The 102011-nt window shown below is 41.3% G+C and overlaps 1 protein-coding gene and 2 long non-coding RNA genes across 6 annotated transcripts; 2 read left to right on the forward strand and 1 right to left on the reverse strand.

Moving 5' to 3' along the window:
• Positions 1–49577: 49577 nt before the first annotated feature.
• LOC117504120 lies at positions 49578–60085 on the forward strand. Its single transcript, XR_004558728.1, has 3 exons — positions 49578–49703; positions 52193–52204; positions 60075–60085. It is a non-coding gene; the product is annotated as an uncharacterized LOC117504120 (long non-coding RNA).
• Positions 60086–66642: 6557 nt separating this feature from the next.
• akr1b1.2 (aldo-keto reductase family 1, member B1 (aldose reductase), tandem duplicate 2) lies at positions 66643–91325 on the forward strand. 4 transcript variants are annotated; one of them, XM_034163224.1, is made up of 10 exons: positions 66643–66820; positions 69733–69900; positions 70093–70209; positions 70296–70373; positions 71727–71849; positions 73254–73360; positions 73686–73767; positions 74076–74159; positions 74276–74358; positions 90613–91325. In XM_034163224.1, exons 1-10 carry the CDS (start codon positions 66755–66757, stop codon positions 90653–90655), a joined length of 951 nt encoding a protein of 316 aa, XP_034019115.1. In that variant the 5' UTR covers positions 66643–66754; the 3' UTR covers positions 90656–91325. The 4 variants fall into 4 exon arrangements, with proteins under 4 accessions (XP_034019115.1, XP_034019117.1, XP_034019114.1 ...); XM_034163226.1 differs by lacking the exon at positions 90613–91325 and adding an exon at positions 74446–75139 and having other exon boundaries at positions 71727–71801; XM_034163223.1 differs by lacking the exon at positions 90613–91325 and adding an exon at positions 74446–75137.
• On the reverse strand, positions 76169–92452 carry LOC117503927. Its single transcript, XR_004558696.1, has 2 exons — positions 92280–92452; positions 76169–76428 (listed from the first exon to the last, which is right to left on the reverse strand). It is a non-coding gene; the product is annotated as an uncharacterized LOC117503927 (long non-coding RNA).
• Between the last annotated feature and the right edge of the window lie 9559 nt (positions 92453–102011).

A 102011-nucleotide genomic window follows, 5' to 3' on the forward strand; every position in this document is an offset into this window, starting at 1 on the left:
TCAAAGGTTACTTCCCTGGCTGGATGTCAAAATCAAACCTCTACTCCACATCGTGACACCTGGGTAACAAATCAAATAGGGGGCTGCCTGCTGGGTTAAAATATGGTGGCGACCTTGTGTGCCCCATGACCGCTACTGCAACTACGAGGGCCCAACAGGAACCCTGAACAAGAGATGGCTAACGTGGCACGGGTGAAACAAGAAGTCCTCAACGGCGGATCATGCGAAGGAGATGATGGCTTGTAACCCAATGGCTGTGATGACGGATGAAAGTTGTAGCAGGTCCTCAGACCACTCTAAGGACCTGTCAAGGGCCGTGTGTTTGTCGGTGTGCAGTGACATTCTCACATTAAACAAACCTATGCACAGGTGTCTCTAGATAGACCTTGGATGTACAATTTCACCATCCCATCCAGGAATGGACCAAGAGACAGTTTTCCTCACCACGGAGGTATTGCCACCACGATGACTTCCCTGGCCAAGGATGGTACCCATTTTCAGCTACTTGGACTGAGACAATGTAGATGGCATGTTTTGTGCAAAGACACATATAGGATCTGGAATCAAACCCAGGTCTAAATATCAGCAGCCCAGTTCCAGTCTTCAAGTTAAGTGAGTAGTAGTACAAGCATCACAATTTTATGATAAGACTGGGTGTCCCAGGACACTTTCTAAGGTATAGAATAGAATACAATAGAAAAGAGCCTTTATTGTCATTGACAGTCAGCGTCTCTGACCAAAGTGAGCAAGTGTTTGGGAGAAGAAGAGTTACCAATCAAATAAAGCAAGTTTCTTAGTAGATGTTCCTTTGAATCATTGTAGCAACTATGTCATTATCTTTCCATGGCTGATTCAAACTACAGATAGAACCAAGACCACATGGGCATTCTGATACCTCTTCCATTTCTTGAAATAGTCTTGAATTATTCTTGACATACAGGTCTTAGAATTTACTTGACTTATTCGACTTAATTATCCAATAAAACTAAAAATAAAACAAACTCCATTAGACAGGCACTTTATGTAGCCATTTTGGCTCCATGATGACATGTCTGCAAAGAAGATTAGGAAATTTAGATGTTGCCGATATTATCTTTCTGGATATGGGTCCACCACTCAACAGTGAGACCACGCGATCGCACCACAGCCAGCCAAACTACCGTGTCGTGAATTTGTCATGCAATCGCTAATGTTTTTTTTTTGTGGCATCATGTTTGAACTAAAGAAACTTTGGAGCTCAGATGTCAAACTGCAGTCAGGTATCAACCTGACTACAGTTTGACTTCTTCAGTTTCTTCAAAGTTTCTCTCTTTCAGAAAATGCATTTCGGGGCGACATTTGAAAACCAGCGTTCAAAAGCCTTTGGTATAGTTACGCTGACTTACCCCCCACCCCCCCACCCCTCCCCCTTCCTTTCCTTCACAGTCTTAACTTGATTGTGTGAAATTAAATAATGCAATAGCTGTTTAAGGAGAAAATTAGATCAGCTTTGACCTCATCCAAGCAAGTAATATACGGCTTTTTGTAGTGGACAAAGACCTGTTTGTATCCTGTGTTTTCCCTGGCCGTTTGAAGGGGTAAGCTGCCACGACAAAGGGAGCAGTGCGGTGGTTTCTCTTCCCTGTGATTCAAGAGAAGAAGCGTCAGAATGAAACTGAGGAGAGATTGAGAAGTAAAGACTGCATGGTCTTGGGAATGTATCACATTCAGGTCCTCTTTTAGTTCAGCTACTTGAAGAAACAGTTCTTCGTCCTACAATCCAGGCTTCTTTCCTGTAAATTCAAAATTTGCCACCGCCAGTATATATATATATATATATAATACAATGGATAACTAGGGCTGTGGTTGATCTTAGAGTACTAATAGACTATATAAGAAGTTCATTCTCCGGTATTTTTGGTGAGTGAAAATGCAGTTCATTTGTATGTTAGTGCTATTAGAGCCAATTAGCAGATGTTGATGGCTCAGTAACCTGGGCTAAACTGAAAGTGTCATGGTTACTGAGGGCATGCCGGCCATTTTTTAATACCCGCACCCAAGCAACCTGTTATTAGAACTAAACTAATACCCCTTCTACAATAATATGTGGTGATCAGTCACCTGTACCCAGGTTTCCTAGCTTGTTAGCCTTAGCTAATTTGGTAACTTTGACATAGGTGGGCCTGTAAGGGCTTCATTCATCCCACCATGTACTATATAGCTGAAATCATACTTACAGTTGGTAAAACAGTTGCATACACTTGTAGTTGTTTGAGACTTCTATATACTAAGAGACAGCTGTGAGAGTGGGTGGGTAGGTGGGTATGTCCCTCCCCTGCTCAGATGGCATCTCAGAATTGAGCCAAACATGGCACACATAGATGTTGACATACAGGGAGGGACATAGGCCCTCTACCACTTTAGTAGTAGTAGTAGTAGTAGTAAAGGGGAGAGACACTGCTTCATCATCGGCAAATGCGCTAATGGGTTGTTGTCATACTTGTCTATTCTTGTCTTTTTCTGTAAAGTTTTTACCTCTTGATTTTTGCAAGTAACAGCAGCAGCAGCAGCATAGTAATAGTAGTAGTAGGTGTAGCAGTAGCAGCAGCTGTCTCTTCTTGAGGCAGGTTTAGTTGCGCCCTAACAGTTTTCTGGAATCCGGGATAGGTGGGAGGTGATAGGTTTGCTGAAAATGAAGTTGTCATTTCAGTCTCTGAGTCAAACCCACCCTGGGGCAAGTAATCAGCTAGTTAGGCCAAGTGGTTAATGTGCTTGGTTTCAGTGCAGAAGGTTCCGGGTTCAAATCCCACCCCTGCCACATTTCTCCATGTAATGTGGAGTTGCGTCAGGAAGGGCATCTGGCATAAAACCTGTGCCAATTCAACATACAGATCCACCTTGGATTTGCTGTGGCGACGCTGAGTGCAAACAAGGGAGCAGCCGAAGGGACTTACTTTTACTTAAAATCTTTCTCTTGTTAGCTGCTGGGAGCAAGTGACACAGCGGAATAGGAGTTGGGGTACCAATATGTAGACCTGCGTTCAATTCCCAGACACACTACTTGTCTGTGTTCTTCGACAAGATATTTTGTCTACATTGTCTTAGTCATCCCAGCTGTAAATGGGTGCCGGCTTTGGCTGGGGAAATAAATTACAATGGACTGGTATCCCATCTAGGGGGAGTCATAGACTCTCATCTGCTTTACGATATAGCATCAGTATGAACATGCCTTAGGGTCAGTATCAGCAGGTGACATACCAATGCATCAAGGACTTATTTGAATATAATTACACTTTATTTTTTGCAAATATGGCATCACCAAAAAAAAAAGTGTTGCATCAAGTGTAAGCTAGTGAACAGAAAAAACCTATATTTGTGCACAGAACCAACTGCAGGACTTGGGTTTTTTGTTTTTTCTTTGGTTCCTGTAGTTATCTCACATTTTGACTATATCTTGTCTTTATGTATTTGATCTCTCTCTCTATCAGTCTCTCTCTGACTGTTTTCCCGTCTGTGGTATTGCTAAAGCTCTGATGTGCGGCCGTGGAAGGCACCTGTGTGAGGGTAACGTGAGACGACACCGAGCTTTTCATCACAATGGGGAGCCCCAAGAGACCAAAAGACCCACTTAAAAGGCGTATTTCATGGTATTAATTGCTTGACATGGCTCACTAAGGTATGGGAAACCTTTTTTATGGCAATTAAATCACAGGTCGAAAAGAAAAAAACTTGCAGTGAGACGTGGATATGTGAAATATTTCAGAGGGATTAACAAGTGGTGAGGTATTTCTAACAAGATTAAAACCATTTCAGACATAGAAGCTGTAACATTGCAGTTTTAATCTTGCCATTAATCTGACGGTATTTTTTGTAACTCCTTTGTAGGAGTTATTTCCCATCTGGTAACTAAGAATTTTCAAAACAGAAATCAGGTACAAGGTGTAAGACTGCATAGTTCATTCAGGCAGTTATTCACATTGAGATAAAGCATTTTGGAATTAACATTTGGAATCTTATGCAAAAAATCTTGCATCAACATCTTTGAAAATGTGACTGAGCACTCAAAATGCTACTGTGTGTGCACTAGATAGAATTATTTCCCATACATTACTACTTATGATGTGCACATTACAAGCGTTTGAGCTTTGCCAACTTGAGTGCACAGAGAGAATTGAAATTGAAAAAACACATCATTATTGGGTGTTTATGTGGATAATAACAAACACAAAAACACATTTGTTGAGCAAAAACTACATTTTGTTTGCTCATGTGGTGCAAAAATCATTTAAGTCATGGACATAAATTAATCAAATTATTTTCTGCACAGGAAATGGCATTTCTTTTTTTCTTTTGCTCTCTAGCCTCTGGGGCTCTCTGGGTGTGTCCTGATAGGTCTTAATTTTGACAGCATATTTTGGTTTAGTTCGTCATAGTTTTGACTAAAATGCATTTTTTTTGTCATAATTTAGTCATCTCAGTTGTTTTACTTTTACTGTAGTTTTAGTTGACTAAACAACATAAGGCTTTTGTTTGCTTTATTATTTTGTCTATAGTTGATGAAAAATCTTGCATTATTTAGTCACATAAATTGGTTGACGAAAATCTTGTTTTGTCAACTAAATGTTTAGTGGATGAAAATCTTATTGTTTTGTCAACTAAATACGTAGTCTGTTGACAAAAATCTTATTTAGTCAAATAAATAGTTTGTTGATGAAAATCTTGTATTTAGTCAAGTAAATCGTTAGTTAACGAATATCATATTTGGTCAAGTAAATCTTTACTTGACTAAATATCATAATTAAAGATAAAATAATAATAATGCACACTTATCTTCAGGAAGTCAACAAAACAAATTTTTACTAAATTACAGCATTTTCATTGAAAGTTGTTGTGCTACTTCTAGATTTTATCCTCTCACTATCATATTTATTTCAGCAATCCTCTTCCAGCAACCCCATTCCAGTAGTCATTGTGACAGAAGTGTAAGTTCAATATCATTGTATTGTCATCTCTTATAAGGATTAATAAGTTGTCAGTCTCTTCCTCTGTACACACCTTCCGCTCCATGTATTTTACAATGTCATGTGACTTTCTATGTGTCATGTGACCTATAATTGTGGGAAAAGTGTTCCCATTGCAGTTTTGTGAAATACTTTTTTGGAAATCGCCGAAAATCCACCTCATGCGAGTGTATAAAATGTTTTTGTGATATTTGAACCTGCCTAGTGAGACGCAGTAATGTGCTGTTAAGGTATTTTGTTTGCCAGAAACTGAAAGGAAAAGCTTCCAGCCCAGTAGGTGGTGGTAGTAGACCAACTATTTGTGACAATAATGTCACATGACCTCCCTGAGCAATTGGGCACCGCAGTCTCGTTTGAGGGGACGGGCGCTTAAGGGGTAAAATATGAAGCATATGATGTAATTTCTCTACTTCTGGGGACAGAAACATGGCACTTTCTGAGTTTTTGGGCAAATTACACGCAAACAAAGAGAAAATACAAAGAAAAAGTGATGCGGTGGAAAGCGGACGTGTTGCAGTTTGTTTATGACCCGGAGCTCAAACGTGTTGAGGCGGTTGTGCAGGCGAGAGAACGTAGCTACTTTGGTTCACTGTGTAGGCTAACAGTTACCAACACAACGTCTTCCATTCGCCTCGTCTGCCCTCCTCCACTGGGAACTGAAAAAAACGGCACTTTTTGCGACTGCTTTCGGTGATTGGAGCCGAACACAAAACAGTACACCATTTTCACATGTGAAGTTATGCTGTGTATGTATTGCGCAATGGGAGCGGCTGTCCCCATAAGTGGTCAAACCCCGCGATATCACGCAGGGTTCAAATGAGCTGCGCCGCCCTGTTACTACTTCTGGATCAAAACAAACGATCAAAATGCGGGTGATATGTGTAGAAGCAAACACAAGGTATCTTTTGGGAAAACTCACAAAAAGGCAAAAGTCAAGAATGATTTCACCAACAACAATGCACAAGCCAGTAAAGTAGGTAATGTCTAGTTTTACAAATGTAGTTCTACTTTTGTTAATCTATCAAGCCAATTGATGATTGGAGCCAGAAGCCAATGTTGCTAAGGGTGTTGCTAAGGACGTGCCTTACGTGGAACGTTATCAACTGGTGTTTTTGTTTGGGGGGGGGGGGGGGTCGAACCTGTTCAGGAACAATAGTTTTATAGTGGAACCAAAACTAGAAACATTAAAATACAGATTCTGTCCAGAACAACCCGTTTGACAAAAAAGAAGAAAAAAAAAAAACAGTGATTTGAAGACCTGCTAAAAACACACTAACTCACAAAGTTGTAGATAGAAGAGAAAATGTCTTGGATCTATCCCTGGTTCTGGAGTGACACCAGAATGGAATAGGCTCTTCTCTGGGGGATGGTGCCACACCCCTCTACCCAGATTTATTATAAATATAGCTATAAACTACAGCTAAACCGCGTCATCCACAAACATGACAAATAGTTTGTGGTATACGTAAATATAATGGAATTCTAATTATTCACATAGTTCAACAATATTAATAATCATTTGTTTATTATTGTTGCACAATTTGTATCCTGTTCTATGTCATTTTGTCCACGCAAGTTTTAAGACCCATTTTCATGTCACATTTGTTTTGATTGTGTTTACCTGAATTAGCATAATGTGCAGTCATGAAGGTCTTCAACTTTGGAATTATTATTCTCCTGAGATTGTTCGTATTTGCGACCAGAATTTGGGGTCACATTGCCTTGCAGGTATTCAGTAAGTCGTAAAGTCGCGGCGGCAGTGGGTGTGTCTATTTCACTTACCTGTCCGTACCAGTTATATTCCAGCATAACGGCGACACCTGCAGCCTTCAGGCCTTAAACCAACTTATGAGGCCAAAAAAAAAAATTTTTGAAAGAAAGCTAGCTGGTGCTCTCTGCTGCACACCGCTAAAGCACTCTGCTACTTTTCGATGTGTGAACGTAGTGTTGTCAGGCATTTTGGGGTCAGGCCAAAGCACAGCCATTAGCATAGCCACACGCATGAACGCGCACTGGCATGCTTTCGCTCTCGCTCAAAGCCGCCTCGGACTCTCCTGTTGGATTTTGGCACTCCGGGGGCTTATGACCTGTTGATAATGAACCTGAACCCATTATTTTGAGTCAATGAATTGAAAGAAATAGGGCAAAGAATGAAAGCCACAGGGCCAATTAACAGCATTCTTTGATGTATTACTCGCAGCCACTACTCGACCGGACCGCACCGCGCCTTTTTGTCTTTATCCCCTCTGTTATTCATTAATTATTCTGAGCAGGGTCAGAGATCGTGTGGCTAATTGCGCAGACCGTCTCCCTTTGAGGATGGCGATTCACCCAACACTGACACTCCGCCTCTCCATGCCCCCCCCCTTGCTGCAACCTAAAATTACGCCAATTATTCCAAAACTGTGATTTGTTTTATGCTTTCATTTTCCTATTCTTGCACTAAGCTGCGTCATTCCCACTTAACTTTTGATCAGTCTCATCACTGCCTTCTTAATCTCCCAACAACAAGTACGTTGAGTCTGAGTTGGACATTTAGGTGGGCTGAGGCCAAGGTGACCTGGGGGGGGTCTCCTCGACTCTTAGTGATGTCATCTGTGGAATCATCTGTGAAGGAGCTCGTGTGGAAGAAAGACTCTTTTGCCTCTTTGTGGCATCTTGTAGTCTGAGCTGGACCAAGGCGATCTTTCGGAGAAGTCCGTTCTTTACGTTGCTGCACAAAGTGCACTCTGTTTGACTTTACCGCCAGGTGGAACAAACTCTTTTACCATTTTTACCCATGCTGGTACCCAACTGTTAGAGCCACGATCTTCAGTTTGAAATTAGAAGGTCAGCAATGTCAAATGTGGCTAATATAAAGGTGATATAGCGGGACTTCATATTAATGTTTAATAGTAACCATAGGTGAATTTGTAGTCAATTCTTTGATATACATTCATTCATTTTCTGCCGCTTATCACATCCCAGTCTCATGGGGGGGAGTGTGGGCTGAGTTATTTGGTCATCTGCCACTGCAACCTGGAGCTCGGAGAAGCAACCCGATCTCATGCCAAGTTCATGATGGCGTCACGAAAAGTGATTTCATCTATTACAACCCCTGGCAAAAATTATGGAATCACCGACCTCGGAGGATGTTTATTCAGTTGTTTAATTTTGTAGAAAAAAAGCAGATCACAGACATAACACAAAACTAAAGTCATTTCAAATGGCAACTTTCTGGCTTTAAGAAACACTATAAGAAATCAAGAAAAAAGATTGTGGCAGTCAGTAACTGTTACTTTTTTAGACCAAGCAGAGGAAAAAAATATGGAATCACTCAATTCTGAGGAAAAAATTATGGAATCACCCTGTAAATTTTCATCCCCCAAATTAACACCTGCATCATATCAGATCTGCTCGTTAGTCTGCATCTAAAAAGGAGTGAACACACCTTGGAGAGCTGTTGCACCAAGTGGACTGACATGAATCATGGCTCCAACACGAGAGATGTCAATTGAAACAAAGGAGAGGATTATCAACTCTTAAACGAGAGTAAATCATCACGCAATGTTACAAAAGATGTTGGTTGTTCACAGTCAGCTGTGTCTAAACTCTGGACCAAATACAAACAACATGGGAAGGTTGTTAAAGGCAAACATACTGGTAGACCAAGGAAGACATCAAAGCGTCAAGACAGAAAACTTAAAGCAATATGTCTCAAAAATCGAAAAATGTACAACAAAACAAATGAGGAACGAATGGAAGGAAACTGGAGTCAACGTCTGTGACCGAACTGTAAGAAACCACCTAAAGGAAATGGGATTTACATACAGAAAAGCTAAACGAAAGCCATCATTAACACCTAAACAGAAAAAAACAAGGTTACAATGGACTAAGGAAAAGCAATTGTGGACTGTGGATGACTGGATGAAAGTCATATTCAGTGATGAATTTCGAATCTGCATTGGGCAAGGTGATGATGCTGGAACTTTTGTTTGGTGCCTTTCCAATGAGATTTATAAAGATGACTGCCTGAAGAGAACATGTAAATTTCCACAGTCATTGATGATATGGGGCTGCATGTCAGGTAAAGGCACTGGGGAGATGGCTGTCATTACATCATCAATAAATGCACAAGTTTATGTTGATATTTTGGACAATTGAAAGGATGTTTGGGGATGATGAAATCATTTTTCAAGATGATAATGCATCTTGCCATAGAGCAAAAACTGCAAAAACATTCCTTGCAAAAAGACACATAGGGTCAATGTCAATGAGCAGATCTGATTTGATGCAGGTGTTAATTTGGGGGATGAAAATTTACAGGGTGATTCCATAATTTTTTCCTCAGAATTGAGTGATTCCATATTTTTTTCCTCTGCTTGGTCTAAAAAAGTAACCGTTACTGACTGCCACAATCTTTTTTCCTTGATTTCTTATAGTGTTTCTTAAAGTCAGAAAGTTGCCATTTGAAATGACTTTAGTTTTGTGTCATGTCTATGATCTGCTTTTTTTCTACAAAATTAAACAACTGAATGAACATCCTCTGAGGCCGGTGATTCCATAATTTTTGCCAGGGGTTGTAGTTCGTGATACCATCACAAAATAATTACATTTTTGTGACATGACTCTTCGCTCACTAATTGTAACCTTAACCCTAATCATAACCCCAACAACTCTCGTGTCAACCCAAATTTTGTATTCCGTAAAAAAATTTGTCCGTGTCACCATCACAGAAATCTACTCCATTTCATGACAATTATCACAGACTAACAGATGAAATCACTTTTCGTGACGCCATCAAGAACATGCCGTGAGATCGAATTGCTTCTCTGGGTTCCAGGTCGCAGTGGCAGTTACCCAAACAGCTCAGCCCACATTTATTCTGCTAACTCGTCCTGTAAAATTTTGATTGTAAAAATGAATCAAAATTTTACACATATATAATTTTGTTTTTATTTGCCAGTTCAGTGAAATCTCTAAAGTACCTTCATAGTTTTCACATTCTGAGCATTCTTTATCAGCATTTTTTAAATGTTTTGCATAATTTAGGATGAAGATAAATCCTTAAAGCTACAGTGTGCAGGATTTAGTGACATCTAGTGTTGTCGATTGCATTAAGTTGCCACCATTCAGGATTTTGTTTTGTTAGATTTTGGGGGTTTTTTGGGGGGGGTGTACATTTTGCGTGGTTTTGTTTTGAAAATTTTGTTCAGTGATTAAGTTATACTTTGTATTTGTTGTCATGAGTATATGTATATTTATATATACATATGTATACTTTTTATTTTTATGGTAAAAGGGGTGGGCATTTATAAGCTTTGGCTTCTGCCTACACCCTTTTGGCCACATGGGTATGTTATTTAATTGTTCTCTTTATGAGCTTTTTTTGTTGTTATTTTTGAGTCTGTGTGTGCCGAATAAATACATTCATTCATTCAATTGTTTCCCTTCATATTTTTGCTTCCAACTTGACTGGGATTCATATTGAAAACACATCACTTCCTAGCTGTAGGTAGTTTATACACTATTGAACAGTTTGTTATGAATGCTATATTCCTATTATGCTACCAGACTCACTTAAATCCTCCATACTGTAGCTTTAGGTTCCAACGCTATATGTACAATTTAACAAGCCCTTGTAGTATTTGTGATATGGGCAGTAATGCCATTTTATATTTACCGTAATTATTTGTAAAACTCGATTCTCTTCCATTTTAATAGAAAAATTAGAAATTACTGCCATAACAGGAAACACTGTGACATTTGCAGAGATTTTGTGTAATTCAAGGGCAATAAATCCAAGTCATTCTGCCGTGGAAATAAGTGATTAAAGCTCATGAAGAAATACAGAGAGATGGAAACAGATAAGACAACATATGACAGGAACTCATCCTTAACGTCATTAGATGACGCATAATGGTCCTGCAGTTTATAATTCCTGTCATCTGAAGCACAAGAATATCGACAGCTGTCATAAATTTGTTTTTGCACGGTTTCGTGAAGCAGAAAACACAAAGTGTATGTTCATTTAGCGAGTGGGAAAACATCGATAAAATTTTCATCAGCCTCGTAAATCAAAGCTTCTTAATTATTGCTTGTTTTCTTGGAGGCGGGGGGGCGGGGGGGGGCACAGGATTGAAGTATTTATGAACACTATCCCACTGTGATTCAATAAACCTTTTTAGGCAAGTTTAATTGTATTGAATGAGGGGTGGGGAAGATTATAATTGTTATTAAATTATGTAATTGCCAAAGTAGATTTGTTTCAGATGAAGCATGGGCATTAAAACCTGCTTTGAGAAAAAAAAAAAATACTCTGATCACTTTCAAATTTTACAGATCAGTGTGCGATTGCACAAAGATGGCAAACATGGGATAATAAGTTGTGATTAATTCATTAATCAACATGACGTTGTAAATCTGAATTGATGATAGAAAATTATGAGCAGGTGCAGTTGCCCATTATGACACCATGTCCGCTTAGTATGTAGCATATCAGAGAAATTAATTATTTTCTAATTGTCTAACACTGATTACATTCTAAAAGCCAAATAACAGGGTCACAGGTCCCGACACCTGCAGAGGAAAGGATTTTGGACAATTTATAAAAATAAATAAATATTATTATATGGCTGTGAAGCTTCGCGCACTCTGATTTGCTGATTACCGGTCGGATATTTTCTCATATCGGACTGGATTCCATGACAATCAGTCCGAAACGCGTATTTTCTTTACAAACCAGAAGCTAACAACGTGATTAGAAAAAGCAATATAATAACCACATAAAAAACAAATTATTAACCTCACTTGCTCGGTCTGTACAGGGATATCAGACCTCCGTGTTCGGTCTGATATTTCCCCGTACAGACCTCACAGTCGGTTAATAATCCTTTAATATTTATTATATGTAATGTATTACATCAGTTTTTGTCAAATTATATTTATGATTTGGTTGAAACCTTAAATTTTGTTAAAAATAACATTTGATATTTGATTTAAAATGGCATGAATACTATTAAAAATAAAAAATCTGAATATTGAATTAATAATTAAATCATTAAAACCATTTAATTGAGTATTTATATAAATTTATTTAATATTTGGTAACTACATTTACGAATGACATGAAAAATTAATGTTTGTTTTATGTTGTTACATTCATTTTGTGCAAATTATGTGTTTACAGTTTGGCTGTAATCTTACATTTTGATTTTAAATTACAGTGAGGAAAATAAGTATTTGAACACCCTGTGATTTTGCAAGTTCTCCCACTTAGAAATCATGGAGGGGTCTGACATTTTCATCTTAGGTGCATGTCCACTGTGAGAGACATAATCTAAAAAAAAAAAAAAAAAATTGGGAAATCACAATGTATGATTTTTTTAGTAATTTATTTGTATGTTACTGCTGCAAATAAGTATTTGAACACCTGTGAAAATCAGTGTTAATATTTGGTACAGTAGCCTTTGTTTGCAGTTACAGAGGTCAAACGTTTCCTGTAGTTTTTCACCAGGTTTTCACACACTGCAGCAGGGATTTTGGTCCACTCCTTCATACAGATCTTTTCTAGATCATTCAGGTTTGGAGTTTCAGCTCCTTCCAAAGATTTCCTATTGAGTTCAGGTCTGGAGACTGGCCAGGCCACTCCAGGACCTTGAAATGCTTCTTACGGAGCCCCTCCTTAGTTGCCCTGGCTGTGTGTTTGGGGCCATTGTCATGCTGGAAGACCCAGCCATGACCCATCTTCAACACTCTTACTGAGGGAAGGAGGTTGTTTGCCAAAATCTCGCAATACATGACTCCACCCACCCTCCCTTCAATACGGTGCAGTCGTCCTGTCCCCTTTGCAGAAGAGCACGCCCAGAGTATGATGTTTCCACCCCCATGCTTCACGGTTGGGATGGTTTTCTTGGGGTTGTTCTCATCCTCTAAACATGGTAAGTGGAGTTGATTCCAAAAAGCTCTATTCTGGTCTCATCTGACCACATGACCTTCTCCCATGCCTCCTCTGGATCATCCAGATGGTCACTGGTGAACTTCAAACGGGCCTGGACATGTGCTGGCTTGAGCAGGGGGACCTTGCTGCCCTGCAAGATTTTAAACCATGACAGCATCATGTGTTACTAATGTAATCTTTGTGACTGTGGTCCCAGCTCTCTTCAGGTCATTGACCAGGTCCTCCTGTGTAGTTCTGAGCTTTCTCAAAATCATCCTTACCCCACAAAGTGAGATCTTGCATGGAGTCCCAGACCGAGGGAGATTGACAGTCATCTTGTGTTTCTTCCACTTTCTAATAAATAATCATAACAGTTGTTGTCTTCTACCAAACTGCTTGCCTGTTGTCCTGTAGTCCATCCCAGCCTTGTGCAGGTCTACAGTTTTGTCCCTGGTGTCCTTAGACAGCTCTTTGGTCTTGGCTATGGTGGACAGGTTGGAGTGTGATTGATTGAGTGTGTGAACAGGTGTCTTTTATACTGGTAACAAGTTCAAACAGGTGCAATTAATACAGGTAAAGAGTGCAGAATAAGAGGGCTTCTTAAAGAAAAATTAACAGGTCTGTGAGCCAGAATTCTTGCTGGTTGGTAGGTGTTCAAATACTTATTTGTAGCAGTAACATACAAATAAATTATTAAAAAATCATACATTGTGATTTCCTGATTTTCTTTTTTTTTTTTTTTTTTTTTTAAGATTATGTCTGTCGCAGTGGACATGCACCTAAGATGAAAATTTCAAATCCCTCCATGATTTCTAAGTGGGAGAACTTGCAAAATCACAGGGTGTTCAAATACTTATTTTCCTCACTGTACGAGGTATCTTATAAAACTAACCGGCAGTTTTATAAAAAAAAAAAAAACTATATGGATTTGAATGACGTGCGATTACACCAATCATGCTTGAACCCTCGTGCGCATGCGTCAGTTTTTTCACGCGTGTCAGTGACGTCATTTCCCTGTGTGCAGGCCTTGAGTGAGATGTGGTCCCGCCCTCTCGGCTGAATTCCTTTGTTTCACACGCTGCTCGAGACGGCGCGCGTTGCTTTATCAAACTTTTTTCTGGACCTGTGAGGAATATCCGAGTGGACACTATTCAAGAAATTCAGCTGGTTTTCGGTGATAAGTTTAACAGCTGATGAGAGATTATGGGGTGTCTCTGTCAGTGTAAGGACTTCCCACGGAGCGGGACGTCCTGCAGCGCTTCCAGGCACCGTTGTTGGCCTGTTTCGACCTGAAAACATCCTAATTTAAGGCTCTGTTGACCCAGGACGTCGTGAGAGAACAGAGAAGATTCAGAAGAGGCCGGCATGAGGACTTTATGCAGACATTCCACTGTTTAAGGACATTTTTTAATGAAAGACGTGCGCGCAAATTCGCTGAGTCGTTTCCGTGACGACTCGGCGAATCTGTGTGCGCTGCAACAGGAAAAACACCTCCGTGTTGAAAACCATTTGTAAAATTCAGGCGGCTTTTGATGGCTTTCAACAAGTGAATAACTGAGAAATTGTTTAACAGCTTGGGCATGTTCCACCTTGCCCGTTAAGGTTTCCAACGGAGGTGTTTTTCCTGTCGCGACCCCCCGCAGTCGGGTCCGGCCCGACATGCGACTCTGCCCGCACGTTCTTTCATTACAAAATGTCCGTTAACAATGGAATGTCCGAATAAACTCCTCATGCCGACTTCTTCTGAAAGTTCTCTGTTCTCTGATGACTTCCTGGGTCAACAGAGCCTGAAATGTGGAAGTTTTCAACTTGAAATGGCGAGACGCTGCCGCCTCGAAGCGCAGATCGCCATCAGGCGCCGTAGGCCGTCCTTAAAGCGACACTACCAGACCAAAATCTCTCATCAGCCGTTAAAATTTTTACCGAAAACCAGCTGAATTTACTGAATGGTGTCCACTCAGTTGTACCTTACAGTTTTGAAAAAATTTTGATCAAACAAACCAGCAGTCTCTGAGCCATTCCTAAACAATGAAAAAAATCGACGAGAGGGTGGACCACTCCTCACTCAAAGACTGCCCACAGGCGAATGACGTAACCGACAGGCGTGAAAAAACTCTCGCATGCCCACGAGGGTTCAAGCATGTCTGATGTAATCACACGTGATTCAAATCCATATGGTTTTTGAAAAAAATAATAAGGTCGGATACTTTTCTAATAGACCTCGTAGATTAAAACATTAAAAAATAGACTAATATCTTTTGCCCCTCCTCCTTGTTGTTGTTGTTCCTGATAGTCACCGGATCTACATGCTCATTTTTCATTTTGTGCCTGGATAATCATCACATGCTTGATGGAAATTAGGAGCAGGTGTGGCTGAAGTTACATGTAGCAAATCCTAGGCCTTCAAAGCTTGTTTTTAAGTCCCTTTGTTGCGTGTTTGTTCTTCAACAAACAAGCCAATGTAAGAAGTCTGAAAATCTGTCAACTTTTTTTTTGTCACACAGACCTTTTGGTTGTGTTTTCTTCAAAGGGAGACCTATGTAGCTCCTCTGGCTGTGAGGTTATGTCCTCCGGCTATGTCTGTGTCACAGATGCCACCGGCTAAACACGCCGTCTCATTCTGACGCTCTTAATTGTATGAGTGTGTAACAGCGTTTCTGGAATGAACAAAGGGCGCAGATAAAATCATGTCGGAGCCACAAGACTAAAAGATCGATTATTTCAAGTCGCAATGCTTTTTGTCCATTACAATAAAGTTTTGGAGTAAGTGTACAGTTAAAAAGAATTGAACTGGTGAAGAAGGTTGTTTTTATTTTATATATCAGCTAAGCTGAAAATATAAATTCATTTTTTTTCTCTGCAGTAGAAACAGCGTTGGGCTTGGATAGCAAAAATGTAGATGAGTGGGTGACTGAGTGAGTTAGTTCATCTCGGCAAATTTGTCTCACCAATAACTCAAAAACAATAAATGCTGTCATCTTGTAAGTCAACAAATTATAAAAGCATGTAATGAGGACAAACCCTATTGCATCTAATGAACTTGAATGCACCACATCAATAATACTAAACAGATGTGTCTGCCACCTGGTGGACATTAGTGGATGTGACTGCTTATGTCAATAACTGATTTGAAACAAATGCTTTCAAATGTTTCAGCTGATTTGTTCATGAAACATCGTCATTATCATTCTTGTGCCAATCCTTTGGAGATGAGGAAGACTGTCTCTTGGTCGATTCCTGGATGGAATGATGGAATTCTACATCCAGGTTCAATCAAGACATGCCTGTGTATGGGTTTGTTTAACACGAGGATGTCATTGCACACTGACAAACACACAGTCCTTGATAGATCCTCAGCCTGGTCCAGTGGCTGGGAAATCCCAGATGATCATACTCTGAAGACCCACTGCAACCTTCATCCACCTTCACAGCTGTTGGGTTACAAACCATCACCTCCTCTGCCTGGTTCGCCATTGAGGACTTCTTGTTTCACCAAAACCCTATTAGCCGTCTTGTGTTCAGGGTTCCTGTTGGGCCTTCATGGCTACCATAGAAATCACAGGGCACACAAGATTCACACTGCATTTCAGCCCAACAGGCAATCCCCTACTTGATCCATTACGTCTTTGTACACTGTTTTCATTCAAGAAAAATCCTGTGCTGAAAATTAGGAAGGATGAATGAGTGCGAACAAGCCAGTCATACTGGAAGTCACAAAATAAAAATCTAGCACACACTCGAATTGATAAGAAAATGACGCTGGCAACTTGCTTTATAATCAATCACTGGTACGTTAGTTGTACAACAACATCTGAAGAAATATGACTAGTTAGGTGTAAAAAGATTATTTCCTGCAACAATGCCAGACATGTCCAGCAGGTGGCAGGCAAGCTACATGTAAGTTCAACCACACCTGCTCCTAATTTCCATCATCTATCAGGCATTTACCAACCTTCCAACAGGTGGCAGTGTTCAGCAGATGTCAGACAGTTCTATGGGATGTTACAAGGCAAAAACAAACTGGTGTATCAAAGTTGAATGACCAATATCTAGTCAGTTTATCCTCATAGGTTCAAGGTTCAAGGTTACTTTATTTGTACCAAAAGGTAAATTTGTTTTGGCAGTGAGTCACACCATTCATAACAATCACATAACACATAAAAACCGATAAAAATACCCTAAATATAATTAAAAATATAAAAATACAATAAAAATATAAAAATACAATATAAAAAAATATAAGAATACAATACCAATAAAGCAGTGCAAGTACAGGCCAATAGCATGGCGCCAGAACAAAAGTCACAGAGCGTGTGCCATCTCAAAGCAAAAAAGCGGATAAATTAATTAAATATACAATCAAGGTCGTCTGTTAAGTACACTAATAGCAGCAGGAATAAAAGTGCTCTTATAGCGCTTAGTTCTACAAAAAGGAACTTTATACCTCCGTCCTGAAGGGAGCAGTTCAGACTGATCAAAAAAAGGATGTGAGGCGTCCTTTAGAACTGCCTCAACCAATCTCTGGACCTGCCTCATGTACAGAGAGGTTGGATACAGCTGAGTCTCTCCACCAATGATTTTGCTCGCCCATTTTACAATCTGATTCAGACTGTTTTTATTTTTAACTGACAAATTTCCAAACCATGACACCAAACAAAAAGATAAAACAGATTCGATATAACAACGATAAAACATTGTTAACAAAGATTTGTCAATGTGAAAGGATGTCAGTTTTCTAAGACAGAACAAGCGCTGGTGACCTTTTTTACACACCACTTCACAATTTGACTCAAAAGTGAGTTTGTCATCCATAACAGTACCCAGATATTTATAGGTGCTCACAATTTCTACGGCCTGACCTTTTAGGAGAGTTACTCCATGTTTGTGGGAGCCCTTCCTAAAGTCAATGACCATGTCTTTAGTCTTCAATACATTCATCTGTAGAAAAGACTTCTCGCACCAATCCAAGAAATCATCAACCACAGGACCGTGGCCAACCTCACTGTCCTGAAGCATACTGACAATAACATAATATAATTTTCAATTAATTAATCATAATTTTCTTTGCTTTGGCTTCTCCTGTTTTTACTCGGGTTGAGGTACAGGATGATAATATGTAGGATCTCCGTTCTACTCAACACAGATCCAAGAAACCATCAGGGCATCTACACTAATCCAAACACTCAGCTATGGGTTGACCTCTCTGTTGCACACTGTCCACTTCACCCATCTCACACTAAAATTACTTCTCTCTACATATTGTCCCCCCCGGAAGCCTATTAGCGCATGGACTTAGTTTAACTGAAAAAGACTGTCGACTTCACTCAGTTAGGCCTAATAGCATTGCCATTATGGACCTGGAGGTTTAAATAGGAGTGGAATTTTGGCAGACACCTGCTCCGTCCATTCCGTTAATGTCCGTAGGCAGGGTCGCTGGTGGTGTGCAGGCTCTAATGATTGGCTGAGCAACAAGACACACCAACTGTATGTTGGGTTTAAGAGCTTAAAGTAAAATGTTGAAATCAGACGAAAGTGGTTCATACTCTAAATGAAAGGCATCAGAGGGCTAATGCCCACCCTGCACGCTCTACACCATCAGTATGTAAAAAGTGCATAAAGGATTGGTCTTGGGATGTACTGTTCTCAAATAACATTTGAGAAGATGGAGGACATAAAGAGATTGGGGCAGATAAGAGTAGAGTACAAGGGCTTGATTTGACCTTTGTTAAGATAATTATGAGTAGTCTGTCTTTTAATAAACTGAGGACAAGGACCTTTTTATTGCAGCATTGATCACTTTACTGCGATTTACTGTGATTAAAGCTCATGAAGAAATACAGAGAGATGGAAACAGATAAGACAACATATGACAGGAACTCATCCTTAACGTCATTAGACGACGCATAATGGTCCTGCAGTTTATAATTCCTGTCATCTGAAGCACAAAAATGTCGATAGCTGTCATTAATTTGTTTTTGCACGGTCTCGTGAAGGAGAAAACACAAAGTATTTGTTCCTTTAGTGAGTGAGAAAACATCAGTAAAATTTTCAGCAGTTTCGTAAAGCAAAGCTTCTGAATTACTGCCCAGAGCCCCCCTCTGGATCCAGGCCTGAACGGAGGGCCTGTCAGCAAGCACCTGGTGGCCGGGCTTACCACAGAGCCTGACCAGGCTCAGCCTGAAGAGGCAATGTGGACTTTCCATCTCCAAAAAAGTCGAGGGCCTCAATAGACCAGACCCTAGTGGCAGAAGCTAGCTTTGGGGGCGTGGAACATCACCACACTGTAGGGGAAAGAGTTGGAAATTGTGTACAAGGTGGAGCGCTACCAATTAGATCTGGTGGGCCTCGGCTCCGGAACCACTCTCCTTGATAGGGGTTGTGTTGTGTGGGCCGCCAGAAGAGGAGGTACTGCTGGCCCACCACCAGAGGGCGCCCTGCCTGAAGTGCGGGCTTCAGGCACGAGAGGGCGCTGCCGCCATGGACACAGCCGGGGGTGACAGCTGTCGCTCATTACCTCTTGACAGCTGTCACCCATCTACTCAACATCATCTCACTCCATAAAGACCAGACGTCATCTCCACCTCGTTGCCGAGATATCATACTTCATTGGAGGTAATATCCTCAGCCGTTTTGTAATTGCAATATTTGTATATTGTGAGTGTTTGCAGGAGTACCAGTTCCTCCGTCGGTGGAAGCTGTGAGAGCGCTGAAGGCACTCTTTTCCCCTGAGGAATCTACAGTACTCTGCAAGTTATTGAGTGAGAGGTGGAGGTGGCATTCCCACCGTTGTTGTTACTGGGTGTACACACACCCACACTTGACTGTCTTTGTTCTTCGCCAGCAGTACCAGATCCGACAGTCGGGGACGGTGATCACCTGGGAATTCGGGACTTGGCGGCTCCAGTATTCACCAGGTTCTGGGGCGGCGGAAATCGTGTGGTTCCGGCTCTTCTTAGGACAGACGTCTTCTATCCTCGAGCCTGCCCACACGTCACCTTTGTGTATTGACTGTTATGATATTCTGAGATTGTCTGTATGTTCGTTGTGCACATTCACAACATTAAATTGTTATATTTTGGCTCATCTATTGACCGTTCATTTGCGCCCCCTGTTGTGGGTCCCTGTCACTACACTTTCCCAACAGGTTGCATCTTATTCTTCTCTAGAGTTGCCCAGGGTGTGAGGTGCAGAGCGGGAGTGGGGATATTCAGAAGTCCCCAGCTGAGCACTGCTGCATTGGAGTTTACCCCAGGGTTTGGTCGCCTCCCTGGACCTTCAGGTTGTCGGGGGGAAACTCTTACTGTTGTTTGTGGAGTCCCTGGCTGGAGTTCTGCATGGGGCTCCAGTGGGGGAATTCATTGCTCTGCCAGTGGACACACGTGGACAATGACAGACATCTGGGAACAGCCTCCCTGATCTAATCCCGAGCGGTTGCTTGTTATTGGACTTCTGTGTTAGTCACAGACAGAAAGAACACCATGTTCAAACATAAGGATGCTCATAAGTGAACATGGAACCAGAGCACCCTAGACCAAAGGCTTATGAACGATTTGGTGGTCGTACTGATCACCATCTAGTGGTGAGTTGGATCAAAGGATGGGGAGGACTTTGGACAGACCTGGTAAGTGCAAACTCATAGTGTGGGTGAACTGGTAACATCTGGAGGAGTCCACTGTCCCAGAGATCTTTAACTCACACCTCCAGTGGACCTTTTCAGGCATCCATGTGGAGTTTTGGGGCATTGAACCAGAATGGGCAATGTTTAAAGCTTTCATTGCTGAAGCTGCAGCAGGGAGCTGTGGACTGAAGGTCTTGGGTACCTCAAGGGATGGGAACCCTCGAACACTGTGGTGGACACCGGTGGTCAGGGAAGTCATCCAACTGAAGCCTTCTTCAGTCGGACAGGATATGTTATCTCAGAGGTCTCATGAGGCAGTTGCGAGGTACCAACAGGCCCAGAGGGTAGCAGCCTGTGTTGTGGGGAAGGCAGAGCAGCAGGTGTGGGAGTCACTGGAAGGAGCACATTGAGGAACTCCTGCATCAGACTGGAGCACCCTCTGTTGTAGAAGCAGAGCTGGAAGCTGATGGGAGATCATCATCAATTTCCCTGGTGGAGGGCAATGAGGTAGTCAAACAACTCTGCAGTGGTAAAGCCCCAGTGGTTAATGAGATCTATACAGAAATGCTGAAATGGACCATCTTGGATGAGACATGTCCTCAACATTGCGTGGAGATCTGGGACAGTGCCAAAGGAGTGGCAAACTGGGGTGGTAGTCCCCATATTAAAATAGGGTGGAAAAAGAGTGTGTGCCAATTGCAGGGGCATCACACTGCTCAGCCTCCCTGGTTAAGTCCACTCCAGGGTGCTTTGAAAGGAGGGTTCAGCCAATAGTCGAACCTCAGACTGAAGAGGAACAATGCAGGTTCCATCTTGGCTGTGGAACAACTGACCAGCTCTTCACTCTCACAAGGATCCTGGAGGGGGCCTGGGAGTATGCCCATCCAGTACACATATGATTTGGTTGAAACTTTAACTTTAAAAAAAAATAACATTTAAAATGATATGAATATTAAAAATAAAAAATATTTGAATATTTAATTAAATGAATTAATAAATACTAAATTAAATAGTTACAAAAATTTTATTAAGTATTAATAGTTGGTGACTGCAGTTAGAATTGACATCCAAAATTAATGTTTGTTTTGTTACATTAATTTTGCACAAATTATGTATTCACAATTTAAATTAAATGAAAACATTAAAAAATATACAAGTATCTTTTGCCCCTCCTTCTCCTTGTTGTTGTTGTTGTTGTTGTTCCTGATAGACACCGGATCTACATGCTCATTTTTCATTTTGCGCCTGTACAATCATCACATGCATGATGGAAATTAGGAGCAGATGTGGCTGAATTTACATGTAGCTTGAAATTAGCTTGTTTGTCAGTTTCTTTCCTTTCCAAATCCTTTGAGGCTTGTTCATCAACAAACAAGCCAATGTAAAAAGTCTGAAAATCTGTGTTAACTTTCTTGTCACACAGACAAATGTATTTATTAACAGATTAGTTGTTTTAAGACTCGTAGTACACCACGTATTAGACTGGTATTGGTATTAGTATGTCAGGTACCCTAGGTTCCAGTATCGGTATCATATGAAACATGAAAAAGTGATATTTTATTTTATGTGCAATGACTGAGTGAGGTTTTTTTTTTTTTGTTTAGGCTCCACCAGCCAACAATGTAAAGAAAATCACCCCAAAAATGAATTGAAATCCATAAGTTCATAAGATGGCATCTATGAACATCCCTTTTGTTGGGTTGAACTTGAGGCCTTAAAGTTGGTAAAATTCTGCTTGCAGTCAACATCTTCAGTTAAATCAAGGACAAGGATACCATATTTTTAACACTGAATATAACGGTTGATAAACCTGGAATGTGGTCAATCTTCTTCGTTACTAATTACCATTCTTCCCATGGCTGTCATACCCGTTCTCATACCAACGCCTCACAATGCCTTTCCCGGAGGTCTAGCCATTTCTCTGGATGCTCTGAATAGCTATCTTGGTGGCCTTGAAACTCCCTGCTGCCCCACATTAAGGGATTATGATATGTTTTATCCAGAAGTGGTCCATGTTTTTGTTCTGTGTCAATTATCACAACGTTCTTAAGGTTTAAACTCTTGGGTTGCAAGACCCGACCAGTGCAGGAGGTCACGGTTGAGCTACATGGGTAGTGATGTCTACGCGAGTGTGTCAATGTGTTGTTTAGACGGGGGGTTACATCCAGTATGAGGCACTACATAATAGATCATCAAGCATTTAAGGGGCCAGTCTGACTAATCCTATTAGTGTGTTAGATAGTCCTTTCTTATCATAAGAGGTCATGGAAACAACCTCCATTAAAAAAAAAAAAAAAACCTCTTGACAACAGGGCAACTTCATTATTTGGTGATAGTGCCTGGATTTTATTTTTTTGAAGAAAAAAGATGTGCTCACTGACTGATCTAAAATAATCTCCATAAGTATTACTGCAGCCTTGTTGGATTAAACGAATGCATAAATCCTGTATCATTTAACAGTGGGATTTAGTTTGACGGTCTGTTGAAAAAATGCAGAGGACTTTGTGAATGTTGAAAAATTTCCAGGAATTGCCGGATTACGAGTTGTGGAACGCACGGCTGTTTGTTGTGTTTTTGCACATCTGCATCAACAAAAGAAACTAACCTTCGTCATAATTAGCATTAGCATGTTAGCAAAGTTAAGGGCAAATAAGGTCGACATCCACTTATCATGTGGCTTATGTTGTATTTTGCCACATAAGGTGACAGCTAAGTATAACAGATGGTGTAGCGCATTAATTTTTTGTTCCTATTAATCAGTGATTTGCATAACCTTTTACCAGAATTGGAGCAATTTTCATTTTTGGCTTCTTTGCTAGCTGAAACTGGGTGTTTTCACCCCGTACCTCAATAGCTTTACATTGTACAAACTCTACCTTTTTGGAATATCTATAATCAGACAAATAATATGGTATACCTTTCAACCTCGGTGAAGCACTTTAAAGCTTTAATCCCTATGTACTCTTAAATTGGCTATACTCTTGTAAAGCCATCATATATACCTTTCATAATAATCAGCTGTTGTGCGTCAGCGGCAGTTGTACACAGGTTTTCATATTTAATTTTTTTTTTTTTTAAAGGAAACTGACCTCTGATGACCTCATCAGTCGTAGCTTTCTTGCATTTATTATTTATTTTGTTTTATTTGAATATAGTGTGTTCGTTTAGTTCTGACTAACGCTAAATGTTTCAAGGGCTATGTAATGTTAGAAAAAAAATACATTCATTATTAAAGAGGTCATGTTGTGATGTTTTTTGAAATTTTGCTTTCACAGCTTTATGTTTCAGATTAAACAACCTCTAATTTTCATAGTTCTATGTGTGTTTGTGTAGAAACTATCTTGCTTGTAAAACATTCAGGAGTAAAACGGCTAATTTTAGACTTCTGTGACATACGTCATGGAAGTGTAGCAAACAGCAGCTAATTTTTATTTAAAGCAACAGTTTATAGTTCATTGACCTGAATATGTATAATCGCTATTCTCACTTTCATGCATCCTGGAAAGACACTGTTTTTAAACTTTTGAAGACCTTCAAGTCTGAGAGCATATCTGTGATAACTTGGGATATTCTGCCATTGCCCTGTGGCAGGATTTGCAAATTGTTTAAAAATGTATTTATTCTCTCAAATTTTGATGTACTTTGGTCATCTCTTGCATTTCTGTGGATCCTGAAATGTTGCTATATGTGTGATGGTATCACCGAAGGGTTTCTGGGAAGCGGCAAAGTTTGGCTAATGGTATGCTACAGTTCCTTTTTCACATCAGCTAGAAAATGAACAACAAAATGCAAATACACAGGGCTATTTTGATTATCTATGCTGTAATTAGTAATGTTACACTGTGAGCTAGCTAAAAATGCTACAGGCTAAATGAAGGGAGTACATTTTTGACATCAGGTAGAAAATTAACTAAAAATGCAAATACACAGGGCTATTTTGATTATCTATGCTGTAATTAGTAATGTTAAACCGTGAGCTAGCTAAAATGCTACAGGTTAAATGAAGGGAGTACAATTTTGACATTAGCTAGAAAATTAACTAAAAATGCAAATACACAGGGATATTTCGATTATCTATGCTGTAATTAGTAATGTTACACCGTGAGCTAGCTAAAAATGCTACAGGTTAAATGAAGGGAGTACATTTTTGACATCAGGTAGAAAATTAACTAAAAATGCAAATACACAGGGCTATTTTGATTATCTATGCTGTAATTAGTAATGTTACACCGTGAGCTAGCTAAAAATGCTACAGGTTAAATGAAGGGAGTACATTTTTGAGAATTTATGTAGCCTACAAATAAAGGCTATATAAAGGGGGTACATTATTGAGAATTTATTCTCAAGAATTCTCATTTAGTATAATTGTACAAAGTTATTGAAGTTAATTTTCTTTCATTGTAAAATCTAAGCACACAGAGGCTGTCAGCTACGATCACTCTTCATGTCCAGGCTAATGATATATAAAGGTTAACGTAACCATTAGCAGTTACACAAAATGCACATAAACATCCAGCTGAGCATTGCTGAACACGCACTTTACCATTTATGGGTTAAAACCTGTAATTGCGCTCAGATGTTAGTGGTATATATCATGTTTCCGGCTCATTGTTTCGTCTTTCCGAATCATCACTTCTGTCCATCTTTATCCTGCTATTCAGGTTCACGTTCACTCCGGTGGGCAAACAGCGGTGCAGGCACCCAGCCAGTCCAGATAGGTGGTCCAAAGCCATCACCGCCTCGCTCCCGTGCTTCAACCTGTGAGGGGACTCAAAGGCAAGTGTCCCTGCTGATCTGACCGATGCTCCCCTGATTTGTTCTCCTCTCTTGCTTCCCATTAATTTCCTTTTACATATCAGGTTCCTGTTTCACGCTTCTGGCTATTGGCACTTTGCACCTTCTCTGCTCTTTTCTCTGCCATTTTCACCTTTTCCTTCTTGAGTTTTGCCATATTTGCAATTTACCCCTTTTTCCCCTCCAATTTGACTCAGTTTGCACAAATTTGTAGCTGAAGTTAAGAAGATTACCAAAAAAATCCACTGCAATAATCATTATTCATTGCAACAATCCCAAATATGTCCAGCAGGTGGAACCATAGTATACAGGATGTTATATTTGCACAAAAAAATAGGCTTTTCAATGTTTGTGGTACAGCAATGATAGCCAAATTTCAGTCAGTTCATCCTTATTGAAGTTCGATGCCGTTATTAGCGATGAAAGGCTTACTCACCTTGACTTCGCAGATGATGCTGTCATCTTTGCACATTCAATATTTTGCCATATCAGGTTGGGTCAATTCCTAAACACTGCAATTGTGATGACCTTTTCCACATTTTTTGGCCCTAGCTTGATGATCTATAGTGGAAGGTCTAAATAACATCACACAAGTGCATTTGTGACATTCAGCCAGCATGTGACAGTTGCATTGATTAGAAGTTAGTGTGACCGCAGGACCTTTGTGGCCGGGACGGCGGTGGGATCGAACCCAGATGGCTCGCACTAAAGACCATTCCTCTACCAGGTCAACCAAAGGGGAATTCCCCGTTAGCCAAGCTAGCGGGAACGTCTTTTCAATCAAGACCCGGGACCTTCATCCCGCTACATATCTCCCCACCATTTTTGACTTCATCCCGAAGTCACAGGTGCATTTAAGCGTGTTCTCTGTGACTACCCACATACTGTTTGTGATACCAGATTGTGACCGCAGGACCTTTGTGGCCGGGACGGTAGTGGGATCGAACCTGGATGGCTCGCACTAAAGACCATTCCTCTACCAGGTCAGCCAAAGGGGAATTCCCTGTTAGCCAAGCTAGCGGGAACGTCTTTTCAATCAGGACCCGGGACCTTCATCCTGCTACATTAGCTATGACACTTTACAGCACTTGTAATATTGGGCACATTATTATCACAAAAATAAGAGGAAATGTTCACCAGGAATCACATCATGCACTAAAACACACAAACCACAACTTCGGCACATAAAAGGCTTCCTATAGGAGAGAAAAAAAAATTCTGTAACAGTGCCTTGAAGTTGATCAATGTTTTCTCATTCTGATTCATATATGCCTTCCAGAATTTTCTGCCTTAAAGAGACAATTTACCCCTGATCTGGGACTCATTTGGCCCCTCTGACAACATCACAGCATAAAGCAAACATCTAAAATTTATTTGCATTTTTGCATCAAAGCAAATCAAGGCAACAGATAGGAGTTTTACGCCCTGCAATCTGTGTGCAATCCCCTAAAGCATGCAGGAATGCATGCAGTATATATACACTGAATAATACTGAATGCACGCAGCAGTCATACTGCATCTATCTGCATTTTGTGTGGATTTTAAGTAGCCTGGACAATGGCTTTACAATCCCGCAGAGAGAATTCCAAAGAAATGATCCCTAAAAACACAAGAGTTCATTCAGACTGTTCCTAACATTTGGGAACAACAGCATATAGTCTGTCAGGCTGCAACGTATCAATGGCAGGTATGCTAGTTTGACATTTTTTTTAGACATTGGATCTCACAGAAACATTTTTCATTCTTCCTAATCCAGAATGTCAGTTTAATGACGATGACACATCACCAGTGTTGTTCACGTGTATCAATGCAAGGAAGCTAGCTTCAGGATTTTAATGTTTACGGAGGCTAATTGAGTTGATGGAAGCCTGTAATTTACACCTGTGACAATGTTTTTGTGTTATAATTGTACAATCCAGTGATAAATAATCACCTGTGGTGATATAGAGGTTGTGTAGATGAGCAAAACCTGGAGTAGTAATCATTAAATATGTTAGCTTATGAACAGGAGTCCTGCTAGCTTCTCACCAAGAGTTTTTTTGTAAAGTTGTCAAATTATATTACATATTGCACACACAAAAGACATAAAAGTGCAGTATGGTGTTTAAAAATACCTTTTTAAAGGACTAAAAAACATTTCAGGTCTAAATTTTGTTTTAGGCCTGATTTTCTACATGCACAGCAAGGTGTTTTACTATAAAACCCAATGATACTTATCCATAAAAGATATGGTTAAAAAAAAAAAAAGAAAAGATTTTGCAGCCGAGTGTGAGGCGTCCGGGATGAAAATCAGCACCTCCAAATCCAAGGCCATGGTTCTCGACTGGAAAAAGGTGCTTTGCCCTCTTCAGGTCGGTGGAGTGTCCTTGCCTCAAGTGCAGGAGTTTAAGTATCTCGGGGTCTTGTTCACGAGTGAGGGATGGATGGAGCGTGAGATCGATAGACGGATCGGTGCAGCATCTGCAGTGATGCGGTCGCTGTATCGGACCGTCGTGGTGAAGAGAGAGCTTAGTAGGGGGGCAAGGCTCTCGATTTACCGATCGATCTACGTTCCGATCCTCACCTGTGGTCATGAGAATTGGCTCATGACCGAAAGAACGAGATCGCGGGTACAAGCGGCCGAGATGAGTTTCCTCCGCAGAGTGGCTGGGCGCTCCCTTAGAGATAGGGTGAGGAGCTCGATCACTCGGGAGGAGCTCGGAGTCGAGCCGCTGCTCCTCCATGTCGAAAGGAGTCAGTTGAGGTGGCTCTGGCATTTTTTCCGGATGCCCCCTGGACGCCTCGCTGGAGAGGTGTTCCGGGCACGTCCCATTGGGAGGAGGCCCCGGGGAAGACCCAGGACACGCTGGAAGGATTACATCTCTCGGCTGGCTTGGGAACGCCTTGGGGTTCCCCCGGAGGAGCTGGGGGAGGTGTGTGTGGATCGGGAGGTCTGGGCGGCTTTGCTTGAGCTGCTGCCCCCGCGACCCGACTCCGGATAAAGCGGAAGAAAATGATTGGATGGATGGATGGATGGATGGATGGACTTAGGTTTTCAAAATGAAAGAAACTGAAAAACAGATACATTTAACTTCAAAACTATACATATTTAGAAACATAGATGAGGCTAATTTATGGTGCATTTACACACATAAATCAACCTGTCCATTTCAAACAGTTTGACTCTTAGTGCCCACATCTTTCCATTCCATTGGCACAGATATTAAGCAATATATCCACCAGAGGCCACTGTTGCTGCACAAGCTTAAAGGTTTCTGACATTATGCCATTTCCATTTGTTGCATTACAAGATGATACCAGTTTATTGTTTTCCCCGTTATAAACTACAGGGGGTGGTCTCATCCATCCATCCATCCATCCATCTATCTATCTATCTATCTATCTATCTATCTATCTATCTATCTATCTATCTATCTATCTATCTATCTATCTATCTATCTATCTATCTATCTATCTATCTATCTATCTATCTATCTATCTATCTATCTATCTATCTATCTATCTATCTAATGAGCTATTAACCTATTTACTTTACGACCTCTCGACCTACCTAGAGAAATCTCAAGATAAGACAAAGAGCAGAGTTCCTCCTGTTGCTATGACATTTTGTGGATGGTGCTAATGGTGTTAATTTTTTGCATTGCCTTCACAGTTTTTGGACATTTTACGATGGTTTCTTAGCCCAGTTACTCTATTGTTCTTTCCTACCTTCCACATGTTTCGGAACCAATCCGAAGGATGCATTGTATCATAGACTCCACCGTATGAGCTGTCAGAGCGGTAATGATGGGTGGTGCGGTCAGGACGGGCGTGGCTTAGCTGAGCCCAGTTGTGTGAGGACGATCCAGAATCCCACAAAATCTGACCATCGCTCTTCTGACTAATAACCCACTGGTTATCTGGGCTGGAGCAGGACTGGAACATTCCTGACAATCACACAATCAGAAATTGGATTTAAGCATGAAAGTAAATAACAAATAAAGAATCCTCTGTAATTAACCAGTTATGTAACTGAATCATATTCTTCACTGAACATTTCTTAGTGGATATCTTGTTAGGGCATGGGGTAGGATTTGGTGGGGAGTAGATTGGTAATTTGCATGTTTCTAATTTTTGGTCACTATAATCTGAGTGTCTCATACTGAAGGAAGGACAGTTGATTTAAAAAAATATTGAATATTATAAGGTTCTAATGTTTTCAGTGTCTTGTCTATAGCAGAATTGTTTAAGTCTGCCTTCAGCTGGTGTATGTATGTGATATCAGCAGTTTGGTGGTGTATTTCCCATTTACCAATTTGCCAAGTTACCTGATTCATTCAAAGAGATTAAAGTTTTAATAAAGTAATAAAGCATCTCTCCCACCTGGTTGAGTTTGGTGACATTTCACTCCTCAATGGGCTGAATTACAGCTAGCCGCACCTCGACTGATTTCTCCAAATAGCTCTGACCTGGTCATGTCTGAGGCTGAATCCTTCCGAGCAGACACACTGCCTTGCACAAGTTGGGAAAAATCTTTGTTTTTTCTGGAACTCAGTCAGTTTGGGAACTCGGTGTCAATCCTGGCAAGTGAGATGTACTCCAGACCCAACTCAGGATAGCTCAATCAACTTTTTCCATCTTGTGTCAAGCAATGTCAAGCAACGCACCAAGACCCCCTAAGCTGTTCACAAGTATTCCCAAGTCATCACTTGGAAAAATTCAGCACCAAACCCAGTGAGAGTACCTTAAGAATTCCAGCATATCAGCTAACTGTGGTGAGCCTCGTCATAGCAAAATAACAACACCCATTATAAATATTCATATGTTCCGCATTCAGAAAACTGGAAAGTCCCAGAAGTATTTCTTCTCAGATTTTGGAAAATGCTAAATGTAGGGTCAAGTGTCCCATGTAACTTGTGGAAAAGTATATCTGAAATTGTACATTGTCTTAAATCTTTCTCCATTCGCTCCACCATGAAGGTATAACTGATGGTGCCCAGACAAACGTTGGACTGTCCATTCACAGCCACAGAAGCTGCACCCTCTTGGCCCTTTCTGGAATGTCTTTGGACAACCACTGTGTCTTAGGAGCTTCTGTCACTTGTATTAAAAATAATCCTTATATTCAGTTTGTTCACTACTTATGGGGCAAACTGTAAAGGCAAGAACCCAGCAGTACCTCGTGATACCTAGGTCATTTCCCATTTCTATTTGAACACAAAGGTTAACTGACTAGCCTTCCGAGCATGGTGTAGACCATGTCTAAATGCCTTTATTTTATCGCCAACCTTGCACAATACGCCTCCTACAGAATTTGGCTGGGCGCAGTGTAAAGTGTGCAGATGACGTTGACTGAACATTAGTTTTTTTGTAAATACAGAGAATGGGTTTTGTCCACCGAGCAGCATTCTTACAAGAATGCCTGTTTTAGTCTGTTGGTGTAGAACAACTAGATTGTCTGTGTGTTCTCAACCCATCTTTGTCCAGTTTGTGAGATTCTCTGTTAGCCAATGAGCAAGGCATCTTCTCTAAATAACAATTAAGGCGCTAAGAGTGCTTTCTGGGACTGGGAACGACGCTCAACTGGGCTTTTGTCAGTCAGGCAGGAACACATATATTGGACATTTTCTACAGTGAAAAATGGGGTAAGTATTCATAAAACCACCTCCACGTGAGATATCGTTATATCGAGATGGCACATTTCACCACTGAAGGGCTGTGTTGTGTATCTGTCCCACTTGCAATAGTATTGATAATATAACGCACATACTTATAACAGTATTGAAATAAAGTTCTGTGTTATTATTTTGTTTTTTTACAGTTTCTCGTTTGGCACCGAGCCTGTGCCACAAATGGCAACAGTATTATTTGACATTTGCGCGTAGTGTTATAAAAGTTTCATTAATGGTACAGGAGTATAGTGCAGCAGATAACTGAAGCAATCGTTCAAATGGTGAAACAAGCACCAAATGTGACACAAATACTCCTTAAACATTAGTCTTTTGAAAAAACCCACTCGCCACTTGAATTTTCAAAAGGCAGCCAGGTAGGGGTCAATTGAGGATTTACACAGCGGTCAAAAACTGAAAATGCTCTCATCATATTGAAACCTATACTACGTTATTTGTCTGATCATAACGATACCAAAAAGGTATAGTTCCGCTATCTACGAATGAATGTTCTGGAGTTATGGGGTAAAAACAGCAAGAATGGTGACAAAGGTTAGTTTCAATTTGTACAGGGGTCAAAAGTTAAAGTTACTCCAAGTTTGGTAGAAGGTGGTGCAAATTATTAGTTGAGTTAATAGGGTTTCAAAAAAGAATAGTTTGCACCATGTGCCATCCATAGTTATCATGTTATGGGTCACACATATGTCACATGTCATGGAATCCAATGGACGTCAACATTGTTTGACCTTTACTGTGGATACCAAACATTCAGCACAGTCAAAACTATTCCATTTAATAATCCTATTAGCTCAACCAATAATTTGCACAACTTTTTACCAAAATTGGGGTAACTTTAACTTTTGACCCCTGCACAAACTGAAACTGACCTTTGTCACCATTCTTGCTGTTTTTACCCCTTAACTCCAGAACATTCATTCGTAGATAACTCAAACTATACCTTTTTGGAATCATTATGATCAGACAAATAATGTGGTATAGGTTTCAATATAATGAGAGCATTTTCAATTTTTGACCCCTGTGTAAATCCTCAATTGACCCCTACCTGGCTGCCTTTTGAACATTCAAGTGGAAAGCGGGTTTTTTCAAAAGACTAATGTTTAAGGAGTATTTGTGCTGAATCTGGTGCTTGTTTCATCATTTGAACGATTCCATTGTAAATATTCTGTTATCTGCTGCACTATAAACTGTTTGCGGTGTTCTTGAATAATTTGTGCCAGCCACACCTTCAAAGTGCAACAATTTGGTATGAGCTGAGAAAATGCCCTTGTGTTTCCAGTTTCTAGTGTCTTAGCCCTTAGTATGTTCCTCAAGGCCCATTTTTTCCGGGCCTTGACCTTGGTGTTGGTGGTCTTTGGTGTCCTAGTCAACATTAGGGTTTGGCGTCCACCACCACCCCAACCCCATCATGTGCACACACACCACCCTCAAACATTACTGGACAACAGCGGTATGACCAACCTTAAAGGTTTAATTGTTGATCAAACACACCAACACACAAACAAACACACATGAAATAACATAAATAACCATAAAAAATATTAAATTAAATAACATAAATAAAATCAGAGGTCCTCTTCAGATTTTGTGCAAATATTTAGAAAGTCCAGACAGGTCCCACAGTATGAGTAATGAAAAAGGTGCTATGTTCAAACAATACAAAACAGTGCAATATAATATAAAATAGAACACAAATATTGAAGTGTGGGTTTAACTCAAAGTCTGTCCCAGTGACGGCAAATATTTTTTTCCCGTTTTTTTCAACAACATAAATGTAAATCGTGCTATGGACAACGAGTACTTTGTACTTGTATTTGTAACAATGAGCCTTATTGAAACAGAATGTGCAAACAAGACCAAAAAAATGGATTTGTCCAATTTGGACAACGTTATAAAGGATCTGTACTGTCCAATCACATTGTTTTACTTGTCCTGGACAAATGGACAAGCGTTAATTTCTTTTTTCTTTTTTTTTTAAGGTCTTGCAGCAGCGCCCCTCCAGCAGAAGCCTCCTTGACACTTACATTAATTTGATTCCTGCACTGGCACACAATCTTGTGTGCCAATGAGTAAACTTGTAGGGTAAACTGTGCGAGGCTGTCAGTGCGCAAAGAAAATTTTGAAATGTAAAAAATGTTTTGCCACGCATAAATTTTGTGCCACTTGCGCAAACTATCGTGAACATCACACAATCTATTCGCCAACACTGCGTGTCAATGCATGTGACTCCACACATGGCCTCGCACAGTTTACACATTGTTCACATTGTGTGCCAGTGCGGGGATCAAATTTGTGCAAGTGTCAAGGTGGCTAAAGTCTTGATCATCTCAAGAAAATTCTAAGCATTTTGAAGGCTGTTGGGCTTTTGCAATTTTTTTAATTCAATTTCTGTATCTAAACAACCTGTATAATATAGAATTGAACTGGAAAGAGCGGCACTTCTTGAAGTTACTTTGATCACGTTCTTTGTCACTCTTTTTCACTTTCTCTTTTTTATGTGTACCAGGTCAAAGTTTTGTCCTGGGTCTTGACAGATCAAAGCCTTAGTCTGAGCCTTCAAAGATGAAAGCCTTAACCTGGGCATTATCCTTGAGGGATCAATACTTTGGCCTGGGCCTTGAAGGTAAAGCCTTGGCTTGGGCTTTCAGGGGTCAAAGCCTTGATCTGGGCCTTGTCTTTGAGGCATCAATACCTTGATCTGGGTCTTGAGGATAAACCCCTGGCCTGGGCCTACAGGGGTCAAAGCCTTAGCCTGAGCCTTGTCCTTAAAGGATTGATACTTTGGCCTGGACCTTGAGGTAAAGCCTTGTCCTGGGCCTTCAGGGGTCAAAGTCTTGAACTGAGTATTGTCCTATATTGGCCAAAGCCTTGGCCTAGGCCATAACAGATCAAAACCTTGACCTGAGCCTTCAGGAATCAGTCTTGGGCTGGGCCTTCAGGGGACAATGCCTTAGCCTGCCCTTCAAGGGTTCAAAGCCTTGGCTTTGGCTTTGTAGGTTTGGGCCTTGACTACAGCACTGCGGTGTTTATTATTTCACATAATACAAAGAATACATGGTCAAGTGATTCATGTAAACAGCATCAACTGAAGGAATTCGGAAATCAGAATTTTGCCAATCTGATAAAGCTCATCATCCTCGTCTATGTAATTTGTTCTCAAAATGCAGGTTTGCTTTGTTTCCCAAAGGTGAAAAAGAAGTCAGCAGGTTACAGGACTTTCTGTTTTATGTGTCTTTTGTGAGTTCTGTGTTTTTATCACCTTACAGACTTTCTGTGATCTCGCTCCTTGGTTTTAATTTATAAGGCTCTTTTTGTGCCCACACTGCAAATTCGTTTCCCCTTGGGGGAAAAAAGGCGAATCATTTAATCAGGCCAGCCATGCATGCCCATACTCTCAGTAATAAGGACCAACATACTGTAGATGGATGAAATTAATCTCATTTATCTTTTTCCAGGACGCCACAGTCGAGATGTAACTGATCCAACTTTAAAGTGCTTCAGAAAACCACCTTGTTGAAACTGAGACGTCTGTTGTTTAATGTATACTTCGACTGGAAACCGGCCTGAGTGTCAGGTGTTCTCGTGTCACCCTAATTCATGCAGCTCGTTAATGATCAGCCGCCGAATGGTCGTTAGACTTGAAAGACAATGTGACTGTAATGTCGTAATCTCATGATTCCAACAATGGATTGTCTTTAGCTTTCTTGTTGTTCATCGCGTTCGAGCTTGTAAACTTAAACGGCCTCCTGCCGCCCCGTCATCCACTCAGACACAATCTTATAGTCTCTAGATGCGACTATAAGTAGCCACTCCAGCTTCTTTTCTTCCGTCTGCACAGATCTAAAATGTGGCCCCCAGTCACGCGGCAAGAGGTAGTCTACAGTTCCACCGCGGCGTATATTTGAGGGTCACGGAACAATAAAATATGGGCACACAACTGTCCACCTCATTAAAAAAATTTCTTTTAGATGTATCATCGAAGGGATTCCATCCATCGCTACATCTATTCTGCTTAACACTTGCATCTCTTAAAGAGCCACAATTTCTCAACAAGTGCACTTGTGTGCAACTGGCTTTTTTGCACCTTTTTATTTGCTTTTTCTTTGGTCTTATTGCCTGGCTGCCAACATCCCGTTGTGTCAAGGCCAAGGCCACTGTTAGAGTTCTCTTTCTTGTGTTCAAAACATGAGTAGGTGAGTCAAGATAATGAAGAGCTGAAGCCCGCCCCTACCGGTGATCAATAAGGTCTTATGATATACCCTCATGCCTGCTTTGATCCTGTAACCATTAGGATGCGTTTGCAGCATCCTTTTTGTTCTGATTCCTGACACTCGACATCAAACCCGTCGTCCGAGGTGGGGCACGGTCTACGTATGGCACTTCACAAGTCAATCAGGTCCGTTTCGGGTCTTCAAAGACCGGCTTCAGGAAGAGGCCCAGAACTCTGGGGGAAATACTCGCCTTCAATTTCAGCGGTCAAGGCTGACACTGCCGCTGAGAAGATGCTAGCCCTCTCACTTTACCGTTCAGCAACAGATACATTCATGTACCACATTATTTCATTGAGGTCCAAAAAGGATAAGTGGTAGATGGATAGTCAGGTCAGGTCGGGAAGTATGCATTGGTGCCCTACGTTGTTGCATCGACCACACCACGTAGCTACCTTGGGTCCTGAGTGGCAACCACCTAGGCAGACGACTAGTCCATTACCACTTGTCAAAAATAAACATTTATGTTGGGAAAGTGTAAGTACACGGACCCACAACAGGGGGCGCAAATGAACGGACAATGGAATAGGTCAAATAACACACTTTACTGTTGTGAATACGCACAACAAGGACAACAGATCACAATAAAGGGACAAAGTCAAATTCACACAGGTGTCGTGTGGGCAGGCTCGAAGATAGGAGACACCTCTCCAAAGTAGAACCGGAACCACACGGTTTCCTCCGCCACCAGACCCCGGGAATACTGGAGCCGCCAAGTCCCGAACTCCCAGGTGGCCACTGCCTCCGCGTGTCGGACCTGGTACTGCTGGCGAGGAATAAAGAACAGTTAAAAGAGGGCGCGTTCGCACCCAGGAATCCGAACGACAGGTAAGCTACCTCCACCTCTCGTTGGGAAGTTTTCTCAGAGTAATGCACAAGTTACAAAGATCACTGTTAATCAGCTCGCAGAGTACGTTACCTTCTCGGTAGAAACGATATCTCGGCAAAGAGGTGGAGACGTCGTCCTGCTGATGTACTCCTGCCGATCAGATGATTGGTAACAGCTGTTGAGGGTGATGCGTGACAGCTGTCACCCTGGCTGCTCCTGTGAGGCGGCTGCGCCCTCTGGTGCCTGGAGCCCGCACTCCAGACAGGGCACCCTCTGGTGGTGGGCCAGCAGTACCTCCTCTTCTGGCGGCCCACACAACACATTTATTTAACATAACCAGGTGAAACGCCGGAATCTCCGTGGCCTTCCCCGGCCACCAGGGTTCTTTAAGATGAGGATCACTAGCATTATGAGGCAACGTCCACAGCAACACTTTAGGTATGTTTGGTGTGTCAGTGTCATCTCCCACAGTAAATGTTCATTCCAGCGGTACCCAAAGATCCTCAGAAGAACCAAAAATTGGCGAGCGATACTCTTGAAGTAATCACATTGCAGACCCTCATCCAAACACTACAACAGGTCATTTATAAAGACAGCTCTATGATAGGGCTTGATAGGGATGTAACCCCCTCCCCCACAACACCACCAGAAAATTGCCATTAAAAATGCTTAATTTTCAGCCTTGGTTCCTCAACACCAACCCTCGCTGATACTGTCTGATAGCACCCCCATTTTCTGCAGCACACATGATCTATTGTTTATGCACTGCACTGGGATCAGCTGAGTGCACCACTTACCAGGGTTCGACAACAGGGAGCTTCCAACCAACATTCACTTGTTCCATGTAGGTCCATTATTGTGCATCAGATTCCTGACTGGTGTAACTGGTCATGTTGAAAATAAATTCATTGTTTCTTATACGTTGATTTATTTGTGGCAGCATGCTACAGTGTTAGCACTCACGGCTACATATGGCTTTTCAACCTGTTTTGGACTTGATATTCTCTCTCTCGATCACTTTAGTTTAGGATAGCCACACACACTACACAATGATCCAGTGTCAACACGTTATAACAGAATCCTCCAGGTTTTATCACACTGTGTAAGCTGGAATTTAAATAGAATATTTTTCTTTTCTTTTTTTCCTTTAGGAAGACGGAGCTGATTTGCTTAACTTTGACACTTTTGTGATGTGATGTGCATCATATTTCCAGCGGCGCCTGCATAAAACATTTTGGGAAGGCTTATGAAAATTTCTAAATTTGCATTTGTGTCCCTTTAGAAGGGAAACTGTTTTGATGTTTAAACAGCACAGCTATTGTTTTTATCTGTTGTGTATTGTTCATGTGAATTAACAAGTATGTAGTTGCCAGTTGGCATTTGCTTTAAAATGTATATTTACATAATTATTTTATTTAATATTTATGCCCCCACCTACTCCCATCAAGAAAAAAATCCCTTTCAGCCGCCACTGGTTGATTAGTGTATATATACATCACCTATGGAAATATAACTCTGGTCACCAGACACAGACGACTCATATGATCTGGATAATTTCAAGGATGTTGCTAGACATTAGCCACATCTGTTTAATTTCAAGTTAAGCCATATGAGCAGAAAAATTGTGAGAAAAGAAGACGTCTTCAAATTTGCCCTTTTTTGAAGTTGATTCTTGTGCTTATACCAGCTGATTTTGGAGGATGACCAAACTGCCTTGAACCTTTAAATTCAAGGCTTAAAATGCAGTGCAACAGGTAGGTAGGCAGGTAGATAGGTTAGATGGTCAGTAGGTCGTAGGTAGGTAGCTAAGTATTATGTAGGGAGGTAGATACATCGTAAATTCACCAGTGTAACATTTGCACTGCCAAAGAGAAAATAAGTGCGTCTTAAGTCTGGACCTGAAAGTCTCTACAGAATCTGACTGTTTTATTGACGCAGAGAGATCATTCCACAGAACAGGGGCACAATAAGAGAAAGCTCTGTGACCTGCAGACTTTTTATTCACCCTAGGGACACTAAGTAGTCCTGCACCCTGAGAACGCAGAGCCCGGGCCGGTACGTAGGGTTTAATTAGGTGAGCTAAGTAGGGAGGTGCCAGTCCGTGAATAATTTTATAGGTTAGAAACAGAACCTTAAAATCTGATCTCGCAGGGACTGGAAGCCAGTGAAGAGACGCCAGAATGGGTGTAATGTGGTTGAACTTTCTGCTTCCTGTCAAAAGTCTGGCAGCAGCATTTTGAACCAATTGGAGAGCCCTAATGCTGGACTGAAGTAAACCAGAAAATAGAACATTGCAGTAGTCCAATCGAGAAGAGAAAACACATGAATCATGGTCTCAGTATCAGCCATAGACAGGATGGGACGGATCTTGGCTATATTTCGCAGGTGGAAGAAAGCAGTCCTAGTAATATTTCTAACACTGGTGACTTTACTGTGTAGACAGGTATTGTGTAGGTAGGTAAGTAGATAGTTCAGGTAGGTAGGTAACTATTATGTAGATGGTACATTATCATTTGGCCATTAGGTTTGTATTCATTATGTAGGTAGGTAGGCCAGTCAGTAGGTAGGTAGTATGTACGTAGGTATGTACGTAGGTAGGTGCACAGGCAGGTAGGCAGGTCTATACACTGAAGAAAAATATAAACGCGACACTTTTGTTTTTGCTCACATTTTTATGAGCTGAAATCAAAGATCTAAAACATTTTTTTCTGTATACCCACAAGACTCATTTCTCTCAAATATTGTTCACAAATCTGTCTTGTTTAGTGAACAATTCTCCTCTGCCGACATAATCCATCCCACCTCACAGGTGTGACATATCAAGATCCTTATTAGACAGCATAATTACTGCACAGGTGTGCCTGAGGACATTTTGAGTAAATTTTTGTTTTGCTCGTGTTCTGTACCAAACACCCATCTGTCCACACAAACAAACAAACAAACAGCTAAAAACCTTCCCTGCTTGATGGAGGTAAAACACCGAGGGAATCACTCTGCTCAGTGGAGTGCACATCAGGGAATGTAACATGTGCTTGCTTGATTTCAAGTTGTTATTCCCATATGGACCACTTGATGGTGCACTTGAGTTTCTGGCTTTTCCGGCACACGCTTTGATTTCCTTTAAAAAAAACTTTTTTTCTTTTAAGAATGGGTGTGTCAGAAATTGCTTTGTCTGACAAAAAGCCATGACTCAGATAACGGTGATTTCTCAAATTGCAACATTCTTGCAGTGCTTTGCGTGCACGTACACACACACACACACATATATAATGCATATTACCATGTTGCTGCACACTGCTCCAGATTTGCACTCCATCCTGCACGGGTGCATGTGCAGAGGTACATGCATGTGTCTTACGCTGCACACCTCTGTGTTGTTGCGCACAAACGCGGCTCCACGCCGCTAAACCTCATTTCCAGACTCCTTTCTGACTCGTCTTTGATGAAAAGTTGTGCAGGTTTAATAAGCCTTTGAAGTCTTTCATTCCAAAATCAATCAGATGCACGACTCTGCTGTCTAGGCTTATTTTTGACAGAACATTTGTTCAAAGTGATTTGATTTTTAATTCCCCCCAAAAAAGCATCGTCATCCTGTGCGTGACTCATCGACCCATGAGACTTTTCACATGTCTCGCTCATTTCCGGACCCGCCCTTTTTTGCCCAGCTTCACCGCCGTCTTTCGCACGCCTCCCACAACACACCCCCTGATAACGATATCGTGTCAAATACGAGAAGTACACATTCAGTTTCTCCTTGATATATTGTTAATAATATCAGGTGACAACAAATGAGGAAGTATTCCGTGAGAGGAATTTTTAAACAGAATTCCTGCTGTGTCACTGTGATTTTTTTAAAACCTGCAAACTGCAACACAAATACAGAAGGAGATTAAAACATATTTATGCTTTTATCTGCTGTTTTTAGAAACAGATTAGTGGTATAGTGACGAATTATTTCTGATATTAATATAACAAGCAGTGGTGACCCCCAGACCAAAGCCTCTGCCCATGAAAGAAACTGAATGATTAGCAACATGTAACTTCAAACACACCTGCTCCTAATTTCCATCATGCATGTGATGACAAGGTTTTTACCTGCAACAAGGCGTATTGGAGCCTGTTTGTTTGTCTGTTTGTGAACAGCCTGTATCCCACAATTTTTCATATATCATTATGAATTTTTTTTTTTTTACAAACGATTCGTATCCTGATAGGCAAGAACTGATTCAGTTTTCAAGGTCATAGGTCAAAGGTCAAAGTCAGGAAATATCTTGGAAAATTGGAAAAATCCCTATCTTTAACATTGAATGAATGTTCAGAAATTCATAACTCTGTCAAACAACACTGAATTTCTTTCATATTTGAGAGCATTATGTAGGATGGTATCCTTTATCAACTGACAAAGTTTGATCTGGATCTGATCCAAATTACAGATTTTGTGGCCATTTAAATGTATTATTGAAAACCCCATTTAAAATATATTTTACATAATATCTTAATCAAACATACCCCAGTCACTCTCATATTTGAATGTGAGGTGCAGACTGGCACTCACTATCGCCTGACAAAGTTTGATCTGGATGTAACCCAGATTACATATTTTGTGGTCTTTTTATTTTAACATTGAAAACCCCATTTAAAATAGATTTTACATTATATCTTAATCAAACGTGCCCCAATCACCCTCATATTTGAAAGTGAAGTGCAGACTGGCACTCACTATCGCCTGATAAAGTTTGATCCAGATGTAATCCAGATTACATATTTTGTGCCTATTTTAATTTAACATTGAAAACCCCTTTTAAAATATTTTTTACATTATATCCTAATCAAACATGCCCCAATCTCTCTCATATTTGAATGTGAGGTGCAGAGTGGCACTCACTATCGCCTGATAAAGTTTGATCCAGATGTAATCCAGATTACATATTTTGTGCCTATTTTAATTTAACATTGAAAACCCCTTTTAAAATATATTTTACATTATATCCTAATCAAACATGCCCCAATCACTCTCATATTTGAATGTGAGGTGCAGACTGGCATTCACTATCGCCTGATAAAGTTTGATCCAGATGTAATCCAGATTACATATTTTGTGCCTATTTTAATTTAACATTGAAAACCCCATTTAAAATATATTTTACATTTTATCTTAATCAAATGTGCTCTAATCACCCTCATATTTGAAAGTGAAGTGCAGACTGTCACTCACTATCGCCTGACAAAGTTTGGTCCAGATCTGATCCGGATTGTAGATTTTGTGGACATTTTAATTTAATATTGAAAAGCCAATTTGGTCATAACCAATAGATAACCAATAGAAAAGGAAAACAGCTGGTGCAACACAGAAGTAGGTGCTGAAAAGTTTAGTAAGGTGCTAAAGACATAGAAAAAGACTAACGTTTCGATTTGCAAATCACATCTTCATCAGAGTCCTGAAAAGCTAAATACTAACAGGACCATCTGTCAATCAAGGCACTCACTCAGTTTATAATTAGTTCATAATTAGAGACACACCATCCCAATTAAAAAAGAACAAACATAAAATGACAGTAACCCAAAGGGGAAACAAATATTAATGTTAAAGAAAACAAGTTAAGATCAATTCTTTATTTAAACCAAATGGTTCCAAAGTGCCAAATGAATTCATGAACTCATAAATATAGAATGAGCCCCTTCATGTCTATATACGATATGAGCGGGGCCCCCTTGTGGAAGCCTCTATGTTGCACCCTTCATATTGATACAGTAGCCCAAAAGGGACATACTGACTCTGCCTTTCAGATTTTGTAGCATAGCTGAAAGAGTGAAGGAGGGGGAAAAAAGGATCAGCATAGTGCAATCTGTAACATCACCACTAGGTGACACTAAATTCTACACACTGTAGCTTTAAGTAATACGTTTAAAAAGGCCATTAATTAGTTATGTGTTCTCATAAATTATTAAAATAAAAATAAAATTAAAAAAAAAATAATTATGTTTGCAACATCTTTGTGATTTTAAGAAAAAAACCTTGTCTTAGATTTTGGCAGTGCCAAAGATAAACGGCCTTCATCATCATAAGAATTTAAAAACAAAGCAATTCACTGTGTCAGTCCAGTGGTGGTTGCAGAGGTTTATTTTGGGGAGGGGGGGTATGACTATGTAATAGTGGAGAGATAGTTTCTGGTAAATATGCAAAAATGAATTTTAAAGTAAATTTCAATTGCCTACAGCATGAATCAATTCAAACATACTGTATAAAACAGAAACTGTTATTTGAAAATCTGAAAAGAAAAAAACAAACCCTTCTAATGTGACACAAATACAAATTTGTGAAAACCTACCGATCGAGCAATTGTACATCTAACAACCTGCAACACAGTCAAGAAAGAGGCTGCTCTCCTTTAAGTGGCACTATTCTCCTTCATTTTTCTTAAATATTGGACTGTTGTCTTTTTATTTTGTTGATTCCACCCACTTCATGCTCCTGGACAGAGTTATTAACCATACTACCAAACTAAAGCAAACGCAACAATGAAAACATACGTCAGCATTATGAGTAGTGATCAACTATAATTCACATCTGCTTTGGAAATTAGGATGCTGTGAAACCAAATCACTGTGACAGTTTGAGAAACAGAGACTAAAAATAGAAAATTTTGAATGATTTTCTGGTGGGGCTACTGATATTCTTGAATGGGGGCTACAGTCCCATGGAGTACCAATTTAGAGCCGCGCGTGGAAAAAAATGAGAAATGTCTCCAAATTTTCTACAATGTATCAGCAAGAGCAACAAAACATTCTTTATGTAATATAGTTGGCCTGCTCACTCAGAATATCAAATTAAACATTTTTAAAAAGAACTCGACTGAATAACAAAAACTTTTTGAGATCTGCTCCAACTGGTGCAGAAGTGGACTGTGAGACGTTTCACGACAAAAAAAAAAAAAAAGGAAGGGGGCCTTAAATGGACAACAAATTTTCTTTGCAGTTAGCAAGCATAACATTAATATCAGTGAGCAGGTCTGCAAATTATCCTAAGTAACTTCACAAAATGACTGCATATTCAGATCCAAAATTTTGAGTCTTCATAGATACAAGTGAGGAACAGTGAACCTCTTGTTTTGGATCACGTTGGCATCTCAAAAGACACAATAACCTCAACAGCAAAAAAATAAAGGCTGACATATGAATCCTTATTGTTAATTGGAAACTATTATAGATTGTATTTGATTGTTAGCTGGATTATGAAAAAAATAACAACTTGTTTTCATAAAAATGAGAGATATAGGACAGGGTAAAAAAGTTTTTGGTGGAGCTAGGGTTTTTTGTTTTTTTTTCTTTCTCTAACATTACAAGATGGGACTCTTATCCCTGCTTACATTTTGACTAAAGCCTAGACATTTATCCTGTAAAATACAGAGTGAATGAATATAAATAGGTATATGAATGCGTCCATTCCCTTCATATTGTTAATACAATAACACAAACACAATAAATCCTATCATCTTGTTAGTCTCCAAACTAAAAGGGCATTTACTGAGGATAATCTGATTAAACTTTGTTCCACTTTCATGCACCAGATGAATAGAAAAAAGCAAGTGCATTTTTCATATTTGGTATAATAAACATGTCGAGCAAGGTGGTGCAAGTTGTTAGGAGAGTTGTTAGGACTCCAGTTTCAGGTCACTCAGTTCATCCCCCATTCCCCTTTTATATCTGGATATGCATCAAGAAGAGCATGCGGTGTAAAACTTGTGCCAAATCAATACTTAGCATATATTCGGTTCAAGATTTGATTCAAGCTGTAGCAACCGCAAGGAAAAACACCGCAAGGAAAAAAAACAAGAGAAGTCCATATATATATATATATATATATATATATATATATATAGGTCTGCCACCTGGGCATGTCTGGGCCTGCAGCAGGGAATAATCTCATCATCACATGCCTGCTTTTATTTTAACATTTTCATATTTTTTTACATTTACCAGATAAAGCATTTTCATCATTTGTAAAAATAATTAATTTACCCCATTTCAAATTAAAAATATTTTACTAAAGATAAAATTCTATTTAAAAATATAAACAACCAAGGATTTGAGATAGAAAATATAATATACACGACATTATTATTATTATTATTATTTTCCTTTTGTTTTTTATTAAAAAAAAATCCCACAATTCTTGGATGTTTTTATCTTTAATCATACTATTGGAATGACTTAAACGCAACATTTTTTTAAAGTATTTTCTGGGCAATGCACTCATGTCATCAACATTACAGCAACTTTTTCTTTGCAGAACAATATTTTAAGAAACTACTCTGAAACGCTTACTTACTTGCAGATCTCGCCTCGATATAAACGCCTGCTGATTTATGTTGTCCAGCTCCACAGTTGCTCAGACTATCCTATTGTTGTTTAGCTATTTCAGGGAATACAGACGTGAAAAGGCGTTAGATTTAAACCAAATTGTTTCCTCTTTTCTGGAAGTCTAGAGCAGTGTGCAATGAGAAGCCTTTGCGTCACCTGCACTGTGATTGCTAAAAAAAAACAAAATAACCACACAATCTGACAAGTCATCCTGTTTCATAATCATCATACTATAAATTTGAGAAAATGCTTCTCTGGCTGTTTGTTCCTTGACTCTGATTTGCTGACTTCCACCAAACCTGGTATGTGGATGAAGGTCGACCCAAGAATGACCTTGAAAAAGGTCAAGATCACTGGGGTCAAAATTTAGATTTCTTTTTTTTTCTTCTTCCCCCGTCAGATATCCACCAACCTTGGCACATGTTTGTAGGTGGGTTCTGGAATTGCCCAGGCAAGATAAAAATGACCAAATAGCAATCACTTGGGTCAAGGTCATTGAGGTCATAGGTCAACATTTTGACTCCGATTAGCACTAAAGTTGGCACCCATGTGGAAGTGAATTCTGCAATCTGCCAAAAGAGACTAGATTTACCAAAAGTCACTAATTGGGGTCACAGTCATCGGTCTAAAGATATGGTGTTGATTCTGGAATTGCTCAAGCAAGGTCAGATTTTCCAAAGGTCAGTTGTTGGGGTCAAGGCCATTAATTAAAGGTCAAAATTTTTTTTCCTCTCCGATTTGCGACCAGCCTAGCACACATATACAAATAGGTTCCAGAAATATCCATCAGACTCAAATTTGCCAAAGGTCAATCACTTGAGTAAGGACGTCCATGTCATGCCTGCTTGTCTGTTATCACTCCTTGTATTCCTTTTGCCTGATTTCTACCTCAGTTGGTATATCATTGAAAACCACCCTTAAGGAATTCCTTTTGAGAAATGTCAAGATCAAGATATTTGATTTTCAATCCAATCTGGACCAAATGTGTCATAAACATGTGGATTCCAGAATAGCCCTGGGAAGGTCATTTAGAGGTCAACCATTTGGGTGAAGGTCAAGATCATTGGGGTGAAATGCCAGATTGCTGTAGATTGTTGTTGAGTAGTATTACCTAGCAAATTAAAAATTAATCAGGATAGGAAAAACCCAACATTCTATAAAATTTTGAATTAGGATTTTACTTTTTTCTGTTAGTATCATTTCTTGTGCCTCCACTCCCCCTGCATGACTGTGTGTCTTGTAAGTCTTACTCTGGGTGTGGCTGGCCTGCTTGCAGCTCGCACCTGCAATCAATCATCTAGTCCAGATTGATTTAAAAGACCAGCTCATTCATCCACTCCTCACTGCGTCTTTGACTTACCTCCTGTGCTAGCCGTGCCCAGCCTCACCAAGCCTTCAGACCTGCTGACTCTCCACCCACCCCTGAGACACTTTGGACTGTTTGGACAGATCCTTAGCTTTTGGACTCCGACTCTTCTCTTTTGGTAAATCACATATTTCACAAAGTCGGTGTGTGCTTGTCTGCATTTTGGGCCTAATTTATTAATCTGCTTTACACTATGATGCATTCTTATGCATTTCCAACAGATATTGCAGCTGGTTTATGCAGCACGCAAACTTTGATATTGTTACCAAGGTCAAAAACAAATCCTTCATTCCAAAGAAAAGGGCTGCGGCGTTGTAGTCACTCTGTAATCTGCATAATGATTACAGTGAACAACCTATCAGGGATGATTCAAGCAAAAAAGCCTCCAAATTCCCCTTCAGATGTGTGTTGATTGTGTTTATTCACGACAGTTAGGTTGATGAGGGAGCAATATGGAGGAGGATGGATGGACACTTGTTACGCGTTATCGTTAAAATAGCAGACGTCCCTCGACGACGAACAAAAAGCAAAGCCCGGCGGAAAATCAAGGCGTCCGCGAAAGCTCTCAGGAATGCAAATTCAAAAACCACTTCATTACTCGCTTTTTCCCTGCAATCTTGTGTCTGAGAGACTGAACTAAGTGGTTAATCAAGCCAGAAACGAACGCTTGTGTGAGGGGGGCCAGAGGGGAGATGCCACCGCTCACGGACAACCAGCACTTTTGTGACTCATGTCAGGTCACAAAGCTCCATATCTTGTTAAATCTTCATTTTCAACAACTATAGAGTTTGAAATCATACACTTTGGTCTGTGGAGAAATTCACTGCAGATCTATTGTTTTGAATTATGACAATAATTATCGTATTTTCCAGAGTATAAGTTGCACCTCTCAACAATATGCCTCTTGAAGAGGAAAAATATGTATAAGTCACACTGGAGTATAAGTTGGACATTTTATTCTACATATGGAACTCACTTTTTAACACACTGTTTCCCTGGAGGGCAGTTTTACAACTGATAGAAACTCAGTAATACGTGCACACCACAGCCTGTGCTGTTATTTTACAGGAGTATAAGTCACAGTTTCTTTTATTAGTTTGGGATGTCCTATTATTACATTAGTAACAATTATTAAAATTATTGCAAGAATTATTACAGTAGTACCAATTATTACAACTATTGTAATAATAGTTATTAAACTATTGTAATAATTATTACATTTATTGTAATATTGTCCCTGTTGTAAAACTATTAAACTAGCTGTATACCAATTTTGTAATTATTACAATAGTTGAAAACAGTGGAGGGGTGGGCCAAGTGGTTAGTGTGCGGAAGGTTCCCGTTTCAAACCCCACCCCTGCCATATTTCTCCATGTAATGTGGAGCTGCATCAGGAATGGCATCCGGCGGAAAACTTGTGCCAAATTAACATGCACATCCACCTTGGCCACCCCAAATGAAAACACGGGAGCAGCCGAAGGGCATTAATGTACTTACAATAGTTGAAAGGATTGTCACTAATTTAATAATTATTGCAACAATTGCAATAGTTGTCAGTATCATAACAATTATTACAGTTACTGTAATAACTGACAGTATTGTAATAATTATTACAATACTGTAGTTGTAATAGTGGTTGCTACAATTGTAATAATTGTCATTATTGTGATTACAATAGATGACTGGTTGTAATGTCGCAATGTAATGATTATTACAATGTAATAGTTGTAATAATTGTCCCTGTTGTAATAACTATTATAATAGTAATAACTGTCACTTTTGTAATAATTGTCATTATTGTGATTACAATAGATGACTGGTTGTAATGTCGTGATGTAATGATTATTACAATGTAATAGTTGTAATAATTGTCCCTATTGTAATAACTATTATAATAGTAATAACTGTCCCCTATTGTAATAACTTTCACTATTGTGATTATAACAGTTGAATGGTTGTAATATATCGATGTAATAATTATTACAAACCTAATAGTTGTTACAACAGCGACAATTATTACAATAGCAGTTGCAATACCGTCCCATCAGAATTCTGAGATAACAGTACAATAATGGAACAGAATTTCAATCCCACAATGTTAAAGAAAGAAATTCTGAAGCAAATCAAAATATCTCCATCAAAGTTTAGTCATCTCCTTCCTGACCCAGTCACAGTATCTCCACCAAATTTCATCATAATGCCTCCATTAGTTTTTCAGATATCTTGTACGTGAACAATCACATCACTTACCCTCCCCAATGGCCCTCTATGGGTTAGCAGAGGTACTAACTGAAGTAGCTGATAAACTGATTTGTCACATGCAGGATTGGGTGCTTTTTTTTCTGAGTCAAACTTAAAGGTCAAACCATCTCCCGTCCATCAGTTTGTCACTTCTAAATGTCACCTTGTATTTCTGCACATATGATGTCGATGATTCATCCTGTCCTCAGTTTACTTGCAGCTTCATAGACAATATAGAGGGGATTTTCTCTTTTCTACATCCAGGATGAGGCCGAGAGAAATGGAAACTAAAAGTTAAAAAATGAAAATCATGCTATTTTACATATGCTGATGAAGCTTTAGGAAAATGATACAGTTCGAGAGTCTAAGTCTGGATTGTGTTGGAATATGAGAATTAAACCAAAGAAACTGAAGTAAACCAGAGAGAAATCACGGGATAGATTTAGATTTAGCCACTTTGACATATTTAGAGCGGCACTCAGTCGAGTCCATACATTACATATTCACATATTCCATTGAGCTTTATATGTTTGATTTTCAGTACTGGTGCTCATGAAGAGAGTAAGGGCTATGAGCAATCTGACATTTGACCCCAGTGACCTTGACCTTCACCCAACTGATTGGCCTCTGGCAAAATTGCCAGGTTAGCTCTGGAATCCACCAAGTACGTGTCTCCATATTAGGTTGAAAGTCACATTCCTTAACCTTGATGTTTTCCTAAATAAATTATCTAAGGGCAATTTCATGATCATAATATTTACATACCATATTTGCCAGACCTGACATTGGCTCCAGTGATTGACCTTTGGCAAATTTGACCTCGCCTGGGATTCGGCTCAATATATGCACTAAAACTGGAGTGAAAATGTTCCATTTTAAACATTGACCCCAAAGAGCTTGACCCCATTGGTTGTGCTTTGGTGAATTTGATCTCGCCGAGCCATTTCCAGAACCTACCTACATATGTGTGTCACATTTGGTGGACACTGTAGTGAAAAAACACAATTTTGACCTTAAACCCCAATTACATTGTCCTTTGCCACAATATGCCCTTTATGGGTAATTCTGAGGTCAACCCTTATGCACATGCCAAGTTTGGGGGAAATAAGCAACGGAACCTGGGAGGAGTAGAGGAACAAGCAGATAAACATTGTCGTAGTATTGAAGCCCATTCATTATATTATGATATATACACTCACTGGCCACTCTATTGGGTACACCTTGCTAGTACCGGGTTGGACCTCCTTTTGCTTTCAGAACTTCCTTCTTCATGGCTTAGATTCAACAAGGTATTGGAAACATTCCTCCAAATGTTGGTCCATATTGGCATCATGCAATCTCCCATTCAACCAGTCTGCCCATTCTCCTCTGACACCAACAAGGCATTTTCTTGCACACAACTGCCACTCAATGGATGTCTTCTCTTTTTTGGACCATTCGCTATAAACCCAAGAGATGGTTGTGTGCCACGTTCAAAATCACTTAAATCTCCTTTTTTGCCACCATTCTGATGCTCAGTTTGAACTTCAGCAACTCATCTTCACCACATCACAATGCCTAAATGCATTGAGTTGCCGCCGTGTGATTGGTTGATTAGCCATTTGTGTTACCAAGTAATTGGACAGGTGTACCTAATGAAGTGGTAATGAATACACCTTGGACTTTACTTACATCAATCGTAAAAAAAAATACTACAGTATGGTACTATAGTACTGTATGGTAAATCTGTCTGAAGTAAGCAGTTCTCAGATGTACCTATGCAAGTTGGAGACAAGTGAGGGAAGCCATCAAGACACTCATAAGGACTCTGAAGGAGTTATGGACCTCTGTGGATGTGTATGGAGAGACCAGCATTTGTCTGTTTGTGATCTCTGCTTGTATTATCATTTTCTTTAATTTTTATTTTCGTGAGATAAATCTATGCGAAAGATCTTCCACGTGTGCAGGAACAGAAGAACACTTGCACCTGACAAATGATTTCCCCGTGACGTAACAGAGAACGCCTCGCACTGATCCTGTTATTCTTTCATAGAAGGAAGAACGTGCGGAATTCGAGCTTGTGAGTGAACTCGGCGGGAGCTGACACTCAGCATTAGCTTTACGGCTGCAGATTGCGACCCAGGGCACTCTGGGAGAAACAGCGAATAAGAGAGAAAACGCAGAGGCCAACGGAGAGACAAGAGATAGAGAGGACGAGGCGAGGGCCGTGAAATGAAACAAGGTGTTTGATCTCCGTGGCACAGGGTCCGGCCTTATGGTCTGTTCTGGACTGCAAGGAAGGACGTCACCCGCTGCGCTGATATATTGTGTCCACATGTAATGAAAAGGAAGAGACACTAGTGTGTGCGTGTCATTCCAAACTACAGTCAGTAGAAGGATTTTTTAATAAAGATCATCACTTTTACAGCCAGTTTTCTTGAGACGAGTCGGGATGGACACACGAGCATTTCCAATTCACTGAACATGTCTTGGACTCATTAAGAAATAGAGACAGCATGGTGCTACAAGACAAATCTGTCTGGCGTTGGCAGTGTTTAAAAACTGAGTGACCGCGCAAGCAGGAGACAGGTGAGGGAAGCCACCAAGTCACCCAGGCAACTGAAGGGATTATAGGCTTCTGTGGTTGTGATTGGAGAGACTGCACACTGCAACGTTTGTCTGTTGTCTCCAGTTATGGAACTTCATGGCTGAGTGGTATAGAAAAGGATTTTCTTAAACAAAATCTAGGCTAAAGCCTCTCATGTGCCTCCTGGAAAACTGTAGCTGAAGTGTCATTTTGCGCAGTGACTTTTTTTTATTTATGAGGAGAGCCACCAAGATAGTGTCTGTTGCACCACCAGTTATACTGCTTTATGGGGGTGTAGTATAGAAAATAATTTTCCTAAAAAGACATCAAATCTAGGCAAAAATCTCCCATGTGCATTCTGGCAAACTGTAGCTGTCATTTTGCACAGGCACTTTCTTTATGAGAGTTGTGAGGGGAGCCACCAAGACAGTGTTGCACCACCAGTTATATTGCTTTATGGGGGTGCAGTATAGCAAAGAATTTTCCTAAGAAGACATCAAATCTAGGCTAAAGTCTACCATGTGCCTTCTCGCAAACTGTAGCTGTCATTTTGCACAGTCACTTTCTTTTTGAGACTTGTGAGGGGAGCCACCAAGACATTGTCTGTTATACCACTTTATGGGGATGTGGTATAGAAAATAATTTTCCTAAAAAAAACAAAACACGACATTTCAGCTGTTGGTTGCTTGAAGGCAAATGTGACAAATTAGCATAAATTTGATTTGGAATATGAAAATTTCTGTGCCACTCCACCATGAAGCTGTGACTTTTGATTCAGCAAACAAAAACACAGATTTACCACACAATACTAGTGTCTGCATTTCCTATTGATCAGTGTTTTGTAAATTGAACACGCATTCAATGACTTGATGGCTTCTCTCATTTCAGCTCCATCTTCAAGCGCTACATTTATTTCCGTGCTCTTTATCCAAAACTTTCCTTGTGAGAGACACTTTGGAGTTTTTCTTCTGCTGCTGGATCTTCAAATGTCAGGTCCTTTTTATTTTCCTTTTCCTTTAATCGATCCACTCTAGGCACCGTGAAACATTTTCTCAACTGCTGCAGACACGAATGAAGAGCTGAAGAAAGCACAAAGTCTCTGCCCCACCCACCGCCCGCCGCTGTCCTTTCTTTTGGACGCTGGGTGCATGTGGTCGTCTCCTCGTCTAGTTTACCTGCAGGTCTTTGATCACGACGCCATGCCACGATGTTTGATTGCTCGCTCACTTTGACAATTGGCGCGCTGGCAAAAGGCCTCCCAGTGTCTGAAGCTAGATCAGAGGAGACAGGGGGGCCTGAAAAGCAGGCGTCCAGCTGGGAGAAGATCAGAAGAGACACAAAGTTTAGCGAGAGCCATTGTGAGGTATCCAGTGGCTGCCGGCTCCTGGAACTTTTCCCTTTGTGTGTGCATGTGTGTTTTCAACATCACTCTCGTCTTCTGGTCTTATCTCCAAACACTGAACGGCACACCGGTAAAAGTCTGCCAGGTTTTATCTGAGTTTGACCAAAAAAAAGACAGACGGCTTTTTGTGTTTGCTCCTTCTTTGGGGTTCAGATGTCAGCAGGCTGATGTGTGTGTGTGTGTGTGTGTGTGTGTGTGTGTGTGTGTGTGTGTGTGTGTGTGTGTGTGTGTGTGTGTGTGTGTGTGTGTGTGTGTGTGTGTGTGTGTGTGTGTGTGTGTGTGTGTGTGTGCGTGTGTGTGTGTGTGTGTCCTGCACATAACGACGTGGATGTTGTGATCAGAGGCCTGAACACATCACAGGCTGCAGGGCAGCCGACGGGGCCAGTGGACCCTGAGTACAAAGTGCACATGATCTCATGTGGTCATCACTCCAGATAATTAATGGTTGTAGTTTTCATTCTGTTTCAGAGTGAAATTCATTAGCTGTTTTTTTTTTTCCTTTTCTTTTTAATTTTGAGATTTCTTCAAGTGATTGTGAGACTGTCTCGCCTATGTGGTGAGTGTGGTAATGGCTCCCTCTAGTGGCACATTGACAGAACCAGCAAAAAATAAATTCATACGCCCGCCAAATATTTTTTTAATATGTATTATTATTATTATTATTATTGTTATTATTATTATCCCCATGACCCTTAATTGGAGTAAGCGGCTACGCACAGTACACTTAGAAATCTAATACACCCTGTGTGCATGTGTGCAAGATTATTTTCAGCATGAACACATTTTTGGTCTTGTGCCCAGGCGAGTTTTTGCTTCTTGACAAATGCATGCAGCTGTCTGCTAGCCCAGTGTTTCTGTGTGAGATTATTATTATTATTATTGTTATTATCACCATCATCATTATTATCCCCCATGATCCTTAATTGGAGTAAGCTGGTATAGAAAATGAATTATTATTATTATTATTATTATTATTATTATTATCCCCCATGATCCTTAATTGGAGTAAGCTGGTATAGAAAATGAATTATTATTATTATTATTACTATTATTATTATTATTATTATTATTATTATTATCCCCCATGATCCTTAATTGGAGTAAGCTGGTATAGAAAATGAATTATTATTATTATTATTATTATTATTATTATTATTATTATTATTATTATTATTATTATTATTATTATTATCCCCCATGATCCTTAATTGGAGTAAGCTGGTATAGAAAATGAATTATTATTATTATTATTATTATTATTATTATTTGTTGTTGTGAAAGTGTAGGAACACGGACCCACAACAGGGGGCGCAAATGAACGGACAATGGAGAAGGTAAATAAGTTTTACTGTTGTGAAACGAGCACAACCAATACAACAATCAACAATTTGGGGTTAAGCCGAATTCTGCTGGTGTGGTGTGGGCAGGCTCGAAGGTAGGAGACGTCCGTCCAAGTCGAACCGGAACCACCCAGATCTCCTCTGCCACCGAACCCTGGAAGTACTGGAACCGCCAAGTCCCGAAGTCCCAGTTGGCCACTGCCTCCGCTCGTCGGATCCGGTACTGCTGGCAAGAGAGAGCAACAAACACACAGGTGTGGATGCGGCTGCACCCAGTAACACGGAGAGGGAAGAAGCCGCCTCCACCTCTCGTCACATTAAAGCAGGAAGGTGAGTACTTATCCAAGCAATCGGCTTTCGGTAGTCAGCTGTCCTGAAAGGTTTAACAAGTATTATCAGATAACACAGAATATGCTGCAGAGAAGGTTACCTCTATCTCAAGGCGATATCTCGGCACTGAGGTGGAGACGCCGTCCTGCTGATATACCTCCGTGCTGAGTGGAACAGCTGTGTCCAGTGATGGGTGACAGCTGTCACCCTGGCTGCTCTCGTGAGGCGGCAGCGCCCTCTGGTGCCTGGAGCCCGCACTCCAGGCAGGGCGCCCTCTGGTGGTGGTGGGCCAGCAGTACCTCCTCTTCAGCGGCCCACACAACAGGACCCCCCCCTCAACGGGTGCCTCCTGGCGCACGACCGGGCTTGTCCGGATGGCGACGGTAGAAGTCGGCCAGGAGGGCCGGGTCCAGGATGAAGCCCTTCTTCACCCAGGAGCGTTCTTCGGGACCGTACCCCTCCCAGTCCACCAGGTACTGAAAACCCCGGCCCATTCGACGGACGTCGAGGAGCCGGCGCACAGTCCAAGCCGGTTCCCCGTCGATGATCCGGGCAGGTGGTGGTGCCGGACCCGGGGTGCAGAGGGGTGAGGTGTGATGGGGTTTTATCCGGGAAACATGAAATACTGGATGGATCCGCAGTGAGGCCGGGAGCTGGAGCCTCACTGCGGCGGGATTGATGACTTTAAGGATCTTGAAGGGTCCGATGTATCGTTCCTGGAGTTTTGGGGAGTCCACTTGCAGAGGAATGTCCTTGGTGGATAACCACACTTCCTGCCCAGGACGATACATAGGGGCCGGGGCCCGCCGCCGGTCTGCATGTTTCTTCGCCCTCGTCCGGGCCTGCAACAAAGCAGAATGGGCGGCACGCCACACCCGACGGCACTTCCGTAGGTGGGCCTGGACCGAGGGCACACCGACCTCTCCCTCAACCACCGGAAACAAGGGGGGCTGATACCCCAAGCACACCTCAAAAGGGGAGAGGCCGGTGGCTGACGACACTTGACTGTTGTGGGCGTACTCGATCCAGGCCAGGTGGGTACTCCAGGCCGTCGGGTGCGCGGCTGTCACACAGCGTAGTGTCTGCTCCAGTTCTTGGTTGGCCCGCTCTGCTTGCCCGTTGGTCTGGGGGTGATACCCGGACGAGAGGCTGACCGTGGCCCCCAGTTCCCGGCAGAAGCTCCTCCAAACGTGCGAGGAAAACTGGGGACCGCGATCGGAGACGATGTCTGATGGTATCCCATGCAGACGGACGACGTGGTGGAGGTCCGCTGTCTCCTGGGCCGTTGGTAGCTTCGGGAGGGCCACGAAGTGGGCCGCCTTGGAGAAACGGTCCACTATCGTGAAGACGACGGTGTTTCCCTGGGACGGCGGGAGACCCGTGACAAAGTCCAGGCCGATGTGGGACCAGGGGCGATGTGGAACGGGCAGCGGCTGTAGCAGCCCTGAGGTCTTTCGATGGTCGGCCTTGCCCCTGGCGCAGGTGGTACAGGCCTGGACGTAGTCCCGGACGTCGGCCTCCAGGGACGCCCACCAGAAGCGCTGCCGGACGACTGCCACGGTCCTTCGCACCCCAGGGTGACAGGAGAGCTTAGAACCGTGACAGAAGTCCAGCACTGCAGCTCTGGCTTCCGGTGGGACGTAGAGTCTGTTCTTTGGTCCGGTTCCGGGGTCCGGGTCTCGGGTCAGGGCCTCCCGGACGGTCTTCTCCACGTCCCAGGTGAGGGCGGCCACGATAGCGGACTCCGGGATGATGGGATCCGGGGGATCCGACGGTTCCGTTTTGACTTCATCTTCGTGTACCCGGGACAATGCATCCGATCTCTGATTCCTGGTCCCGGGACGGTAGGTAATCCGGAAGTCAAAACGGCCAAAGAACAGTGACCAGCGGGCTTGCCTGGGGTTCAGCCGCTTGGCGGTCCTGATGTACTCCAGGTTCCGATGGTCAGTGAAAACCGTGAATGGCACGGATGTTCCCTCCAACAGATGTCTCCACTCTTCGAGGGCCTCTTTCACCGCAAGGAGTTCTCGATTGCCGACGTCATAGTTCCGTTCGGCCGGGGTCAACCTGCGGGAAAAATAGGCACACGGGTGAAGGACCTTATCGGTCTTCCCGCTCTGGGAGAGCACCGCTCCTATCCCTGAGTCCGAGGCATCCACTTCAACCACTAACTGGCGGCTAGGATCGGGCTGCACCAGAACGGGTGCAGACGAGAAGCGCCGTTTCAACTCCTTGAACGCGGCATCGCACCGGTCCGACCAGGTGAAGGGTACTTTTGGTGAGGTCAGGGCTGTCAGGGGGCTAACTACCTGACTGTAGCCCTTAATGAACCTCCTGTAGAAATTCGCAAAGCCGAGGAACTGTTGCAGCTTCCTACGGCTTGTGGGTTGGGACCAGTCTCTCACCGCCGCCACCTTGGCCGGATCAGGAGCGACGGAGTTCGGGGAGATGATGAACCCCAAGAAGGACAAAGACATGCGGTGGAACTCACACTTCTCGCCCTTCACAAACAGGCGGTTCTCCAACAACCGCTGTAGGACCTGACGGACATGCCGGACATGAGTCTCAGGATCCGGGGAAAAGATGAGTATATCGTCTAGATACACGAAGACGAACCGGTGCAGGAAGTCCCGCAAGACATCGTTTACCAACGCTTGGAAAGTCGCGGGAGCATTAGTGAGACCGAACGGCATGACCAGGTACTCAAAATGACCTAACGGGGTGTTAAATGCCGTCTTCCACTCGTCTCCCTTCCGGATCCGAACCAGATGGTACGCATTCCTAAGATCAAGCTTGGTGAAGATCCTGGCTCCATGCAAGGGGGTGAACACTGAATCCAATAAGGGCAACGGGTATCGGTTGCGAACCGTGATTTCGTTCAACCCCCTGTAATCAATGCATGGACGAAGCCCGCCATCTTTTTTACCCACAAAAAAGAAACCAGCACCCATCGGAGAGGTGGAATTCCGGATCAACCCGGCAGCTAATGAGTCCCGGATGTAGGTCTCCATTGATTCGCGCTCTGGCCGTGAGAGGTTGTACAGTCTACTGGACGGGAACTCACTGCCTGGTACCAAATCAATGGCACAATCATACGGGCGGTGAGGAGGAAGCGTGAGAGCCAGATCCTTGCTGAACACGTCCGCAAGACCGTGGTACTCCGCCGGCACCGTCCTCAGATTGGGCGGGACTCTGACCTCCTCCTTAGCTTGGGAGCCGGGAGGAACCGAGGAACCTAGACACTCCCGATGGCAGGTCTCGCTCCACTGCACCACTACCCCGGACGGCCAATCGATCCGGGGATTGTGCTTTAACATCCAGGGAAAACCCAGAACCACACGGGAGGTGGCCTGAGTCACAAAGAACTCGATCACCTCCCGGTGGTTACCTGACACCACCAGAGTTACTGGTGGTGTCTTATGCGTGATCGGCGGGAGTAGGGAGCCATCAAGTGCCCGAACCTGTACAGGCGAGGTAAGAGCCACCAGAGGGAGCCCTATCTCCCTGGCCCATCTACTGTCAAGCAGATTCCCCTCAGAGCCTGTGTCCACCAGTGCTGGGGCCTTCAGGGTTGAATCCTCATACAGGATCGTGACTGGGAGTCGTGTGGCAATGTGGGTGTGTCCCACGTGAATGTTTCGGCCCACCCCAGGCCCAGTCTCTAGGGGCGGGCGTTTGAGTTTAACCGCTCGGGGCAGTCGTTTGCAAGATGCTCAATCGAGCCACAAACAAAACAAGCTCCGTGGGCCCGACTCCTTTGTGCTCCAGGCGCCCTAAATGTTGCCCTGCTCGTGTCCATAGCTTCGTCAGCAGGGGGAGCCGTAGCCGCACGGAGCACAGGAACAGGGGAGCGTGGGGAGGGCGGAGCTCGGTCGGAACCGGAAGGGAGAGGGACGACGCGTGCCTGGCCACGCCCTTCGCCTCGTTCCCGACGGCGTTCTTCTAACCGGTTGTCAAGTCGTATGACTAGATCGATGAGCCCATCTAAATCCCGCGGTTCGTCCTTCGCCACCAGGTGCTCCTTTAGGACCAGTGACAGTCCGTTTACAAAGGCGGCGCGGAGGGCAGTGCTATTCCAGCCGGACCTCGCCGCCGCGATGCGGAAGGCGACTGCATAGGCAGCTGCGCTCCGACGCCCCTGTCTCATTGACAGTAGCACGGTTGAAGCGGTCTCTCCTCTATTGGGGTGATCGAACACCGTTCTGAGCTCCCGCACAAACCCATCGTATGTATGAAGGAGCCATGAGTTCTGCTCCCAGAGCGCTGTAGCCCAAGCGCGTGCCTCCCCGCGAAGCAGGTTTATTACATAAGCTACTTTGCTAGCGTCAGTCGCGTACATCACGGGACGCTGTGCGAAGACGAGCGAACACTGCATAAGGAAATCCGCGCACGTCTCCACACAGCCTCCGTACGGTTCTGGAGGGCTTATGTATGCTTCTGGGGACGGAGGGAGGGGCCGTTGAACGACCAGTGGAACGTCACTATTACGCGCAGGGTCCTCGGGAGGGAGAGCCGCAGCGGCGCCCGGAGGGCGCGCTTCCACTTGTGCGGTGAGAGCCTCCACCCTGCGGTTTAGGAGAACGTTCTGCTCGGTCATTAAATCCATCCGAGTGGTGAAAGCGGTGAGGATCCGCTGCAACTCACCGATTACCCCTCCCGAAGACGCCGACGCGCCCTGTTCTTCCATTGGCCGTTCAACAGCCGGTTGACGCCCCTCGGGATCCATGACGCTGGCCGAGATATCCTGTTGTGAAAGTGTAGGAACACGGACCCACAACAGGGGGCGCAAATGAACGGACAATGGAGAAGGTAAATAACAAGTTTTACTGTTGTGAAACGAGCACAACCAATACAACAATCAACAATTTGGGGTTAAGCCGAATTCTGCTGGTGTGGTGTGGGCAGGCTCGAAGGTAGGAGACGTCCGTCCAAGTCGAACCGGAACCACCCAGATCTCCTCTGCCACCGAACCCTGGAAGTACTGGAACCGCCAAGTCCCGAAGTCCCAGGTGGCCACTGCCTCCGCTCGTCGGATCCGGTACTGCTGGCAAGAGAGAGCAACAAAGACACAGGTGTGGATGCGGCTGCACCCAGTAACACGGAGAGGGAAGAAGCCGCCTCCACCTCTCGTCACATTAAAGCAGGAAGGTGAGTACTTATCCAAGCAATCGGCTTTCGGTAGTCAGCTGTCCTGAAAGGTTTAACAAGTATTATCAGATAACACAGAATATGCTGCAGAGAAGGTTACCTCTATCTCAAGGCGATATCTCGGCACTGAGGTGGAGACGCCGTCCTGCTGATATACCTCCGTGCTGAGTGGAACAGCTGTGTCCAGTGATGGGTGACAGCTATCAACCTGGCTGCTCTCGTGAGGCGGCAGCGCCCTCTGGTGCCTGGAGCCCGCACTCCAGGCAGGGCGCCCTCTGGTGGTGGTGGGCCAGCAGTACCTCCTCTTCAGCGGCCCACACAACAATTATTATTATTATTATCCCCCATGATCCTTAATTGGAGTAAGCTGGTATAGAAAATGAATTATTATTATTATTATTATTATTATTATTATTATTATTATTATTATTATTATTATTATTATTATCCCCCATGATCCTTAATTGGAGTAAGCTGGTATAGAAAATGAATTATTATTATTATTATTATTATTATTATTATTATCCTTAATTGGAGTAAGCTGGTGTAGAAAATGAATTATTATTATTATTATTATTATTATTATTATTATTATTATTATTATTATTATTATTATTATTATTATTATCCCCATGGCCCTTAATTGGAGTAAGCACTTATAAAAATGAATGTATTAATATTATTATTATTATTATTATTATTATTGTTGTTGTTATTATTATTATTATTAGAATTAGAATTATTATTGGAGTATAAAAAAATGAATGAATTATTATTATTATTGTTATTATTATTATCATTATTAGTAGTAGTATTAGTATTATTCCCCATGACCCTTGATTGGAGTAAGCACTTACAGAAAATGAATAAATGGATTAATTAATGTATTATTCTTATTATTATTAGGAGGAGGAGGAGGAGGAGTATCCTGATGACCCTTAATTAGAGTAAGCACATATAGAAAATGAATGAATTATTATTATTATCATCATTATTATTACTATTATCCCTGTGATCCTTAATTGAAGTAAGCAGGTATAACAAGTGAATTAATTAATTAATTAATTAATTAATTATTATTATTATTATTATTATTATTGTGATAACAATCGTAATACAACCCCAACTCAGAAAATGTTGAGATGATATGGAAAATGAAGAACATGAAAACAGTGATCCTTGTATTTTCTTTGACTTCTATTTCATTGCAGACAACATGAACTCAAGATATTTCATGTGTTGTTTGGTCATTTTCACTGCCTCCATTCCTACATTTAAGTCCTGCAACTCATTTCAAAAACAAGTTTGGGAAGGGGGAAATGTATTCACTTTTACAGCCAGTTGTCACTGACTATGTGTTGGACTTCATCTGTGTGAAGTGGGCAACATGCTGGAAGGAGAGCAGTGCAGGTCAGGGTGCTGTTTGACTAATGTACAGGTGGGGGTGCTGTTTCATTGAAATACACAGAACAGTTTACTCAAAGGGCGGCATTATTTATTTATTTATTAATGATCAGTGACCTGCTCCTGGTTTAGAAACTATTAAACCCTTCTTGGATAGAAGACCTACCTACTTCTCCACCAAAGTTCACTGAAATCTATTCATGTTATTTTGAGAAATATCCTGCTGACAAACGGTAATGAAGACACAACCTCCCGGGTGGAGATAAAGGCGCAGAAAAACAAACAAACAAAAAACAAGAACAACATTCTCATGATTGTGTAATGGCAGAATCTGTTTGGGAAGCAACTGGACAAAGCAATCGCACCAGCAGGCAATCTGACATGTGGTCCCAAAGGAGGCACTAAAATCTTTGTGAGGAAAAAACAATTCATTTCGTATTCCATTTGTCTGATGTGAATGATCTTGCTATGGATTCTGATGTCAACCACTATTTTAATAGTTTTTATGGCTGTCTGAAATATCTGACTGTGGTACTTTAGTTGGAAATTCCATGCCGCTTAATGGAACATCTACATCTTCATGCATGGACACCATCAAATTCAGAATTTATTCAAGACCACAATGCCTTTGTTGCGTTCAGTTTGCAATAAGGTTATGAGATAAAGATAAAACTACAGATAAATATTTTATTTCTTGAAGAATAGTCAGAACCATTGAAGTAAAAGTCAGGGTAGCCCACTCTAGGATTTATCCAACAGACAGCGGGGTTCCACAAGGGAGTGTGTGCAGTCCCTTACTGTTTAACATCATCATAAATGATATTTTCTCAGAGAAAGATGTTAGTCTTGGAAGCTCTTTGTATGCAGATGATGGTGCATTATGGATTAAGGGCTGAAGTGCTACATTAATTGGGAACAAGCTTCAGGCGGTTGTCAGCACAGTGAAGAGCATAAGTTGGGTTTTTGTTTTTCTGTGGATAAAACACAGGTCATATTTTTCTCCAGAAAGCTTAATAATCCACCAATTCCAATTAATCTTTATGGACTGTCAGTTAAGGAAGTTCAAACTGTGTGGGTTTTTGGGTATCTGGTTGGATTGTAAATTGAATTGACCTTTGGAGATCGTGTCCAGAGTTGTCACAAGGTGTAAAAAGGCAGCAAATATAATGAGGTGTTTGGAAGGTGTTTGTTTGAAAGTAGCTGGGGAACTAGCATGAAGTCTTGAGAGCCAATCTATGCTGCCAAAATAAAGCCTGCCGCCTGCCTTAGTTTATGTATGTATTATATACAGATCAGCCACAAAATCTCACCTACAAAAGCTTGATGTGATGCAAGCTGCAGGCCCTCCGTGTATGTTATAGAGCTTTCAAGACATCATCAATCCCAGCTCTTTAGGTAGAGGTTGGAGAATTACCTTTAACCTTAAGTCGTCTCCAATTATCTAATGGGGTTTTGGACAAATTTATGGGGTCACAAACAGACACATCCAACCAAATCTATTTTAAACCCATATTGGGAGGTTGGTAAAATTAAATCTAATAGTTTTGATTGGGTAGGAAATAGTCATCTAGGAAACTAGGCTAATCTAAGTTAACGCATTGTTGTGTAATACCACTGTCTGTGAGGGGTTCCTATGCCCCAAGTAGACTTTGAGATGGAGAAATTGTCAAAGTAATAAGTACGGTGGGATGCAGGTCACAGAGCTTTCTCTTATTGTGCCCCTGTTCTGTGGAATGATCTCCCTACATCAATAAAACAGTCAGATTCTGTAGAGACTTTCAAGTCCAGACTTAAGAGGCACTTATTTTCCCTTTCGTATGACTAGCATACTGGCATAGTATATTACTATGCTTTTTACTCTTTTAATTCATTTTATTAGGAATTGTTTTTGTAATTTGTGCCAGTATTTGTGTCGATAGCATGGTCCAAGCAGAGGGTCACCCCTTTGAGTCTGGTCTGCTTGAGGTTTCTTCCTCAGGGGGAGTTTTTTCTTACCACTGTCTCCTGTGTGCTTGCTCTGGGGGTTGGTAAGGTTAGACCTTACTTGTGTAAAGCACCTTGAGGCATCTTTGTTGTGATTTGGCGCTATATAAAATTAAATAAATTGAAATTGATGGATGGTCTAGTTCAGCAGTACCTTAATATGAAATATAAGGATGTGATTCATTTACAGTTGGATCTAAAGATCCAGTCACAGGCACAACAGGAGCAGATTCAGATTCAATTTATTATTATACCCTCGGGTAAAATGAGTTTACAGTGAGTGAGTCATCTCGTTTGGTAAACACACAGCAAAACACAGAACAAGACAAAGAAACAACAGTGCTAAAAAGCTAAAAGATCCACAAGGACGGCCCCAAAGTAGAATAAAAGCAAGATGAGTTAAAACATCAGTAGATAAAAAGTCTAAAAACATATCATGCGAGCCAGAAGGATAAAAAACTAAATAAATAAACAAAAATAAAAATGTGCTGTTCATAAAAACAAGGTAAAACAGGTAAAATGGAACCAGCTATCCTCTGTACCTGTTTGATATACAGGGATTCTGGCTGAAGCTGAGCCTCTCCAATCAGCTTGCTCGACCATTTCACAATTTGGTTTAGACAATTTTTGTTTTTGAGGGACACGCTTCCAAACCATGAAACAAGACAGAAGGATAAAACTGATTCTATAAAAGCACGATAAAACAAGGTCAGCATGGTTCTGTCAATGTTAAAAGTGGACAGTTTTGTCAGACGATAGAGGCGCTGGCGTCCCTTTTTGTACACAGCGTCACAGTTTGCCTCAAAGTTCGGTTTGTCATCAATGAAAGTTCCAAGATATTTATATGTGCTGACACACTCCACTGTCTGACCTTTTAAAACTGTTGCCTCTTGACTGGGAGCACTATTTTTACAAAAGTCAATAATCATGTCTTTTGTTTTATAGATGTTCATCTCAAGAAAAGACTTACTGCACCAGTCAAGAAAATCAGTAACAACTGGGCCGTGACTATCATTGTCTTTGAGCAGGTTGACAATAACTGTGTCATCTGCATACTTTAAAATCATTCTATCCTCTCTGCTGCTACGGCACGTTTGTATAGAGGATGAACAAAAGTGGAGAGAGCACACATCCTTGTGGGAAACCAGTGGAGGACGTAACTGATCCGAAACAGTTCCGTTCACTCTCACTCACTGTGTCCTGCCAGTTAAAAAATTCAAAATCCAGCCCACAAGATTGTTACTTACTTTAGAATGATCTAAAAGCCTCAAGGCTAACACATGGGGCTGGATTGTGTTAAAAGCAGATGAAAAGTCAATAAAAGTCTTGCATGTGTTCCTTTCCCCTCCAGATGTTTAAAAAGCAAATTTAATAAAGTGACTGTAGCATCTTCTACTCCTCTGTTGGGCCTATATGGGTGATTCTTAGACTACGGGCACTTACTATGTCCTTTGATCATATTGTATGAAAAACAGAAAAAAGGGGAAATTTCACACTTTTATAGTTATCTTTACAATGAAAGTGTGTTAAGAAATTTGTTCTAGTAGTCTATGATGACTTTTTCACCTTTTTTCAGCATCATTATATGCAAATATTGCCGTTTTGTGCTTGTCCCACACCCAGACTTTTGATCTTCAATGATAAAAATGAATGGTAAAGAAAAGTTTTTTCTAATGTTTTAAAATATCTCTGAATAAAATATCAGTAAAATAATCAAAACATAATTGGGGTATTCAATGTCATACAACTGTTGTGATTTTTTAAACAAAATGTAGTTGTCCCACACTATTGCCGTAATTTCCACCACAACACTGTAATGTCCCTAAACAGTTTGTATGAAAGATTGTTTGGGTAGTTTCTATGGAGATAAACAGTGACATCAGAGCACATGTATATAGCGCCAAATCACAACAAACAGTTGCCCCAAGGCGCTTTATATTGTAAGGCAATGGTGTGGTGGAAATTACATTTACAAGGCCAATAGTGCCCGTAGTTAAAGAATCACGCATAAGCGAATTGATCAAGGTCATGTTCCGTTGTCTTCAAGATTTCAGATCTTACAAGTTTCTCAAAACATTTCATGACAATCGATGTTAGTGCGATTGGTCTGAAATCACTGAGGTTCTTGGGAGAACTGATTTTTGGAACAGGGATAATAACAGCATCGTTCCAGACTCTTGGTACGTGCTGCACCTTTAAAGACTGATTAAAAATGTACTGAAAAATAGAGCTCAGCTCTTTCCCACATGATTTCAGCAAACGGCCACAAATATTATCAGAACCATAGCTTTTGCTTGGTTTGAGGGAGCAGAAGGATTTTTCAACATCCTTCTGGGAAATAAAAAAATGCTGATTGTCACACTTTATGACTCACTTCCTGTATTTCCTGACTAAAATCCAAAACATCAAAACGTGGATAAAAACAGTTAAGAGCATTTGCAAATTTAAAATGAGACTGGAAGCCATCAAAAGAGACGGTCCTGCTGGCTTTAGAGTGTTGGAGGCCTGCAATGGCTTTCATGCTTGACCAAGCAGATCCAAGACTATGATCCATCTTATTCTCCAGCTTCATTTTATAGTCCTAATTTTCACCTCCTTAGTGGCTGTATGCCGCTCAGAGGCTGATCCATGTTTAAAAGCAAGTCTCTTGGCCTGTATACAAGCCTTAACTGACCTCGTGACCCATGGCAGGGGTTTATATTCCCCAGTTTCATAAGTCAGTTATAAAAAGACCCGTTGAACTGCTCGCACTGTGGTGGGTAGAGGAGGTGACGTTCAGTCTCCATGTTATCTGTTCAGATTCAATGGCAGCATGACTCAGCATTTCAAATGGTAAATCAGTTTACAGGCCAGACTTGATCAGTGAGATTCTTCAAAGCTTATTTAAACTACACCAACAGAATATTTCAGTATGTTTCATGTGGATTCTATCTTATTCTGAAATTGAAGGCAACGAAGCAGTAGATCAGGTGGAAAAAAACAGCTCTGAAATCAGAAATACGGATCAACATTCCACTTAAATCTGAAGTCAAAAGGATCTGCAAGACAGAAATGAACAAAGCACGACAAAAGCTGTGGGACAGGGACTGTAAGGATCGGTCTTTATGTAAAATTCAGGGACAGACAGGTTGTATCAAGGAGAGGGGAGATGGAGTCACAGGTAAGAAAAAGTAATCGCACAACTACGTATAGATCACACAGGTTTAAATCATACTCTCACCATCATTGGAAAATATGAAACCGGTCAGCGTTTGAGATATAGCCGAAGGGAGACTGTTGAGTAGGTGTTACTGGAGCGCCAAACGTATAACAGACAGCGAAAAATAATATTAGACGATGTCAGCGCGCTACGAGAGAACCGTTTAACACTTCAGGGATTACTTAATTTCTCCACATTTACACCACCTGCTTTCTCCCCCCCCCCCCCCCCCCCCCCCCAATAAAGTTGGAGGAGGTTATGTTTTCACTCGTTTGTCTGTCTGTTTGTTTGCCCACCATTTTTCATATATCATTATGAAATTTTTACTGAAGATTCATATTGTGATAGGCAAACACTCTTAATATTCAAGGTCATAGGTCAAAAGGAAAAGTCAGGAAAAATCTTGGAAAGTTGGAAAAATCCCTATCTTTAACATTGATCAAATTTTCAAAAGTTCATAACTCTGTCAAAAAAGATCAATTTTCTTTCATATTTTAGAATCTTACATGGGGTGGTATCCTTTATTGACTGACAAAGTTGGATCCAGATCTGATCAAGATTACAGATTTTGTGGCCATTTTAATTTAGCATTGAAAACCCCCATTCAATGTATATTTTACATTATAGCTTAATCAAACGTGCCCCAATAACTCTCATGTTTGAATGTGAGGTGTAGACTGGCACTCACGATCACCTGACAAAGTTTGATCTGGATTGTAGATTTTGTGGACATTTGAATTTAATATTGAAAAGCCCATTTGGTGTACAATTTGCATTATATCTCAAAAAAGTGCCTCAATTATTCTCATTTGTGACAGTAAGGTGCAAACTGGCACTCTCAATGAATAGACTAAGTTTGATCCGCATTTGATCCGTATTGCTGATTTAGCAGATGTTTGATTTTAGCATTGAAAGCCCTTTTGATCTCTATTTTGTATCATATTTTAGCTTATGAAAAAAACACTTCGAAGAAGGATTTTGACCTTGAAATTTTTTTCCAATGTTAAAATATTGTGGAATTGGAAACAAGTGTTGGCGGAGAGGGCTGTGCTCGAGTTTTGTTTTGGTATTTTTTTTTTTCTTTCTTTTTCTTCCTCTCTTCCCTATTTCTTTATTAATATAGCTTACGTCAGACCCCATTAATGCTCCACACCCAAACACTTGGTGGCGTTAATGCGCTGTGTCGGGTTTTTACCCGCCAATAAACTCGATAGAAGAAGTAGAAGTTGCGGTGGAACAGGTTCTGGTTTCTTTCTCGTTTTTTATTCGTTTATTTATTCTCTTCTCCTTCTATTCTGAGCACTCAGCTTTTGGAGCAGCAATGACGGCTTCCGTGACGCTGAACACCGGAGCGCTGATGCCCATTTTGGGTTTGGGAACGTGGAAGGTTAGTTATTTAATTTGGCTGTTTTCATGTTGAACTCGATAAAGATGGTTTGAGCAGATTCTTCGAAAAATAACTCTTATTTCCAACATGGACCGTCTAATTTTCCTCAGTTGTGTGTCTTGACGTGTAGTAATGTTTTTATTTGGTCGCTTTTAGCTCGTTGAAAGTGTTTTAATTTATTTTATTTTTAGATTTGACGCCGCTAGGTCGTGTTGCCAGGTTGGGCACCCATTTTTCCACCAAAGGAGCCTCGAAACCTGCCAATTTGAATTAGGGGTTAATAAATAGAGGGATGAGTCAAGCCATTGCCCTCTGGTAACGAGCGTTAATGCTATAATCTTCCAGCAGTCAATTTAAAATGACAAGTTGATGCGTTGAGACATGCCATGTGGTTGTAACGTTATTGTTGCAGGGGAGAGCCTTATCACATGCAGGAGTGGCAGAAATTGCTCTTAAACATGGTTTCTTTAAACTTAAACTTCATTGGTTTCTTTCATTTCCATCAAACGGTGCGTCCAGAAAGTATTCACAGCATTTCAAGTTTTCCACATTTTGTTATTACAGCCTTATTCCAAAATGGATAAAATTCTCTTTTTTCCCCCTTCAAAATTCTACACACAATACCCCATAATGACATAGTGAGGGGAAAAAAGTGTTTTTTTGTTTTGTTTTTTTATTTTGTTTGTTTTTGTTTAGATTTATGCAAATATATATATATATATATATATATATATATATATATATAAAGCCTAAGAAATCACATGTACATAAGTATTCACAGCTTTTGCCATGAAGGTCAAATTTGAGCTCAGGTGCATCCTGTTTCCACTGATAATCCTTGAGATGATTCTACAGCTCCAGAGCGCTCTTGACCTCAGACTGGGGTGCCATTTCATCTTTCAGCAGAACATTGACCCAAAGCACACAGCCAAGATACCAAAGGAGTGGTTTCAGGACAACTCTGTGAATGTCCTTCACGCTCCCCATCCAACCTGATGGAGCTTGAGAGGTGCTGCAAAGGGGAATGTGCAAAACTGCCCAAAGATGGGTGTGCTAAGCTTGTGGCATCATATTCAAGAAGACTTGAGGCTACAATTGCTGCCAAAGGTGTATCAACAAAGTATTGAGCAAAGGATGTGAATACATGTTATTTCTTAGTTTTTATTTTTAATTTGTGAAAATTTTCACAAAACTTTTTTTTTTCTATGTTGTCATTATGGGGTGGTGTGAGTAGAATTTTTGGTGGGGGGAAAAAAAATGAAAATGTGGAAAAAGTGAAGAATACTTTCCTGATGCACTGCATAGATTTTCACACACAGTGGTGGCAACAAAGAGTGCATGTCATGATTTATTGTAGTTAATCAGCAAAACAAACTGTCAGTCTTGTTGCATATAAGTTCTATCACAAGTTAACATCATGCATGTTAAGATTATTCCCTGCACAACAGCAGGTAGCAGACGAGTGTGTCTTTGCATCAAAGTACATATAATGGCTTTAAGCCATGTTCATAAACTAGTATCTTGCTGCATTACTTGTTATTGAATGTTTTGTTAATCTTATGCTTCATAAAATTCAGAGTAAATCATTGTCCCAGTTAGTCTGGTCTGAGAATTCTTATCAAAGAACTGAGGAATCCCTTCTGTGGCAAGTATGTCTGTTGATTGTGTGGGTAAGGCCTCAACCACGGCCGGAGAACCTGCTCTGCATGTTCAGTCTGGTGTTTTCCTCTGCAATAGCAGAGTAAATTTAATTCCAGGAAGTTGAGGGTGGGGGAAGGTGATAGAGGAAAAACAAAACATGCAGGGCACCTTTACAGTGTGTGTGTGTGTGTGTGTGTGTGTGTGTGTGTGTGTGTGTGTGTGTGTGTGTGTGTGTGTGTGTGTGTGTGTGTGTGTGTGTGTGTGTGTGTGTGTGTGTGAGTGAGTGAGGTGCTTTAAGGGGACATGCACAGTTGTAATCCTACAACTATTTTTGTAATCTATAACTTAGTGCCCTCTCGACCGGACTAAGTTGTTATAACCAAATTCTTCCAGTTAAAAGTAACAGTCTGATAGTTGTCAAAATATTATGAATGTTTAATTGAGAGATATAAGCCACATTTTATTTAGATATTTACATACTACGTAAATTAAAAAAATAAACTAATAATAGGAAAATGTCAAAATGCCAGGGAACGTTGCATGTCGTAGCAGTCATACAATGTGAAGAATCTGGCCTGTAAATGTCCAGGAATGTGTGCATGTGTAAGAAGGATGAAGCCAAGTACGCTATGAGCCGAACACAGACTCCTCTTCTCTTCCCGTGTCTGCTGTGGCGATGACTCTGAGGTAACGCGCAGGGCGGCCGACGTAGCTAAGCAGGTAGAGACCCCAAGAAAGGTGGGGGCAGTATCTTCGGCTGTCTGCCAGAGCCCAGGATAGCCGGGTTTTCCACAAAATTGCGATCATATACCAGGAGCGGTGACACATTCTGTAACAGAATCAGATAAAAACGATAATGCAACGGCACCATCTTGCTCTTTATACTTGGCAGCAGTATATAGGATACTGGGAACAATTATCTTAATACTTTAGACTTTTAACAAAGTTCCTCAAAGGCAGTCGATGTTTCACAGGCTGCAACTGATTTCATGATCAACTTGTTTTTTCTTGATTGGGCCATAAAACTGTTAAATATCCTTCAGTTTATTAAAGCCCGTGACGACATCCTACGTGGCCTACAACCATGTGGCACAAACCAGTGTGCTGGAGACCACAGCTAGCTGTTCCAGCTGCATCTCCATAATGAATCCTCCTTAATTTGTTGTGAGCATTGTGGGCACCTTAATGACTTCTGCAAGAGGCTTTTGCTCACAGCGTCCTTTTTTTTTTTTTTTAAACGCTGATTGAACTCATTGAACTGTGTGTGTCAGTCTCCTCCTGGTCAGGTTAAAGATGCAGTGAAAACAGCCATTCGAGTTGGCTACAGGCACATCGACGGGGCGTACGTGTACCTGAATGAGAGCGAGGTGGGTGAGGGCATCAATGACATGATCAACGAGGGCGTGGTCAAGAGAGAGGATCTGTTTGTCGTGAGCAAGGTGAGCTGTAGCTATGTACAGTACACGCAGAAATCTAATATGCCATGTGTGCAGGATTATTTTCAGCATGAACACATTTGGTGGGTTTTTGCTTCTTGACAAAATGCATGCAGCTGTCTGCTAACGCAATGTTTTTGTGTGGGATTCTAATTTATTTTTTTATTTTTTATTTATTTATTTTTTTAAATAAAGCTTTGGTGCACGTTCTGTCAGAAGCCTTTAGTGAAGTCTGCCTGTGAGAAGACTCTCAGTGATCTTAAGTTGGACTATCTTGACCTCTATCTAATACACTGGCCTGTTGGGTTGAAGGTAGGTACTGTGTCAGTCCTGGATTATACATTTATTATTTTTATCCTGACTTGGTGTATTAGAGCCGAAACTGTCTTGTGTCACAGCCTGGTAGTGACCTGTTTCCCATGGATGAAGAAGGATGTGGAATTGCTGATGATTCAACCTTTTTGGAGACATGGGAGGCAAGTTCTACCTGTTTTAAAAAAATTAATGTAGCTAATACATCAGTTAATGCGCTACGTCGCTGACTGAAATGTAGAAAATGAGTGATTCTACTGTACATTATTTAAATGACACAAAACTACACAGTGCATCCGGAAAGTATTCACAGTGTTTCACTTTTCCCACGTTTTATGTTACAGCCTTATTCCACAATGGGTTAAATTCATTTTTTTTCCCTCAAAATTCTACTCACAACACCCCATAATGACAACATGAAAAGTATTTTTTTTTTTTTTAATTTATTGCAAAAACTAAGCACACGTACCATGTACATAAGTATTCACACCCTTTGCTCAATACTTTGTTGATGCACCTTTGGCAGCAATTTCAGCCTTTCAGTCTTGGTCATAGTCTGGGGTCAAGAGTGCTCTGAAGCTGTAGAATCAATGGAAACAGGATGGACTTGAGTTCAGTTTTGTGCTTCATGGCAAAGGCTGTCAATATATATGTACATCTGATTTGTTAGCTTTTTTTTTGTTTAATAAATTTGCAAAAATCTCAAAGTTTTTTTTCACATTGTCATTATGGGATATTGTGTAAAACCTTGAGGGGGAAAAAATTTATTTCATCCATTTTGGAATAAGTCCCAAAAGTATTTGCGTAGATTTGTTCGTTTGGCAATGGCGACCGTTTTTATGCTGAAAATGGCCCTTTTGCTTTGGGCTTTAATTTAGCCGGTAATCCACAGGGCCCTTGGCACTCTAGTTTAAACTTGTTTGTTTATTGAGAAATGCTACCTGCTTGGACAGCAAGAAACTCATCACATGTGCAGTCTGTCAAACAGGCAAAATGTGACTTAAATGTGCACCACTGCTGAAGAACAAGCAGAAACACAGGAAGTGGTGGCATTTAGCTTAGTCGTTACAGAATACAGATTTGGCCGAGACTTGGTGTTTAATTCAGTCAATCTTATGACATTGATACATCCCTCTGTAACAGTTGTAAAATGTCTTTCTGTCTGTCACGTTGGTCCCCAGAACCCTGTGGTTTATCTCCATTGCTGACACTGATGGCATCATTAGCAACACTTCAGATTGAAAATTCTTTATTATACACACATCAAGTCTTCCTTCTGTGTAGACTTTAATTTAGCTCAAACGGTAAACTAATTTGTCATTGCAACCCGACTGGTTGTTTGTACCACATTGACACTACACCACATACTCTGTAATGTCGTACACACACATCTAAAACTGTTAAATGTGGACAGTGGCAGCAAACTTTAGCTCTGACCTGATACTTTTCAGACTCTTAGTTTTGGAGTCCAACATGGGCAGAACGCTCTGTAAAAGTATCCTGATCTTATTTCACAGGGCATGGAAGAGCTGGTGGACGCTGGTTTGGTCAAAGCCATCGGCGTGTCCAACTTCAACCACGAGCAGATTGAGGCAATTCTCAACAAACCAGACCTCAAATACAAACCTGTCAACAACCAGGTCCTCTACCCAAGCAGAGTGAAGTTCCTGCTAAGCTAGCAGTGACGACTAAACTATGACATTAACTCCACGTGCAGCATAGTGGGATGAGTTATTTCTGTCCTTTTTGGGCTCTAATGCTGTTATCCATCACTTCTGAGAAATAGTTTCTTGACTTTGGATGTCAGTTTTTGTTCTGCAAATGTCCTTTTCCCATTCGCTAATTGCGTTCCTCCTCAGCTGAGGTCATTGAAGATGTCATAGTGTTGTTTGACGTCCTCACAGCTCCACTGAACACCGGCACAGTGAGACGACTCTGATACACAGGAGACCAGAGTGTGTAATTTGTGCCACCAAATTATCTAAATGTGAAACTAATCCATTTGCTCTGTTGTCAGTGTGACAGCATCATCAAGCAACAGCAGCCTGAGGTCATTAGTTCTTGGCTCAGACATTAGATCAGCTCACTGAGCTGACATGGTCCTGTTGCTGTCAGACTGTTAAAGAACCAGTCTGCTGCTTTTCAAACACAGTCGACGCTTGTATTTGCAAAAATATCTGGTAGTCAGGGTGCGAGAGCCTGTCATCTGTTTGGGTACATCAGCAAACTTCATGGCGATAAAGAAACTAGTTTAACTTGTAACTGAAAATGACTCCTGTCAGACTGTTTTATGGTGTCTTGAAATCTCGAGTCAGAATGAAGAATCGTGTTTTTGTTACATTGTATGTCTGATACCGATTAACATTTCAATGTTGTAACACTAAAGAATGTTTCCTGACCGAATCTGTCTCTATCTCCTTCTACTTGACATTTGTCTGACATTGAGGGTAAATTATTTCCAACTCTTTCCACCTGTAGCAGTGAGCACTTGGGTGTAAAATCTCCAAGTTTTGAGTAAAAGCAAATTGACACTAAGGAACAATCAGAACCACAACTTACTGTTTAGTAACTATACAAAATGTGAACTATACAAATAATGAATGTTTAAGTGCAATGGTGAGAATATTTCATGAGGTGAAAGATGGAAAGTCTGGGCACTGTGTCAGACCACCATTTGTTTTTAAGTTAAGTGCCATTGCTGCTAGTTTGAGCATGCGGGGGCATGCAATAGCACAAAATGTATAGAACCAAAATTGCATGGTAAGTGGAACAGAATGGCAAATGGTATGAATAATCCAGATCACGTGAGATACAAGCCACCAATTAAATGACAAGGATCTATTCAGGCGCTATATAAAGGTTTTTATTGCATTATCAGGTCCTTGTTGATGACGACTTCCTGAAATGAGGCAGAATTATAAAATGTTCTACTGTGATCTGAGTGGTCCAAGGCAGCTTTCATGCCCACTGGTTTGCTTCCTGTCAAACATGGTAAGAAGATTTCCTAATGGACGGTGCTTTAAACGGCTAATCTGTCCCACCAGGTGGAGAGTCACCCATACCTGACGCAGGAGAAGCTAATCAACTACTGTAACTCCAAGGGCATCACTGTGACCGCTTACAGCCCTCTGGGCTCCCCGGACAGGCCCTGGTCAGTAGACATCATTGCAAAATGTTACGGTTACACATTAACAGTTCATAAGAACAGAGCTATCAGAACGGTTATAAAGTTGATTCTGGTGTGACTGAAGAACATTCTGTCTAATTTCAGTTGATACCTGATGCTTATTTCAGAACACTCTGGCTGTTTGTCTGCACTGTTCACTTTGCTGAGAATTAAACACTCTTTCAACAAATGGCTTTAGAGTTAATAACAGTTACAAAGTGTCGCTGAGTTGGTGCCATCTAGCTGTTTTTTTTTTTGTTTTTTGTTTTTTTAAGTTTATGAGCATGTAGTTAAACTATTGAACTTCCAGGGCTAAACCAGAGGAACCTTGTCTTCTTGAGGACCCTGCAGTCAAAGCCATTGCTGATAAACACAATAAAACCTCTGCCCAGGTATGTCGAACACGAAACGTAAAACTTAATTGCTTCAGCTTTCCAAGAAAAAATCAGTGGCAGTACAACATCTGAAGGACATTGATTCAGAGCTAAAGTCTTCAAGGAGTTGTGTTTATTTCATCACAAGACTCTCTCATACCTGTAAGCAGCTAGTACCACAGTGGGTGGGGGTATAATTTTGACAGATCTGTCATCAAAACTCGAGGCTTTTGTATCTTGTTTTTTGGGGTGATGTGATCTAATCCCCCGTTGCTGTTAGACTGGAGTGTATGTAGCGTTAATATTTGTCCTTCATTTTCCGTTAGGTGTTGATTCGCTTCCAAATCCAGAGGAATGTGATTGTGATCCCAAAGTCGGTCACCCCTCATCGCATTGAGGAGAACTTCAAGGTAAGTGACTGAGCCCTTCTAGAATTGGCCCATCCTGCTTCACACACCCTTTTTACCTCTTGCAGAAAGACAGGTATTTTTCCATACCCCCCCCCCCCCCCCCCCCCCCCTTGCAGGTGTTTGACTTTGAACTGACTGAGGATGAAATGAAAACCATTTCAGGATTCAACAAAAACTGGAGAGTCTGCCCCATGACGATGTAAGTTCTACTGAGATGTACTGTTTTTATTCAGTTGCCATAGCTGTCTTTACCTTTTATAAATGTTTTATTTTCTCTCTCTTCTAGGACCAAGAATCACAAGGACTACCCATTTAATGTAGACTTCTGATTATTAAATGTGATTACTTGTCATTTATTCTTTAGAGCAGTTTGTGTGCTGTTGTCAGCAGTTAAGAACGTACACGCTACTTCACCTGGAAGTTGATGTTTTGCCTGAGCACTTAGATTGAATGTTGTTACTGGAATACTCTGAACTCTACACTTGAATGTTAACATAAATGGGTTTACTTGTGTTTTGATGTTTAATAGCTTATCAAGAGTGGTGGTAATCTTGGGGCAGTACGGTGACTGAGTGGTTAGCTCTGTTGCTTCACAGCGAGAAGTTCATGTGGTCGATTCCCACCTGTGGATTTTGCCTGGGTTCTCTCCAGGTGCTCTGGGCTTCCTCCCACATCCAAAGACATGCATGTTAGATGAATTGGAAGGTTTAAATCGGGGTGCCCAATCTTTTTTGAACAAAGATCTACTTTTAAAGTTGAAAGTATTTCGAGATCTACAAAGCCATATGGAAAGCCATCACGTAGCCACAATATATTGTGCAACAATATATTAACACAATTTTCTGGCATGAAGGTAAAGTTTCGACAGTAATAATACATTATTGAAGTAAATGTGCATGCTAGGGCAGCACGGTGGCTTAGTGGTTAGCACTGTTGTCTCACAGCGAGAAGGTCATGGGTTCAGTTCCCGTGGCCTTTCTGTGTGGAGTTTGCATGTTCTCCCTGTGTTTGCGTGGGTTTCCTCCCACATCCAAAGACATGCAGGTTAGGTGGATTGGAGTCTTTAGACTTGTCCTTAGGCATGTGTGTGGGTGTGTCTGTGTTTGTTTGTCTGTTTGTGGCCCTGCGACAGACTGGCGTCCTGTCCTGGGTGTACCCCACCTTGCGCCCTATGACTGCTGGGATAGGCTCCAGCCCCCCGCGACCCTTAATTGGACTAAGCGGTAGAAGATGAATGAATGTGCATGCTGCAAAGAATAAGTACAAGTAGGCCTCAGACTGGCCCGTAACAACACAACAACAAACAACTGAAATAATACAATACCTAATTCAAGTTGGAAAAGTTGTTCCCTACCTTAGCGGGACTTCTGGCACTGAGAGGAGGCAGCATGTCTCCTCCAGCTATGCACGGAATAAGCGCTTCTGCAGATTCCTGGCCCGAGCAAAACACACAGTCTTGTTCGCAAGAAGGTCATGGGATCGATTTCCACCTGTGGAGTTTGCATGTTCTTCCCGTGTTTGCGTGGGTTCCCTCCGGATGCTCCGGTTTCCTCCCACATCTGAAGACGTGCAGGTTGGGTGAATTGGAAACTTAAAAATTGTCCAGGTCTCCCCTGTAAAAGATGGGACTTACCTGGTTAACTAAAATCACACCTTACATATTTACAGACAGTTTTGCTACGAGCTGACTTTTCGATTCCTGGCCTTTTCAGGCATGCAGAGGTGATTTAGTCGGGAAGTTTGTGGCTTGTTTTGAAATGCTGCTCCAAATTCCCTTTCTTCTGTCAGGCCACATTTGCCTTGCAGATAAGACAGAAGGATTTGACATCTGAATAAACAAAAAATAATTCTCCCCAAACTCTGAAAATACTTTACGGGGGGGTTAGCATAAGCTCGCTCTTCTTCTTCTACAGTGTTTCTTCTTTGGCATTTAATGACATCCAGTATCAGTCTGTTATAGCAGCACTAAATCCTCTGCGTCCAGAGTTTAATTTTTTTTTCATGCGTTCGACTGGTTGGGCACATCAGGTATAAATTGTCTGTAGCTGTGTGTGGTATGAAAGTGTTTGTCTGTGTGGCCCTGCAACAGACTGGTGTCCTGTCCGGGGTGTACCCTTCCTCACGTCCTGTGAGTGAGTGGTAATCTTGCAGCATAGGGGCACTTTTCCTAATCTCATTTTCTTTAGTACTTCCTTTACCTGTCTGTTTGAAGTGAGCCTGCTCTAAAGAGAACTGACAAGTGTTTAACTGATTTAAACACTCCAGAAACCTGAGTGTTGTATTGTTGAAGTGATCCTTCAATTAAATATGCATGCTGACTTGACTTTTCTACTCTGTGGCCTCCAGCCCAACATGGTCTAAACTTGTTTGACTGCACACACAAGAGGAAACCCAACATATTGGATACAGTGCAGTTGCAGTGATCAAATTTTTTAATCATTTAAGCTTTCATTCATTCTATTGTGGAAATTGCAGTGGATTAAAAAAGGAGCAACAATTTCCCATTTCGATGATGCAACTGTTACTTTATTTCTCCCCTTTCACACAATTTAGACTTTTTATAGCAGCTCGACCGCACTCATTAACCTCGCAGGAACAGCGTCACAGGGGCTGAGACGGCTTGTCAAATGCATAGCACGAATACACATTGCCAATTTCCCGTGTGTGGCTGAGAGAGGAAACATCAATATGCAGACTTTGGCATATAACGCCTGCAGAACAGGGCACGTACTCTAACCACAAGTTGTGGCACTTTGGTGTGCGCTTTGCACGTGGACATGATACCACATTCCTAAAGGCCCTTTCACACCAGGCCTGCTTCGAGTTGCGGCGTCATAACGATGCCGTGAGGATGCAACCCAGTGCCGAGACGATGTAGCTCAACGCCACAACACCACAAAGGACGAAGCCAATCGGACGCAAAAAATTAAACATGCTTAATTTTTTCGGTGTCCTGTGCTCAATGCAGAAAAGAAGTGGTTTCAACGCAAGTCAGGGCATAGCAACGGTACTTAATGTGACTGGAGGCCACACCCTCACAATACAACCTGACGCCTATACAAGATAAATGGCATAGGTAACATAATTATTATGCAATTCAAACAATATACTTTATGTATTTTAAATAAATACTGTCAGTATTATTGATTTAGAGTAATTATATTTTAGTAATACTAAATACATTAAGCTGAGGATTCTGCATTTCAAATGAATAGGATTTATTACAGTAATGAATATGCATCATGTAAGGTCTATGTGGTAGGTTTGTATTAAAATTATCTAAAAAAAAAAAAAAGTAAATGGGAATTTGTCATGTAATAAAATTACATAAATCTTAATGTTAGGGTTAAATATTTCTGTGAGTGTGGCCAGTGCAGAGTGGCTATTATATGGCAACTTTACAAATGTGGATTGTGGCAGCCATATTTGATTTTAGAAGATGATTATAAATCACAATGATATTAAATTCCATGCAAATATTTAACCAAAAATATAATGATAATCTGACTAAAATATATTAATTTGCCATCATAAGGAACAACATTAAAAATTCTGGCAGCCATGTTTTTTATCGGTGGCCATCTTGAAAATAAGAGATATTGGTTGGGTCCATATCTGAAATGATGCACCGTATATTTCTCTACCACTTCTGAAAATTTCATGCTTTTACCCCATTTTTTTTTTTTTTTTTTTTTTTTTTTTTTAATCTTTCCCAATATATGTAAAATTTTACACGTAGTTGCGGGACCAACTAGATGATGTCAGATGATGCTAGGAAAGAACAGTTTAACACTTCAGGGATTGCTTTATTAAATATCACAGAGATTCAATGGTAAGGGTCTATTGGTGGCCATTTTGGACGCCATTTTGAATCTTAAACCCATGAATGAATTAGGCATACATGAGTTTGCTGTGAACTCCCATTGGATCTCTGTGATATTTAAATTGTTTATATGTTGTTTAAAGGTGTTTTAGTGGAAAACCCTATTTTGGTGGCCGTCTTGGACGCCATTATGGATAACTGGCTTGAGGCCAGTTTTTATTTTTGGGAACATCCTGATTGTGTTTTGGGGTCATCTACAGAACCTACAAAAGTTGGTTTGGTTTAGTCCTGGGGGGGTGAAAGGTAGTGGTCGTAGTTCCCCTAGTATATCTCTCCATTTCTTTATTAATATAGCATATGTCACCCAATGACAGTTCCACTTAGGTCAGTGACTCTTGGGGTTGTGAATCCTGCTTTGACCATGTTGTGTCTACAGAAGCCTTTGACAATGCTATCAGTCATATGAATGTCTGTCTGTTATAATTTTACAGATGAAGATCTTACTCCGGTTGCTTTATCTCTGGCAGTTGAAGAGATACCTCATCTGACAAATATTACCAACAGTTACACCCCTCGACTGAATGGGGAAATTCTGTCTTAAGCAGTGTGTAATAGACATGTCTGTAGCTATAAGTGATATTCTGTTAAAGGATGTTCCTGTATATGATTGTGTGTATTTCAGAGATACAAATTGTAGCAATATCCAGCGTGCAGATGGGGTCAAAGTTTGTTCCCTCAGTGATTAAGAACCTTGGTTCTCTATCCTCTTTTGTTCGCTCAGCAGTCAGAAATTTGGGTGTTAATTTGACCACGCTCTCAAATTTGACACACGTTACCCGTCTTGTGCAATCTTGCTTCTTTCATTTACAGAACATTGCCAGCGTTAGAAACATTGTGTCTCAAGCTGAGCTGGAAGTGATCATTCATGCCTTATACCCATATGTGACAAGCAGGTCTCTGAGGTCCTCGAACCAGAACCTGTTGGTTGTAGCAAGGTCAAGGCTGAAGATCAAAGACTGCATTTGAGGTTGTGGCACCCAAACTGTGGAATTCACTGCCACTGTGCCTACGTTCCGTGGACTCTGTTGGAACTTTTAAGGAGAAGCTCAAGACCTATTTGTTACAGACTTGCTTTTAACTAATTTTACGTTATGGCTGCTTTTAGTTTCTGCATTTTTTTTTTCTGTGTTCTTAAATTCCTATAAAGCACTTTGTGATTTTATCTTGAAAGGTGCGATACAAATAAACTTTACTTACTATTTAATATGACGACATTATCAGGTACCTTAAAAATGCTGGGAGTCAGGTCTTGAATAATAATGGGAACCAGAGTAGAATTAATATGCCAGGATGGAAGGAACATGTGGCCAATATGCAAAGCCTCATGTTAAATGAGAGAAGTAGGGTTAGGTGCAGGCAAGCCTAATCTTTGACCTTCACAAAGAAGCCAAAGTGAGATGTAAGTACGCCATAAGGTTCATAAAAATAATAGAAAACATCATGCGGAAAGAGTCACTGCCCAAAAAGCTTTCCTACTTGGATATAAAATCCTTATGAAAGGTTAAAATGATGACTTGAAGCCGACCACCATAGATGGAGGGTCGGTGGTGCTGCCATAGCTGCAATCTGGAAGACCCATTTTGAGAACCTTTTCAACTGCCATAAGAAAAAAAACGACGACAATGTAAATAGCAGATATGAAGACATTTTTGTGTGTGGGGAGGAGATCGAGATGGCCATCAAGAACCTGGAAAACAAATCTTGTGGACTTGATGGTATCTATGCCAAGCACTTAAAATATGCATCCACTCGTCTGCTAGACCTTCTTATTTGTTGTTTTTCTAGTCTCTTAGTATATGGTCTGCTACCAAATTCCCTGTCATGAAGGACAAAGCAGGTAATATAACGTCCAAGGACTATTATTGGCCCACAGCATTAGCTAGTGTTGTTAGCAAAGTTTTGAAAATGTTATTAAATCGCAAGTCTGAATACATGGTAACCAACCCCAATCAGTTTGACTTCAAGAAGAAGCATGACACAGATCAGTGCATGTATGTGAAGAAAGAAATAATAGATGCCTATAGAGTGCTGCGTAGTAGCACTTTTCCTCTATGTTAGTAAAGCCTTCGATATGGTAAATAAAGCTCTCATCAGGAGAGGAGTTCCTGATGATTTTGTCAGATTACTGGTGGTACGATGTGCTAACCAGAAAATGTGGGGGAATGATGTCTCAGAGTTCTTTGGAGTATCTAATGATGTCATACAGGGTGGCATTTTGTCCTCATTTATTTAATATCTACATGGCTGATCTGAACCACAGGCTAACTAATTGTCATGTTGACTGCTATTTTAGTGGCATACTAATTAACCACTTTATATATGCAGATGACCTGATGCTATTTGCACCCTCAGTGGCAGGGTTCAACAAACTCTTGAAAGTACAGTAGTGTTCAGAATAATAGTAGTGCTATGTGACTAAAAAGATTAATCCAGGTTTTGAGTATATTTCTTATTGTTACATGGGAAACAAGGTACCAGTAGATTATCACAAATCCAACAAGACCAAGCATTCATGATATGCACACTCTTAAGGCTATGAAATTGGGCTATTAGTAAAAAAAAGAAAAGTGGGTGTTCACAATAATAGTAGTGTAGCATTCAGTCAGTGAGTTTGTCAGTTTTGTGGAACAAACAGGTGTGAATCAGGTGTCCCCTATTTAAGGATGAAGCCAGCACCTGTTGAACATGCTTTTCTCTTGAAAGCCTGAGGAAAACGGGACGTTCAAGACATTGTTCAGAAGAACAGCGTAGTTTGATTAAAAAGTTGATTGGAGAGGGGAAAACTTATACGCAGGTGCAAAAAATTATAGGCTGTTCATCTACAATGATCTCCAATGCTTTAAAATGGACAAAAAAAAAAAAAGGAAAACAACAATCAAAATGGATAGAAGAATAACCAGAATGGCAAAGGCTCACCCATTGATCAGTTCCAAGATGATCAAAGACAGTCTGGAGTTACCTGTAAGTGCTGTGACAGTTAGAAGACGCCTGTGTGAAGCTAATTTATTTGCAAGAATCCCCCGCAAAGTCCCTCTGTTAAATAAAAGACATGTGCAGAAGAGGTTACAATTTGCCAAAGAACACATCAACTGGCCTAAAGAGAAATGGAGGAATATCTTGTGGAATGATGAGAAAATTGTTCTTTTTGGGTCCAAGAGTCCCAAAGTCTGAATTCAAGCCACAGTTCACAGTGAAGACAGTGAAGCATGGTGGTGCAAGCATCATGATATGGGCATGTTTCTCCTACTATGGTGTTGGACCTATATATCACATACCAGGTATCATGGATCAATTTGGATATGTCAAAATACTTGAAGAGGTCATGTTGCCTTATGCTGAAGAGGACATGCCCTTGAAATGGGTGTTTCAACAAGACAATGACCCCAAGCACACTAGTAAACGAGCAAAATCTTGGTTCCAAACCAACAAAATTAATGTTTTGGAGTGGCCTGCCCAATCCCTGGACCTAAATCCAATTGAGAACTTGTGGGGTGACATCAAAAAAGGTTTTCTGAAGCAAAACCAAGAAATGTGAATGAATTGTGGAATGTTGTTAAAGAATCTTGGAGTGGAATAACAGCTGAAAGGTGCCACAAGTTGGCTGACTCCATGCCTTGCAGATGTGAAGAAAACATGAAAAACTGTGGTTATACAACTAAATACTAGTTTAGTGATTCACAGGATTGCTAAAAAAGCAGTTTGAACATAATAGTTTTGAATAGTTTACTATTATTCTGAACACTACTGTATGTGAGCTGTTTAGTGACAACCACTGTGTACTGTACAACCCCAAGAAGAGTCCGGTACACTGCTCAACTTTGATGGAACTACAAGAAACCATCTGTATGTGTCCCATCATAACATTTTTTTAATTATTCATTGGATTTTCCTACTGTGAGAGCACAAGTCCACTCTGCACAGTCTTTGACAAACTGTTATCAGGCTGTGATCAGGAATATACAAATAATGACTGGTTTGGAGGGAAGCATAATGGAATGTCACCCCGAGGGATCATTGTTGCTCAAGGCCGAAGGCCGCGGACAACAATGATCCCGAGAGGTGACACCATTATGCTGCCCGATAAACCAGTCACCATTTGTTTTATTATACATCTGTGTAATTAGTACATTTATCTTTACAACTGTGTGAAAAATTAGCTAAGTCATTTCCTGTTCAAACCCAGGATTCCCCATAATGTCAATACCCTTATCCTTAAGGTACCTGGATATCCCGTATCGTAGTGAGTTCATGGTACTGTGTTTCAGCCTCTGGCCAGATTTGGAGCACACTGATGCATAGGACTGTCCCAGTTCATGGTCGAGTGTGGCAGTGGGAAGCTTCTCAAACTCGTCGGGTGAAACACCATGCAAATCTTTCTCATTGTCCTTCGCCAAAAACTCCTTTGAACAGTGCAGAACTTTTCTTGATACTTTTCGCAGCACTCTCACTGTCTTTCTTGGATAGAAGAACGTTTATCCCATCAGTATCCACGGACGCAAACCTTCTGCTCGGCGCCATGATGTCGTCTGCGACGCATCACCCCAGCGCATGCGCAAAACGTTGTCCCTTTATGACAAAATCGGTCCACAATCACTCATAATGTTGCCTGAAATGTTGCAGAATCAGTCAATAATGTGGCTATTGTTAACTTTGGATGACTTATTGTGAAAAGTATTGCAATTATTACACGCAAATCAGCCAATCAGAACAAAGGATTTCAGTCAGATGTTTAATAATTTGGTATATCGGTTCATGCAACATTTAGACAAGTCTGTGAATCCCATCTATTCTTGATACCAGTTTAAAATATAGGTCCAGGATTAGGACCCACTGGTTCCAGATGGTACATACGAACTTCACTGTATAAGTCTGTAAATCCCAACATATATGTACATATCATATATCTATGTACTCTTGAGTCTGGAATAAACTCATCATCATTATTATTATTATTATTATTATTCATTAATTCTCCACACCCAAACAGTTGGTGGCGGTAATGCACCGTGTCTGTTTGCAAACCGCCAATCAACTCGATAGAAGAAGAAATAGTTGTGGAACAGGTTCTGGTTGTCTTTCTTTCTTTTTTCATTTATTTCCTCCTTTTGTTCTGAACCGTCAGCTTTTGGATCATCAATGGCGGCTTCCGTGACGCTGAACACCGGAGCGCTGATGCCCATTTTGGGTTTGGGAACGTGGAAGGTTAGTTAATTAATTCATCTGTTTTCATGTTGTTGAACTCTATAAAGACGGTTTGAGCATATCCTCGATTATTTCCAACATGCACCGTGTAATTTTCTCAGTTGTGTATCTTGACGTGTGATAGTTTTTTTTTTTTTTTTTTTTATCAGGTCACTTTTAAGTCGCTGAAAGTGTTTTAATTTATTAGTCGCAGCTAGGTCGTGTTGCCAGATTGGGCACCCATTTGTCCACCTAAAGGAGCCTCGAAACCTGACCATTTGAATTAAGGGTTAATAAATAGGGGGATGAATCCGCGCCCTCTGCTTTAGTAACAAGAAATGCTTTAATCTTCCAGCAGTCATTTCAAAATGACAAGCTGATGTGTTGAGACAATAAAACACTTTTGGTTATGTAAGATCCTGTATGCCACATGCTTGTAATGTCCGGGTGGTAGAAACTGCCCTTAAACTGAGAATGAGTTTATTGGTTTGTAACATACAGTGCATCCAAAAAGTATTCACAGCACTTCACTTTTCCTAAATTTTTTTATTGCAGCCTTATTCCAAAATGAAATTAACCCCCCCCCCCCCCTAAAATTCTACATACAACACCCAATAGTGACACTGTGGAAAAAGTTATTTATTTTTATTAGATTTTTGCAAACTTATTTAAAAACTAAATAAATAAACCTACCCACAACCTTTGCCATGAAGGTTAGAATTGAGCTCAGGCGCATCCTGTTTCGACTGATCACCCTTGAGATGTTTCTACAGCTTAATTGGAGTCCACCTGGGGTAAATTCAGCTGATTGGACATGATTTTGAAAGACACACACCTGTCGACATAGATACAGTGTAGAGTGGCCAGATAGATGCCACACATTAGAAAAGGCACATGGCAGCCCACCTGGCGTTTACTAGAAGGCACCTGAAGGACTCTTAAACCATGAAAAACAAAATTCTCTGGTCTGACAAGACAAAGATTGAACTCTTTGGTGTGAATGCCAGGCATCATGTTCAGAGGAAACCAGGCACCATCCCTACAGTGAAGCATGGTGGTGGCAGCATCATGCTGTAGGGATGTTTTTCAGCTGCTGGAACACCAAGCTTGTTTCAACAAAGATAACATGAGGCTGTAATTGCTGCCAAAGGTGCATCAGCGAAGTATTGAACAAAGGGTGTGACTACTTATGATTTCTTAGTTTATTTTTAATTTGCCAAAAATTTAATAAACTTTTTTTCCATGTTGTCATTATGGGGTGTTGTGAGGAGAATTATTTCCTGCACAAAGCCCCAGCAGGTAGCAGACGAGTGTGCCTTTGCATCAAAGTATATATAATGGCTTTAAACCATGTTCAGAAACTAGTATCTTTCTGAATTGTCATTGAATGTTTTGTTAATCTTGTGCTTTGTAAAATTCAGAGTAAATCATTGTCCCAGTTAGTCTGGTCTGAGATTTCTTATCAAAGAACTGAGGAATCCCTTCTGTGGCAAGTGTGCCTGTTGATTGGGTGGGTAAGGCCTCAACCACAGCTGGAGAACCTGTTCTGCATTTTTACGTCTGGTGTTTTCCTCTGGAGTGGCAGAGTAAATTTGAACTTGAGGAAGTTGTGGGTGAAGCAAGGTGATACAGAGAAAAACAAAACATGCAGGGCAGGTTTAGAGTGTGTGTGTGTGTGTGTGTGATGCGTTGACGACATGCAGTTGTCAACTTAGAGCTATTTTTGTAATCTATAACTTGGTGGGCACCCCCCTCGCCCCTTGACCCTGACTAAGTTGATATAACATATCCAAATTCTTCCAGTTGAAATTAAAATAACAGTCCAATAGTTGTTGTCAAAATATTATGAATGTTAAATTAAGAGATACGAGCTACAATTTTTTTTTTTTAGATATTTATATACTAAATTAAAAATAAATAAATGAACCAAAAAACAGAGGAAAACACAGCAAAAGAATAATAAGAGCAAGCCAAGATTTCTGATGTCTGCCGATCTGGATCACCTCCAAAATTCAGTGGAGTCTTTCATGACCAAATATCTATCTGTGGTACAAATTTGGTGAGAATCCATGAAGTAGTTTTGCTGTAATCATTCAAAGCCTATATAAAGTGAAATCTTGATCCAGAATTTTTTTTTTTTTTTTTTTTTTTTTTTTTTTTAAAACGTTGGTCCATTTTCTACAACTCATTGAACCGTGTGTCAGTCTCCTTCTGGTCAGGTTAAAGATGCAGTGAAAGCAGCCATTCGAGTTGGCTACAGGCACATCGACGGGGCGTACATCTACCTGAATGAGAGCAAGGTGGGTGAGGGCATCAATGACATGATCAACGAGGGCGTGGTCAAGAGAGAGGATCTGTTTGTCGTGAGCAAGGTGAGCTGTAGCTACGTACAGTACACGTATAAATCTAATACGCCCTGTGTCCATGTGTGCAGGATTATTTTCAGCATGAACACATTTTTGGTCTCATGCCCAGGAGTGTTTTCGCTTCTTGATTAATGTATGCAGCTGTCTGCAAGCTCAGTGTTTCTGTGTGGGATTCTTATTATTTTTATTCTTCATTTCTTCATTTTTTTTATTTGAAAAAAGCTTTGGCACACGTTCCATCAGAAGCCTTTAGTGAAGTCTGCCTGTGAGAAGACTCTCAGTGATCTTAAGTTGGACTATCTTGACCTCTATCTAATACACGGTCCTGCTGGGTTAAAGGTAGGTACTGTGTCAGCCCTGGATTATTCATTTATTATTTTTAAACTGACTTGATGTATTGGAGCTGAAACTGTCTTATGTCACAGCCTGGCACTGACCTGTTACCCAAAGATGATGAAGGACGTGGAATCACTGATGATTCAAGCTTCCTGGAGACATGGGAGGCAAGTTCTACCTGTTTTTAAAAAAGAAAATGTAATGTAGTTAATACATGACCTAATGTTCAATGTGGCTGTCAGCTCTGCAATACATAAAGAAAACTTAGATTCAGTGCTGCTCCTTAATGTTTGTTACAAAACTGAAAAGTAAAACAAGAGTCTTTCAGTTCCATTTAATGCACCATTTCTTCAGTTTCTATCCCCACTTCGTCCAGTTAAGGGCGATGGGGCTGGCTGGACCCATCCCAGTGACTGTTAAAATAAATTGGTCACTTATTTATTGACAGGTAAAAGGCCTTTAGGAGGTGTGGCTTCCTACCACTTACACTCCTGGATACGCAACTGTACAGTATTAGCAGGAAGCAAGTGCAAACAAGATTCCTTTTTGGGTTACCGGCCAATGTAGCGTGACGTCCATCATAGTGGAACTAATTTGTCATTGCACACTTGTTGATATCACATGTCCAGTTGTGTTGAGTCACCAACCCGACTGGTTGTTTGTACCACATTGACACTACACCACATACTCTGTAATGTCGTACACACACATCTAAAACTGTTAAATGTGGACAATGGCAGCAAACTTTAGCTCTGACCTGATACATTTCAGACTCTTAGTTTTGGAGTCCAACATTGGCAGAAAGCTCTGTAAATGTATCCTGGTCTTATTTCACAGGGCATGGAAGAGCTGGTGGATGCTGGTTTGGTCAAAGCCATCGGCGTGTCCAACTTCAACCACGAGCAGATTGAGGCAATTCTCAACAAACCAGCCCTCAAATACAAACCTGCCAACAACCAGGTCCTCTACCCAAGCAGAGTGAAGTTCCTGCTAAGCTAGCAGTGACGGCTAAACTATGACATTAACTCTTCACTTGCAGCATCATGGGATGAGTTATTTCTGTCCTTTTTTGGGCTCTAATGCTGTTATCCATCAGTTCTGAGAAATTGTTTCTTGACAAGGATCTATTCTGGCATTATATAAAGGTTTTATATCAAGGCTGAGTGGATCCTTGTCATTTGATTGGTGGGTTGTATGTCACGTGACATGGATTATTCACTCCATTTGCCATTGTGCATTTACCGTGTAATAGTTCTTTGTTAGTGTTCAATTTTGGTGCTATATCTGGGCTCGACAATAGCACTGGTCCGATGGCCCGGCGGCCTTTTTTACATGTTCCGGACCACCACGGGCCAGTGAAGTTCATATTTCACTGGTCCGTATGGGCCAGTAAGAATTAAAATCGCTTTGGGCAGATTTATTAGTCTAATGCCGCGTTCACACCGGGCGCGATCAGATGCTACAAATTCGCGGGGGTCGCGTGGCAACGGACGCGCCTCCTTCACCCGGTGTGTCGCTCTGCTTTTGCTGCGAAAATTCGCCCCGGTGCGTCATCAAATAGGAGGAGCTTCCATTCAGCTCGCCGGCTCCGGTTGTCAGTCAAGTTAACATGACAGACCTTGATCACACGGAGCGAGTTGTTGTGGAAAGCTGACAAACGTCATGAGACGTTCCCAATTCAGGCAGTATCATTATTTGCTGCAGGAGCTGCGTCTGGATGATGGCTGCTTTCAGCGGTCCTTCTGCCTCTGCAGGACCCAACTTGAGGACCAACTGTCCCGTTCACGCGCGCACATGTAAACAATTAAAAAAAAAAAAGAAAAAGAAACTCTGCTCCCGCTGCTGTGGGGCTGCTGCTCCTCCAAAAACTCTTGTCATAGTTGTGAAATAAAGGACAAAAGAGACATACGTCCTGCTCACAGGCTGCTACCAGAGACAGGACATGTTGCACCACTTCGGTGCAGACAAACTTCGTCTGCAGGCGCATCTTCTGATGTGGCGCAAATTTCGCTTCAACATCGACGCGTCATTTTCGCTTAAGCAAGATCGAGCGCAGTGAATATTATGAATTTCTTGAAACCTCCTGCCCCTGGGCAGAAACCAGGAAAGCAAAGGAAAGAACAGCTATCACCCTCAAAACAAGCACAGAAGAGGAACGCTGCTGATGCTGAATATGAGAAGAAAAGGGTGAGGAAAACTTGGCAAACTTCCTCGAAGAAAAGACGGCCATAGCTGGAGCGTGATGAGGAGAGTGAGGTTGTCTTCTGTGGAACTTGTAGGGCCATGCCAGAATATGCTAACAAGTAAGTATAAATATACCATGTCCTGGTAGACAATGTGGTATGATTTCATACGCCAGTTTAAAAGTCTAATCAGTATGCCCTTGTGGAAACCCCACGGTGACATTAGCAAGGGAACTTGGTTTATGAAATTTAACATATTAATTTTGTAAATGATCAAGAAATAAATTTATTTTTGTATTAATGTCTGAGTGTTGAAAAAATTCCTATCAGATACCTACCGACATTTTTTTCAAAGTTTACTCACTTTAAGGTTTTTATCATGTAGTATAAGAATTTTGTGTTTGTTTTCAAGTGTTTTTACATTAAGGAAACCCAATTCTAATGTCTGAGTGTTGATTTAAAAAATTCTTATCAGTTACCCCCCGGTTCGGCACAGGCGTGAAAGTATGGGCCAGTGATATTTTCATCCAGGCCAGTAACTTTCAGATTCTACTGGCCCTGTGGGCCAGTGCATAAATTGCCTTATTGTCAAGCCCTGTATATGAAATATGCTATTGCACGCCCCGACCACCGCGTATGCTGACACTGCCAGGGGTGGTGTTTAGCTAAACATAGTGGAGTTTGTTTTGCTGAAGGACAATGTTTTCAAGGAGCCAATTAATGCTGCTAAATCTTCTAACACACACACAAAAAACCCCCAAATCCATTACACCGTAAGCCATCTGGAGGCACGAAGAGCTGTTACGATGAAAAGCTGGACAATTTCTGACGCGATCTCTTGTTGTTTTTTAAGTACACGAAGTTGGTGCACGGCCTCACGGGCAACATCGTCGCACTTTTCGACTCCAATTTAAAGTTCGTGTTGGACTGTTAAGCACCAGTGGAACATCAATATGCAAGTCCCTTTTCTGTTCTTTATGAATTAATAAAATATCAAATGACAAGTATCTGTTTTAGCTGTTGTATAAAACACATAATGAATGTTTTTTCATTCTTTCAGTGGAATGAATATTTAAGTCGGTGAAAGCTGGATTGTACCATTCAACTCAGCGAACATTCCATCTTTCACCTCATGAAATATTCATACCATTGAACTGATAATCTTTCATTATTTGTATACTATTGCATTATCAGGTCCTTGTTGATAGATGATGACTTCCTGAAATGAGGCAGAAATATATATGAGTGGTCCAAGGCAGCTTTCATGCCCACTGGTTTGCTTCCTGTCAAACATAAGAAGATTTCCTAATGGACGGTGCTTTAAACGGCTAATCTGTCCCACCAGGTGGAGAGTCACCCGTACCTGACGCAGGAGAAGCTAATCAACTACTGTAACTCCAAGGGCATCACTGTGACCGCTTACAGCCCTCTGGGCTCCCCAGACAGGCTCTGGTCAGTAAACATCATTGCAAAATGTTACGGTTACACATTAACAGTTCATAAGAACAGAGCTATCAGAACGGCTATGAAGTTGATTCTGGTGTGACTGAAGAACATTCTGTCTAATTTCAGTTGATACCTGATGCTTATTTCAGAACACTCTGGCTGTTTGTCTGCACTGTTCACTTTGCTGAGAATTAAACACTCTTTCAACAAATGGCTTTAGAGTTAATAACAGTTACAAAGTGTCGCTGAGTTGGTGCCATCTAGCGTTTTGTTTTTTTTTAAGTTTATGAGCATGTAGTTAAACTATTGAACTTCCAGGGCTAAACCAGAGGAACCTTGTCTTCTTGAGGACCCTGCAGTCAAAGCCATTGCTGATAAACACAATAAAACCTCTGCCCAGGTATGTCGAACACGAAACGTAAAACTTAATTGCTTCAGCTTTCCAAGAAAAAATCGGTGGCAGTACAACATCTGAAGGACATTGATTCAGAGCTAAAGTCTTCAAGGAGTTGTGTTTATTTCATCACAAGACTCTGTCATACATGTAAGCAGCTAGTACCACAGTGGGTGGGGTATAATTTTGACCGATCTGTCGTTGTCAAAACTTGGAGGCTTTTGTATCTTGTTTTTTGGGGTGATGTGATCTAATCCCCCATTGCCGTTAGACTGGAGTGTATGTAGCGTTAATATTTGTCCTTCCTTTTCCATCAGGTGTTGCTTCGCTTCCAAATCCAGAGGAATGTGATTGTGATCCCAAAGTCGGTCACCCCTCATCGCATTGAGGAGAACTTCAAGGTAAGTGACTGAGCACTTCTAGAATTGGCCCATCCTGCTTCACACACCCTTTTTACCTCTTGCAGAAAGACAAGTATCACCCCCCACCCCCCCTTGCAGGTGTTTGACTTTGAACTGACTGAGGATGAAATGAAAACCATTTCAGGATTGAACAAAAACTGGAGAGTCTGCCCCATGACGATGTAAGTTCTATTGAGATGTACTGTTTTTATTCAGTTGCCATAGCTGTCTTTACCTTTATGTGTTTGTTCTCTCTCTTCTAGGACCAAGAATCACAAGGACTACCCATTTAATGCAGACTTCTGATTATTAAATGTGATTACTTGTAATTTATTCTTTAGAGCAGTTTGTGAGGTAACGTGAACAGTTAAGAACGTACCTGGAAGTCATCTGGAAGTTGATGTTTTGCCTGAGCACTTAAGTCCCTTTCACACCGAGGCCAACGTAGAGTTGCTTATTGCAGCGTACCATCTACACCAAGTTATGCAGCTCTACACTGAGTTTTTGCTCCCCTACGCGGCAGCATGCTAAGGGGTACGCGAGGCGGATGCAAGAAATTAAACCTGTTTAATTTTTTCTGCATAGAGCACTGGATGCAGAAAGCATGCAGTTCTTATGCAGGTCTGCGCACAACTCCGCTACTGTTTGCAAATCTACACAACACTGCGCAATTGTGTACATTCAGAAACTGTGTGTGTGTGTGTGTGTGTGTGTGTGTGTGTGTGTGTGTGTGTGTGTGTGGCTGGCTGCGTGATCCACACAGTGCCTGGACATGTTTCCAACAGGAGGTCAAACTGGTGTATGTGTGCGTGCTCAGAACAGGTAATTTAACCTGCACGCGAGTGTGTGGTGAAATGATCCACGCCTGTGCATGCTAAAAACAGCTGATCGAACTGACTGAACGAGCCATTGCGTGTGCATGAGCCAATTAATGAACAGAAGCAGCAGGTCCTGAAAAAAGAGCAGACAGAGGCAGCACTGTCTGCTCTTTTTTCAGGACCTGAGACAAGCACGCTCTCTCTGTCTCTCTCACATGCTAATCAGGATGTTTAAGTATGTTTGTGAGTATAAATGGCAGTATTTTTTTCCCTTTTTTTTGGGGGGGGGGGGTGCACACAACGGACTCTGAACTTTGTGATCTGATGTTACGTGCCCTGACGTGACAGCAGTGTGTCCCACTGTACGTCTGGAAATTTGATTACCGTTTACTTTTCATGAACCGTTTTGAGAACGGAGTGCATTTTCAGTTTAAAAAAAAAAAAAAAAAGTAGGCAGGAGTGGACTGTGAGAATAGCAGTGAGGACTACATACGTGACAGTAAACAACCACATGCGCCATCACATGCCAACTTACACAGGGACTACGCCAAATGTGCGCAATTTTCCAGCGTACTCCATATGCATCACAACGCAACTGTATGCAAGCCCGGTGTGAAAGGGGCTTTAGATTGAATACTCTGAACTCTACACTTGAAGGTTAACACTAATGGGTTTACTTGTGTTTTGATATGTAATAGCTTAAACACTTGTGGTAATCTTGGGGCAGTATGGTGGCTTAGTGGTTAGCACTGTTGCCTTACAGCGAGAAGGTCATGTGATCAATTCCCACCTGTGGCCTTTCTGTGTGGAGTTTGCATGGGTTCTCTCCAGGTGCTCCAGGCTTCCTCCCAACATCCAAAGACATGCCTGTTAGATGAATTGGAAGGTTTAAATTGTTCGTAGGTGTACGTGCGGGTATGAATGTGTCTATATGTGACAGACTGGCGTCCTGCGTCACGCCCTATGACTGCTGTTGAAGATGTATGTGTGAGTGGTAGTCTTGCAGTATAGGGGCACTTTCCTAATCTCGTGGACTTCTTTCGCACTTCCCTCACCTGTCTGTTTGAAGTGAAGAGAACTGACAAGTGTTTAACTGATTTGCATTCGGAAACTTGAGCGTTGTATCGTTCTCCTGACTTGTCTGTAACTTTCTCTGAAAGTGATTCTTCAATTAAATATGCATGCTGACGTGTTGGCGTGAGTTTCTACTTTATGGCCTCCAGCCCAACATGGTCTAAACTTGTTTGACTGCACACACAAGAGTAAACCCAACATATTGGATCCAGTGCAACTCAGGTGAAATTTTTTTTTTTTATCATTTAAGCTTTCATTTATTCTATATATTCCATGTGAGCTTCTGCTCACATCTTTCAAACCTTGAGGATAAGGCTGGCACTAAAATGTTTAAGATGGCTCATATTGCATTTGATACCGATTGTCATCTGGAGGGTTTAAGTCACTGAATGTGTTCTACCAATAAGAATCCTTAATCGCCCGAAGCCCTGAACCAACTTACTGTTAAGGGAAATGGTGAAGATTATGTTATTGTAGACTTAATATGATTAGATGAACAAACATCTGCAACAAAAACTACTAAATCGGTCCAACAAACTTATGGAAATGGGCTGCTTTTACCATGTATTCTGAAATTGTCAAATTTGCCATTTATCCTTGTAACATGTTTCCCAATTTGGCTCGGAACTGACTTGACAAAGTTCCAAACTTTACTAGCATTTTAATTGGTGCCAAAATCCGTGAAATGAGATTTCCAAATATGTGCATGTATCGGACCCGTGTGTCACATGTCTGCACACGTGAGGAAAGCTAAATGTGACAGAGAGTGGGGCAGTGACATTTGGAATGTTCACGGTTGTATAACAAAGAATTACCCCACAAAGAAGCTAGAACGTACTGGTACAAGTTCTGTTCACCCATTAAGGCCTGAAATGGTTGGCCCTTCGGATTGTCAGTCTGGCTTAAAGGGTTAACTTACAATGTGTTCCAATATTTAATGACTTGTAATGGGAACTCAAAAGCCACAAAAATAACACTTAAACTGGGTCATCAAAAATCCCAACGAGCGAATTTAAAACATCAAGATTTAAGGAAAATGACAAGTCTAAAAGGTTGCCACTCTCCAGTCTATTACCAATTAGCATGACCCCTAATTAAAGATGTTATGAAAGTCAAATAAGTCAGCCAGTCACAATCTAATTCATATTCTACAGTAATATTACTATTATGGATAGGGCTTATTAAAAACTCAGACTATGGAAGCCCACATCTTGCAATAATGACTTGATGTGGTGGAAATGGAACGGTTTATAATAAGTAAGCCCTTATAGGCCCATTGGGCTGCTGCTAAACTCCAATTTCCCTGGTGTGAAACAATGAAGAGTCCATGGCTCCGCCTGGACAGGACACCAGTCCATTACATGTTACTTCCCCAGCCAAGGTCGATACCAATTTTACAGCTGGGTGGACCAACACTGTGCAGAGGGTTGTCCAAGGTGCTCCCAATTTAGCCTAAAGATTCCTACCAAGGAATCTTAGCTTAAGAGTGACCCAGGAAGTGTCTGAGAGCAACTCTAAGCAAGGAGGGGACAGAAACTTTTATCTTTGTGAGGAGGCGGGGTTGACCCCTTTGCTAGATATAACAGTCTTCAAAGAGCTGTTATTGGTTGTCACAAAAAGGGAAAGAAGAAATGCGCTCATCAATCGATCATATAACCTGAACTTTATTAAGAAATGTGTAATTGTGAAAATAATTTGTCATGATGATGCAACTCTGCAAAATGAAATGTACTGTTAAACAGCTTCAAAATGTTTGAACGCACCTCATTCGCTTATTATATTGATTAGCATATTGTTATGTTTACTCTCCATGCTGGTAATTTTAATTTAAAGTGTCGAGTTTGAGAAGTGAGAGCAGAGATTGCAGCACACAAGTTCTTCTCAAACTGGTGAGTTTGAGGTTATGGCTACTGACATCGCTTACTTCGATTATAAATAACGTTAATGTTGCCGAATTTGCATGCAATTTACATTTTTCCCCTAGCCAGGTATCGCAATGTTGTGATGACCTTCATTCCAGGTGTCATCCTGACTCATTCCTGATGAGGTCAACCACAAACATTATCTTTACACGATCAAGCCAGTAGCATGTTACTGAATCACTACTGTTCAGTAAATGCTGTTCACAAAATGCTGACAATATCTCTCCTTCCTCTCTGTCTTTCCGCCATCTTGTCTTTAAGATGCTCTTGGGCTTCTTAAAAGTCCTCCTCTTAACAGTTTTGCACCTTAGGAGCTCTCTTAAGGCCTAACATGCTTTGTGAATAACTTTTATCTTACCAATCTTATCTAAGTAAGGATGGTCTGTATTCATATTCCCACATCTGAGGGAAACTCCTGGGAAATGAGTTGTCTCAAATGAAAACATTTAGTGTCACCTTTCCGGCACTTGCAAAGTGCTGGTCCATTTGTAAAATCAATCTCTCAGTGAGGAACTGCAGTTTTTGGTTCTTCCACACTGGCTTCAGAGCAAGAGAAGTTACTGCTTTGTGTCTTTCTCCACTCTTGCATGTTCGTCACAGGGTCCTCATAATCATCCTGGTGTACCACCTTTGTGTGTCTTGATTCAGGAGATTTACGGGGATAATCTTGCAGGTGGCTCCACAGTCTACATGGAACTTAACTGTTTTGTCTGTCATCAGTCCTGCGAAGAGTTGGTGCCCCTTACTGTGGGTCTGTATCGCTGGATTCAGTCTCATTTTTTCAATTTATCGTTATCAGAGAGCTTGGTTTGCTCCACCGGCTTTGCTATGTCCACAGAGGCTCCGGGAGAAACTTTGTATTCCATCGGACTGGGTCGTCTGTGCCGGTTATCTGGTCAGCTGAGCGCATCGGCAGTACCCACGTCATCAGAGCGCTGCAGCTTCTGGGACTTGTAGTCCTGATGTGACGACAGCGGTTTCGGACACTCCGGGCGCTGGATGGAAAACGTGGAGTGGATTTTAAGCTACTCAGGCCCATTCAAAGATGTCAGTCTGTCAAACCAACAGAAGTCTTCAGTTTGGGTCTCATTAACATCATATCACTGTCCTCAAAATCCCTGTTGATCAACGATCTAATTATGGATCATCACTTGGACATGATTGGGTTATGTGAAACCTGGCTCAAACCCACAGCTGTTCTTCCTCTGAATGAGGCCTGCCCACCAGGGTACACATTTGGTCACATGTCTCGTGGTGCAAAGCAAGGCGGGGGTGTTGCTTTCATTTATAAATCCAGGTTTACCTTATTGACTGTTGTGGGTCATAAATATAATTCGATTGAGCATCTGACTCTCCACTCTGCTCATGATGCTACATATTGTCAGGGTCAGAAGTATGGAAATCAATCATGCTATTTTGTCACTGTTTATAGGCCTCCTGGCCCATATTCTGAATTCTTAGATGAATTTGGTGCGTTCATCTCTAGCCTGTCAGCTAGTGTGGACAACATTTTGATTATTGGTGACTTTAACATTCATATAAATAAGCCCTCTGATCCCCTTTGCAAGTCATTTATGGAACTTGTGGATGCGTTGGGATTCCAGCAGTGCATTCAGGATTCAACGCACATTAGTGGAAATACCCTTGATTTGGTTCTCACACGTGGCCTTGCTGTCATCAACATTGACATTTTGCCTCTTGCCTCGGTGGTCTCTGACCACTCATTTATTAGGTGTGCATTTATGTTGCCGCGTTTAGTGGACCGAAAGCCTTGTCTATCTCTGCGGCAGCGCATTAATCCCTCAACTGTGACTGAACTCGAAGCCAGACTGCCTGAAATTTTGGCTTCAGGGTTGAAGAATATTCAGTCAGTGGATAGTCTTGCGGATGGCTTGAATTCAGCGCACAAGGCTACACTTGATAAGGTTGCACCTCCTCTTTTAAGGCCACGCCTTCCCAAGGCACAGTCGCCTTGGTTCAATGGTTACTTGCGTGACCTTAGGCAGAAGGCTCATGGTTTGGAACGGAAATGGCATAGTTCTAAATTAGAGGTGTTCCACCTTGCATGGCGTGATGCTGTCTTAGATTATAAGTAGGCACTACTGGCTACAATGCATGCCTATTATTCTGATTTGATCAGTAAAAATAAGCATAACTCAAAATTTTTGTTTGAAACTGTAGCATTTCTCATTCATGGACAGCCACCTGTTATTCACTTTCTCTTTTCAGCACAGGACTTCTTGGACTATTTCGAGAAGAAAACTGAGGATATTAGGTTGAGCATATCTCAGCAGGCTTTGGTCCAACCACTGCATACTGCTATGGAGGTGGATGCGCCCACTGAGGTGTTATCCAGATTTACAGATTTTGATGGTATCTCGCTAGGCGTGCTGACGAAGCTCATGACGTCTACCAAAAGCACAACCTATTTACTTGATCCTATACCAACAAAACTGTTTAAGGACCTGTGGCCCATTCTTGGACCAACTGTCCTGGAAATTATAAATCTCTCATTAACTTCTGGACCTGTTCCTAAATGTTTCAAGTCTGCAGTGATTAAAGCATTACTTAAGAAATCCAATCTCGACCCTAGTGTATTAAAGAATTATAGACCGATATCAAATGTATCATTTTGTTCTAAAATCCTGGAAAAAGTGGTTTTGCAACAGCTCGTGGACTGCCTCATTGAGAATAATCTTTTTGAGCCACTGCAGTCTGCTTTTAGAAAATATCACTCCACAGAGACAGCATTTACTAAAGTAGTGAATGACCTTTTGCGAGCAATGGACTCAGATACCACTACAGTCTTGGTGCTGCTGGATCTTAGTGCTGCGTTTGATACTGTGGATCATCTTGTTTTACTCAATAGGCTGGAGAATCACTTTGGGATTACTGGAACTGCTCTTGCATGGTTGACGTCATACCTGTCCAGTCGTTCTTACTGTGTATTGTGTAATGGCACCTCCTCTGATCATAGGGACATGAAGTTTGGGGTTCCGCAGGGATCCGTTTTAGGCCCCCTGCTTTTTTCCCTTTATGTAGCACCCCTTGGGAATATACTGCGGCCCTTTGGGATTCCCTTTCATTGCTATGCTGATGACACTCAATTGTACATGCCACTAAGTGCCGGTAATGTCATTCACATAAAATCTTTGGAAGATTGCCTTGCATCAGTAAGAAGTTGGATGTCTGGTAACTTCCTACTTCTAAATTCTGATAAGACTGAAGTTATGGTTCTTGGTCCAGCGAGGTATTGGCATCAATTTGATCAGCTAGCACTTAGCTTAGGTTCGTGTGTTATACATCATACGGGTAAAGTGAGGAACCTTGGAGTAATTTTTGATCCTACATTGTCCTTTGATCTCCACATTAGAGACATTACGAGGACTGCTTTCTTCCATTTGCGAAATATAGCGAAGATTCATCCCATCCTGTCTATGGCTGATGCTGAGACTTTGATTCATGCATTTGTCTCTTCTAGATTGGACTATTGTAATGCTCTATTTTCTGGCTTACCGCAGTCCAGGATTAGGGGCCTTCAACTGGTTCAAAACGATGCTGCCAGACTTCTGACACAAAGCAGAAGGTTTGACCACATTACGCCCGCTTTGGCATCCCTGCACTGGCTTCCTGTTCCTGCAAGATCGGATTTTAAAGTACTGTTATTAGTTTATAAAATTGTTCATGGACTTGCATCTCCCTACCTGGCTGACCTGGTAAGCCCCTATGTACCAGCTGGGGCCCTGCGTTCTCAGGGTGCAGGACTTCTGTGTGTTCCCAGGGTGAATAAAAAGTCTGCCGGTCATAGAGCTTTCTCCTACCGTGCCCCAGCTCTGAGGAACGATCTCCTGGTACACATATGGCAGTTGGATACTGTGAAGACTTTTAAGTCACGTTTAAAGACTCATTTGTTTTCCCTGTTTTATCATTAGTGTTATGTGTTTTTATTTTTGTATTCTTTTATGGTTGTCTTTCTTTTATGGTCGTCTTTTTATTGTGTTTTAAATTTTTAATTGCTTTTTTTTTATGTTGTGTGAAGCACCTTGAGACGATCTCATCGTGAATTGGCACTATATAAATTAATAAATTTGATTTGATTTGAATTTACTTCTGTTATGATCCTAATATCCTCATACTTGCTCATGTCCTGCTCTGAGACAACTCATCAGTGGATTTTTACTGTCAACAAAATTGCAACAGTTGTCAGTGTTCTCATCTAAGCCATACTCTCCTGAATAGTTGTTAAATTTTAGTTTGGTGTCCATCAAACAATGCCATAATCTATGGTAAAATGGCTGAAGTCTCATTTTCTTGAAACATGATGTACTTCTGCAATTACGACATTCGGTACAAGCAACCAAAATAGTGCATTTTCTGGTGCTGGAGAGGGATATTCTTATTATTGGATGATTTTGGCCAGTCATCTGTAGCTGTCATGGCAATCCCTCATTGGCAAGGTAGATTCTCTCGTGATCAGTTCCGGGATGGGATGTTGGACGTGGAGAAAATTGACATCCAGGGTCGATCTAGACATGCCTGTGCCTGGGTTTGTGGGAATATTGTTGCACACTGACCTAAACGGTCCTTGACACATCCTTAGCCAAATCCAATGATGGGAAAATTCCAATTGCTCTGAGGACCTGCTGCAGCCTTCATCCAACTTAGAGCAGTTGGGTTACGAGCCATTACCTGATAAACTGTTGAGGACTTCTTGTTTAACCAGAGCCTCGTTAGCCATTACGTGTTCAGGGTTTCTGTTGGGCCTTCATGGTTACTGTAAAAGCCATGAGGCAAACAAGATCTCCACTGTATTTTACCCCGGCAGGCAATCCCATACTTGATCTGTTATCTAGGTGTCACGACGCGGACGAGGGGATGGATTTTGACACTCAATCATCTATAGCTACGTAATTTCAAAAGGGATGTCATGGGTAGGACATTCAGTGGAAATATCTGCCACGCTTCCACCACAACATCATCCAGGAGGAGCCATAGATTCTCATGGGCTTCGCACTACGGTATCTGGGGATAAGTGCCAGTTTGATGGTTCTGTATAGGGCTACAAGCAGCAGTGGCTGTGATAGCCACCAAACCTTGGTTTTGGACATTTAAGAAAATGACAAGTTCATTTAAAGCGATAACGTCAACGACACCTGCTCCTGATTGCAGACATACATCTGATAAGATTATTCCATGCAACAAACACTGACAGGATGAGCAGGTGGCAAATGAGCTACATGTAAATTCATTCATTCATCTACATATCTATCTCCATTCTCCAGTCAACAATGACCACAAACTAATTCTGTGGTAAATGTTGCACTCCATCTGAATTTCCCACAGTGCAGCACTGATTTCCATCACTAAGATGATGCCCTGCAGATGCACATGAAAATTCAGTAAGGTATGTCTTCTATGGATCTAAGGTAGAACTCTTAAGGTATAAAGAGTAAAATAGAAGAGTAGAGTAGAGCCACTTAGGTGCCTGGTCTTGAGAACCAGGGATGGTTCTCAAATGGCTACATAAACATGACTGTTTATGTAGCCAGTGCTTCTCATATTGTAAAACCGAGGCTTGTCTGATTGCAGTGAAAAGTTGGATGTTATCTGATTTTCTGCTTTTGAACTTTGAGAAGACTGTGATTGTTTTCCATCCTGCCAGACAAAGACCTCTTTGTGATCACTTCACATGATCGAGTGACTATGTGAGTCCTTGTAGGAATGGTTAAAATTTCTGATGTGGCCTTCCCCCATCTGTTCCCATCCAGCATTGCCCGTTAACCTACAACTTGAAGATGTGGTTGAGACTGCTCCCTTTCATGTACAGAATGGAGAATTTATCTAATCACACCTGCACTGATATCCTGGCATTCGCTTCCTGTGAATGTGAGGACTCATTCTAAGATTCTGTTGTGAACGCTCACCATTCTCCCTCTTATGGAATTTGATGAACCTTACGTACCTTCTCCTATCCTCAGTTCTCACAATGCACAGTTACTTTGTGTTCCTAAAATTAAAAGGGAACCTGACATTATTTACCCTGTGGACTATTTGTTTTTGTTTTGTTTTTTTAAGTTTCTGGGGCTCAACTTTTCACTCAAGACAAAAACAATTCTAAAAGGTCTTGTGTTTAGTTTGACCGTTAAAACTGCTATGACCGACCAGCCTTTGAGACTGAGAGAACTTTAGGTCATTAAGGGTGGAGGGGAGAGAGGACCGCATCCAAATTCATTGACATATTTGAAAATTTTTTAAAAAGTAATGCAATCGTTACTTTCCCTAGTAATACTGTAATTCAGTTACTAAGTTACTTTTTCAGAGAAATAACTATAACTAATCACTTTTTTAAGTAAGTTGCCCAACACTGTTGGTGTTATTGTGTCAAGAAATGAGCTTGTGTTAAATCTCTCGTGCATTATGCTCGTATTTCTATTGAACGTTGGTTTGGCCAAAGCTGTTGGCGTCTCCAACTTCAACATCGATCAGGTTGTAGCCATTCTCAACAAGCCATCCCACAACTACAAACCCGCTAACAACCAGGTACTCTCACTACGCTGCTATCCTGAACAAAACAGATCTAACCTAAAAACAACTAGAGATGGCTAAATTGTGAGGCAGAGGATAGAGCAACAATAAATCAGATTCATTATTGTGGTTCTTAAAGGGCAAGAGGCTGTAATGTCATTATCTGTCGACTCCTGTCAGTTCAGGGAAATGTCTTCTTGACTCTTTACGGGCCACAGATGTTTGCCTTCAGGCTAGATGAGTTTGCAGAACTATTTACCAGTTTTTTCATGACAGAAAATTAGAGCAACCTTGAATGAGCCAATTTAATAAAATGGCGCCCAATGAGGGCACCATTTTAATGCTGCACATTAGCCTTGTTTTCTTTACCTTGTTAAAAAAAACTGAGCTTAAAAAGCCAAAGTGTGTAGGATTTTGTGCTGTTCATAAGCATAAATATCCATCTCTTCATCAGTGTATAAATAATGTACAACAATGAATTGACATTTTCATATACTTAGAATGAGCCCTTCACATCTGCATTAGTGTGGACCCCCAGATGAAGGCCGCTGTGTTGTTACAGTAGCCTGAAAGGGACATAGTTATGTCACATTTTGCAGAATGGCCAGAAGACTGAATTGGGGAGGGGAGTCATCAGTGGGGGTTTTTTTACCCCCTATTCATTGGCTACTGGGTGTTAGCGCAGGCTAACAAGTTTGAGAACACGTTTTTGTGAAATGGAGGATCTAAAGCCTTGTTTCCACTGAGCGGTCCCGGTTGGAATGATACGGAACACTATTTTGCACATGTCTACATTCGGATTTAGGGACGGCTACCAAAATAACTGACCTGTACCCTACCAGTTTTTGCCACCCTTCGCTTGGGCAGGCTAACAAGTTTGAGAACTCTTGTTTTTGTGAAATGGAGGATCTAAAGCCTTGTTTCCACCAGGTCAGTACGATACGGAACAATATTTTGTACATTTCCACATTCAGGTTTTTGCCAGGGCAGCAAAATAATGGAAAGGTAACAAAAGGGAGGCGATAACCCACTGCTGTCCAGTGATTGGCTCAAAGCATAGTACATAGTAATGCATCATCACCCTGCGACAGCTTGCGCACTATACAGAATCCCGTGAAACATATACGCAGCATTTTAAATATCCACACAGTGAAGAATTCACTGAAAAGAAGCCAAACTTGGTCACACGAGGAGGTGCAGACTTTCCTCATGAACATTGCGGAGGAACAACAATATGGAAGACTTGTAGGTTTGGTTTTGTGTAATTGTTTGAAAGGATAGAATACAGGAAGTTCAAACATGATGATGTAATACCTTGTGAGT

The sequence above is a fragment of the Thalassophryne amazonica genome, chromosome 22 (assembly GCF_902500255.1).
Source record: "Thalassophryne amazonica chromosome 22, fThaAma1.1, whole genome shotgun sequence".
Classification (NCBI taxonomy): domain Eukaryota; kingdom Metazoa; phylum Chordata; class Actinopteri; order Batrachoidiformes; family Batrachoididae; genus Thalassophryne; species Thalassophryne amazonica.

What these genes read in the sequence shown, in the direction of transcription:
- akr1b1.2 (XM_034163224.1), top strand. Translation starts at nt 66,755, where the DNA reads ATGACGGCTTCCGTGACGCTGAACACCGGAGCGCTGATGCCCATTTTG. An exon ending in TGGGTTTGGGAACGTGGAAG is followed by an intron (nt 66,821 to 69,732) that starts GTTAGTTATTTA and finishes TGTGTGTGTCAG; the next exon opens with TCTCCTCCTGGTCAGGTTAA. An exon ending in CCTTTTTGGAGACATGGGAG is followed by an intron (nt 70,374 to 71,726) that starts GCAAGTTCTACC and finishes CTTATTTCACAG; the next exon opens with GGCATGGAAGAGCTGGTGGA.